At 34.7% G+C, this 124,546-nt stretch overlaps 2 protein-coding genes across 3 annotated transcripts; one reads left to right on the top strand and one right to left on the bottom strand.

The window, feature by feature from the left end:
* The first annotated feature begins 9,503 nt into the window (after positions 1–9,503).
* LOC148950997 (DDB1- and CUL4-associated factor 10 homolog) lies at positions 9,504–79,490 on the top strand. 2 transcript variants are annotated; one of them, XM_089090086.1, is made up of 7 exons: positions 9,504–9,644; positions 31,127–31,368; positions 37,462–37,575; positions 59,623–59,820; positions 65,514–65,685; positions 74,162–74,371; positions 77,955–79,490. In XM_089090086.1, exons 2-7 carry the CDS (start codon positions 31,154–31,156, stop codon positions 79,140–79,142), a joined length of 2,097 nt encoding a protein of 698 aa, XP_088946212.1. In that variant the 5' UTR covers positions 9,504–9,644; positions 31,127–31,153; the 3' UTR covers positions 79,143–79,490. The 2 variants fall into 2 exon arrangements, with proteins under 2 accessions (XP_088946212.1, XP_088946213.1); XM_089090087.1 differs by lacking the exon at positions 9,504–9,644 and adding an exon at positions 9,667–9,699.
* A 7,299-nt stretch (positions 79,491–86,789) lies between these two features.
* Positions 86,790–87,365, bottom strand: LOC148950996 (general transcription factor II-I repeat domain-containing protein 2-like). Its single transcript, XM_089090976.1, has one exon. The coding sequence runs from the start codon at positions 87,363–87,365 to the stop codon at positions 86,790–86,792; it is 576 nt and encodes a 191-aa protein (XP_088947102.1).
* Between the last annotated feature and the right edge of the window lie 37,181 nt (positions 87,366–124,546).

Here is a 124,546-nt window from a genome sequence, read left to right as displayed (position 1 = left end):
GAACAACTAGCTACGACGAAGGCGAGAGATGGACTGCCTTTAGAAATGAACCAAGAATATAACTTTCCTGGAACGGAAGTTCCAGGCCTGGGAACGACCCCTTACCCACGACTAGCTTTAGTCCCAAGAACTCCCCCCTGGACCGCTATCGTTGACACATAAATGCCCAACTAACTAAGAAATGAGATACCCGGAAAAGCTTCTCGAATTGATGTTAAATACTTTACACATGATTGAAGAAAGAAAAGAAAATAGACTGAAGAATCCTAAATCAATTAGTTAGTTTTAGGTCGAATCGTAGTGCCAAACTGGAAGGAGGTTGTCCAAATAGGGATATATAAAACTGTAGGAAGTATGAGGACAGTACACCGCGTCGAGATAATAGTTTAAAAAATAGTGAGCAATATAAAATTGGTAATTAGGGCTCCAAATGTACTTCTTACTTACTTCTTATGTTTAATAGTAATGGCTCAAGGAAGTCTGATTGTCTGAACCAGTTCAGTCAATGTAATCGGAGGCTAAAAAGAAGCATTTGAATTTAAGAAAAAGACGGTTATAAATTGAATTCATGTGTATTCACTTGCAGCTTATTGATGTGACCTTCTCTCTCTTCTTGGACATCGTTTTAGTTCTGCTACTCTTTCCTGTAACAAATTCCCTACTAAAGTGGGGTCATTCCTGTACTTAAGTGGGTTAGGATAATTTTCGCTAGATCATTCACTAAGATTTGGTACATGAGGGGAACTAAAGAATATCTTGCGGAAGTCTGAAAAACCGGAAGAGGGGTTTGTCATTGCAAGTTTATAGTTATTTGGATTCTTTCTGAGAGAAGGTGGATAATAATTTTGCGCAAGACGGCTAGACAATAGAGTTTTTCGAAATCAAAATAGCGTATCGTAACCCATGTTGCTAACGCTGTTTTGTTGACGCTGATAAAGAATATTGTTGAATTTTTAAGTTACGAAAATTTGACTTGTAAAATGAGTTTGATGTCATTTTCAGGAACCTGAATTCTTGTCAAGACTCAAGGAAAATGTTTTTTGGCGTAGTAGTATAGGTTGGTAAGTTCCAAGTCATCATAAAACAACATAAAATCTTTATTCATGTCTGCTCTCATAAATTTGCCATAGTTAGCGTGAGCACCCACTTAGCGTTTTGGAGAATCTTGTTGATAAGACGCGACACCGGCGGGTTATCTTAAGCGACTGACTCTAATTAACGAAGCTCGGAAAATTCTTTCTTTAGATAGTCCAAAGTATAAACACATACTGAACAAGTACTGACAAAACCTATCCTCTCCACACAAAAAAATGACCCTTTGTCCGCGTCTCCGGAGACGATTTCATACCTATGCGAACTTGGTGACTAAATCACAAGTTCCGTAGGTGATTATACTTGTTCCGTAAAAGCTGTATTAAATTTAATTTATTGGCTCGGAGCGATTAAGTAGTACAACATTTTCTCTCTAGAGGCGCTGAGGTACGCGGGGTTCCTTTTGGAGAGTTTTGACTGTACTTGTTCAGTAGATGATTATACTTCGAGACAATCCAATCATTCACTAAGATTAGGAGCAGGAGTGGATCCAAAAGGACACCTTGTGAAAGTCCAAAAATATGAAAGAGGGTTTGACTGCACATTTATACCTAGTTCCTTGTGTTCTATCTAAAAAATAGTTGGTGATGGTTTTGTAGAAAACGACCAGACAGTAGTTTTACAACATAAAAAGAGCTTACCTTAACTTCTGTAGTTCATGCTGTTTGAGTGATGCTGATAAAAAACAATGTTGAATTTTTAAGTTACGGAAATTATCAAACAGGTCGTGGTAATGAACTGTAAGTAAGGAGCGACCCGGCTCAATGGTAACCGAAGCTGTATAAAACGGAATTTTGATACCAATAGATACATCAAAAGAATCAGATTTTAATTCTGATTTCAAATATATAAGTTACATCAAGTTTAATATTACTTATCAAAAGTTACGCGCCTTAGAAAATTTGGCTGATTTTCGAAAAAGGGGGAAAGGCCCCTTAAAAGCTATAGAACCTTAATGAAAATCACACCATCATATTCAGAGTATCAGAGAACCCTGCTATAGAGGTTTCAAGCACCTATCTACAAAAATGTGGAACTTTGCATTTTTTGCCAGAAGAAAGATCACGGATGCGAGTTTATTTGTTTTCTTTTTTTTCCCCGGGGTGATCGTATCGACCCAGTGGTCCTAGAATATCATGGGAGGGCTCATTGGAACGGAAATTAAAAGTTCTAGTGCCATTTTTAAGTGACCAAAAAAATGGAGGGCAACTAGGCCCCCTCCCACGCTCATTTTTTTCCCAAAGTCACCCGATCAAAATTTTGAGATAGCCATTTTGTTCAGCATGGTCGAAAATATTATAACTATGTCTTTTAAGATGACTTAATCCCTCGAAGCCCCCAGAAGGAGGGCTGAAAGCTATGAGCTTTACGCAATGTTGACATATAGCATTGGTTATTGGGGCCCAGCTAAGTGTCAACGAGAGCTCTAAGTAACGGTATTTTGACAGAAATAAATGCCTCAAAAGTATCGACTTACTATTTTAATTTTCAAATATCTACGCTTAATCGACTTTGATTCTTCTCATCAAAAGTTGTGGAAAATTCCACATTTTTTTATACAAAAATGTGGAATTTTGCATTTTTTGCCAGAAGAAAGATCACGGGTGCGTGTTTATTTTTTTTTCCCCAGGGGTGATCGTATCGACCCAGTGGTCCTAGAATATCGTGGGAGGGCCCATTGGAATGGAAATTGAAAGTTCTAGTGCCCTTTTTAAGTGACAAAAAAATGGAGGGCAACTAGGCCCCCTCCCACGCTCATTGTTTTCCCAAAGTCACCTGATCAAAATTTTGAGATAGCCATTTTGTTCAGCATGTTCGAAAATATTATAAGTATGTCTTTTAGGATGACTTAATCCCCTGAAGTGCCCGGGAGGAGGGCTGAAAGTTATGAACTTTACCCAAGGTTAACATATAGTAGCCTATTGGTTATTGGGAAGTATACGGTACAGACGTTTTCAGGGGAGATTTTCCTGGTAGTGCGGGGGGGGGTCGGGCCGGGACGTACGCAGGGGGGGGGGCCTCCGGGCCCGGGCCCCCCCGAAATCTCACGATTTTTTTTATTTTCCCATAATTTTCTGTATTTTCTCACAGAATAATGGGTTTGAAGGATTTGGCCCCCCCAAAACAAATTCCTGCGTACGTGCCTGGGGTAGGGGGTTATGTAGGAGGATCTTTCCGTGAAGGAAGTTTTCATGGGGGAAGGGACATTGCTATGAAGGGGACGCCGGACTTCCCAGCATTATTTTAAAAAAGATCAGAAATTAAATATAAAAAAAACAAGTTTTTCAACTGCAACAACAGCAACATCAAAACTTTAAACGAACAGAAAATATTATATATATGATTGGGTTCACCCCCTAATCAATACCTCACTCATTAAGCCAGAGATTTTTTAGTACTTTCATAAGAGCTATTTATTCTAATTAACGGCCTTTGTGATTAATCGGTCATTTTTAAAGAATTGGAACAAAATTCGAACTTTAGCTTAAAGAGCAAGGTATTGACTAGGGGGCGAACCCCCTAATATACGTATTAAAAATATATGAATATAGAAGTTCGTTACGTAAGTTAATTCGTAAGTTACGTATATTTATTACTAATAAAAACGTTCGTAAATAAAATTAAACAAGTTTCGAGAAAGCCATTTAACCAAATAAAAGTAAATTAACATGAAAATTTTCTTTTAATTATTCATGTACTGTGAGCCAAGATCAAAACCTGCATTTACTCAAAAACGTTCAAAAATTAAATAAAAAAAACAATTTTTTTTAACTGAAAGTAAGGAGCGACATTAAAACTTAAAACGAACAGAAATTATTCCGTATTTGAAAGGGGCTGTCCCCTCCTCAACGCCTTGCTCTTTACGCTAAAATTTGACTTTCTCACAACTCTATTTTTTAAAACAATAAAAAACTTTAGCGTAAAGAGCGGGGCGTTGAGGAGGGGACAGCGCTTTTCATATACGGAATAATTTCTGTTCGTTTTAACTTTTAATGTTGCTCCTTACTTTCAGTTAAAAAAAGCTTTTTTTTATTTAATACTTGCAAGATCGGTTGTTTTTAATGTTGGTAGTACCATGGGCTTTTCATATCAATATCCACAGTGACTGGCAGGCAGGGCCGTATCCAGGATTTTCTTCGGGAAAGGAGGAGGGTTGCAAAAGTATTTTATTGGCAGGGGAAGATACAAAAAAACTTTTAAAAAGGCATAAAAATGTGTTTATATTCATTTTTGTTATGTTTTTACGAGTCGGACAAACATTTCGGGGGGGGGGGATGTTCAAACTCTCGGATACGGCCTTGTCGACAGGTGTGAACTATAAGTTTGATAGTTAATTTATGAACCTGAATTCTTTGCAACAGCAGTCATCACTACAGTTGTCAAGACTCAAGGGAAACACTCTTTGGCGTAGTTGCAAGTTCCAATTCATCTTAAACTCCATAAAACAGCATTAATTATTCATGCATGTCTGCTTTTCACACAATTTTCGTTGTTAACGTGAGCACCGCTTAGCTTTTTGGTAAATTCTTGTTCATGTTACGCGACACCGACGAGCTAATCGTGAGCTACTGACGCTAATTAGCAAAGCTTGGAAAAATCTTAATTAAGATAGTCCATTATTCCAGGTGCTAGGTGCTTGTGACAAAAGATCAAAAGTTTAAAATAAATTAATTGCGGTCAAATTTTAGCAATTTGTTGTCTTCATTTAAATATTTTAAAATAGCCTCCGCCAAGCTAATCGATAGTACACTGTTGAAGATTTATGCAGGTTCCAAAATGATTCCTTACCAATTAAATTACGCCATAAAGAATGGTTTTAATTGGTTTTTAATGGTCAAAATGTCAGTCTAAATCCCGTTTTCCTATAGCCGCATTTGCAATGGGATTTTACTAATTCCGAGATTTACATACAGCTAATTTGAGCCAAAAAAAAAAAAAAATTCAAAATTTTCCAGCCAATCAGAAAATTCAGTGAAAACCCTGATTGGCTCTATTTAGCGCTAGCTAAATCTCGGTGTTGGTAAAATCTCATTCTAGATGGCTCATATACTTAACGAAAAGAAAATAACAGATTTTTTCTACATTTGTGTTGGTTAATTAGCTTTCCTTTATGTTCGTAAAATTCCAAATAAAAACAAGGCTTGCGGAAAACAAGAGGCCAATGTTACTAGACATACATCATTATAAACATTAGTGGATTGTATTTTTGGTTGTTGGAAATAAAGCTGTGTCCAAATAGGCGGATACGTTCGATGTTTAGCTACATAATTTGGTATTTGACCTAAAGGACAGCTGAACTTGTCAAAGACAGCTTTGATGGAATCTACTAGAATAGTTAACGAAGGTTCCTATTCACCTTGAAAAATTCACAAAATAAGAGGAATATTATTAATACGTAAAATTCCAGACAATGTTGTGTTGGAAAGGATCGATTTAGGTGAACGAAACTTTCATGAATGGATTCAGAGTCGGAGTGTTCTATATTTACATCCGCCATCCCTTAGATTTTGAAAAAACGACCCTTTTTTGTATTCCCGTAAAAAAACCTCTTTTTGTGTTTTCATTGAAGAAATTGAAAAAAAAACTATTTCTCTTTAGATTTAAAAAATACATTGTGTCCCCCCTTATATTTTTGTGAATTGATGCCGCTGGAAGACAGGTACTTGTCTTAACTTTGGCAAAACAGACGTTATGTTTCTTTTTATTTTTGTTCTGAGCATGCTTTTCTTGAACTCGAGGTTTTGAAAACACAATACCAGTGATTTAACTATGATTTTAAGTCATATTTGAGTTTGTTTAAATTTTGTCATTTCACACGTTTTTTCTTTCTTTTTCTTTTTTTTTAATCTGTAGGACCTTATGGATAAAGATTTTGTGATGGTTCGTTGCATACTTATTTCTGAAAGTTTCACTTTTTTAACACAAATTTTGTCGAAGCTCATTAAATGTCAATGCTCTTTTTCTTAGGGGAGGGGGGGGGGGAGAGGTTCTGATAGATGCTTCAAAGGAGCTTCGTGGGGCATACTCTAGGCTATGAATCCATTCCTGAAAATTTCATTGTCTTTAATTCAATCAATTTCCATAGTAGCGAGAAGCCACTCAGCTAACATTTCACCAAATTAATAATTTCCTTAATAAGAAGCCGATATTGAACAGTCCCTTGTGGTCAAGTCAAAATTCAAAAAAAAATACGTCAGCTGTATTAATTCTTTATTGTATGACTGTGAGTAATGAATGCCTAATAGCAAAGCTGGAACTAGTTCAGAATTGGGTCGGCTCCACTTGGAGAGTCATAGGATGGGCATCTGCCTCCTCCACACTTGTGAAAAATCCCCTTTTCTGCCATTTTCATTGAAAAAAAGAAATAAACTAAATATAAACTACCCCCCCTAGATTGTGAAAAAAAAACTTTTTTAGAACATGTGTTACTTTTCATTTAAAGCTCTCCACTGGGCAAGGTGAAAAGAATAGAATTGAGTATAAAAAGTACGTTTTGTCCTTTATACAAGGAAGAGACAAATGCCCGGTTTAAACCATATTTTCGTAATTACAACATTTTTGTTACTAGTTTCACGAGATTCATGTATCAGGTGTAATAAATTGAGATGGAAGAACTAATATCGGACAAAGTATCTTTGAAAGCCATCTGCAGAATAATGAAAGGGATTCTATATTACTTTTTATGTTTCTGATTTTAAGAATGCTAAATCCTAACTTGTTTTGTAAGTTGAAAAAATTCTAGAAAGCTATTATGTCCAAATTGAGCTTCGCTTAATTGCTTTTTTCTTTATTAGCTTTTCACATATTATAAATATATAAATGCAGAGAAGACTGATAATTATGGAATACAACCCCCTCCAATTTTGATCTGCAAAATAATGTTCTGATTATGGTTTTCGGACCATTTTGAAATTACAAATTTTAATCGGGGGCTCCATTTTAGAGTCAAATAGAGGAGAATGAACCTTTCTTGGCTTCTAAGAAATGGCACAAAAGTTTTAAAATAGGGTCATTTCTAAAGCGAAATGTGTCAGTTCTATAAATAACATTAAAACAATTTACCCCCCCCCCTAGTTTTGTTGAAATGCAATGTAGCTCAATAATGGAAAAAGTATTCTCTGTTTCTTTAATCATAAAGAAAAACTATTTTTTTGATGGGGTGGGTCTGAACCCTAAAGATCGACAAAAGAACAGACCCCAGATTCTGCTAAACTTCGCAATCAGATAGTATCCTTAGCTTGGAGTCATGCTAAATTTTTATGACGGACTATATAGTGTAAACCACAGTTTATAGACAGTAAGCTTATCGCAGATAATTTCTGGTCTTCGGTCTCGGTGCGAACAAAAAGCTCCTCCCACTTGTTTCTGCCTTAGCGGATTAGTCTGTTATCGTCAATCACTGAGAAATGGTTACCAAGTTTATTATTCGTAATTGCGAAAGCAGAAAAAAACTTGGTGAGCCAGCCAAGTGGTTTGCAAGCGTCCCATCTCACAGGTATGAATTAATTTATATACAAATTATGACTTAATCTATTATTTACTTGGACTCAACTGATCGGCCTTTGTAGGATTTTATAAAAAAGGGGGCGGGGGGGGGGGTTGATGAAATTTGTGAAAATAAGGAATTTTTTCTTCTTCTAATAACTGGTGGGGTAGGTGTGATGGTTTCAGGGGCGGATCCAGGATTTTTTTAGGGGGGCGCAAAATAGGTTGATTCGACAAACTTACGTTAGGAGCAAGTTTAATTAATGCAAACTTGCGTTAATTAGGTAAATTACACTACTTTAGACTACTTTACGGGGGTAACCCTCGGCCCCCTCTGGATCCGCAACTGGATAGTTTATCATTTTTTTTCACGTCGTGATATTTATTTTCTCAGATTGTAGTTCCTATGATATTTGAAAAATCTAGTTACCTGTTTTGGCGGCGAGCCTAGATAAAACTAGTTTTGTTTTCATTCAATGTTTTCATATGAAATGGGCAGACCTTTCCTGAACTTTAAACAATAAACACCTCTGTTTGAAAATCTTTGCACTTTCTGAATTTAGATAGCGATAAGGGTTCCTATATAAATTTATATGCAGTGTTACCGCCATACCAATTATTCTCCATACCAATTATATATATATATACGAGACACATATATATATATATATATATATATATATATATATATATATATATTTATATCTATATCGGCACGCACAAACAGCTCCTCTCATTTGATCTGCCATCAGCGGTCCAATTACCCTGGAACACGTATTTTGGCAGAAACTTTCTCAAAATGCCTTTGAAACCATTTGAGACTTCGAAACCTATTTTTAATTCCTAAAAACATCTAATAATAACATTACACTACTAACTACCGATTTTCATGTATGTATTGGAATAAATTAATTTAAAATTAGTTTCTTCAAAATTAGTGTTCCAACGTTGAAGCCAAGTTTCGCGTCCAAGAGAAATCTGACTTGTCTACCCGCGAAAAGATCTGATAACGCCTATGTTTCTATCTGCAAAAACGTTCTCCCGAGCACTCGCACCCCTGTCCGGGTTTTTATAATGGGAGAGATAGAGAATGATCATACTGCTAATTATATAAACTGTGGTGTAAACTAGCGAGAAAATGCCTCGTTTCTTTGTGGTCCTTTCATCTCTGTGGTCCAAATCCCCTAGTTGCATTGTTGAATATGTCAGTTTGAAAAAAAAAATTGGGGGGATAGCTTAGAAATTAAAACTCCCCTACAGGAGTCTTTTTTACACTTATCTGCTTTTGTCATCAACCGGGGCAGATCTAGAGCAAATCTGGGGGGGGGGGGGCTCAATTTAACAAGGACACCAATAAGCAAAATTTTGGCGGAGGCCACAATCTGACAAAGGCATCAATAATTGACCAAACTAACAAATTTATTTTAAAAAAGTGTAAAAACAGAAAAAACAAGGAAAGAGGGTGCCAGGAAAAAAGAAATTTGGGGGGCTGCCCCCCTCGACCAACCAATGTCCTCAAGTGTAGCTTATATTAGAGCACAAGTGTATACTGGAAAAGAAAAGGGGGCTAATACCCCCCCTATTCTAAAATTCACTGTTCATGTAAGGGCGTCTTTAGTCTTAATTAATATTTCAATGAGCGGGTGTTAATAAATTGAAATGTTTATTGAGCGACACCGAGAAGATACTAGTTTCCTGACACAATAAATATTATGAGGGTAGTAAAATCAAAAGTTTTTATCGGTGGATGTTTCCCTTGACATTGGCCGTCAAATTGGGTGTTTCACTTTCCATTGCTCTTGACCTACATTTGACGTTTATTTACAGAATTTCGGAACAGATTGCATAAATTATTTATTTCTTGGTTTTCTCAATCATGTCATTCTGCAAGTACTTCTTAGAGGCTGTGGATTGCAGCTGCAGAATCTTCCGTGGATTAAACAAAAAATCCAGGAAATGTGCACTTCACCAAAATGACGTCTCCATTTGATTATTATCAGTTTAGAGGTCTCTCAAGTTAATCCACTGACCTTTTAGGAAGAAACCATATAAAATCTGAAATTTTTGTAAGTAGCCTATTTTGCATTGCTTAGCCTAATGCATTTTGCCTTAGATTAAAATGTAGATCAGTCGATATTGAGCAAATAAAATAGCTTAGTTAGAAATAATTGGTTTATTTATTTCCTAATTGATAAAAAGTGTTGGCTAGGCTAATTGATGATAGAGACAAAAAGACTCACAGTTAGGCTAGCATATGTCTAATAGTACATAACTGCTTGTGGTCTAAGCCCTATTAAATAAATAAGACTTAAAACCAATGTTAAATATTTAGGTAAATTTTTACCAAATCATATTATTGACTTACAAATAAAGTGAATATACAACTCAATTCCTTTTTTTATGCTCTTTACAAATAGCCTATAGGCTAGCCTAATAATCATTTGTGTCGGAAATGAAATTTAGCCCCCACCCATATATATAACAATTCAGGGTATATATTTGCACATTAGGGGGGTGAGAGCAAAGTTTAAACTTACCTCTCATTTACATCAGAAATAAAATTTACCCTTGCCCCCCTAATGTGCAAATATATATTGGTAAAAATTTACCAATATTTAGCAGTTTACATAGGCTAGATGACCATCAAATAAAGTGACCACTCAATGCCTTTTTTATGCTCTTTCTGAATATAGCCTAATAATTGTTTAACTTACAAATTCAATTTTAAGCCCTTTACAGACCCTCAAAGATGATACTTTTTTCTCTTAATATAGCCTAGATACAGCTTATATACCTCTGTTAGTGTCACTTGTCAAAACTTGTTTACCCATAAATTGAATCAATGGTGACAAAATTGAGAATCAATAAATGCATACAAAATCTATAGTATGGTCTATATATTTGGATAAGGTTAGAAAGGATAGGTTAGGTTAAAATCACATTTACATGTAGGCTAAAGTATTTTTTTTATTTGGAAAGAGCATAAAAAAGGCATCAAGTGGTATGTTCACTTTATTTGTACATGATTTATCAGTAAATATTGAGCAATTCATGTTATTGACCTACAAATAAAGCAAACATACCACTGGATGCCATTTTTATGCTCTTTCTGAATATAATAATTGCTTTTCTTACAAATTCACTTTTAAGCCCTTTTAGGGCCTTAAAAAATAATAATTTCATTCTAAGTTTTTCAGATATAAAAGTCAGTTGTAACATTTGTTTGAAAATGACTATTTCATTATAAATCCATTTTGTAAAAGTTGTGTGATTCACAAAAATTGATTTGTCAAGATTAAGTTGTATAAAAAAATTCAAAATAATTCTGCCATGTTTTCTTCTTATTCTATTTAGGCGGCTTAAAAACTGCTGTTTTATCTACATGTTGAAAAATATCAAAGCTGACAGAAGAAATATGGCAGATAGAATAATGGTTAATTTCTTATCCAACTTATTTGTGACAAGTCGATGCTTGCAGACTATATAACTTCAACAAAACACATTTTATCATGAAATAGTAAGTTTGAAACCAATGTTTTAACTCTTATTATACCAAAAAATATACAAAGAAATTATCATTTTCAAGGGTCCAAAAAAAACTTAAAACTGAATTTACAAGAAAAGCAATTATTATATTTAGAAAGAGCATAAAACTAACATCTAGTGGTATGTTCCCTTTATTTGTAGGTCAATAATATGAACTGCTCAATATTTACCCATTTATATGAACTGCTCAATATTTACCAAGATGATATTAGGAATATTTTGAAGTTACTAATAGTCCTAGTTTACAATTACTCCTCCTTGGAAGGAGACACTATAAAATTATGGAAATAACCTTAATAAATTCTAAATATTTAGGCTACTTGCATTAATCTTTATTGTGCTTCACTTTACTTTACCTAGTATTAGTCTAGTTAGGCTAACTCAAAATGAACACTATAATTCAGAAAACAAATAAAAAAAATCCAAAAATAGCCTACTAAAATGCATGGGAAATATATAATTCCCCATGCATTCTTTGTTTCATTATTACATCATTCTTGTTTCAAATTAAATAAAAAAAAACATGTTTTTTTTAACTGAAAGTAAAGAGCAACATTAAGACTTAAAACTAACAGAAATTATCCTGTATATGAAAGGGGCTGTCCCCTCCTCAACACCTTGCTCTTTATGCTAAAGTTTTTTATTGTTTTAAAAATAGAGTTGTGAGAAAGAGTCTAACTTTAGTGCAAAGAGCAAGGTGTTTAGGAGGGGACAGCCCATTTCATATATGGAATAATTTCTGTTCATTTTAAGTTTTAATGTCATTCCTTACTTTCAGTTAAAAAAAACTTGTTTTTTTATTTAATTTTTGAACATTTTAAAATTAATGCAGGTTTTGATTTTGGCTCACCGTACGTAAATAATTAAAACGAAATTTGTATATTAATTTTACTTTTATTTGGTTAAATGGCTTCCTCGAAAGTTGTTTAATTTTATTTACAAATGTTTTTATTAGTAATAAATGTATGTAACTTGCAAATTAACTTGCATAAAAAACTTCTATATTCATATATTTTTAATATATATATTATGGGGTTTGCCCCCTACTCTATACCTTGCTCTTTATGCTAAAGTTTGAATTTTGTTCCAATTCTTTAAAAATCACCCCTTAATCACAAAGGCCATTAATTAGAATAAATAGCTCTTATGAAAGTACTAAAAAAATCTTTGGCATAAAGAGCAAGGTATTGACTAGGGGGCAAACCCAGATCATATACATAATAATTTCTGTTCTTTTTAAGTTTTGTTGTTGCTCCTTACTTTCAGTTGTATAAACTTGTTTTTTTTTATATTTAATTTGTAATTGTTTTTTTAAATAATGCTGGGAACCCCTTCATAGCAATGTCCCTCCTCCCATGAAAACTTCCTCCATGGAAAGATCCTCCCATGTAACCCCCACTGTTTGATACAACTGTTTGATGAAGGTGCAATTCTTACTTCATAATGTATTAAAAATTGTAGTAAATGCATTTTGGTAAATTTTTGGCAGTTCATATTATTGACTTACAAATAAAGTAAACATCCCCCTTGATGCCTTTTTTATGCTCATTACAAATATAATAATCATTTTGTCAGAAATGAATTTTACCCCCACCCCTATTTATATCAATTCAGGGTATGTATTTGCAGATTAGGGGGATGAAGTTTATTTCTGATGCAAATGAGAGGTAAGTTTAAACTTTACCCCCACCCCCCTAATGTGCAAATATATACCCTGAATTGGTATATATAAGGGTGGGGGTAAAATTCATTTCTGACAAAAAAAATTATTATATTTGTAATGAACATAAAAAAAGGCATTGAGTGGTATGTTTAATTTATTTGTAAGTCAATAATATGAACTGCCAAAAATTTACCCACATTTTGACTACAGCTCACACATTCTGACTACAGCTCCACCATGCTTTACCCCCCCCCCCCCCCCAATGGTGCAAATATATAGCCCAACTTATATATTCCCAATGCGTTTTGCCATGCCACACAATTTTCAAGGAGAACATTCCTCTGTTTCAGCCTGTGCTACTATAAATTGAATCAACAATGCCAATTAAGAAATAACAAATTACATGGGAAATATATAATTTGGGCTATTATCTTAATTACCTTAATTTGCCTTTTGGAGCAAAATTAAGGTCCATGTTGGGTCTGTTCTGCTCTGTGTCAATGATGGTAATTTGGAATGCCATTGTGTTATGGGCCCAGTGATGTTGCATTAGTTGGTAGCTAAGAGGGATGTACTATTGCACTTATATTTCTATGGCTTGTTGTTCTATTCTTTGTCAAGTCTTGACTTGAAGGAGGCACTAGTGGGCATAGTCAGAGTTTTGTCTTGAAGGTTGTTCCAGTTGTTGGAAATATGCTTGGTAAAAAAGTTTGGTTAAGTTCTACAAAATCATATTATTGAGTTAGGAATAAAGTGAATACACCATTCGATGCCTTTTTTATGCTGATTACGAATATAATAAGCATTCCCATTGGAAATGAATTTCAGCCCCCCCCCCCCTATATCGGCTATAACTAAACTAACCTAACCTAAACCTGATTTGGCCTAGATTGGGGGGGGGCGGTAATTAATTTCCAATAGAAATGCTTATTATATTCGTAATCAGCATAAAAAAGGCATTGAATAGTGTATTCACTTTTGTCCTAACTCAATAATATGATTTTGTAGAACTTTACCAAAAGTTTTGGCTCATTCTGGTCTTCAGTCCTTGATTTGCTAGCTTTTGCAAGTGTCCTCTTGTGAAGTGTTGCCCTGTGTGTTTTGTGAGGGGGGTGCTGTTTGGTTGACTATTATATTTGTAGGTCAGCATCATATCATATCTACAATGTCTGAAGACCAGCATTGGTAGTTTTAGGTGCTCTAGTCTCTTATCATATGGCATATTTTGTAGACCTCTGATGCATTTAGTGGCACATCTTTGAACTCCTTCAGTTATTCTGGTGCCATGCTTGTGGGAGGGGGGGTCAGACATGTTCCAAAATCCAAGAATGGCCTAACAATAGCCTTGCAAAGTCTCAGGAATACAGTACAGGAGTGGCTGGTGATAATGCATTTCAGCAGGCCTAGACTTGAGTTAGCTTTTGATGCCACTTGTTGCCAATGCCTGTGGAACTTCAGTTGCTCATCAACAAGTAATCCTAAGTCTTGTTCTTCATGTCTGGTTTGTAGCTGAATATCAGACTGCAACATCTGGTCATGAATGGTATACTGGTGGTGAGGATGACTATTGTCAAAATGGAGGACACTGCATTTATTCATCTTGAATTCAAGCAGCCATTCACTGGTCCACTGCTGGATTCTCTGGAGGTCTGATTGCAGACTTTGTTGAATGGCTGGTCCAAAAATCTTGGAGTTATTTTGGTGTAAAGTGTGATGTTGCTTGTGGCTTCCTTTGTCATATCATTTATGGAAATGAGGAGTTACTATATGTGTTATTCAAAGTGTGTTAACTATAATTATTTTGCATATTATGAAGTAAGAATTGTTTTCTTAACATGTTTTCTTCTCAATAACCCATGATCTAGGCTTATACCAAAATGAGTTTAATGGTAAAGAAGCAACATTAAAAAAAATGAAGGAACAGAAAAATTCATAGGAAATATATGGTTTGGGCTATATATTTGTGAATTGGGTAGGAGTAAAGAAGTGTACTCTTAGGAATGATATAAGTACTTTAGGACTTTTTAAATTCACTTGCAGGATTCTCTAGTGTCTTTAAGTTTGAGTAGGCATAACTGTAGATTAATGCTGCTTACTCCCCCCCCCCCCCCTGAAGTGTGCAAGTATATAACCCAAAGTGCTTTTGGGAATGATATAAGTAAGTGGGCTATTTTGGAATTTTTTAAAGTTGTTTTCAGAATTTTAGTGTTTCCTTCTGGGGAGAATTAATTGTAAAGTAGGACCTAACTAAGAGCTCATAAGGGTATATATTCATATTGAGTGGATAGTGAGTGGCTCCATTGTCAAACATTTTGATGATAATGATCTAATTACCAGTAATCAGCATGGCTTCAGATGTATTTGTTCCATCCAGACAAACTTAATCCAATCATGTATAGTCACTAAACTCATAGATCAAGACCTCCCAGTAGATGTTGTACTTCTGGATATGGCAAAAGCATTTGATAAAGTTGATTGTAATTACTTGTTGATGAAATTGCAGGCTTATTGCATAAATAGTCATGTAGTAGATAGGATTGGTGCCTTTTTGAGTGGAAGGTTGCAGAGAGTTTTTGTAACTGATGAAAATGAAAATCAAGTGTATTCTAATCCAAAATCAGTCATAAGTGGAGTACCTCAAGGAAGTGTACTTGGTGCAATTCTGCTTAATATTTTTATCAATGATTGTTCCAGTACAATCCAAAGCAATATTACATTATATGCTGATGATTGCAAACTTGTTCAATCAGTGGGAGATGGGATTCAGGCAGACCTAAATCACCTTGCTCACTGGGCTCATACATGGCTAATGGTTCTATAACCCACTGAAGTGCAAAGTTATCCATATTGGACCACAGAATCCCATGCAGACATATTACATGCAAAATGCCTCAGGTCAAGTTATCAATTTGGACTCAGTAGATAATGAGAGAGACCTAGATGTAGTTGTTGATAAACAGCTTAAACTCCACTTTCACACAAAAGCACAGGTCTCTAAGGCTAATCGAGCTCTTGGTCTCATCAAACGAACAATTTCTTCTCGCCATCCCTTGATAGTTAAAAAATTGTACACAGCTCATGTTCACCCTTGTCTGGAGTTTGGTTACTCTTTCAGCAATTCTTCATATAAAAGTGACATTGCATTATTAGAAGGAGTTCAAAGGAGATCTACTAAATGATCAGCTCCACATAAAGATATGGCATATCCTGACTCCTTGAAGAAACTTAGCCTGCCCTCATTAGTTTACTGATGCCAAAGGGGGGATGTAATTAAGTTGAAGAATTTATTTACAGTAATATGATAGACCCATTATTCAGCTCTACATCATATTCTTCAACAAGAAGTCATTTACTAAAGCTGCAAAGGAAACATGTAAAAAGACAAGAGAGACGAGAACTCTTTCTATTCAAGCAGTGCCAGCCTGGAATAGTCTTTCTGATTCTACTGTTTCAACTTACTCTATAAATTCTTTTAAAAAAGTTGTTGATTGTGAATGGGCAAGTGTGAAGTGGAAATATCACTGGGATGCTCATGTAATATTCAGATAACATCGTTTCCAAACCAACAAGAACTACAGGAGGTTGTAGCCAACTTATCTCATTGACAAGTGTGATTTAAGGTAATAAGTTTGAGCTGTATGTATCTTTCTTTCATTCTATTAATATTTTCAATGTCTCAATCTGGTGATGATACTGATACAGATTCACTTTACTAAAGATGTCTATTAACTACCTTGGCATCAATATAGCATTCCTACTCTCAAGCAGGAAACACTATAAACATCTTAAAACTCATTAAAACACTTACTTGTGTCATTCCTTAAAGCATACCAATAAACTTTGGTAAATTTTCCAATAAACTCACTAATGAGACAGCTAAAAAATAGACATATCTATAGAAATCAGAATTTCATCCTGAATCCAAATACTCTAAACTTTTATTTCCTTCCTTCCAGAGAGTGGGAATGCTATACTGATTATTTTGATAAACTTATAAATCAATTTATAGAAAAGGGTGACTTATAGAGAATTCAGTGTATATATATACAACCCGGGGTATATATTTGCACATTGGGGTGGGGTTAAGTTTCATTTCAAACACAAATGAATGTTATATTGGGATTTAGGACAAAATTCTGATTCTAAATACTTGTTTATTTCTTAGCTATCACATTAGTGGGGTAATTGGAAAATTTACCTAAACTTCATTTCCTTGCTTCCAGAGAGTGGGAATGCTATAGGCCTACTGATACAGTATCTTTACTAAAGGCTACTATAAAAGTAAATTCAAAGTTACTTTTCTGTCATTTCAGCTAGGCTATTTCAAAGACATTAACTGGATTTTTTTTTTTTTTTTTTTTTTTTTTTTTTTTTTTTTTTTGTCAAACCTGGAATGTATCAAAGTTAAATCATTTCTGAGCAACGTAGGGGTGAGGCAAATCTCTAGACAGTAAGACTGTTGGGGCTCATATGGACTTACTTGTAAAACTGGCTCAGGGATTTGTGGCACCTTTGCTAGTTGTTGAGCTAACTCTAGCTTGCTTAAGGCTATTAGGCCTATAGGGCAGAAATCAGGCTAGAAAAAATGGTTTATAGGATGCCATTTAATTGTTCATTCAGTACTCTTTTAAATATTATAATAGTATCATTCTTGTCTGTGGCTCATCTGAAGAAAGCACTATAACATCAATCAAATATTGGCCTTCCATTTGTTTTTCTAATCAGCACTCTTCAGATATCAGAGAATGGTCACTATTATGTGCTCCCCCCCATTAATAGACAAATTTTAGCTTTAGGCTTGTATACAAAATTACTAGAAAACATATATGAAATACATTTATGAAAATATATATGAAATTATCATATTTATAATATAGAGAAAGTTGCTATCAATCAAATTTGTGTTTCCTTTCATGTTCATATCTGTTTTTAAATTATTATAGATAATATATTTATCCCGCTACTCTAATTGTTTCACAATAACATAATGCTATAAACTGGTTAAGATTACACATATCTAATTAACAAACAGATGCAATAATTTAAGCAGTAAAAATCATTATGTAAACTTCTCTGGCCGACCACTTCTAAAGGAAAATGTGGATAAAATAAAAATATGTCCATTAGATTGCTTATTTTATGCTCTTTTTCAGTATGATAGTCATTACCCTGGCATCTTTCCCTGCCTCCCCTGATGGCCCCAGATATAGCCTTAGGATATATTCAAAACTAAAAGAAAACAATAAAACAGAGAAATTGTTACTTTATAATATGGCAAGATGTATCTATTAATCAGATTATTATGTTTCTTTCCTTTGTTATCCATGTTTTAAATAATTAATTAAAAAAAATCCAAAAAAGAAGTTTTTCAAAGAAAAACAAAGGCCATTTTAAACTTAAGATCATCAGATACAAATATCTGTTAAAATTCAAACTCAAAACGACCAGAAATTACTATTAAATAATAAATGAAACCCAAAATGAACAAAAATTAAATAAACAATCACAGCAAAAAAACATATTTCAAGTAATAATATAAATGAATAAATAAATCTTAAGGCAAGTAATGCTTAAATTGAGTACGCAAATCAAGCTTAAAACCAAAAAAATTGCTATTGAAGTATAAATGAAACCCAAAACAAAGAGATTAAATAAAGAATCAATACAAACAAACTTACAAGAGGTACTAATGTAAATGAATAAATAAATCTTGAAACGAGTAAAATTTAAATTGAATATGTAAATCAAGCTTAAAACAAACAAAAATCACTACAAACAAGAGTTTGGGTATTGCCTCCTTCTCTCACTGTTAAGTCTAATACCTACTGCATCATTGGCGCTTTACTGAAAACGAATTGTATTACAAATATTTTCTTTTGTACTTAATATTGAAAATAAACATTAAAATTACAGTAAAATTTTGAACTGATGAGCTTTCAGCAATTAATATCATTATGCATCAAATATTCAGTTTAATTTATTAGTTCTTTCTAAAATTGTTCAAGACCCCTAAAATTGTCCCCGTTTTTAACTGTAAAAACCTAAAGCCTACTGCGTCATTGGCGCTTCACTGAAAACGAATAATGTTACAAATATTTTATTTTCCAGTTCTTACAGCATTGAAAATGAAAATAAAATTACAGTGAAATAAAATCTTAAACTGTTGGATCTTTCAACAATTAATGTCATTATATATTAAATATTCAATTTGATATTGTTTATACTTTTCAAGACAGTTCAAGACACATACAGTTTTCAGTAAAGCGCCATGACGTAGTAGGTTTTGGATTTTTACAGTGAGAGAAGGAGGCGATACCCAAACTCTTGTTTGTAGTTATTTGTGTTTGTTTCGAGCTTGATTTGTATGTTCACTTTAAGTTTCACTCGTTTTAAGATTTATTTATTCATTTACATTAATATCTATTGTATGTTCGTTTGCATTGATTCTTTATTTAATTTCTGTTTGTTTTGGGTTTCATTTATACTGCAATAGCAAAAATTTTTTTTCGTTCTAAGCTTGATCTGCGTATTCCATTTTAGTATTACTCGCTTTAAGATTTATTTATTCATTTATACTATTACTTGTTGTATGTTTTTTTGCTATGATTATTTATTTAATTTCTGGCTGTTTTGAGTTTGAATTTTAACAGGTATTTATATCTGATGATCTTAAGTTTAAAATGGCCTTTACTTTTCTTTGAAAAACTTCTTTTTGGAAAGTTTTTTTAAAAATTAATTTCTGTTCGTTTTTTATTGCAAAAAGTTTTTAAAAATACTTTATTTCAAAATAAAACTTTTTTTTTCCAATATCAAATGTTCATCAAAGTATCAAAACTAGTATCAAATTAACAATATTGAAGTGAAAAATGGGTGCGTTTCCACCTTGGAGTTATATTATCTTATGTTTGAAACTATTTTTAACAAAACGACTATCTCAGAATTTTATCAGATGGGATTGGGGAAAAAGGGCGTGGGGGGGGGGCTAATTGCCCTTCAATCTCTTTTGACTCTTTAAAATTGAGCTAGAACTCTTCATTTTCAATCAAATGAACCCTCTCTGAAGTTTATTCAAGCATCCCTTCTATAAGAACCATATATGCACTCAGGGCATAACTTACAACGCCTGTCCCTGGGCCCTGGGGGGTTGTGTTGACCTCAGAGTTTTAATATCTGATGTTTGAAACTATTTTAAAAAAAATGACTGCCTCAAAATTTTTATCAGATGTGTTTGGAGAAGAAAAAGGCGTGAAGGGGGAGGGGCTAGTTGCCCTCTGATCTCTTTTGATTCTGAGAAAGTGAACTAGAAATTTTAATTTCAAATCAAATGAACCCTCTCTCAAGTTTATACCAGCATCCCTTTCATAAGAACTATATATGGCCCCAGGACATAACTTACAACGTCTGCCCCCTGGGGTGTGTGGGTCTGTGTCGACACCAGAGTTTTCGTTATCTGACCTTTGAACTATTTTAAAAAATGGTTATCTCAAAGTTTCTATCTGATGGGTTTGCAGAAAAAAGGGCATGGGGAGTAGGGCTAGTTACCCTCCAATCTCTTTTGACTCTTAAAAATTGAACTAGAACTTTCAACTTCCATTCAAATGACCCCTCTGAAGTTTGTATGAGCATCCCTTCCATAAGAACCATATCTGCCACCAGGGCATAACTTATAGCGCATTCCCTTGAGCCCGGGGGGGGGGGTGTTGAGAACAGTTTTTGTTATCTGACCTTTCAACTATTTTTAACAAAATGGCTATATCAAATTTTTTATCAGATGTATTTGGGGGAAAAGAGGCGTGGGGGGATAGTTGCCCTCTAATCTCTTAACTCTCAAAAACATAACCAGAACTTTCAATTTCCAATCAAATGAGCCCTCTCTGAAGTTTATACAAGCATCCCTTCCATAACAGCTATATATGCCTGCTGAACATAACTTACAACACCTACCCCGGGCCCTGAAGGACTGTGTCGACCCCGGAATTTTCGTTACATGATCTTTGAACCATTTTGAAAAAAATGGCTCCCTCAAAGTTCTTATTGGATGTATTTTAGGTAAATAGGGCGTGGAGGGAGGGGGGCTAGTTGCCCTCCTATGCCTTTTGTCTCTTAAAAAGTGAACGAGAACTTTCAAATTCCAACCAAATGAGCCCTCTCCGAAGTTTATACGAGCATCCCTTCAATACTAACCATGTATGTCCCCAGATTATTACTTACTACCCCTGCCCCCCGGCCCGGGGGGGTTGTGTCGATACAGGTGTTTTTTTTTATCTGACCTTTGAACTTTTTTTTAATGAAATGGGTATGTCAAAATTTTTATCGGATGGGTTTGGGGGAAAAAGATGTGGGGGGGGGGATAGTTGCCCTTTGACCTCTTTTAACTCTTTAAAATTGAACTAGTACTTACCATTTTCAATTAAATGAGCCCTCTCCGAAGTTTATACAAGCATCCTTTCTATAAGAACCATATATGCACTCAGGGCATAGCTTACAACGCCTGTCCCTGGGCCCTTGGGGGCTGTGTTGACCCCGGAGTCTTAATATCTGATGTTTGAAACTATTTTTACAAAATGGCCACCTCAAAATTTTTATCAGATGAGTTTGTGGAAGAAAAAGGCGTTAAGGGTGGAGGGGCTAGTTGCCCTCCGATCTCTTTTGATTCTGAGAAAGTGAACTAGAACTTTTAATTTCAAATCAAATGAGCCCTCTCTGAAGTTTTTACAAGCATCCCTTTCATAAGAACTATATAACTTAAAACGACATAACTTAAAACGACATAACTTAACCCCAGGACATAACTTAAAACGTCTGCCTCCTGGGCCCTGGGGGGCTGTGTCGACACCGGAGTTTTTGTCATCTGACCTTTGAACTATTTAAAAAAATGGCTATATCAAAATTTCTATTGGATGGGTTTGTAGGAAAAGCGCGTAGGGATTGGGACTAGTTACCCTCTAATCTCTTTTGACTCTTAAAAATGAGTTAGAACTGTCAATTTCCAGTCAAAAGACCCCTCTCTGAAGTTTATATGAGCATTCCTTCCATAAGAACCATATCTGCCACCAGGGCATAACTTGCAGCGCCTGCCCTCGGGCCCTGGGGGGTTGTGTCACAACGGAGTTTTTGTTATCTGACCTTTGAACTATTTTTAACAAAATGGCTATATCAAAATTTTTAATCGGATGCATTTGAGGAAAAAGAGGCGTGGGGGGGATACTTGCCCTCTGATCTCTTTTGACTCTTAAAAACTGAACTAAAACTTTCAATTTCCAATCAAATAAGCCCTCTTTGAAGTTTACACAAACATCCCTTCCATAACAGCTATATATGCCCGCTAGGCATAACTTACAATGCCTACCCCGGGCCCTGAAGGATTTTGTTGACCCCGGACCCTGAAGGATTGTGTCGACCCCGAGCCCTGAAGAATTGTGTCGACCCCGGAGTTTTCGTTATATGATCTTTGAACCATTTTGAGAAAATGACTCTCAAAGTTCTTATTGGATGGATTTGAGGAAAATAGGAAGTGGGGGGGGGGGGCTAGTTGCCCTCCGATCTCTTCTGAATCTTAAAAAGTGAATGAAAACTCAATTTCCAATAAAATGAGCCCTCTCCGAAGTTTATACGAGTATCCCTTCCATAAGAACTATATATGCCCCCAGAGGAATACTTAGAACGCCTGTCGCTTGGCCCTGGGGGGTTTTGTTGACACAGGAGTTTTTCTTATCTGACCTTTGAACTATTTTAAATGAAATGGCTATCTCAAAATTTTTATCGGATGGGTTTGGGGAAAAAAGGGTGTGGGGGGCTAGTTGCCCTCGGATATCTTTTGACTCTTAGAAAGTGAACTAGAACTTTTAATTTCCAATCAAAGGAGCTCTCTATGAAGTTTATACGAGCATCCGTTTCATAAGAACCATATACGCCCCCAGGACAACGCCTACCCCCAGGCCCTGGGGGGTTGTGTTGACACTGGAGTTTTTGTTATCTTATTTTTGAACGATTTTTTAAAAAATGGCTATCTCAAAATTTGTAGCGGGTAGGTTTAGGGGAAAAGGGACAGGGGGGGGGGGGTGTTCTAGATGTCCTTCAATCTCTTGATTCTAAAAAAGTTAACTAGAACTTTCAATTTCCAATCAAATGAGCTCTCTATAAAGTTTATATGAGCATCCCTTTCATAAGAACCATACATAACTTAGAATGCCTTCCCCTGGGCCCTGTGGGGTTGTATTGACACCGGAGTTTTTCTTATCTGACCTTTGTTCTATTTTTAACAAAATGTCTATCTCAAAATTTTCATCAGATGGGTTTGGAAAAAGAAGGTGTGGGGGGAGGGGGCTTGTTGCCCTCGGATATCTTTTGACTCTTAAAAAGTGAACTCGAACTTTCAATTTCCAATCAAATGAGCCCTCTCTGAAGTTTATACAAAAATCCCTTTCATAAGAACCATATATGTCCAAGGCCATGGCTTATAACGCCTGCCCTGGCCACTGAGGGGTTGTGTTGACAACTGAGTTTTTGTTATCTGACTTTTGAACAATTTTTAACAAAATGACTATCTCAAAATTTTTATCGGATCCATTTCGGGAAAAAGGGGCGTGGGGGGGACTAGTTGCCCTCCAATCTCTTCATTCTCAAAAACTGAACTAGAACTTTCAATTTACATTTCAATGAGCCCTCTGTGAAGTCTATACGAACACTCCGTCAATAAGGACCATATATTCCCCCAGGGCATTACTTAAAACGCCTGCCCTCACGCCCTGGGGGGACGTGTTGACCCCGGGGTTTTCGTTATATGGTCTTTGAATTATTTTAAAAAAATGGTTATCTCAAAGTTCTTGTCGGGGGGGTTTGCGTAAAAAGGGCGTGGCGGGGGGGGGGCTAGGTGACCTCCGATCTCTTTTAACTCTTAGAAACTGAATAAAAAAGAACCATATATGTCCCAAGGACATAACTTACAACGCCCAGCCCGGGCCCTTGGGGCTGTGTCGACACCAGAGTTTTTTTTATATAGTCTTTGAACTATTTTTAACAAAATGGCTATCTCAAAATTTTTATTGGATGTATTTGGGAAAAAAGGGCGTGGGGAGGGGACTGGTTACCCTCCAATATCTTTTGACTCTTAAAAAGTGAATTAGAACTTTCAATTTTCAGTTAAACAAGCCCTCTTTGAATTTTATACCAGCATTCCTTGCATAAGTAGAATATATGTCTCCGGGGCATAACTTGCAATGTATGCCCCCAGGCCAGTGGGGATGAGTCGACCCCAGAGTTTTTGTTATGTGATCTATGAACTGTTTTAAAGTAAATGGCTATCTCAAAATTTTTATTGGATGCATTTGGGAGAAAAATGGCGTGGGGGGGCTAGTTGCCCTCCAATCACTTTTGACTCTTAAAAAGGGCACTAGGGTTCTCGATTTCCAATCGAATGAGCCCCCTTTGAAGTTTATACGACGACCCCTTCCATATAAAGTGCTTCTGGAAAAAAAAACACAAAAAAACATTTGAGCCGTACAGCCTTTACTGTAGGCAATGCTATAGCGTTGCCTCTGATATTTTTATTTATTGCAATCACTCATCAGAGTGGTTTTCACAGGTTGAGAATGCAAGAAACCTGTTTTAACCAAGAAAACATTAGTGACAATATAGAAATATGTTACTTGGGGCTGTGTTTGGGACCATCATGCGGTATTTGTTTTGGGGTTTGTTGCCAGGATAGTATAAATACTCAGTGGAAAGCTGTTAGACTAATATCAACTTTTTGAACAGAACTATCTGGACTTGAAGGTAAATCCTATCTGTTTAGCTCATGAATTTAATATTATTTTCAACTATGACGTTTTTCTTTATTTGTAATCTATAACTTCAAGAAATAATGAGTATTTTTAAAAAGTTGCAAAATAATGAGTGAGACCATTTTTCTTGATTCATCAAATCATTATTCATGATAATTTTCACTTGATGGTCTTTAAAGCCAGTTATGCTTTCTATTTAATGTTTGTAGCTGCCACTTCTTTGGTGCAAATAGTGAGGTCTAGGGATTGTAACATGGAGCTATATGCGTTTCACCCTACATTCACTAAGCATATTCTAATCGATTTTTGTGATTTCTAGTGTTCAATGGTGAATTGCAATTATTGAATTACGTTCAAAACCACTTATTGAAACATAATGCAATTAATTTTTTGTTTACTTTGCTTCAGAGCTCAATAAGCTGTAATTCGTCCTTGCAGATGGAAAATTCTTGGAACATTTATTTATTAGTATAAGCTAGTAATATTTTTTGTTAGTTCCAAAGGTTTTTTGTAATTAATGTAAAGATGTAATTTATTTGGTAAATATTTGTAATTAATTGCAGTAAGCTCTATTGAACACAGGGTTTAATATTAGCTGGGTATGCAACATCAAAGGCCCAAGACAATTCAGATTACCCAAAGCGTTGCAATTCCTTGTACTGACCCTGCTTGATGATCAAACATTATTGCCTCTTGACGTTGATTGCTGATACCAATCTGGCAAGTTTTGTTTTGTTATAGAACAAACAGTAGAAATTTATATCTCAAAATAGGACCTTCAAGTCCTTGCCCTTGCAAAACTTTCAGCTCTGTGGGTCTACAATGGCCTAATTTGTCTAGATCAGGGATTCCAAAATGAACTGATACCCAACACCTCCATTATCAAATTACTTTAGAAGTACTTACCAATTTGAAAACTTTGCAGTTGATTAAGTGAATAAACGTGATATCATTTTCTTGTCAAAAGTAAACAAAATAAATAAGCATAAAATATAGCACATATCTAGTGTAATTAATAATCGTTGATACAAAGTATAACAATATTCAAATAGGTAATTATTTTTTTTAAACCTTAAAGTCACAAAATACAGATTAAAAAGAATCCATTTGATTGATAAACCTGGAGTATTTCTGCCAATCTTGTTAAATCACCTTCAATATTGCTGAGTTGCAGCATTAAATATTTACATTTGTGGATTTTCAAATGATTTCTTAGTTTTTGTAGAAATGTTTATAACCACACTTTTTTTGACTAGACATGATGATGAAAAACAAAAAGGTATTATTCAGCAATGTTCCACAATGCAGTACAATATATTTCAGTGTTACACTGGAACCAGAACTTCTGATAGCCTTTGTTGAACTTCTGCTTTGCTCCATGTCTGTGCTGATGGTGATCAAATCTTCTTGCATTATTGCATTGGCTTTTTTTTATGGCTGTGATATTGTATGCATTTCTTATCCATTTAGGAATTTGTAAATTAAGAGATCCTCAAACCTCTTAGTAAAATTCTTGTGTAATGCATCCAAATTAATGATATAAGACAAAATATCATTGTCTTGAAGTATTTCTGGTAATTAAAAAAATTATGAAAACTGAAAATTTTTTTTTGCTTAAATTTTGTTTATAAGTTTTCTAACAAAGGCCAATATTACTGATTTTGATTGAATCAAGTTACAATTATCACCTTGCAACAACAAATCGATTTTGTTAAACATGCTAAAGATAGTAGTCAAATAATAAATATATGTTTTACAATTGTTCAAATTTTCTTTTTCTACGTCTTTTAAAAAAGAGGTCTCTAGTTGCTAGCCATTTCTGGTCAATTCAATTTTGCACATCCATTTGATGCTGGCAGTTGTATCAACAAATAATAACTTCATGGAGGTTCAAGCAATGGCAGCAACTATAATGGGTCTATCAGTCTGCAAGATCATGAAACTCAATGAGGGCCAAGTAGACCTCCATCTGTGTTTGCTGGTCTATCTCTAGGTGCATGAACAATTATGCTGCTGCTGTGATACCTAAACTGTAGAAGGCTCCTGGAGCAGTTGCAGATGACTGTTTTTGGATTTTATCTCTGGAGCACTACAATTTGTCACTAAGTGGTCCAGAGTCTCATCTCCTTTTTGACAAAGTCTGAAGTGCGGGAATTGGAGAGTACTTATAGATATTGTTGGTATTTTGCAGATGAAGGCATGGTGATTAAGGCCTATTGCTCCACTTCTTATTCAATTGTATAGGAGGGATCCTGTCTTTCAAATTCAGATCTTTTTCTTGTAGAAGCTCTAATACAGATTCAAAAATAGCTGAAAATTTTGCTAAGCAACAGCCTCTTGATAGCCAGCAAACTTTAGTGTGCAGTAGCTGAATAACGAGTTCTTCATTTTTCTCACGTAGTTGAGCAAATAACCCAGAGTTTAAAGAATTGCTTCAAATCTTGTTGACAGCATTTATAACATATTATAAAGGCAGGTACAATATAGGACTCCAGTATATTACTAATAAATTCTGCGTGTGGATTATGCAGTGCATGAATAGTGCCTCATGCAGTTGTTGCTTTGAGTGAGCAATAAAACTAATGTGACGCCCAATCGTAGATGACGCACCATTCACAGCAGAAACAATGTCCTTTCATGGAACAACTTTGCTGGCCAAAAAATGCTCCATGGCCTGAGAAATTGATTTCCCTCTAGCATCAATTTCTATTTAAGTACAGCATTTACAAGAATAGAGAGATTGAAAACGCCAACTTTGGTATTCTGATGGTGCTGTGGAGACATGATGTTGACTCATAAACATCTTAATGAACCAAATAATTATATTGGTAAATACAACACTACACTTCTCACCTGATGGATTGTAGTCTTTGTATTATAATTAGCATTATTTGATTCACCAAGATATTTGTGAGTCAACACCATGTCTTTACAGCAGCATCAGAATATAAGAGTAACATATCTAATTTCTCTAGCCTTTTACTGTGTCGTGAGAGACCAGCTATATGCTTGGTTACATGCCTCTGAACTTCTCAATCAGTGTTGGTATTGCCCTTGTGTGATAGGGAGGTGAGAAAGATAATTATTTCTCATCAACAGCTGACTCATAATGACAATTTGAAAGTAAATCAGCAAAACCAGCAGACTTTTTTATATTGTGGAGGTGTATGTCCAGGTAAAAGGAGGACGAGGGCAGTTTTACAATTGCAACAGTAGTAATTATTATTTGGAAAAAGTATTGATTAGTATATTTCTTTTTTTTTTGCTAGGGTATGTAGTTTCTGTGCTACAGGATAAATTGTGCTGGCTAATCTTGTCTGATTTTGTTTATGTAGCATTGAAATAGGTAAAGTTCTGAGTGAACACAAATTAGAGAGCAATACAAGACTCAAAAATTTTACCCCTTCCCCCTCTTACCGTTCTTTCCATAGATAATAACTCCTACTGTTGCAATTACACTCTAGTACACCCCCACCCTGTCAAGGAGTTATATTCCATGCTATATCCCTCTAAAAAATCATACTTTCCAATTTATCTTACACTTTGATATAAATTGGGCTTTATATAGAATAGAATAGAATATGATTTATTGGCTAAAATAGCACAAAAGCTAGCATAAGCACGTCAAAATTACCATAACAAAACAAATGTTATGGGATAAACATAAAACAAAAAATTGAATCAATAATAAAACAGATGTTAGGGGATGAACATAAAACAAAAGTTATATCAATTATTAAAATAGAAAACAAGATAGGAGACAAAAGAGTTTTTGTACCTCATAGTCATCATTTGGGGATGCAGCTTCATTTAGGTATTTGAAGCTCTACGGGCATTGAGTCTTTTATTAGGAAGAATTGGGAGGATTTTCTTTAAAGGGAGGGAAAAACGTCGATGATAGTCAAAACTAAGGCACTTGTGACCAAAATTCATGACAATGATGTGATGTTGTGATTTCAATGTAACAAATTCAAGGCTAGCCAAACCTTGATCGTATGTGGCATAGGCTGTCCCCAGAATAATTTTTATTGCTGTTTTTTTAATACTTTTAGTTTTAGAACATTGGTCTTTGGTCAACACAGGGTGCCAGACAGGAGAAGCATATTCCAGACAGGGCCTTATATAAGACAAAAAAAATATTTTAAGGTTTTGGATTGATATGGAGAACCGTTTGAGAAGAGAGAAAGATTTAAGGAGAAAACAACCTGACTTAAATAAGTAGGAAATATGGGAGTTCCATTTAAGGTTATTGTCCTACTGCACACCAAGCAGTTTAACAGTATTTAAATTTGGTATGCAAAGGTAATTATTGATAGGGGGTATATTTTTTAAAAAAGAAAATAACATGAAACTACTTTTGGGTATGCTTAAGTTGAGTTTAACATTGTCAAGATCATTCTTTAAATTGTTAATGAGTGAATTGAGTGTAACATTCAAAGTATTAGATGTTTGACAAAGGTTAAGTAATGTCAAATCATCCGCAAATTCAAAAGAGTTGTCATAACTTGGTTAAACATTATTAAAAACAATTAAAAATGCTAAAGGACCAAACTTAGTCCCTTGAGGTGCTCCACAGGAAATCGAGGAAAAACCCCGTTAGGGAGGACTACACATTGCTCACGGCCAGACAAAAAGCTAGCTAATGCTAGCTGTTTGTAAAAAGGGACCGTACAGCTGTTCTTTTTGCTTATCTAGCTAATCTTTACATACCATATCCAAGCGCGTTACTCTCCTTAACATCATCTACATGAGCTGGTTATGATCAAAACCAATGATAATGGATGTTGAGTAACTGATGGGCTATGGATAGATTGGGTTTGACACTATTCTAACAAAATCAGATCTTGTACCAGTATCAGACCTTGAATACAATGCGTCATCATCTTTTCGAAAAGATACAAAATTGCATTAATTTATTGGTGTGACTTACTGTATCTGCAAATTTATCTTATATCTGCAAGGTCAAAATTAGATCAGTTAGGTTAGCTCCAGTCATTACGTGCTCATGCACATTTTTTTTCTATAGTCTTGTGGTTCTTCTTTTCCTCTGCTTTTGAAATTATTGTCAATGATTCAATCTGCTAGAAACGCTGAAAGGTTGAAATCCAGGATGAAAAAATTTAGAAAAATTTAGAAAATTGTCCGAAAAGACACACATATAAATTGCAGCTAATAAATATTGACTTGGAGAATTTCAAATTATAGAGTTCCAGATAAAAAATTCCTGATATTCTAAACACCTTCAATCATATTGCATCTTTTGCCAATTCATAAACCTCAAGGATCTCAACGTTTCCTTCTTCAAACTGAAAGATTTTGTTCAGAAATCTGCAACAAAATGTCTGATTGAGTAGTTCTAGACTGATTGTCTTGCCAAGAAGGGAAGTTTGCTTTGGGTCAGTAATATCTGTGGGCCTTCATATGAGAGACAGGTACATAAAAAAGAGGTGAATCTATCATACAGAAAATTCTTTGATAAATATTAAGACGAAGGGAGGGAGGGGGTTATACCTTTATAGACTCCCACCTTTCTTTCTGGTGAGCATGGCAACCTCAATGACTGTAAAAAATGTTTTGAAACATATCTATTGTGTTTCTTAGAGTATATTCAAAATATGAGGAATGCGCCCTTTAGTTTGAAGATGTTTTTTTTTGGTGATTTTATGTCAAGTTTATTTTATTCAACAATTGTCCACACTGATGGCACCACTCTCTCATTATACTCCCTACTCTATAAACAGGTCGGCAACAAATGTATTTTACCTGGTGACTGTAGATTTGTGGGAAGGGTTTTTTCAAGTTACAACTATTTTAATGATTATCAGCTCTAATCAAAACCCTTTCAATCATTAAAAGTTTAAGCTTACCACCTGTTATGAGGTTTATGGTAAATTTAACATGAAACTTTATATTAAAATAAAAATTACCTGGTGGTACCATAGTTTGTGCTTAAATGAGGCATTGATTCGAATTTGTCTTGTCATTTGTCTTTTTTTCTAAACCTGTAAGTTTCGGTTGACTTCACTTCTTTTGCTAGCTTATGTTCAGATCTAAATCAGCAGTTGTTGATGATATCAAGTAATGATGCCCACCTTAATGCCAAGAATTCAATTAGTCAAAACCCTAAAGGAACTCCATGGTTCTAAAGCATGGGCGCTCTGAAAAACAGAGGAAGATTTTCTAGATGATAATGATGCCCACCTTAATGCCAAAAATTCCTGGGAGGGTGTAAACAGGGAGGCTTTGAATAGATTGGGATGGAAGAGGAACATGCGTATCTGTGTGGGCCTCAGGCGGCTTGGTGTTATGGCGAGTTGTTAGTAGTAGTAGTAGTAAAGGAACTCCATTAAAGCTGTAATATAGCCATAACTGCACATAGAGTTGGGAGATAAGGGCCCTCTCCCCCCTCTTTGGAAAGATTGTACCATATAAAATACACTTCATATGCGTTTGACCACCCTTCCTCATCTCCTGAAAAAATTCTCTGATCCACTCGAAGGTCGAACCTGCGTGTACCCATAAAAATCACCAAAATTTGTTTTATTTTTATTTTTAGGCGACATCAAGTCACGAAGGCTTGTAAATGAAGCTATGGAATTCTAAAAAGTCTTTCTTTGCTCCCCAAGGACCCCTCCTTACTGGAAGAGAATTGGGCAGAAGAGGATGTATTGGACAAGAAGATGCTCTTTTTCGTGATCTGTATACGTCATGTCTGCCTTGTAGCTCCTGGGACTTTGGACGGGATTCAAGTTTTGGCTACCATGGGGGTATTTTTAATTTGGAATTCTCACCCGATGGGTAATTAGCTTTAATTATTCTATTATTAATATTTGTGAACTGAGAACTACTATATTAAACACAATGACATAAAAACGTACAAAAATTACCGTAAATGTAAAGATAAACATACAAATAAGATTAAAAGATTCAGCAAAAAAAAAGAATCATTAAAATTAACGTATGGAATAGGTAAAAAATAAATAGTACATTTCAATTGCTATAAAGTTGTATGCTTGCAGGTTGTAAAGGCGGAGATGCCCTCAAATTAAATAAAATTATTATAACAGTAAGTTTATTGACAAAATAATTATTTATAAAAAATGACAGCTCATTTATAAATAATAAAAAAATGTTTAACAATAACCATTTATTACAAAAAAAAAAAAAAAAATATTTAGTAAAGGAAAAAGCAATAAAACTAACCAGGGTCGTATCCAGGATTTTTGTTCAGGGGGGGTTTTACTAATTTTTGACTTTTTTGGGGGGGGGGGGTTTACTAATTTTTGACTCAGTTTTCGACTAATTTTACTGTTTTTTACCTAGGTTTTAATAATTTTTGACTTATTTTCGACTCGGTCAAAAATTTCGGGGGGGGAGGTTCAACCCGGGTAACCCCCCCCCCCCCTGGATACGACCTTGAAACTAACTCATACCTAACTAATACCTCGCTATTTGCGCTAAGTTCGAATTTTGTTCCAATTTCTTTTAAAATGACCCCTTAATCACAAAGGCCATTAATTATAATAAATAGCTCTTATGAAAGTACAAAAAAATCTTTAGCTTAAAGAGCAAGATATTGACTAGAGGGCGAACCCAATCATATACATAATAATTTGTGTTCGTTTTAAGTTTTGATGTTGCTCCTTACTTTCAGCTGAAAAACTTGTTTTTTTTTATATTTAATTTCTGATCGCTTTTAAATAATGATGGGAAATCCGGCGCCCCCTTCATAGCAATGTCCCTTCCCCCATGAAAACTTTCTCCGTGGAAAGATCCTCCCACGTAACCCTCGACCCCCCACTACCAGAAAAATCCCCTCTGAAAACGTATGTATACTTCCCAATAACCAATGCTATATGTAAACATTGGGTGAAGTTCATAACTTTCAGCCCTCTGAAATGAGCGTGGGAGGAGGCCTAGTTGCCCTCCATTTTTTTTTGTCACTTAAAAAGGGCACTAGAACTTTTAATTTCCGTTCGATTTCGCCCTCCCACGATATTCTAGGACCACTGGGTTGATACGATCATCCCTGGTAAAAAAAAAAAACAAAAAACAAATAAACACGCATCCGTGATCTTTCTTCTGGCAAAAAAAAAAACAACAAAGAACAAAATTCCACGTTTTTGCAGATAGGAGCTTGAAACCTCTACAATAGGGTTCTCTGATACACTGAATCTGATTATGTGATTTTTATTAAGGTTCTATGACATTTAGGGGGTGTTTCTCCCTTTTATCGAAAATCAGGCAAATTTTCTCAGGCACGTAACTTTTTATGGCTAAGACCAAACTTGATGAAACTGATATATTTAAAATCAGCATAAAAATCTGATTCTTCTTATGTATCTATTGGTATCAAAATTCCGTCTTTTAGAGTTTTGGTTACTATTGAGCCGGGTCGCTCCTTACTTACAGTTCGTTACTACGAACTGTTTGATTAGCTGCAAAAATTATAAGTTAGCTCTGATTAATTTTAAGCCAACTTGTTTTGTTTTTGCTTATATATTTTTTCTATTTAGGAGTATTTATCTTAAAAATTGTGAGATGCATTAAATGGATATTCATTAGTAACCAAAGAAAGAGGTTGGATTTTTTTTTATAGTAATTAAACATTTGCAGAAACACAATGGGTTCTCAATAAACGATCGTTTCCAGAAAAGATTCGTTTAATATTTTGAAGAAAATATTTGAAGGAATTAATGAATATTTTCAAGGATATTCATTTCTAGCCGAATAAAGAGGTTGAAATTATTTTAAATACTTAAACATTCGCAGAAATACAATGGGTTTCCAATAATCAGTCGTTTCCAGACAAACTTTCTTTAATATTTTGAAGGAAGTATTTGAAGGAATTAATAAATATTTTGAAGGATATTCATTTCTAGCCGAATAAAGAGGTTGAAATTATTTTAGATACTTAAGCATTCGCAGAAACACAATGGGTTTCCAATAATCTGTCGTTTCCAGACAAACTTTCTTTAATATTTTGAAGGATATTCATTAATAACCGAATAAAGAGGTTGAAACTTTTTTAAATGAAATGGAACTCGCGTCTACAATATCTTTTATGAGAAAAGGTTCATTATGTGGATCTAAAAGCGATGGAAAAGGATGAAGTTAAAAAAAAATGTAGAGTCAGTGAAAAGAGTGGAAGCTTTACTTTCCAAGTAAATTGTTTTATATTTATTAGTAATAATAAAAATTTTACAATACAAGAAGTTTCAGGTACCGTCCTTTCACAGATGAAAATCCTTGAATATTCATCTATTAGTATAAGCTAATAATGGTTTTGATAGTTCCAAAGGCTTTATGGGTTTGAAAGATCCTACTATTTTTTCTCTACAGAAATCATTTTGATGTTCGAACTGCCTTTAATAGGGTCCAATAATTATCCTTATTCAATTCGTTATTTCAATTAATTCCAATCAGTTGCAATAAGCTCTGTCGAATGCGGGGTAAGTGTATGGAAAAATGTCTGAAAAGATTTTGGATATTTGAACTTTAGTGCACTTATCTCAAGAACCAATGCCTCTGGAGACATCATCTGGACAAAAATACATATCTCGAGCCGTGAATATATGTTGCTGAGGGGTGGTGGTGGCGGTAGTGGCTGTGGTCCCTCCAAATTTTGATGTTTCTACAATTGTTAAGTTCTTTTTTTTCTATATGCTCATAGCTCAGCTACAGCTCACTTTTAATCCCCCTCCAAAACATTGCCCCCTCACAAAAAAAACCTGCATATGTGTATATCTCAAGCCGTTTTATTATTTCTCATTTTGTCGTTTTTTAATTTTTTTTTAAAATTTAATAATCCATTCAATAGATGTACTCAGCTATCTTTTGGGGTGGGGACATAATTGTTCGAGCTCAAATACTGATTCAGTTCTTTCCTATTTTATTTAGGGAAGGGATTGTCACACATTTCATGAAGAAAAGACTTCTATCACACATTTGGGTAACATAGACCATAGCATGCAAGGACTGAAAATTCAAATAATCGAAGCAACGCTGCAATCCTTAAAAAAATATTTGATTGGTATTATACAAGACATTAGAAATACCATATTTAATCTTTTTTTGAATCTATTAGTATGAATGATTGGTAGGATAGAGATTGACTTTTAATGATTTAGAAAAATTTTATCACCATAAATGAATACATTTGGGGGAAATTTCTACCCTAAGAAAGGAAATTTCTATCTGGATATTTTGGTATAAAAATATTATTTTTGTTTTAACAACCCTGAGAAGATTAAACTGATCTGTTTTGCCATTGAAAATGAAACTGCATTTCCTGGAAAACTAAACAAAAAGACACGGCGAATTCCAAATATAGTCTGTATTCCTTGTGAATTGCATTCTATAAAAAGAAACTTATTTCTTTTAGCTTCAGCTTTATTTTGCTGCATTATGAGTGCAGAAAGGTTTCACCCAAGGTGACGCTCAAGAATGAGGGGTGCTAATTTTCAACTATTCAAAATATTGTCAGCATATTTACTGAGTATGATGGTACTTTTTAGACTTAGAGATGATGTAGACAAAGTTTTAAGAGAACAATGTGGTTGTAGGAAGGGTAGAGGATGTGTTGACCAAATTTTCACTAATAGGTTAATAATTGAGAAGTGCATGAGTCATTAAACACATTTAGTCCTCAGTTTTATAGATTATGAGCAAGCGTTCGATTCAGCTGATAGAAGAGCTTTAGCAAAGGTCTTATCCTTGTATGGTATACCAGAAAAATTTAATAAGGAGATTAGTTCTATGTACGAGAATGACACTGCTGCGGTTAAGGTAAGAAATAAGGTTAATTGCTGGTTTTGTATTAAATCAGGAATTAAGCAGGGTTGCGTATTTATATGGAACATCTTGATGGACTTTGTCTTAAGGAGCAAAGCAAAGGCAATGGGAGAGCACGGAATAAAAAAATGAATGAACTTTTAGTGGTTTTGCGAGTTCAGGGTGCTAGAATAGGTTTGAAAATCAATGTTAAGAAGCTAAGTCCCTAAGACTAGGAATAAGTGAAGATGAAAATGCGACGTTGGGTAACGAAAAGATCGATCAAGTGGAGAGCTTCACTTACCTGGGTAGTATTGTTAGAAAAGACGGTGGGTGCAGTTAAGATGTTAAAAGTAAAATAGCCTAAGACCCAGGATTTTTTTTTACAGTTGAAAAAAGTTTGGAAGAATAGGCCGATAAGTTTGCGAATCTAGAATAGAATATTGGAATCTACAGCAATAACAGTGGTCAAGTATGGCTCGGAAGTGTGGGTGATCCAAAAAGTGGAGGAAGATTTGCTAGATGTTTTCCATAGAAATTGGCTACGTATTGCTTTGGATTCCCGACACACTGACCATATCTAGAACATAAGGCAGTACAAAAAGTGTGATTCGATTCCGCTTTCTAGAGCTATAGTGAGAGAAAGATTGAGATGGCTAGGGCATGTGCAGCGAATGAAGGATGAAAGATTGCCAAAGATTGTCCTTTTCGGCCAACCATCTATGTCTAAACGAAAAGGAGGTCGTCCTTGGTTGGGCGGAAGGATGTCGTAAGGAAAGATTTAAGGCAAATGGGAATTCCCAGGGAGAGTGTAAAGAGGAGGCTTTGAATAGATTTGAACTGAGGAGGAGCGTGTGTAGCTGTGATGGGCTCAGGCGGCTTCGTACTGCGGTAAGTTGTTAGTAGTAGTATTAGTATTAGGTTTTGATCAAATTGAAACAATACGCTTCAGTTTTCTCCCCCTTCTGGAAAAATCGAAAACTAGTGCTTGGAAGTCTCTTCAGAGTAACCATTGCTAATTCAGAATTTCACCCTGGACCGTTCCTCTCTCTTTCTCTCTCTTTCTTTCTCTTTCTTTCTCTTTGTTCAACAAATATCTTTAAATACCGAATTACTGCCAGTCTTTTGCTCTGTATACCATACAATAGTCAGTAAAGACTCAAAATTATCTCTAGATTCCGTTTGCAATGAAATAGTTCATGCAATCTCTGTACAAAGAAAAAAAAAGTCTAAGTATAATCTGTAGTCCTGTTAGATTTAAACTATATGCCAGAAAACTCATTTTTTGCCTTTTATTTTACTTTACAGCGATTCAGAGAGAGGGAGACGACGCTCATCAACCAAGACGTCGTCCCCCAATACGACGCTCTCTTTTTGTTTTATAAATGTATCTAAATACAGAATTACCGACAGTCTTCTGTTCTATATGTTTGCTGATCCCATAAAATAATTCAATAAACAATTTAGAATAATCTCTAAACTCTGTTTGTTTTGAAATATTACAGTGTTATTGGCAGACATGGACATTGCGACAAGGGTTTTGAGGTTAATGTTGAAACCTCAGGATAGACAATATTTTGTATTTATTCAAAACTCCAGCAATGAAATTTTTGAGGGTTGGGGATTGATACAGATGCTAAAAAAGTAGTCGGCGAACTAAATTTTTTTGTTGGTGTCTTTTCGTGTATTTATGATTTCTTGAGACCATCTATGCGTAAAATGGTAAATAATGATAGGTATATGGTAAATAAATGATATTATATGGTAAATAAAAACTTTAGGCCGAGTTTTAATAAACTTCGATGGACATGCCTGTCTGTCTGGTGTGGATAGTTGTTTGTTTTTCTCTGTTAATGTTTGTAAACTTTATTTGTAATTTATGTTAGTAAATCTCATAAGTTTTAGGATGCATTCAAGAGGACAATTGTCATTAAAGATAATTAATTATAATATTAATAATTAATAATAATAATATTTCTCGTGTTCCAAAACACCAGGTAGTAAAAAAGGTTGATAAATTTGCCTGTCATTTTAGGATTAAGATAATAATAAATAATTGATTATAATTGAAGATAATCTGCTTCTGGAGCGCATCCTTAATGTTTTGTGGATTTATAGGAAAATTCTTGTAGCAGCTTGTGAGCAGCGAAGTTTTATCACCTTTGACCCGTTAACACACAAGCCAATTCATTGCGTTGAAAATGCACATTTGGACTGCGTTAACTGCGTAAGGTGAGTGTTATCTAATATTAATTAAAACAACTTTTTCTACAAAATAAGTTTTTCAAAGAAAAGTAAAGAACTCCATTAAACAAAGAAATGAGCAAAAATAAAATCAAACAATCTACGAAGCGTGAAACTACCGCAAATCAACATCGATAAATAAATGAAACCCAAAACGAACAGAAATTACAATAAATAACCGAGTCAAACTCAAAACGAGTAGAAATTAACATAATTTGGGCTCAAAACCCCAATGCCTTCCCAAGGCCAGAACATAATTTGCACTTTACTGAAAAAAATATAAATGTTCTTTCTTTTATAACTTTAATAAATCAAATAATATTAATATTTTGATTACTAAATATCAGTATATTCATATTAAACTGACAATGCACATTCATTTGTATTTTAATAATAAAGTTTTTAATAATAGTAGTTTTTAATAATAAAGGCAAATGTGAGGGTGGGCGTAGGAGGGGGATTAATTGCCCTCCAATCACTTTCGACTAATAGAAAGGGCATCAGCCCTTTCTATTTTCAATCAAATAAGGCCTTTTCGAAGTTCCTACGACAACTCTTTCGATACGAAGTGCCGTGGTCTAAACAAAAAAAAAAAAAAAAAAAAAAAAAAAAATAAAACAATTTACCCTGGACCGTTGTACCAAGTACCAAGTGCCCAATACATTGTACCAAGTGCCCTGGTCTACACAAAAACAACAAAATAAAAATCATACATTATACCCACATCGATCTTTACTATAAAAATTTTAAGCCTCCCAATCACTTTCGACTATTAAAAAGGGTACTAGACCTTTCGATTTCCAATCAAATGAGTCCTTTTTGAGTTTCTACGACAAGGCTTTCTATGAATAACTTGATATCCCCTACGTCACAAATTACAAACAGCCATGTCCAGCTTTATTGGGTAGTTGTCACCCCCTCAGTTATAGTTTCCAGAACCTTCAACTATCCTGCGCGCAATACCTGTTTCAAAACTTTGAGTGGACCGGTTTGCGGAACTGATTGGTGCAAGACGGGCGTTATTTGATCTCCCATCACTTCCAACTATTAAAAAAGGCACCAATTAAATGATCCCGTTTAAAGTTTCTACGACAACGCTTTCAATAAAAACCTTATATTCCCCCAGGGAATAACTTACAACCCTTGCCCTGCGGGCTGGGGGGTTTTCACCCTCCAAGACCTAATTTCCAGAACTTTCTACTACTTTGAACACGATGGCTATCTGAAAATTTTCATTGGATGTGTTTAGGGGAATCGTGCGCGTGAGAGGGTGGTTAGTTACCTTCCAATCACTTTCGACTATTAAAAAGGGCATTATCACTCTCAAATCCAACTTTAACAAACCCCGTTAGAAGTGATGACCATCACTGCATTTTTAAAAACCTTATATGCCCCCAGTACATAACTTGAAACTTTTGCTCTGGGGGCTCTGGGGGGTTTGCCCCCCCTAAATGAATATTTTTCAGAACTTTCAACTACGTTGGACAAAATGGCTATCCCTAAACTTTGATTGAATGTGTTTGGGGAAATGGTGGGCGTGGGAGGGGGGTCAATTACTCTCCACTCACTTAAAACTATTAAAAAGGGAAATTTCAATTTCCAAAAAAATGAGCCCTTTTTGAAATTTCTACAACAACTTTCTATATAAACCTTATATGCCCCCAGGGCATAACTTACAACCCTTGCACTGAGGGCTCTGAGGGGGTTATCATCCTAAAAGACCTAATTTCCAGAACTTTCAACTACGTTGAACAAAATGGATATCCCAAAATTTTGATTGGATGTTTGGGGAAATGGTGGGCGTGAGAGAGGAGTTAGTTGCCCTTCAATCACTTTCGACTATTAAAAGGGCACTAGTCCTTTCAATTTCCAATTGAATGAGCCCTTTGCGATGTTTTAACAACATCGCTTTCTATAAAAAACTTACAATCCTTGCTCTGAGGCTTGTAGGGGGGGGGGGGTTGTCATCCTTAAACACCTAATTTCCAAAAATTTTAACTACATTGAATAAAATGGCTATCTAAAAATTTTGATTGGATATGTTTGGGGAAAAGGCGGGCGTGAGAGGGGGGTTAGTTGCCCTTAAATCACTTTCGACTATTAAAAAGGGCACTAGCCCTTTGAATTTCCAATCGAAAGAGCTCTTTTTCAACTTTTTACGACAAAGATTTCAATAAAAACTTATATGCCCGCAGGGCATAACTTATAACTCTTTCCCTGACGACTATGGGGGGAGTGTCCTGCTCAAAGGTATAATTTCCTGAACTTTAAACTCCTTGAAACAAAATGGCTATCTAAAAATTTTGATTGGATGTGTTTGGGGAAAAAGTGGGCGTGAGAGGGGGGTTAGTTGCACTCGAACACTTTCGACTATTACAAAGGGCACTAGCCCTTTGAATTTTCAATCGAATGAGCCCTTTTTCAAGTTTCTATGACAAAGATTTCAATAATAACCTTATATGTCCCCAGGGCATGACTCATAACCCTTGCCCTGAAGACTGTGGGGAGAGTGTCCTGCTCAAAGGTATAATTTCCTGAATTTTTACTGCGTAGAACAAAATGGCTATCTCAAAATTTTGTGGGATATGTTTGGGGAAATGGTGGGCGTGGAAGGGGTGTTAGTTGCCTTCCAATCACTTTCGATTATTGAAAAGGGCACTAGCCATTTCAATTTCCAATCGAATGAGCCTTTTTTGAAGTTCCTACGACAATGCTCTCTTAAAAAACCTTACACGCCTCAAGAGAATAACTTACAACCATTGCCTTGAGTGCTGGGGGGGAGTGTTCTCCTCCAGAACATAATTTCTATCTGTCAATCAACTACGCTGAACAAAATGGCTATCTAAAACTTTTGATTGGATGTGTTTGGGGAAAAGGTGGGCGTGAGAGGGGGGTTAGTTGCCTCCAAATCACTTTTGACTATTAAAAAGCGCACTAGACCTTTGAATTTCAAATTGAATTAGCCCTTTTTGAAGTTTCTACGACAACGCGTTCTATAAAAACCTGATATGCCCCAGGGCATAACTTACAACCCTTGCCCTGAGGGCTGTGGGGGGGGTTGTCATCCTCAAAGACCTAATTTCAAGAACTTAAAACTAAGCTGAATAAAATGGCTATCTAAAAATTTTGATTGGATGTATTTGGGGAAAAGGTGGGCGTGAGAGGGGGTTAGTTGCCCTCCAATCACTTTCGACTATTAAAAATGGCACTAGCCCTTTGAATTTCCAATCGAATGAGTCTTTTTAGAAGTTTCTACGACAACGCATACTATAAAAACCGTATATGCCCCAGGGCATAACTTACAACCCTTGCCTTGAAGGCTGTGAAGGAGTGTCTTCCTCAAAAACATAATTTCTATCTGGAAACCAACTACGCTGAACAAAATGGCTGTCTCAAAATTTGGATTGGATATGTTTCGGGAAATGGTGGGCGTGGGAGGGGCGTTAGTTGCCTTCCAATCACTTTTGACAATTAAAAAGGGCACAAGCCACTCCAATTTCCAATTGAATGAGCCCTTTTCGAAGTTTCTACAACAGTGCACGAAGTGCACTGCTCTAATGGAAAAAAATAATAAATGGTACATTGTGCCAACATCGTTCTTATATGCCCTCAGGGCATAACTTAAAACCCTTACCCCGAGGGTTGTTGGGGAGTGTCCTTCTCGAAAAGATATTTTATATCTGGGAATCAACTATGCTGAACAAAATGGTTATCTTAAAATATTACTGGATGAGTTTGGGGGAATGATGGACGTGGGGGGGGGCTAGTTGCCCTCCAATCACTTTCGACTATCAAAAAGGGCACTAACCCTTTGAATTTCTAATTGAATGAGCCTTTTTTGAAGTTTTTAAGACACCGATTTCTAAAAACCTTATGTGCCCCCAGGGCATAACTTACATCCCGTCACTGAAGGCTGTGAGGGAGTGTCCTCCTCAACAGCACACTTTCTATTTGAAAATCAACTAAGCTGAACAATATGGCTATCTCCAAATTTGATTGGGTGCGTTTCGGGAAATGATGGGCGTGGAAGGGGTGTTAGTTGCCTTCCAATCACTTTCGACTATAAAAATGGGCACAATCCACTCCAATTTCCTATTGAATGAGCCCTTTTCGAAATTTCTACAACATCTTCGATACGAAGTGCCCTTCTATAAAGGAAAAACAATAATAATAATACATTTTGTCGGCATCGTTCTTATATGTCCTCAGGGCATAACTTAAAACCCTTGCCCCGAGGGTTGTGGGGGAGTGTCCTCCTCAAAAACATATTTTCTATCTGGAAATCAACTACGCTGAACAAAATGGTTATCTCAAAATTTTGATTGGATGAGTTTGGGGAATGATGGACATGGGGGGGGGGTTAGTTGCCCTCCAATCACTTTCGACTATTAAAAAGGGCCCTAGCCCTTTGAATTTCCAATCGAATGAGCCTAAAAACCTTATATGCCCCAGGGCATAACTTACAACCCTTGCCCTGAAGGCTGTGGGGGAGTGTCCTCCTCAAAAACATAATTTCTATCCAGAAAGCAACTACGCTGAACAAAATGTCTATATTAAAATTTTGACTGGATGTTTTTCGGGAAATGGTGGGCGTGGAAGGGTTGTTAGTTGCCTGTCAATCACTTACGACTAATAAAAAGGGCACAATCCAATCTATTTTCCAATTGAATGAGCCCTTTTTGAAGTTTCTACGACAACTTTTTCTATACGAAATGCCCTGCTCTAAAGGAAAAAAATAATAAATAATACATTGTGCCAACATCGTTCTTATATGCCCTCAGGACATAACTTCAAACCCTTGCCCCGAGGGTTGTGGGGGAGTGTCCTCCTGAAAATCATATTTTCTATCTGGAAATCACCGCCGCTGAACAAACTGTCTATCTCAAACTTGTTAGGGGCTGCATTGGGGGAAAATCGAGGCGGGGGGGGGGGGCTATTTGCCTAATAAAAAATTTCGAATATTAAGAAGGGCCCAAGCCCTCTCAATTTCCAATCGAATGAGCCTTTTTTGAAGTTTCTACGACAACGCCTTCTATAAAAACCTTATATGCCCCAGAGCATAATATACAATCCTTGCCTTGAAGGCTGCGGGAGAGTGTCCTCCTCAAAAACATAATTTCTATCTGGAAATCAACTACGCTGAATAAAATGGCTATCTCAAATTTTGATTGGATGTGTTTCGGGAAATGATAGGTGTGGAAGGGGTGTTAGTTGCCCTCCAATCACTTTTGACTATTAAAAAGGACACTAGCCACTCCAGTTTCCAATCGAATGAGCCCTTTTTGAACTATCTACGACAACTCCTTCGATACGAAGTGCCGGGGTATGGATAAAAAAAAAAAAATAATACAGTGTGCCAACATCGTTCTTTACTTAGGCAGCGCATAGCGCTGCCTATGATATTGATCTCAAGTACATAAGTTTATAGGTCAACTATGTAGACCTCAGCTGTAAATAGATACCATTAAATTAACATCACTGCTATTTGGTAGATGACACGAAAGACTTAAAGTAGATTACCAAGATATCGTCGCAGGAAAACGTCATGGAGCTTGTACAATCTACCGTATGTTCTTCTTTACATTTGTGATAATTCACCATGTTTCAATATTTAGGACTTTTAGATCTGTTCAAAGCTCCTGGTTTTGACTCTAATTTAATTTGAGCAATAAATAATTAACGGAATAATTTTATGTATAATGGAACAAGTGAATAACAGAATGATTTTATATGTAACCGATCAATTAAATAAAGAAATAATTTTATCAAACAGTTCGTGGTAACTAACTGTAGAAAGAAGCGAGTCGGTTCAATAGTAATCGAAACTCAAAAAAAAAAATTTTAATATCAATTGAGGCATCAAAAGAATTGGCTTTTTATGCTAATTTCAAGTATACAAGATTCATTAAGTTTAGTCTAAGCGATGGAAAGCTACGAGCCTGGGAAAATTTGCCTGATTTTCAAAAAAAAGGGGAGGGGGGAAACACCCCCAAAAGTCAGATTTAGCGTGTCAGAGGACCTGTTGAGATCACGGACGAATGTTTTTTTTTACCACAAGTAATCGTATCGAACCAATGATCCTAGAAAATTGGAAAAAGGCTCGTTTGAACGGAAATTCAAGTCCTAGTTCTGTTTAAGTGATCAAAAAGATTGGAGGGTAACTAGCTCCCCTCTTTCGCCCCTTTTCCTCCAAAGTCCTCCAGTCAGTGAACGTTTAGAAATTTTCCTTAGGGGCATTGTCATTGAATCTCTTTTCTTTTAAGATCGTGGAAACGCGTGACTGGTAAGCTGGTATACTAATGAAAGTCCAAATATTAGTAAGTGTAAAAAAAGGTATATTTCAAAGTAGTGAAGAGGGACAAAAAATCTAGGGGTCAACTGGTGGAAAAAAATTCCTTCAGTCAAACTTGGAAGTCTATTCTAACTGCGGGATGTGGCTATAATTGTCAAGATATAATAAAAAATATAATATAATTGTAAAAGGCTATAATATAAAGATATTATTATTTGAATATAATAATCCCCTACCCCCCCCCTCTGGACACCACCTTGACAGGATACTGTCTCTGCTTTAAATTAAAAAAAAATGACTTTGGCATCCCTGCTTTCAATGAAAAAATTAAATAATTAAAATCGAAGTTCTATCTATTAAATATAATAGTTCCCTATGCCCCCACCTCTGGGTACCATCTTCATAGGATACAGTATCTACTTTAAATTAAAAAATAGCTTCTCAGCATCCCTGCTTTCAATAATAAAAAAATTAAGGTACTACCACTTAAATATAATAACTCCCTATGCCCCCCCCCCTCTGGATACCACATTGATAGGATACCTTCTCTTCTTTAAATTAAAAAAAAAATTATTTTTGGCATCCCTGCTTTCAATAAAAAAATTCAAGATATTATCATTTAAATAAAATACTTCCCTAGCCCTCCCCCCCCCCCTGGATACCATGCACCTTGATAGGGTACCTTCTCTGCTTTAAATTAAAAAAATAATTAACTTTTGGGCATCCCTGCTTTAAAAATTAAATAAATTTGACATGCTATCCTTTAAATATAATATCTCCCCACACCCCCCCCTCCCCTCTGGATACCACCTTGATAGAATACTGTTTCCACTTTAATTTAAAAAAAATAACTTTTTGCCATCCCTGCTTTCAGTAAAAAAAATCAAGGTAATATTACTTAAATATAATAACTCCCACCCCCCCCCCCCTCTGGATACCACCTTGATATGTTGCCGTCTCTGCTTTAAATAAAAAAAAATAACTTTCTTGCATCCCTGCTTTTAATAAAAAAAAAAATCAAGATATTATCATTTAAATGTAATACCTACCAACCCACCCACCCCCCTCTGTATACCACCTTGCTAGGACACCCTTCCAGCTTTACGTTAAAAAAATAATTTATTTAATAATTAACTAGGTCACTATATGGTTCAAACAAACACGCGAAATAACGTTAAACAGCTTAGTGTTCCTTGAAAAAAAAAATTGAGGGTATGAGTAAAGGAGTACAAAGACAACAACAAAAAAGGCGAAATTATTCAGATATACCTCAAACTATTGGGAAACTGGATGAGTTTGGGGGAATGATGGACGGGGGGGGGGCTAGTTGCCCTCCAATCACTTTCGACTATTAAAAAGGGCACTGGCCTTTCGAATTTCCAATCGAATGAGGCCTCTTTCAAGTTTCTACGAAAACACTTTCAATAGGAACCTTATATGGCCCCAGGGCATAACTTGCAACCCTTGCCCTGAAGTCTGTGGGGGAGTGTCCCCCTCAAAACCATAATTTCTATATGGAAATCAACTACGCTGAACAAAATGGCTATCTCAAAATTTGATTGGATGTGTTTCGAGAAATGGTGGGCGTGGAAGGGGTGTTAGTTGCCTTCCAATCACTTTCGACTATAAAAATGGGCACAATCCACTCCAATTTCCTATTGAATGAGCCCTTTTCGAAGTTTCTACAACAACTTCAATACGAAGTGCCCTTCTATAAAGGAAAAAAAATAATAAATAATACATTGTGCCGGCATCGTTCTTATATGTCCTCAGGGCATAACTTAAAACCCTTGCCCCGAGGGTTGTTGGGACTTGTCCTCCTCAAAAACATAATTTCTACCTGGAAATCAACTACGCTTAACAAAATGGTTATCTCAAAATTTTGATTGGATGAGTTTGGGGGAATGGTGGACATGGGGGGGGGGGCTAGTTGCCCTCCAATCACTTTCGACTATTAAAAAGGGCACTAGCCCTTTGAATTTCCTTTCGAATGAGCCTTTTTTGAAGTTTCTACGATAACGCCTTCTAAAAAAAAACCTTATATGCCCCAGGGCATAACTTACAACCCTTGCCCTGAAGGTTGTGGGGGAGTGTCCTCCTCAAAAACATAATTTCTATCTGGAAATCAACTACACTGAACAAAATGGCTATCTCAAAAAATTGATTGGGTGTGTTTCGAGAAATGGTGGGCGTGGAAGGGGTGTTAGTTGCCTTCCAATCACTTTCGACTATTAAAAAGGGCACAATCCACTCCAATTTCCAATTGAATGAGCCCTTTTTGAAGTTTCTACGATAACTTTTTCGATACGAAATGCCCTGCTCTAAAGGAAAAAAATAATAAATAATACATTGTTCCTACTTAGTTCTTATATGCCCTCAGGGTAAAATTTAAAACCATCGCCCTGAGGGTTGTGGGGGAATGTCCTCCTGAATAATACATTTTCTATCTGAAAATTAACTATATTGAACAAAGTGGTTATCTCAAAATTTTGGTTGGATAGGCTGGGGGGACTACTGGGCGTGGGGGGGGCTAGTTGCCCTTCAATCACTTTCGACTATTAAAAAGGGCACTAGCCCTTTGAATTTACAATCGAATGAGCCTTTTTTGAAGTTTCTACGACAACGCCTTCTATAAAAACCTTATATGCCCCAGAGCATAATATACAATCCTTGCCTTGAAGGCTGCGGGAGAGTGTCCTCCTCAAAAACATAATTTCTATCTAAAAAAATCCGAGATATTATCATTTAAATGTAATACCTCCCTACCCCCCCCCCCCCCCCCTCTGGATACCACCTTGCTAGGATACCGTCTTTACTTTACATTAAAAATATAATTTACTTAATAATTAACTAGGTCACTATATGGTTCAAACAAACACGCGAAATAACGTTAAACAGCTTAATGTTCCTTGAAAAAAAAAATTGAGGGTATGAGTAAAGGCGTACAAAGACAACAACAAAACAGGCGATTATCAAATTATTGGAAAACTGAGTCATAGATTTGCTGTGGCATTCAATAAGATCCAAAGAATCTAATTAAAAGGGAGCACACACACAAGCCAAATTAGGCCAGTAGCCTATGAGAAATCGCAAATTACCCAAGACAATGAACAAGTCCCAATGGGGGCCTTGGGTCTATCAAAATATTTCAATGGTTTCCGAGTGAATTTGATAGTATTTTCTTCCATCTCCACTTTAAATGAAAAAGATAAATATCTTTTTGGCATCCCTGCTTTCAATACAAAAAATGAGGTATTATCATCTAAAAATGAGGTATTATCATTTAAAAATGATAGCCCCCTATCCCCCCTCCTACAGGCAATAATTTAAAATTTATTTATTAACCATATTTTTGGTGTAACTTACGTTTACATATTTAATTCCCCAACTTTGTAAATAGCTTCTTCTGTTGCTAAATTTTGTCTCAATAGTTTTTTTTTTTGGGGGGGGGGGGCTAAAATATTTTCAGACAGAAGATTGTATTTTCTTTAATCTATCAGGCGTTCAAAAATTGAGTATTAAACATTAAGAAAATCTTATCTAAAAACAGCAAAAGAACAAAAAAATTCTGCAAACTTACAATTCAGCTGTGGAAACGATTTTTCTGCTATCAATCTCAAAATCAAACTGTAGTGAATGTTGCGTTAAATAATTCTATTCAACTTGAAAATAAAATTCTTGACTGCGAATGATGTAAGGAATTGCAAGTGAGAAACTGGATTCAAAATGATTTAAACTCATTTCATAAAGACGATGCTTTTTTTGTCAACATATGAAGAACTGTGTGTATTGCAATATATGCAATGCAATTGCATATTGCATGTCTGGTTTTTATGCAAAGTAACAAGATACGAAAATTAACGAACCAGAGAGTAGTGAAGAACTATGGTATGCAAAGTAATATTTGGCAGGGAAAGTCACTGGTGACAAATCGGTAGGGGTGGCACCATGATTGGGTGATTTTCCGAGATTTGGGAAACATAATTTTTTTCGGGGTGACGGATAGATTTTTCGGATTCTACTCGAAAATTCTGGGATAGAACTAACCCCGCTTGGTTACTAATCAGGAAAATCGACATACTAAACCACACGAAAAAGAAAAGCTCCGACTTTGTGGTTGACGCACTAAAGAATTGCTGCAAAATTAATTTAAAGTCGACCGAACGCTGCCGCCTTTGCCGGTAGCGGCGCGCCTGCGGTGTTCGACCGGGCTTCTTGTCGGCGTTGTTCGGTCGATCCGCCGGCGTGGCGCCGGGGTCTAAAATATACCCCTAATGAGGATTGTTCGTGGCGATTCTTGGGTATCCCTTTCCGTTAAATTACAATTAAAATTACACAGGTTAATTAGTCCTAGCGAACGATTAAAGTCCTAGTGGTGAATAGTAACTGGAATTCCAAATAAGGAATTTTGATAGCAATTAATACATGAAAAGAATTTGATTTGTTGTTGATGTCAAATATGTAAGTTTTATTAAGTTTAATGTTACCTATCAATAGTTACGTGCCTGAGATAAATTGACTTATTTTTGAAAAGAGGGAAATGGTCCCCCTTCCGGCGTACATGCACGTTCTCCTTTGCTAAATTTAATGTCTAACGACACGCACTGGACTTCTCTGTTTAATAGTTCCTTATTCCTTATACAGTAATGTCCTTTGAATTAGACAATTCCTACAATTTTAAGGACTAAATGTTTAGTAAGGACTAAATGTTAGGGACTAAATGTGAGGTAAGGACTAAATGTGAATGTAATGTTAGTGGTGATTAAAATGATCCTCTTCTGTCATTCTGAATTGCAATAAAACCTGATATAAAATAAAGATACACCCCTTAGAGGCTTATGTCTCTTAGAGGCTTAATTCCTGAATACTCAAATCAAATACACAGTAAGATTTTCTTTATTCAACTTTTCTTCGAGCATGCGGGTATACGGCATGTTATCAAAGCAGTGGAGACTTACCTGTAACCTGAAAGCCGACTGTGATATTCTTCTGGAGTTATAGTTATAGGTTGGGCTTTTAATTCCTGAATACTCAAATCAAATACACAGTAAGATTTTCTTTTTTCAATTTTTCTTTGAGCATTGGGGGCGGCAGCCCCCCAACTGTACCTCCTAATCCCTGTACGTTTTAAGGTTCGAACTTGTGACTCAGCCTCTTTAACTCTTTAGAAAACGTAGTTTTTTTCAAATAATCAATATCAAAGTCGCCCATTTCAACTGTTTTAAAGGTGACAAAGCAGATATTGGCAAAGGGCATTATGAAAATATTAAGCTTCTAAGTTCAAACTTATATTCGAAGTTTTTACCCAAATAACTGACGAATTTTGTGATAAAGTATTTGAAGTTTTGTATGCAGTATTACTTGATGAAAAAAAACTACTAATTTTGGTAATTATTTATGTTAAGAATACATAGCTAATAGATATTTCAACTATTATGCAAGGGTTCTGAAACGCCACAGCCATTTCGTTTCTACCAGATTTCTACTTCTCTTGATACAAAGATTAGCAAAGAAGACCAGTTTCCAGCCAGCGACTTGTAAAGTTTTGAACTCATGATTAGGTTCGAATCTGTTGTAAATTTAAGCTGTCATTTGAGAAAGACTGATGAAAACATTAATGTTTGCGGTCAACACTGACCGTGCCGGCGGCGCGCCGCCGACATCTTACCGGCGGCGTGGCGCGGCGCGCTGTTTTTGGCCCCGCCGCCACCAGTATTCCCTCATCGGCGCGGCGCCGGGGTCTAGTATATTTGGTGATCGGGTTAGAGTGGTTCATAAGGATTCCGATTTTACTTACTTTCATACTTCATCTCATACATCTAATCTGGATCACATCGCGATATTTTGCAACCTCGAGACGGGACAAGTTTCTGTTTTGAGTGAATACCAGGTATCGGACCATTTTCCCATTTCATTTTCCATTATAATTTACACACCACCCCAGCATACGCACCAAACTAATCCTAAAACACCTCCACTTTCGCGTGATTGGTCAAAAATTAATAGTGAACTTTTCAAGTCTTCTTTGGATTTTATCCTAAATAAAATTCGAGTACCGTTTCATCTTCTACAGATTTCAGATAAATTGTCGAAAAACGAAGCATGCTATAACTTTGGAATGTATTCTGCCAAGATTTGCCATGTCCCTTGTTTTGCTAAGAGGTAAGCAGTTCCTTTCCAAAGAAATCGTAAGGGTATAATCATAGGCTGGTAATCAAATCCTGATCTAGTTAGATCAGGGAGAAACGCAAAATTTTGGTTCAATCTGTGGAAAGATTGCGATAAACCGCGATCTGGTATTGTGAATGATCTACGCCTCAGTACGAAACGACTATTTTTGAAGGCTCTTGCTTTTCATCGGAAGATGCTTATCGATCGGAACTCTGCTAGAGCCAGATATGACCGTACACTACTCTTCAAATTGGTTTCCCAGTCACGTAACGACGCCCCCTCTGTGCTTCCCTCTGATATTCTTGACGATGAATGGTATGATCACTTTGAATCGGAGTTTCCGTTTCCTGATCCCCATCTTCAGGATCAGTATGATAAAGAATTAAATGCCTTCTTAGCTTCTTCGACAAAAGCACATTACGCCGTGACAACTCGAGAAATAGAAATAGAAGCTGAAAAATTAAAGTGGAAATATTCCAGCGGTTTTGATTGTGTGGGAACTATGCTTCTAAAGAACGGAAGCCCTCTTTTAACCCAACACCTCACACTGCTAATTCAGATGATATTCACTTAATGCGCTGTGCCCTCAACATTCTGTATCGGTGACCTTAGTCCGATCCCTAAGAAGGGAAAAGCAGTACCCCAGTGTACCTCGTTTCGGCCCTTCACCGTCTCAACCTCTCTTTGTAAGCTCTTCGAGCTTCTCTTTAGGGACGAACTCGAAGTAACGTGTTATGCAACTCCACACAATTTTGGCTTCAAACGAGGAACTGGCTTTCCTGACGCTCTTATTGATGTCAATTCTACGAGAGAAGGGCTAGTTCTTGCTGGCCACGACGTAAGACGCGCATTTGACTCACTCATTCACTTTGTAACGTTTCAAAAAGATGTTAGATGTGAACTGCACCCGGACATAAATCTTACACTTAGACATATGTATACGTGGCTGTCTGGTCGATTGGAACTTCCGCCAATTAAGAATTCGCATTTGATTCCTAGGTAAAGGCTCATACTAGTCTTAAAGATCGCTCGACATGGTGCATTTTCTTCCCCCAATTTCTTCAATAATTACGTCATTGAGGCTCAAGACCAATGTCCCTGCTCTTTAAGCTCTTTAATTTTGGCATCCATTAATTTGCCGTTTGTGTGCTACGCGGATGATATTCTGAATCTCAGTCGTACGCTACCGCGAATCAGTGAAATCTTTGCTATCCTTCAAGATGAATACCTAAAGGTTGGGCTTCAGTTCAATTTGGCAAAGTCCGAAATAGTTCTTTTCTACTGGAAGAGTCCTACTCCTCCTTCAATAGCAGTTGGGAGCTCGACGGTTCAGCCTGCTGATCATATTTATGCTTAGGCCTCCCAATCGGGTCCTCTTTACGTCACACTAGATCTCTTCTCATCGAGCCTCTTAACTGTCGAATTTCAGCATCTTACGCCTCTATTGTCACTTACAAGTTCCACTTCAATCGTCATCTCTTAGCTAGCCTGTTCAATGCAGTAGCACTCCCGCCTATACTGTTCATCGCCCCATTTTGGAAAATATTTACAAAATAGGAAAAGTCAAAAATCCATTCGCTGTTTTTTCGTTTAGTAAAATATTTACTACGTTTACCATCGTGGCACAGAAATTCATTTATTGTTAACATGTACAAAGTTACAGACCCAGAAATATCTATCTCTCGAGTTATGGGAGAGCATAATAGAAAAGTGGCTGGTCATGAGCTATGCCCACTTCTAGTGCAATAATTTCGTCTGTTGTTGATTTTTTTTTTCTTTTTTTCTTATTTTTTTTAATATATAATTATAAATGAAAAGTTGATGTTGTATGTGTGAATTTGCTTTTGCTTTGTTTGATTTTGTTCCTATTTTATCCTTGATTTATTTATAATTGACGTTTTTTTCTGATCTTATTGGTTTTCTCGCTATTTGTCTTGTACTATTGTTTTCTTTTCTTATTTTTTTCTTATATTTTGCTCCGTGCTTTTCAAGTTTTTGTAGACGGGTTTTCAGTTAATAGATAAATAAATTTGATACATAACGGAACAAATAAGAAGCCGAAATATTTTGTATAAGACTGAACAAATAAATAACTGAATAAATTACTGCAAAGTTTTATCTTGTGATACAGATAATAAATTATGAACGCTGCATCTGATTTTTTAGTAATCCACACAGTTCACTTTTTTGTAAGTGTAAATCAAAATTCCAACTGTATATACTAAATATATCTTTATGTTCTAGACATCAAGACATAATATGAGGGTTTTTATGGAAGTATTAAACTTTGAAACTTTAACCTGTTTTATATTCTTGGCGTAATTCTATTACTAAAAATTACATTCTGGTGAATATTCCCTCTCTTTTCAACTTCTGCTGTGCACGTCTTCTTAAGAATCCCCAATGTTTTGAAGTGACATAAGCATTATAATTTCTAATATTTCCTAAATTTAGATTTATTTATTTTTAGGTTAAAATTTACGATATTACTGAAGAAATGTAATTAAGACTACTAGTATAACTTAGATTTATATATATTGGCCAGAATGTATTTTGTTTGTTGTTTTATATTGTCAGTTTGTTGATTTTATTTCCTTTATACTCTTCAATTTTGAAGGTTATTAAAATTTTTGAATTTGAATTTTCTTTTTAGATTCGTTTTGTTATATTGGTCCACAAAAGAGACATTCAGAATTAGTTTTGTAGTTTTTGCGGGGATTGAATTTATTATCTTTTATATTTCTTTTATTTTTATTTATCTTATTTTATCTTTATTATTGTTCCTATTTTTGTTTTTATCGTTTTCTTTATCTATTTTACCAGAGCAAGTATTGTATTTTTACAATTTATTATTTGAGCTCCTTTGATAAGAGTTTTTATAAAGAAGAAGCATTGATGTTTAGGAATAAAGTGATATGTGTGTGCATATGATAGTCTTATCAAAGCATTTAAAAAGCATTGATGTTTAGGAATAAAGTGGTATGTGTGTATATATGATAGTCTTATCAAAGCATTTAAAAAGCATTGATGTTTAGGAATAAAGTGATATGTGTGTGCATATGATAGTCTTATCAAAGCATTTAAAAAGTATTGATGTTTAGGAATAAAGTGGTATTTGTGTGCATATGATAGTCTTATCAAAGCATTTAAAAAGCATTGATGTTTAGGAATAAAGTGGTATGTGTGTGCATATGATAGTCTTATCAAAGCATTTAAAAAGCATTGATGTTTAGGAATAAAGTGTTATGTGTGTGCATATGATAGTCTTATCAAATCATTTAAAAAGCATTGATGTTTAGGAATAAATCGGTATGTGTGTGCATATGATAGTCTTATCAAAGCATTTAAAAACCATTGATGTTTAGGAATAAAGTGGTATGTGTGTGCATATGATAGTCTTATCAAAGCATTTAAAAAGCATTGATGTTTAGGAATAAAGTGGTATGTGTGTGCATATGATAGTCTTATCCAAGCATTTAAAAAGCATTGATGTTTAGGAATAAAGTGTTATGTGTGTGAGTATGATAGTCTTATCAAAGAATTTAAAAAGCATTGATGTTTAGGAATAAAGTGGTATGTGTGTTATATGATAGTCTTATCAAAGCATTTAAAAAGAATTGATGTTTAGGAAATAAAGTGATGTGTGTGTGTGCATATGATAGTCTTATCAAAGCATTTAAAAAGCATTGATGTTTAGGAATAAAGTGGTATGTGTGTGCATGTGATTGTCTTATCAAAGCATTTAAAAAGCATTTATGTTTATGAATATAGTGATGTGTGTGCATATGATAGTCTTATCAAAGCATTTAAAAAGCATTGATGTTTAGGAATAAAGTGGTATGTGTGTCATATGATAGTCTTATCAAAGCATTTAAAAAGCATTGATGTTTAGGAATAAAGTGGTATGTGTGTGGATATGATAGTCTTATCAAAGCATTTAAAAAGCATTGATGTTTAGGAATTAAGTGCTATGTGTGTGCATATGATAGTCTTGTCTAAGCCTTTAAAAAGCATTGATGTTTAGGAATTAAGTTGTATGTGTGTTCATATGATTGTCTTATCAAAGCATTTAAAAATCATTGATGTTTAGGAAAAAAGTGGTATGTGTGTGGATATGATAGTATTATCAAAGCATTTAAAAAGTATTGATGTTTAGGAATAAAGTGGTATTTGTGTGCATATGATAGTCTTTTCAAAGCATTTAAAAAGAATTGATGTTTAGGAATAAAGTGGTATGTGTGTGCATATGATAGTCTTATCAAAGCATTTAAAAAGCATTGATGTTTAGGAATAAAGTGATATGTGTGTGGATATGATAGTCTTATCAAAGCATTTAAAAAGCATTGATGTTTAGGAATAAAGTGGTATGTGTGTGCATATGATAGTCTTATCAAAGCATTTAAAAAGCATTGATGTTTAGGAATAAAGTTATTTATATGATAGTCTTATCAAAGCATTTAAAAAGAATTGATGTTTAGGAATAAAGTGGTATGTGTGTGCATATGATAGTCTTATCAAAGCATTTAAAAAGCATTGATGTTTAGGAATAAAGTGATATGTCTGTGCATATGATAGTCTTATCAAAGCATTTAAAAAGTATTGATGTTTAGGAATAAAGTGGTATTTGTGTGGATATGATAGTCTTATGAAAGCATTTAAAAAGCATTGATGTTTAGGAATAAAGTGATATGTGTTTGCATATGATAGTCTTATCAAAGCATTTAAAAAGCATTGATGTTTAGGAATAAAGTGCTATGTTTGTGCATATGATATTCTTATCAAAGCATTTAAAAAGCATTGATGTTTAGGAATAAAGTGCTATGTGTGTGCATATGATAGTCTTATCAAAGCATTTAAAAAGCATTGATGTTTAGGAATAAAGTGGTATGTGTGTGCATATGATAGTCTTTTCAAAGCATTTAAAAAGCATTGATGTTTAGGAATAAAGTGGTATGTGTGTGCATTTGATAGTCTTATCAAAGCATTTAAAAAGCATTAATGTTTAGGAATAAAGTGGTATGTGTGTGCATATGATAGTCTTATCAAAGCATTTAAAAAGCATTGATGTTTAGGAATAAAGTGATATGTGTGTGCATATGATAGTCTTATCAAAGCATTTAAAAAGCATTGATGTTTAGGAATAAAGTGGTATGTGTGTGCATATGATAGTCTTATCAAAGCATTTAAAAAGCATTGGTTTAGGAATAAAGTGGTATGTGTGTGCATTTGATAGTCTTATCAAAGCATTTAAAAAGCATTAATGTTTAGGAATAAATTGGTATGTGTGTGCATATGATAGTCTTATAAAAGCATTTAAAAAGAATTGATGTTCAGGAGTAAAGTGATATGTGTGTGCATATGATAGTCTTATCAAAGCATTTAAATAGCATTGATGTTTAGGAATAAAGTGGTATGTGTGTGGATATGATAGTCTTATCAAAGCATTTAAAAAGCATTGATGTTTAGGAATAAAGTGGTATGTGTGTGCATATGATAGTCTTATCAAAGCATTTAAAAAGCATTGATGTTTAGGAATAAATCGGTATGTGTGTGCATATGATAGTCTTATCAAAGCATTTAAAAAGCATTGATGTTTAGGAATAAAGTGGTATGTGTGTGCATATGATAGTCTTATCAAAGCATTTAAAAAGCATTGATGTTTAGGAATAAAGTGGTATGTGTGTGCATATGATAGTCTTATCCAAGCATTTAAAAAGCATTGATGTTTAGGAATAAAGTGATATGTGTGTGAATATGATAGTATTATAAAAGCATTTAAAAAGCATTGATGTTTAGTAATAAAGTGGTATGTGTGTTTTATGATAGTCTTATCAAAGCATTTAAAAAGCATTGATGTTTAGGAAATAAAGTGATGTGTGTGTGTGCATATGATAGTCTTATCAAAGCATTTAAAAAGCATTGATGTTTAGTAATAAAGTGGTATGTGTGTGCATGTGATAGTCTTATCAAAGCATTTAAAAAGCATTGATGTTTATGAATAAAGTGTTGTGTGTGCATATTATAGTCTTATCAAAGCATTTAAAAAGCATTGATGTTTAGGAATAAAGTGGTATGTGTGTCATATGATATTCTTATAAAAGCATTTAAAAAGCATTGATGTTTAGGAATAAAGTGGTATGTGTGTGGATATGATAGTCTTATCAAAGCATTTAAAAAGCATTGATGTTTAGGAATTAAGTGCTATGTGTGTGCATATGATAGTCTTGTCTAAGCCTTTAAAAAGCATTGATGTTTAGGAATAAAGTGGTATGTGTGTGCATATGATTGTCTTATCAAAGCATTTAAAAAGCATTGATGTTTAGGAATAAAGTGATATGTGTGTGCATATGATAGTCTTATCAAAGCATTTAAAAAGAATTGATGTTTAGGAATAAAGTGGTATGTGTGTGCATATGATAGTCTTATAAAAGCATTTAAAAAGCATTGATGTTTAGGAATAAAGTGTTATGTGTGTGCATATGATAGTCTTATCAAAGCATTTAAAAAGCATTGATGTTTAGGAATAAAGTGTTATGTGTGTGGATATGATAGTCTTATCAAAGCATTTAAAAAGCATTGATGTTTAGGAATAAAGTGGTATGTGTGTGCATATGATAGTCTTATCAAAGCATTTAAAAAGCATTGATGTTTAGGAATAAAGTTATATATATGATAGTCTTATCAAAGCATTTAAAAAGAATTGATGTTTAGGAATAAAGTGGTATGTGTGTGCATATGATAGTCTTATCAAAGCATTTAAAAAGCATTGATGTTTAGGAATAAAGTGATATGTCTGTGCATGTGATAGTCTTATCAAAGCATTTAAAAAGCATTGATGTTTGGGAATAAAGTGGTATGTCTGTGGATATGATAGTCTTATCAAAGCATTTAAAAAGCATTGATGTTTAGGAATAAAGTGGTATGTGTGTGCATATGATAGTCTTATCAAAGCATTTAAAAAGCATTGATGTTTAGGAATAAAGTGGTATGTGTGTGCATATGATAGTCTTATCCAAGCATTTAAAAAGCATTGATGTTTAGGAATAAAGTGATATGTGTGTGCGTATGATAGTCTTATCAAAGCATTTAAAAAGCATTGATGTTTAGGAATAAAGTGATGTGTGTGTGTGCATATGATAGTCTTATCAAAGCATTTAAAAAGCATTGATGTTTAGGAATAAACTGGTATGTGTGTCATATGATAGTCTTATCAAAGCATTTAAAAAGCATTGATGTTTAGGAATAAAGTGATGTGTGTGTGTGCATATGATAGTCTTATCAAAGCATTTAAAAAGCATTGATGTTTAGGAATAAACTGGTATGTTTGTGCATGTGATAGTCTTATCAAAGCATTTAAAAAGCATTTATGTTTAGGAATAAAGTGATGTGTGTGCATATGATAGTCTTATCAAAGCATTTAAAAAGCATTGATGTTTAGGAATAAAGTGGTATGTGTGTGCATATGATAGTCTTATCAAAGCATTTAAAAAGCATTGATGTTTAGGAATAAAGTGATATGTGTGTGCATATGATAGTCTTATCAAAGCATTTAAATAGCATTGATGTTTAGGAATAAAGTGGTATGTGTGTGGATATGATAGTCTTATCAAAGCATTTAAAAAGCATTGATGTTTAGGAATAAAGTGATATGTCTGTGCATATGATAGTCTTATCAAAGCTTTTAAAAAGCATTGGTGTTTAGGAATAAAGTTATATATATGATAGTCTTATCAAAGCATTTAAAAAGAATTGATGTTTAGGAATAAAGTGGTATGTGTGTGCATATGATAGTCTTATCAAAGCATTTAAAAAGCATTGATGTTTAGGAATAAAGTGATATGTCTGTGCATGTGATAGTCTTATCAAAGCATTTAAAAAGCATTGATGTTTAGGATTAAAGTGGTATGTCTGTGGATATGATAGTCTTATCAAAGCATTTAAAAAGCATTGATGTTTAGGAATAAAGTGCTATATGTGTGCATATGATAGTCTTATCAAAGCATTTAAAAAGCATTGATGTTCAGGAATAAAGTGATATGTGTGTGCATATGATAGTCTTATCAAAGCATTTAAAAAGCATTGATGTTTAGGAATAAAGTGGTATGTGTGTGGATATGATAGTCTTATCAAAGCATTTAAAAAGCATTGATGTTTAGGAATAAAGTGTTATGTGTGTGCATATGATAGTCTAAACATTGAATATTTAAATGAGTATATAATACAGTAATACATTCTAAAAGGTGAGAGGCCACGGGAGTGAGGAGTCATAATCTCCGATTTCTTCTGATTACATTTGTGGCTACGTTAATTCGAATTACGGAAAATAAAGCCATAAACAGATTTTTTACAAAATATATTAATATTTTTTGCTAATTATTCATTATTTTATTATTATTATGTCGTTATATAATATGATTTGTATTTTTTATGTACTTGTATGATATAGTGCCGACCTAATATTCTTCATCTAAGTAGAACCTGTTTCTCTGAGGCTCAATCCTAATGAAATATATCTGGCTATGATAAAAATATAATACTTTAGAAAACATTTTGGGCTATATATTTGCACATTAGGGGGGGGGGCTAAAGTATAGTGGGTGCGCATGCCTATTGTGTTAAGTATAGTTATTCTGCATATTATGAAGTAAGAATTGTTTTCTAACTTCACGCTGTCCACGCTGTCACGCTGTTACCCCCCCCCCCCCGCCCTATTGTGCAAATATATAGCCCAAACTATATATTTCCTATCTATTCTGTCACTTCTCTCTGTCTTGTCTCGCGCTAAGATGAAAGAAGCTAACGAGAAAAAAATGGTTCTACAATACGTCAATGGATAAACAACTTGAGTGGTCAAAACTATATCCTTCAAGTACCTTTTTTTTATTAATATTAATGTTTTACTAACGAAATTAAAATCCGATGCTTATGTAAATACGCGTTTCAATATATTTTTTTTATTCTATCTTTTCTTTTTGCCAACCCTCTTTTTTCTTTCCACCTCACACGGAAATTGGTTGTGTCATTAACAAAGACTTAGTTCTCTGGATTTCAGGACTCGAAAACATTTGCCACTTAAGACACAACACTTATATTATTATTATTATTTTTTATATTCGTTATTTTGGCCAACTTTATATTAATATTAATATTTTGCTAACGAATTTGAAATTTGATGCTTATGAATATACGCGCTTCGATACGTTTTTTTTATTCTACTTTTCTTTTTCATCTCTCCTTTTTCTCTTTCCACCTCACATAAAAACCGGTTGAAACTGTCATTAACAATTACTTCGTTATCTAGGTTTTTGGCCTCGAGAACTTTTGCCACCTGCAGTGACGACACAACACTTTTATTATTATTATTATATTATTTGTTTATATTCGTTATTTTCGATAATTTTACATTAGTATTAATATTTTGCTAAAGAAATTGAAATTCGATGCTTATCTACATACGAGCTTCGATAAGTTTTTTTTCACTCTACTTCCTCATTTGTCATCTCTCCTTTTTCTCTTTCCGCCTCACATAAAAACCGGTTGAAAGTGTCATTAACAAAGACTTTTTTATCTAGATTTTTGGACTCGAGAACTTTTGCCACCTGTAGTGACGACACAACAATCGGATTGTGGGATGTTCGAAATCTGAGGCAAAGGATTACGTCACTTAAAGGACATTCCAACTGGGTGAAAAACATCGAATATGCACAAAAAGACGGACTCCTCGTTACATCTGGATTCGATGGCTCCGTCTATGCCTGGAATATCAACAAGTAATGTTAATAACTGCTTTACGAATACTGATCAAACACCTTAAAATGTTTACACTAAATACCGCTAAATATTGTATTTACTATTTCAAATATTTGATATTATATATGAATAGTGACATTCTAAATATTAAGTAATTTCCATCCGGCTTTTTTTGTGAATAGAATTTACCTCATACTGTCTACTAAAAACTGGCAAAATTTAAGAAAATAAATAATGATTGAAATTTAAAAAATCTTAATGATAATAAAGAGTATTCCTTTTAAAAGCAAAATAAATTTAGATAATGTTGGATGCATTTTTGTCATCGACGCTTTACAGATATTCTGCTTTTATCAAAGTATAAACACACACTGAACAAGTACTGACAAAACCTATCCTCTTCACACAAAAAAGTGTCCCTTTGTCCGCGTCTCCGGAGACGATTCCATACCTATGCGAACCTGGCGACTAAATCACAAGTTCCGTAGGTGATTATACTTGTTCCCTAAAAGCTGTATTAAATTTAATTTATTGGCTCGGAGCGATTAAGTAGTACAACATTTTCCCCCTAGAGGCGCTGAGGTACGCGGGGTCACTTTTGGAGTTTTGACTGTACTTGTTCAGTAGATGACTATACTTTGGCTTTTATATGTCTTTCGGTGTTCGGTCTTCGAAGTCCTCGAGTCTCGGTTAAAAAATTTGGTTTGTCAGTCGAGAAAATTCTCATTTCTGCTCGAAGCAAATGTAAATCATCTTGGATTTCTCAGTATAAATTTTATTCATGTCTGTAATCTGGTAATATGAGGTCTTTGTTGTTTATTTAAAGAATAAAATGTTACTATGAAACTACATTCTAGGGTTTACTCCTTCAAATACGGGTGGGTATGCACAATGCATCCAAACTACGAAAAGATGAGCTAAAACTGTAATCACAATATAATATCAGCATCAGTTTTTAGTAATATATTATTATGGCCGGACTTGGCCAAACTGAGTCGAGAGTGGCCAGAAAGGACCGTAGTCTCCATTTTAGTCAGGTAGAAACCGTCTAGCCTCAATTTTCAAGACAGGTTAGATCTAAACATCTGCTACTACTACTACTAGTAACAACTCACCAGAGCACCAAGCCACCTGAGACCAACACAGCTACGCGCGCTTCTCCTCCATCCCAATCTATTCAAATCATCCCTCTTTACACCCTCCCAGGAAGTTCCTATTTCCTTTAAATCTTTCTTTGTGACATTTCTCCACCCCAACTGCGGACGAAATGCTTTCCATTTAGCCCTAGACAGTTGACCGAAAAGGACAATCTTCGGCTTGGATTAAGAACCTAAGAAAAATATGGACTTTTAGCCATAATTAACGTTTTCATTAAATTTAAGTTAAATCTAATTTTAGCTGATTTGATTTTTTGGGGGGGGGGGCTCTGCTGGGTAGTGCTGCATTGTCACAGGCATTATTAGTTTAATTTCTTTTATATACTATAAAATTCTGTATTTTTTTGTATGAAGTTATATTGTTTTTGTAAAATATATATATATACATTTTTTATTATTATTTTATTTTGTTATTCTTTGTTATTTTTATTGTTATCTTATAATTCTATTAATTATTTATTTTTATATATTTTACGTTCTAATTGTGAAAAATAATGTCAAGGTCATGAGCAGGATAACTTTGCTGTTACTATAAAGGGAAATAAGATATTTTGAAAGTCTCAGAAAATGCTGAAGTATCTAGAGTAATGCATGCAATAAGACTTAGCCCATGAGTGTATTGACAAATATTGTATTATAGAGACCTTAGTGAGACCTCACTAGAGCATAATAGTAATAATAATAATAATTTATTTTCCCTCAGGATACACTATGAGGAGCACATTCAATAAATATAAAATATGAAGACACAACTTACAATTAACACGACCAGAACTACCGATTAATACAACCATCTACGTCAATCGGTTAACATCGGTTAGATTTTTTCAAAAAAACGGGAATAAATTTCTATATTCAAGATAATTTCGAGCCTTTTGAACTAAAAGCATTCGTCATCTGGTCAAAGTTTAGTATCAATCGTGGCTAAAAAGATTTTCTTAGTGGCAGAAAACATGCTGGCACGATTTCTTAAGGCTGAGTGTTCAATAACTGTGAGTACTCACTCTGAAAACAAGCTCAAGACTAAATTAAAACTCAGTTCGTGAATGGGCTGATGAATATTGAGTTGTAAGCCTGGACGTCCACCAATGCAAATACTCTGGTAATACCAAGTTGAAAAAGCATTAGTCACCAAAAAAAGAATTACATATTGAAATGGAAGTATGTAAAATTTGGCCTGTGTCATGGTTTCGTGTTTTTCCTTTTTATGATGAGTTTTTGTAAATATGAGGCACATGTGTCTATGTCTTGCTTTTTCTTCTATTCCTGTTTTTGCCAATTTTATAATTGGTTTAGATAAGATCACAAGCACAGTTCGTCTTTTGGGGTAAAAAAAAGGCAAATAAATTTAGAAGAAGGGAAAAGAATATGACAGCCAAACCTAAAATAAGGATGAAGATCCTCCAGAGCCATTGATGGTGCAAAGGGTTCGAATGGTGCAAAAGTGCAAAGGGTGTCAAGTCAACGTTCTAGTTGCTGGATCTTTTTGTACAGGGACAGGTATCAGGCCTTTCGCCTAACCTTGTGGCAGAGGGAATTGAACCCTGGGCCCTGTATTGCCAAGAAGAGCTACAATCTAGTTTGCTACCACAAGGTCCAAATATGAAATAGTTTTAATAAATTCATATTATAAAACTTGCTAATTCACTGAATGAGCAGTCGTTTTGATAAGATTGGTGAAAAAGAAAAAGTCATAACTCGTCAACAAGATTAAAAACAAATAAAACTAGTAGAATTTATAATGAAATTAAGAAGGTTTAATAAAAACACGAAAGGGAGATAAGTAAGGGAAATGGTATAGATAACAAAAAAAAAATAGGAAAACTATTGGGGTGATTCATTAGTTTTTCTAAGTAATATCGAAAACCCAAGATTTTTGTTCCTATCTTAAAACAAGAGAGTGAATGGGGGACAAGATAACTGCAGGCTGGGTGACAGCAGAGGGTGAGTGGAATCTGGATGGGGAGTTTCTATTGGAAATATTTTCTGTACGAGAACATAGTACTGCATTATTTGAAAATGGAGGCACAATATAGTTCACGTCTCAGCTCCACTTCACTATAGATAATCATTTTTGTCTGTTGGAGAGGGGAAAATGACTACCTATAAGTTGACGCATAAGGATTATCTTATATTTGGAATGAGGGGCTAGGACCCTGAGATCAGGATGAGCCGTTTTTGGCTAAGCTTATAGAAAGAATAAAAGACCAGGAAGTCCAAATGTGGACCCAAGCAGTTAAAACATCTGAGACATTGAAGTTTTATTCCCAAGTAAAAGAGATATTTGGATTTGAATATTATTTTAAACTAGGTTTACGGGGGGAGACATTAAGGACTTGGTTTCGGATCCGAGCGAATTGCCTGCCACTAAAACATAGAAAAAGAGCATTTGAAAGAAAAAGGATGGCCCCAGATGCAGATGCGGATTACTCTTGCCCCAGATGTAACCTAGGCATTGAGGATGTGGCCCATATTCTCGCCGAGTGCCAGCAACTTTCTCTTTTAAGGAGAAAGTATTTTGAGGGTGGTAACTTGGAGTTCCCGGGGATCCTGCAGACGACTGTAAAAAGAACAATCAGGCAGTTGTGTAAATATGTAAATGAAGCGTTGATATCAATGAGTTAAACTTGATATTATGTTTTTTCTCTTGTGGAGTGTATTTAAGAATATTGTGCTGTATGGCCTATTTTTTGGCTTATAATAAATTATTATTATTGTTATAAGCACTGATTATTTGAAACAGGTGAAAATACAGGAGGGAAGGGGTCCATAATCAAACGTACAATTCTAAAGTTGTTCGTACACATCGCGTGTGTTTATTGTTTTTCTGATTATTGTATCCATTATTTGTTGTAAAAGGTTATTTTAAAGGCAAACTTATGTGGTAGCTACAGTAAAAAAATAACAGCAATAATACAATAAATATAAATATTGTATATATAATTGCACAATATATTTATATGTAAATATAAATAAGTAATATAAATATATTATATATATGTACATATATATATATATATATATATATATATATATATATATATATATATATATATATATATATACATACATATATATATATTATACAATAAGAATAAATAATTGCTTGTTCTTCGTTTTCATATTTTGCCACTGGCTGACAAAATCCTCGTTTTCTCACCTATTCGATTATATTTTTCCCTTTATTATTTTCATTTCCTCTCTTGGTTTCATACAACAAACAATAACAGCAGAAAAACTAGCAACTTAATGCGGCTTTTATAATATTAAAAAAAAAACCATTGTAGATTACTCAAATGATGAACCTGCTTGAAACTGTGGGCGAGGAGAGGGGGGGGGGGGGCAGACCAAAAAAAAATCATAATTTCTTTATGGAAAATGCTAGTCATCAGTGTTATTCCTGTTTTTTTTTATTAGATTTTGTTTTTGAATTTGTAAATTTTTTGGTGTTTTATTCTTTTTTAAGGAAACGAGCTTGAAATTCCTTTTAAAAAAGTAAGATTTTGCTGTCTAGTTAATGACAATCTAGAATCTATGGCAAAATATTGCTTTAAAGCAGCGCTTACATACCAATTCTAGCTAAAAGCCCATTCCTACATACGTGCCTGACCAAACTTTCGTGTCCAGGCAGCTGTTTTTGCGTAAAATATAGTGCTTAGTGAACACAAGTTATACCTAATCATTATGATCTAAAGTTTGGAACTTTATGTCTGATTTGAAATTGTACTTATTAGGAATCACCTTAGTTTGATTAGGGATCACCTAATTGGCTGATTCGTTTGATAGGAATCACCATAGGATACACATAATTGTATCACGATAGATCAATATTTGCATACAGGTTCTTCTATAGGAAGAAATAGGAGGAGTCAGCGGCTTTCCACTAGGTTGAAGGAAAGAGTCAAAATTGGAAAAAAAGTATTTGCAGCTACTATTTCTCGATTTTTCTTAGAGAAAGGTCTTAGAGAAAAAATCTCAAGGAGGCGGGGGAATTTCCTCCTTCATAGAGTTTAACTTTATCATCTGGGCTTAAAATACTTTTCACACGCAAGTCTGACTAAACCTCTATTTGGGCAAGGTTCATCTGCCTCCTTTCCGCTGTCTAAGGCCGTGAATCCTAACGTGGGGTGCGGGTTCCATCGGTGAGGCATAGTAATATTTTGGTAGGTCAGGGGCAGGACGTGTGCCCTTCGGCTGACTATGCTTTAGAGCCTTTAATTTTGAGCCTTTAAGCATTTTTCATGTGAATAGCTTCACGTTCAAATACATTTAAAGAGCAAAAATGATAAATGATAGTATTGCAATGACATTATACGTTGTATAAAAGGTGTTGTATTCAGACAATATTTTTCATTTGTATAAAATAGGCCTTTGCTGACGACCCAAAAAAAGATACCAAGTTAATGGCCTTTTAAGCTTCGTTTAGGTGAATACATGACAAATTTTGTATAACAAAAGGGGAGTATCAGGATTTTAGAAATGCCTAGGTTGGAAATGACCCAAATCGGTTGGAATTCACTGGCCTAAGGGATTCATGAATAAATTTTCTTTTGTAGCTACACTAATGAAGGGGTTTCTCACTCAAGAGTTTTTCATTCTAATGGATTGATGAGAATGAGACTAACACCAGACGCGTCTAAAATGGTCCTATGCACGACAAATGGCTATTTAATGATCGTTCACGATTTAGATCTAAAGCAGATGGCCGAAGATTTGGCTGGCTTTAAGGTAAACCGTTTTCGTGCGTATATTATTAAAGCCATGCTTTAGAATATTGTATGTATTTACTAGGGTTGTCAGTGGCCAAAAGAATATGCATAGGCAAGTCGTCCAGATGTGAATAGACTAGAGATTTGGCAGGCCATGTTATGACAGGATTTACCAGAACTGCGAATAGCCAAAAATTTGCCGTTGTTCTTACTGCCACACAATTTTTTATGCACGTTTTGTAGATTAAGTGGTTAAAAATAAAATACCTGACCTTGGGTAGCGGAAGTTGACCCAAAAACGAAACCAAAAATTGTGTCGATGTTCAACAGTCTGGGGTTCGACTTCTTTACTCTCCCCGTTCTTACGTACTTCTGCTAGAATTTTTGCTAAACGAAAAGAGTTAGAAGCGGTGACCTTGATTGAAGTCTAATTTATAATTCATTTTTTGAACCTAAAAAGTTTGAGCCTAAAATTTCCCAAGAAAAATTTTAGCCTAGAAAAAATAATATAAATGCATTACTAGTTTGTGAAACTAGAGATCATCACTAGACATCAGAGCAGGAAAAGAATCACCTGGAAGAAAAAGAAATCACTTGAACTAGTGATATATCACTAAGTGAATAGCATTGGATTAGACATGTTGCCTTGAAGCTCCAGCACTGTCCATTAAAATGTCAGCGAGTGAGACTGGAGGGGTATCTTAGCAGCAATGAGACAAAAGTCACAAGTGGAGTAGTTCACGGTAATGTTCTGGGACTTTTACTATTCAATATTTGCATAAATGATCTCCCAAATAACATAGATTCTGAGATACTGCTTTATGCAGATGACACGAAAATCTTTCGCGCACTAACGAGCTTTGAAGATACAGAAAATACTACAGCAAGACTTAAATAAAATAGCACAATGGATGAAAAAATGGAGCATGGAAGTGAATACAGAAAAAAGTTGTCATGTTCGGCTAGGCCCACAACACATTTCTCGGCACTACTGCTTTGAAGGACAACAGATACCTATACAAGAAGAAGTGCGAGACTTGGGAGTGACAATAGACAGTGACATGACTTTCACCAAGCGCTACGAGTCAATCATCTCTAAGTTATCACAAGTCTTGGGAATTATTCGAAGAAATTTCTCTCTTACTGACTTAACACTGTTTTCTATACTCTTCAAATCGTTAGTGAGACCAATGATCGAATACGGTCATACAATAACCAGACAATTTTTTTCAAAGACAGCAATGCAATAAAAAAAATCCAAAGGAGGGCTACTAAATTTGTTCCATCACTTAGAGACTTATCATACCAAGACCGTTTGAAAAAATTGTCGCTCCCAAGTCTCTCATACCGATTTTTGAGAGAAGATCTTATTGAAGTATATAAAATATGCAACAGATACTACGACAACATCCCTCTAGAAGAGATAACAACCTTCAAAGATAATAGGTTAAGTTGTTACAAATGTGAAAAAATGAAAGAACGTTTTGGGGGAAATTTTGTTAAGTAGGAACTCAGCAGCTACATTGTCTCCAAGTGGAATACATTACCGACGGACACTGTCAACTGAAATTGAGTGAATGTATTCGAGAACAAGATTGACAATCTTTATTTGTGAAAAAGTATTTGATTATTTAAATTTTTTGTAGATAGAGGCGCAAGCGTGTTTTCGCAATATATTATTATTATAATCCCAGAATTGAATTATCTGAAGGACATTTTGTTTTGCAATGGATATCCCATCAAGTTAATGGAATCCATCATAGAAAAAAGACAAAAAAAGGCAGAAAAGGATTCATCATCTCCATAACCTCGTACGGATATCATCCTTTTAGCAACCGCATTCAGCAACCGCATTGTCTCCGAGTAGAATGCACTACCATCAGACACTGTCAACTCAGATTCAGTCAATGCATTTAAGAACAAGATTGGCAATCTTTATAGTGAAAAAGAATTTGATTATTTAAATTTTTGTAGATAGAGGCGGAAGCCTATTTTCGCAATGTATTATTATTTTTATTAAACTTATTTGTCTATTAGAATGTAAAAGATAAGAAACTAATCGACTTCTAATTAGTATGGAAGTTACACATACTATTTCCTTATGCTGCCATTTTGTTGAAGATAATTTCCTTTCCGCTCATTTTAAAATTAATTTCTACATAGGCTAAGAACTGCTGGCCTGTCGGCTTTGCTGGTATAAAAAAATACTGGTAAATTGCGGCTGATTGATTTTATTCGATTTCATTACCAATGTTTGGATTTCCCCCATTAAACCCCCTTAATATCCCTGTGGATTGAATTCCCGTTTAGGCCCCTTTGTTTCATCATCATCAGTTATTATAAAACTTTTATATTAAACTCTTGAGACCTGATACAAATTTTAACAATAAAACTATAGAAATCTAAAATTAATCTTACTTTATGTAATTGGTAAGTGTCCGTAATACCTAAGGATCACGTGATGTTATGCCGTGGGTAGCTGAAACTAATATTTCTCCGAAGTGTGTTTACAATCACACTAATCAAAGTTCAGTTGGTTTCCAACCATTAGAAGAGAGTGTGTCCTTTTTGCCTCCCGGCTGAGAGATCGTGTCGAAATTTCTAGCCGAAATTAGAAATTCTAACTCTCTAAGTAATTAAAGGCAGACATTCAGAAAAGGTCTGTCCATTAATTAAAATAAAACCTTTAACGAGAGAGAGAACTTGGGCTGGGAAGGAGAAATTGCAGAGAAGGAGAGAGAGAGGGAAGAACGCAAGTTGAAAATCAAGAGAAAAAGGTGAGATTGAGAAACGGGAGAAAATTTTACGAACACAAACGACAGCAATCAAATTTAATATAATGAATAAAAATAGGGAGGGGGGATATCTTAAAAAATGGAAGAAAAACTTCGAAAGAACGGTTTATATTGACATGGTCTGGGATGAAACTTCATAATGATTTAGAAGAGGAAATTCTGAAATTTAAAAACCGAGAAACTGACCTTAATGCAATTATAATCGAGAAACCGAAGGATAAATTTCTGTACATGTACCTTCTATATTGTGCTGGTGTTTCTGAAAATGAAGTTCAGTGGCAGTATTAAGAGATTAAATTGAATAAATAAAAACTTTAGGAGATACTTTAAGTATAATGGCGTCCAGTACGCCTTGAAATCCATGATGCAAAAGTGAGCTGTGCCTTGCAGGTTGCGTGAATTACCGGTGTTCCTGTTTCCCGAGCACGAGTAAGTTTGTGCAAGTCGAGGATGGAACCCGTTCCCTTGATTGAAGGCTGGACAACACCGCTTTTAATTGTGTACAAAGTATTAAGGGACTTTGGCAAGCCCCGCGCCAGGTAAAGAATTGTCTGTTTAAGAGTACAAAGAAATCGTATCTACAAGAGTCAGAGGACATAAAAGTAGAAGAAATAGATCGAGTATCAGCTGAGGACCTTCAACACTTAATCACACTTTGGAAACCATGCGTAAAAACAGCAAGCCTGCTACAACCTGCAAAAGTGCAAGCCTGTATAAATAATATACCAGCTGAACTTTGGGCTAGATATTACTCCCAGATTTTCAGCTCCAACTATACATTGCTAGAAAATGAGTCGAAACGACCCTACGTGAAAAATTATAGTTCTTACGTAGGCAAAGGAACAATTTCATAATTTCGAAAAATATGGTTATTGAAGCCATTTCTATACTAAAACACCCATATATACGACAAAGATAAGCGCAAGTGGTTTCCTCGTTACCTAGGTGTTACACGGTTCAAATTTGAGACACACCTGTCGTCCTAACTATAATCAGATTGTGAGTAACATTTGTGCAGGATATGCTAAACTTGGTTGTTTGAAGTACGGTTTTAACAGGTGTTAACTGGTTAGTTGGTATTCCTCTGTGGCTCTATCACTTGTTTTGTGTCCATCCCCTCTGTGGGATTGGCTGAGTGCAACTGATGAGCAGAATAGAGATCGATATTTTGTATGTATATTAAATTCCTTCGAAGGTACCCCTGTATCGCACTAATTAGCCTTGTTACATAGATTTGGTGTACCCGATCCAGGAGATGTTAAAGCCGAGAGAGCCAAGAAGTTGCAGTTCATGAAAAAGCGCTTGAGTTTCCGAGTCTCTTACGACATATGTTATCATCAAAAGTTGATGTTGTCTACATTTGTGTGAAGTGTACTCCTTCTGTATATATTTATAGTTCCATTTTTCTTTTGTTATATTCATACTGTGATTTTTTGTTTTGTTTTAATACGAGGGTCTTTCGGATACTAACCTCTGATCTGTTAAAAATATATAGAAAGAATGTATCTCAATACATCTTCTCTTCTTTCTAGCATAGTTACATTACATATTGAGGCTATAATTGAATCTCTCTATTATCTTAGCAATTCAGTCAGCATAAAAATCTGCTACCCAGGGATTGAATCAGCCAGTGACTTTATCTTTCAGCTCCTCCCCATCAAAGTACAGAACCGTTGCTGCTGAACCAGGGGTGAAACCTGGAGTAATTACGTCAATCCTGATAAAAAAAAACAGTCAGATGGGGGCCAAGATAAATCTGTTTGAAAAACCCAAAACTCCGTGCAATCGGTTTTGGGATGCTAAAGGGATGGTGCCGGTCAAGTCATGGAACGAGGGGCAACGATTGCCAAGGTTGTGTACTGTGAAACGTTTAAAAATTGAGAACGGCCATTCGAAATGAACGCCGTTTTATGCTGGTCTCGGATACTATATTTTTGCATGGCAAAGCTCGACCTCTCACTGTTCAGGGTACCAAGGATCTTTTGGGACAGTTCAAATAAGATATCTGTAATCATTCACGTTTTAGCCTAAATTTACAGCAATTATTCGTATATTCGAAAATGTAGCTTGGACCTCGGCATTTTTTGGTGATGATGAAGAACTGAAAGATAAGTCATAGGTGGAAGATTTTATGCAGATGAAGTATCTTGCTGCAGATGTATGATAAGTACTTGAATGGGTCTCGCCGTACAAAAAATTAAATTAAAAAAAAGTGTTTTTAACTGAAAGTAAGGAGTGACATTAAAACTTAAAACGAACACAAATTATTCCATATATGAAAGGGGCTGTCCCCTCCTCAACGCCTCGCTCTTTACGCTAAAGTTTGACTCTTTCTCATAACTCTACTTTTTGAAACAATAAAACATTTAGCGTAAAGAGCAAGGTGTTGAGGATGGGACAACCCTTTTCATATATGGAATAATTTATGTTCGTTTTAATTTTTAATGTCACCCCTTACTTACAGTTAAAAAAAAACTTCTTTTTTTTAATGTAATTTTTTAACGTTTTTCAACTAATGCAGGTTCGAATTTGTCTCACCGTGCATAAAAAATTAAGACAAAAGTTGCATATTGATTATGTCAGATTCAGTCCGTCTATGAAGGGTTGCCCCCTCAATACCTTGCTCTTTACGCTAAAGCTTTTAACACTTTTAAAAAGGCTTTCTATTCTAACTAAACGACCCCCGTGTTTCAGCAGCCGCTCTTTAGTAATTAGGACAAACATTCGAACTTTAGCCTAAAGGGCAAGATTTTGAACAGTGGACAATCCTTGATACATGGAATAATTTCTGTTCGTTCTTCAAATAATGCCGGTAAATCTGGTTCACTAGAAATATACCCTTCCCTCTCACGGACAACTCCTTTGTGGAAATTTCATACAACGTAAAGTGCATCCCCCTTCAAATTCCCTCCAGACAGTTTCATCCTCACTGAGAATCCCCCTCCTTGTAAAATTGCTTGCAGGCGATTCAGCCTGAAAAGTTCTCCTTAGCATTCTTTCATTTGAATAAGACTTTAATCTCTAATCGGTTTCTTGATCACTCCAGAAATGGCCCCGCCCCTTTCGTGGAAATTATTTCCCGGAAATCGAAACACGCGGGAAAAAGCCCCTGGATAATTCTTTCGGAACATCTCCGCATGAAAAATTTTGGAAAGTAACTTCAAAACAATTAAAAAGAATTCCATATTGCGGTCCTGTAAAAAACCTCGTGTACACAATATTTCCAGGAGAATTCAGTTCCCCGGAGAGTCACTCCCCAGGAATTATTATTCCCGTAAAAATCCACCCCCAAGCACAGCCCCCCCCCCCAAAAAAAATGTCTGTATACTTCCCAATAACAAATACTATACGTAAACAATGGGCGAATTTCATAACTTATAGGCCTCTCCTCACGGGCTGTGGGGGGGGGGGGTATTTTAAACTTAGGCATGATTATTTGATCTTCAACCATACTGAACAAAATGGGTATCTCAAAATTTTTATCAGATGTTTTTGGGGGGAAAGTGGGGATGGGAGGGGGCGCAGTTGCGCTCCAACCTTTTTGGTCAGTTAAAAAATGCAGTAGAAATTTTAATTTTCTTTTAAATGCACCCTCTCCCGATATTTTAGGACCATTATGTTGATACAATCACCCCTGGAAAAAAAAATACGCATCCGTGATCTGTCTTCTGGCAAAAGTAGCCAAATTCCACATTTTTGCAGATAAGAGCTTGAAACTATTAACAACATGGTTCTCTGGTACGCTGAATCTGATGGTGCGATTTTCATTAAGATCCCTTTATTTTTAGGGGTCCCCCCCCCTTATTTCAAAAATCAGGTAAATTTACTCAGGCTCTTAACTTTTGATGGGTAATACTAAACTTGATAAACCTTATATATTTGGAATCAGCATAATAAGCTGTTTCCTTTGATGTATCTATTAATATTAAAATTCCGTTTTTTAGAATTTCAGTTACTATTGAGTGGAGTCGTTCCTTACTTACAGTTCATTACCACGAATTGTTTAAAAGAGAATGGATATAACAAAAAAAAAAATGAACCATATTTATATACAGAAAGAATACACTGCACAAACTTAAGGAGGTCCTAGACGGTCAATCATTTAATCAAAAGTTTCCGTCAATCCATTGACGTGTGCTTCAATTAATCTTCAATCGACCCTTCAATCAGCCCTTCAATCTCGACCAAAGCTAATCTAACACCGCTTTTGATCAAAACGTTTGAGTCATTCAAACTTTCTATGACTCACCGTCAACACTTGACTCAAGCGTCAAAGAGGTTCCTAGACGGTCAATCATGCTTTAGTCAATTGACCGACGGAAACTTTTGATCAAAATGGTTGACCGCCTAGGGCCTCCTTTAGACAGCATCATTTCTCGATAACAATGTGTAACGGTACGGTAGAGACTCGGACAGCAACTTGAACACTTTGTAACGTTGTTGTAACTATGTTGGAAAGAAGAACAAAGATGTAGTTTTAACATGTGTATAATACATTCTTTTTTTTTATTGTTATCGGAGGTTGCTTTGGGAACAACACTCGAAGCTAAAAAATTCTAAACTTTTTATATTAGGCAATAAGTGTTACCTTAAAAAGACGTTAAAAATGATGATAGATTATTCTTAAATCCAATAAAAATGATCATTTTGGCATTGTGCCTCAAACGACATAGACCCTTTTTTTCGTTTTCTTGTTTTTTTTTACGAATCAATTTTTTTTCATAATGTCTGGTAACTTAGGCAACGTTGGCCTGGGTTAGAAATATTGAGCAATTAATAGTCAATAGTGTAAGAAAATTAGAATGTCTTCAATCAGAAAATTGCCGAGCGTCCAGATAACGGATATGGTTTCATAATTAGCCAAATTCCGAGTTCCGACGTCAATTCCGATTCTAAGAAAGTCAGTGGTTTCCTTGGCTCTGGTTGGTCGTCACATCAATAATAGTTCTGGTAGGCTTTACCTCTTTTGAAGGCTACTACCTGTTTTGCTTATGATATTTTTAAGGTCTCTAAACCTTCCTTATATAATGAATCAATTAAATATAATCTGACGTGCGAACTAAGTGTCCATACAGCTCGTATTTAACCAATTACAGATAATGAATATTGGAGACAACAGTTACAATTGAAACGAAATGTATGTTAAAAACTGGCCATTTTTTTTTAAATAAGCCTAATAAAAAGAACCTCTTAGCACAAAAATAATAATAAAAGTCCAAATATTTTGGTTTCAAATCTCGAAGCTTTCGTTTTTTTATTTTGTTTCATTTTCCTTTAGTTTTTCTTTTTTCATTTTTGCATAGTGCTTTTTTGGCTTCTTTATGTTTTGTTTAGGCAATTTTTTTTTATTTGGGGGGGGGGGAGGTTCATATTCTGTTGATAAAGGCGCCCGGATGTGAAGCAGAGATATTTGGACTTTTGTTGTTATTTTGTGTTGAAATGTTTTTTTTCTGATTTTTCACTGTCTTATTAAATAAAATCCGTTTAAATATATTCTCGTTTAAATTGTTAATGCGAGGGCAATGTAATCCAAGAAATTATTGAAGACGATAGTTATTTATAAAATAAAACTATTACAAGCTCTATGGTGAACTAATTGGCAGTGTCATTGACTTTGCCGTAAAAAAGAAGGAAAAAACGACATTTTTTAATTGTTATATTTATAATCTCTCTTTTATCTAACCATATTTTCCTTTTTAGCCCAACATGTACCGCTTAATGCAAATTAGTCAAACCCCTATTCCATTTGCATTGACATCAAGTCACCTGTTTACAGCTAAACGGAATCGTGTAGAGCTTATTACTGATTTTCCAGTTGGTAACGATGCCGAAGTTATAAGCTCCCTACAGATCCACCCTCATGGATGGTGTGCTCTCAGTAGAAATACGAGTAGCGATGAGCAGTCAGAGGTAAGTCTATTGTATGGATTTATTAGGCCTGTTTATGTCATTGGGCTCCTCATTAAGCTTGATTATCTGCTGGTAACAATTGTTCCCAAAATTATGCAGTGGTGTTAATTAGGGGAGGGGCGACATGTTCCCCGTGAATTTTTCACCCTTCTCCCGAGATTTTGAAAAATACCTCTTGTCGGGTGTGTTTAATTGAAAAGGGCCTTTTTTTGGCATGTTAATTGATTAAATTAAAAACAGCGACAAACTTGCCCCTTTCTAGATTTGGAAAATACACCCACCCCACCTAAATTCTCGTGAATTAACGCCACTGCAATTGTCTTTGCGCTTTCATGTAGAGAATTGCAACTAGAAATTATTAGTTACTAATATTTAACTAATATGGATAATCATATATAGTTTGCTTGTAAAATTCTCTAATGATCTAGAACGTTGTTAGAGAAACTTTTTTTTTATATATTTTGAGCGCGAAATCGTAAAAAAAATGAACTAGCAAATTTTTTTTAGAAATAGCTCGGCGTGTTTTGTGTTTTGTACTTGTATTGTATTTTATGCTTTTTGGAAGTATGATAGGCAGCTGTAAATATTTGTTCTTCTTCTTCTTATTCTTCTTTGAAACCCGTTGCCACGTGGGAGTCAATGATTTCCTCTCGGCAAGGAATCATTGTTGTATGTATTTTATCGAATTAACGACGCTTCTTGACTACTAAGGTCCTTGCGTCGACCCTGCAGCACACCGCTACAGCCGGGTTCAATCTCGTATTACCAAGCTGAGCTCAAAGCCACTGTGCCACCACTTGACAGATAATCATTATTAATTCCTCAGGTCCGAATTTTTAAATTTTCCGCCGAATTACTACGTCTCTGGGAATTGTTGGTAGCAGTTTTTTTTTATTATTTAAGTATTTTGTCTTCATAACAAAAAGTTGTTGGTAACTATTGGGATGCTGGAGGCTGGTCTATTATTTTGAATAGGTATGTTTATGCTAAAATCTCAGTGCTTTCATAAAAGTATTTTAGAATCCAAGAAATTTAGCCAGTTTGTAATTGTAAGTGTTTTATTTACCAATGGCCTTTCTGACATAAACTGTATTGTCTATAACAAATACAACTAAATGAACCTTTTCATTTCTTTTTACGACATTAGTCTTGCGTCAGACTATTCCTTCTTGGAAGTGATGAAATATAACGAGTTTTTTAAGTAGTTTTCTTTTCGCTTCAAAATACTGCGTTTAGAATAAACCTAGATTCGAGGAGACTACTGCCTTCTCCCTGCTCTTTATGCTAATGTTCGCTCCATCCCCTTTCTCGCCCTCCATATCGATCTGAATACCCAAATATGGAAAATCAAAACTTTCTCTCTTAAAATGTGCTTTCGGGATGTTAGACCCCTTCCCCCCAAAAAAACAACAAACAAACCAAAACCAATGAACCCCTAATTTCTAAATCCCCCTAAATGCTTTTTTGTAAAAGTAATATTTGAAAAATTTCCGTCTATATCCCAATAACAAATGCTATATGTAAGTAATGGACAAAATGCATAACTTACACCCCTTTCCCCAGGGGCTGTTGGGGATCATATTACCACCAGAGGTACAGCTATTACGCCTTTCAACTATGCTTAATCAAATTTCTATCTACAAATTTTGATTGAATCTCTTTGGGGAAAAGGGGGGCGATAGTTGCCCTCCAATCTTTTTGGTCACTTAAAAAGGGCATTAGAACTTTTGATTTCTATTTGAATGAGCCCTCTCTCAATCTTGTAGGACTATTGGATTGATATAATCACCCGCGAAAAAAAAAAAAAAATTAAAACGCATCCGTGATCTTTCGTCTAGCAAAAACTGAAAAATTCTACATTTTTGTAGATAAGAGCTTTAAACCTCTACACTAGGTATCTCTAATATGCCGAATCTGATGGTGAGATTTTTTTTTCAGGCTTGTTGCTTTTGATGGGTAACATGAAACTTAATGAATGTTGTATATTTTGAATCAGCATAAAAAGCCAATTCTTTTGATGTATGAATTGTTTTCAATATTCCGTTTTCTAGAGTTTCGGTTGCTATTGGGCCTAGTCGCTCCTTACGATTCGCTCCAAGTTCGTTACCATGAACTGTTTGATTGTTAGTGAATTAAAATTATGGATCAAAATTCTGTTCAAAAATGAAATATTCTATTATAAAATAATTCTTAGAATAGGCAATATTCTATACATGGGATATGTAATAAGTTAGTTAAATCAACGTCTCAATTGCGTCATTAATTCAAAAACATTAACTTTCAAAACTAGGCAATAGGTGTTACCCTATCAGGAATTCTTACAGGTTCAAAAAATTTGCCAGTAATAATTTCTTTTGGAAATCATCAGTGTTGTGTTCAATCTGACGGAGCAGAGTAGACACTGATTCATTGCTACCCAGAAGAAATATAAAGAAAAACAAACACAGAAACACGGTAGGGTTGGATTACCAACAATAGAGAATAGAGGATACCATGCTCTGAGTACTTGAAGACCAGCTTTGTAAGACGCTGTACCTCCATTTGGAATCGTCTCCTGAGGGATATTATCCCTGAAAATCTGCCTGTTGGTTCCTTTAAAGGAAGTCCAACAGGCACATCTCTACGTTAAAAAATTACTTAATGGTTGGCTATTGGTATATAAGGTCAAAGGGCCGTATTCTGGGAGAGGTTACCCTGTTTGGACCCCCTCCCGCTGAAATTTTGTCTGACTTGTACTATTGTATAAAAAATATATGCAAACAAATGTTTTTTTGTGAAGTTTTACGGTGACCCCCTCCCCCCCCTCCTGAACAAAAATCCTGGATACGGTCTTGTCAGGCCCTGAGTTTCTAGTGACCTGGGGCATAAACAAACTATGTAAAAAAAATGATTCTGCAAATGAGTGAAATTTTGCGGACAATTTTCGACTATTTTGACTTCCTTCATCACAAGGTAGTAATGAATTAGCAATTCTACTGTATGAGGCTGTCATATATGAAGATCTTTCTGAAAGCTCAATTAGCCAAAATTAACTAATTAACCTGATACATTTCAGTGACAAATGGAGACGGAAGATATAACTGGTTTTCTGTATTAAAAAGAAAAGTTGATAATTCAATCGTTTTAGAATCGGGATATTTTTCATGTTTTATATACTGATTGTAATATTTAAAAAAATCCATGTTTTTTTCGTTCGATTAATTGTTCTACCTCTTATTTGACGACTTGAGTTATCGAGGAAGAGGTTTTTCTGTTAGCAAAATATGCAGTCTTGCAAATAGTTCGATGTTTTAAATTTATTTTGAAAGGCTTTAAAACTACTGACCGAATAATGAAAAAAGGAAGAAAAGAAAAATTTTTTTTTTTAAGTAGCTAACAATTTTTATTCCGATCAGTGACAAAGAAAAAAAATAAAATGGAAGAAGAAAACAACTGTAGGAACTTTAAATTTATCGTCCAAAACATAGTGCCAAAAAAGAATTTTGATGGTTTGAAGATTCAAATATTTTCCTTATTATTTCGTTTGTTTTTGCTGTTTTCTGTGCACCTGCACCGAAAGATTTATATTTTCGCTTTCTTTTAGTGGACTTGTGTGCACGACATCCAAACCTTATCAAAGCCTCCCAAGTGTGGAAAGCGAAGCCGAGAATTTGATGATGACGATCAGGATCGATCAAAGCGGTCAGCCCATTCAGCATCAGACATATTTAGAGATACCATCCCTGAACCTGTATTGAGAACTGGACCTGAATTAGGAAGCTCTGTATCCCTCATTGACGAAACTGCAAGTGACAGTGACGAGAATGACATTTTCAGCTCACCTAATGACCTTGAGGATGCTATCGGTAGAATAAATGACGACTCACCTGGCCTTGAAGGATCTTTGGTTATCAGGTATAATGGAGATGAGCGGTCATTTGGTAGTGAATCTAATAGTACTCGGTATAGGTTTACTTTGCATAGCGCTGAAAACGTCTCGAGTCCAGTAAGCCACTCATCACCTAATAATTCTAGAGGTAGTATTCATCTTGAATCCCCAGGTGGATCTGTTTCTGATACAAGTCAGAGAGGTAATCTTTTCGGGCGAGGGTTTCAAGTTCGTATAAGGGCACCTTTAACGTTAGAAGAAAGAGCTGATGGCCCTGTTGAATTTCGTTTAAGGAACTCAGATGACCCTGAACCAACCAGAGATTTGGAAGTTCATTTGCCCAATCTGGAGTATCTTGAGGCACTTCAGGCGATCCGCAGCAGAAGAAGTAGAATCAGAGACGACCGCAGTAGATTCAGTCGCAGACCTAGCCAGCGTCAAATTGAAATGGTAGATTTATCTGGTGCATCAACATCTGCACTTTTTGTTCAAGCTGCAACTAATTTTGCCGCGAGGACAGCCTTGTATCAGCATTCAGTTGAACGTAGACCAAGTCAAAACTACGATCTAGGGATTCACAAAAATGCAACTAGGCTAACGCATTATCTAGAAGAGCCTAATGTTGGCCGTGGATTTATCAAAGAGTTGTGTTTTTCCAACGATGGTCGGGTTGTTGCCTCCCCATTTGGTTATGGTGTGCGATTGCTAGCATTTGATAAGGACTGTTCTGAGATGTCTCACAGCCTAGAGGGCTGGAATCAGTTACCTGTAAAGCTTAGAGAAATTTCTGGCAGTGTTTGTCATACTAATGTGGTTGTTTCCACTCAATTTTCACCTATTCATTGTATGTTAGTTTCTGGATGTTTGAATGGAAAGATTGTCTGGCATCAACCTATTATGTAGACCTCTCTCTTTGCTTAGTTTTTAATTGCTGCGATGTATTCAGTTCCCTGTCTTTGTTTTAATTGTGACATATTTTAAATGCTTTAAAATCGTTAAATTGGAATATAAATGCGAAAACTAATGGGAGGGCAGATGTTCATTGAAGTATACAGTTACATCACTTTTTCAAATTCATTGCAGTTATGTTTTTATCATTATTTTGTCATGTTTTGTTAAATTCTTTTCCTAATTGTCTTTTGGCTTTGGAAAGGGTTTTTGATACTCCCTTTCTGTTTAATTTCGAAGAAAATTTTGTCAGCTCCAGTTTGTATCTTCCTTTAAGAACTTATCCCGGGGGAGGGGCTTGGGGTTTTGACCCGCCCCCCCCCCCAAAAAAAAAAAAAAAAAAAAAAAAACATATTTCGCTGACTCGTAAAAACGTAATAAAAATGCATAAAAGCACATTCTTGATTTTTTTTTTAATTCTTTTTACCCCCTCCCCCCGAACAAAAGTTCTGAACATGGCCTTGCCCTTCTTTCCTTTTTTTTCTTAAAAATGTTTTAATTGTGACATATTTTAATTGTTTTAAAACGGTTAAATGGGAATATAAATTAAAAAAACTGGTGAGAGGAGAAATGCTCGTTGAAGCTACAGTTACATCACTTTTTCTAATTCATTGAATTTAATTTTATTATTATTTTGTCATATTTTATTTCATTTTTTCCTAATTATCTTTTGGCTTTGGAAAGTTTTTGATACTCCCGTTCTGTTTATTTTCCAGCAAAATCTTGTCAGGTCCAGTTTATACCCTTCTTGGTCCGTTTTTTCCGTTTTTTTCTGCTTTCTTTCTTTGTTTTTGTTTTTTTTTTGTTTTTATTCTTCTTAATTTTTTTTTAACTGAGACACATTTTAATTGCTCTAAAACATATTGGTAGGAACATAAATCCAAAGGCTGGCGAGATGGAAAATGGTCGTTGAAGTACACAATTACATCACCTTTTCTAATTCATTATATTTATGCTTATTTTTAACCTTTTTTAGGTGTGAGGTTGTAAGTTTTAGTTATAAATATTTTGTATTAGGTGAAAGTGATTATACTGACTTGAAGGGGGACCTAACAACTATGTAGTGATAACATGAATCGAGGTAGTTACTCAGTGTACATGGTAAACAGTGTATAGATTTTGTATTCCATTGCTATTTCTCGTAGAAAAAAAAAGTTTAATCGACTTGTAAATTTTATTTAAAATGCAGGTAAAAAGACCCTTAACCCCCTAATGATTAAAGTTCTTTTGGTAATTTTTTTACGCCGTTTTGAGCATTAGGAGCGGGGGGGGGGGGGGCTATGGCATTCAGCTCTGTTGCTGACCGAGAGACAAATAATTTTAAATGCGAGACAGAATCAGATAATTGAAAAAAATGTCTTAATGACCTATCTTAAGTAGTAAACATGATTTGACATTTCTATTTTATTTTTGTCATCTTTTTATTCTCAAATCGCTACAAAGTCTCCGTGATTTTACAAGATAAAATCTCTGGCCTGTCTAATATTTTTACTGTTTTGACCATCGGAAATCCATTAAGTAGTCAAAATCGTGTCCGTAAGTGTAAATTATCTTTTTTGGGGGGTGGGGTAGCAAAAATTTTGTTTAATGTTTTATCTCGGTTGGGAGTGAGTATAGTAACCAGCATAAGTCGGAGGGGGGTAGGTAGGAGGTCTGTGTGCGTAATTTAACAGCTGGAGTTAAGTGATATCATGGATAGAAGCAGTAAAATGGTCTAATACTTTAAAAGTCGGGAGAAGGGGTGGGGGCACGAAATTCAGTTGTTTTACTGATCAATAGGAAAAATAATGAACTGGAGGAACAAATGTCAGAAAAAGTATTCGTTATGAGATTTGTTTTTTAAACAGTTTATAATTTGTTTTATTTATTCAGTTTATATACCTTGGTGAAGATTACGATAAAAGTCATTTACAGTTCAGAAATTTTAATTTAGTACTATTTTATTTTTGATGATTACTTTTATTGTTCGTTTGTTATTTTTGTTTTGTTATCAAGTCGCTTTAAAGGCTAACTGATTCGGGTGAAATTGGTAAAATTCATATTATTTTAAATAAATTTCTATTAATAATTAATTAGTAATTTATGATATTTTTATTTTAATTATATATGAAACTCATCAGATAAAAATTTTGGTGTTGTAACATATCACCTTTTTTTTATTAAGTTAATGCACTGCCCTAATAAGAAAAAAAAATGTCTGGAAGAATAGAATTCTATATTTTGGTTCTTATCTATTATTATTTACCATTTCATACTTGTTTTTTTTCTGTCATCTGTGGAGATGAATAATCTATGCGGCTACCAAAATTTTGGCTGAAGTAAAAAATTGCATATTTTTGATGGAACTGGCCTGGGAAAATCCATGGGATAGTCATAACGTTATTCTGCACTATTATTGAGTAGTTGAGCTGTTGCAAACCAGTAGGCGTTATGTTACATGATATACATTTTCGAGAGAGCGGAAAATCTGAACTAAGCTTTTTGGGCTTTGTTTACAGTTATCAAAGAGTAGGTGTTCATTCAAGGAATTTAATTTTTATGGATTCGAAATATAGAAGAAACATTTTGATATCAGAAGATCTATTTTCTGCTATTTCTTCGCATGAGAAAAAGGGAATATAATGTGTTTCGGTGTTCCTTCAAGGAATCTAGTTTTTTAGGGATTCAAGACATAAAAGAAGCATTTTGATATCAAAAGATCAATTTTGTGCTATTTCTTCGCTTGATAAAAAAGGAATATAATGTGTTTCGGAAAAAAAAAACATCTTGAGTACCAAACAATATAACGAAAAATTGTTTTACTTTTGATAGAATTTTTTGAATTCATCTTTATCATCGTCATTTATTTTATACTAAATATAACAAAACACATAAATGAATGTAATAGTAAAAAAACTGGGTCCCCAGATACAAGCTTATGGAGGGTTCAATAAACATTTATAAAACTACAATCTGACAACACACACGAAAATATCTCAATAAATTAAAATAACCTATCATTTTTCAACTGGAAATCGGGTTAAGTGAGTGAAAACTCCCTCAAATAACTTAGAGGGAATAATATTCCCAGTTTTTGAATATCTGGCAACGCCTTCTCAAGGATTGCAGACGATTAGTTGCGTGTTTCCTCTAACAGATACCTTCATAAAATAAAAATACAATATTTTTATATCATCTACCAGCAAGTTTCCCTAAGCCATAAATTTATATGCAAATGGCAAGAAAAATAGAGATTCTCTGTATTGTGTTTTGTATGAAAGAGTTCTTACTTTGGAAGTCATTATAGAAGCCTTTTCTCGTAGGTGACTCACACCCATATGCATGAAAAACGCTTAGTTCCTTCTTCAAATTTTACAGGACGCTAAAAAGAGGTTTTTATACTTTATAGGGAATAGATTTGTCTTTTTTTTTTGGGGGGGGGGGAATATGCCATGGATATATAGTCGTGTTTTGAGCATCAGTTTTCTCGGGTTTAAATGTGGTCAGTCCACTTTTTCAAATTTTCCACGATTGCAAAATAAAATCTTTGAAGATTTCGCTACGACTTTTTGTTTTCCTTCAGGAATTTAAGATATAAAGAAAGATATCTTTAAAAACTACTGTGTAATGCTGAATTAACGTGGTTTTTTGTGTATAAAGGGCCTAAAATTATGTCTGGTATTATTTGAGACGCGTGAACTGAAATACCCCGTAATGAAGTCTGGCTACCTCCCTCTCCCAATCTCTTATGAATAATACACATTTACGTAATTGCGATCAAAGGCAAAAAAAAAAAAACAACAAAGTCTCATGAAAGGGATCTTGTGAACACATTTTTTTCGGGGGGCGGGGGGTGAACATATGATGCTACAGGGATAGATAGCACTGTTTAGAATTGACAGAACATAGATTGCTGAGTGTAGCTTTGCTCAGGGTTGTGCTTAGACCGTTTTTAGGCTAAATACCTCAAAATACATATCCTCTGCCAACCAGAGACGACTCTCACGATTTATCCCCTCTGAGATATCTCTGTGTTGTCCTTACAGAAAATGCTTTTTCTATTTCTTGATCCAGGCTGTCGTTCAAAGATCTCTGGATCCAGGCTTTATTACGAAGACCTCAGATGCTTTTGTTTTTGAAGGAAGTTTTAATAATTTATTGCAATATGTAGGTTAAAGATTCATGACGTATACTGCACCATTAAATGTTTCTTTTTTATTATTCGACTGAGCTTTTTAGTTTGTTTTTTTTTTAATTGGAAAACGCAGTTTTATTTTCGGAGAATACATTTTTTTTTATGTTTCATAAGTTTTGTGTTTCTCGTTTTCTAATCTAAAAATCGTAATTAATTTAACCCTTTCTATTCTTTCCCCACTGACAATTTTCGTAAGAATTGAGTAACATGTTTCTAGCCGGTTGAAATTTGGTGTTGAATGTTTGTTATATGACCTACTGAGATGGTTCTTTCAGTCAACTATTGAAAAGAAAACGCTGTTGGAGACTGTATTGTTGCGGCATTGGAAGTTTATTTTTTGTCACTTTTTTTGTGTTTTCCTTGTGTGCTAACCTGACAGAAATTTGATTTTAATTTCTACTTCGTGTTATTTTTAAAAATTTAATTAACGTAATAATTGGATATAGTTATGTAAAATGCATCCAAACCAGAACTCTAAAAGAAAGAACACTGTGACGAGAGTGATCCCATTAATCTCAAGATAATTTTGCAGTTATTCCTAAAATATTAAAATGCTATGATTTAAAACAACTAATTTTTTTTAAGGTTTTTTTTTTGCTTATTTTGGAATATTGTGCGATGGCAGGGGTTTCTATAAATTCTTGATTTAGGCTTCTCTGGGATATTTGGTTCTTGTAGGATTGGCTCAAGTTTTCCTCATGCAAACCCTAGTAACAAAAAAGATACTACAGTTTTAATTAGGACAGTAGGGTGACCCATCAAAATGACTATCATGCCGCCCAATAAGCCAAAAAAATACGATTTCAGATTAATTCTTAGAAGGGAATTAATTTCTAGCATAATACACAATAGAATCGAATCTTTTCAGAAAAAGGAAATAGATTCTTGTCGCTTAGATAATTTTGTGTTTTTTTAAACTAGGAAGGAATGCCATATTTCTGATAATTTGGTACACCTCCCGGAAACCCTAGACAAAACCTTAAAAGCTTGGAGCCTCGATATACAAACCTAAATGATTGGGACTGTAATCTCCATGACGGGAACGAGTATACGGTTTTGCTGATATCTGCAAATTGGACTTTCTATTTCCCTATTGGGGCTTATTTAGATATTTTAGATATACATAGCGTTTTTAATTTTTGGATTATTTTTTTTTCTGCGAAAACTACTAGTTTTTTGGTAATATTCTGTTTCCTTTTTTTATAATAATTTAAATGGTGTCATATTGCTGAAAATTGGTATTCCTTAGAAAAACTTTCAAAATCGAGGCTTTTACTTGAAACATCTGATGAATGGGGTATCATCCCATTTAATGGGTATAAATATTTGATTTTTTAATTGACATCTTTAAACTGAATTTGCTATTTGTGGTTTATTTGGATTGGATCTTTTTCATAACTGTGAAGTTCAACAACTCTAATGGTTTGTATAACTGCATTGGGAAAAGTACGAAGGTTTTTTTTGTAATGGTTTTAGGTTTATCCGGTGAAAACTCGGTGTTATATGTATATTTTTTTTTCTTCGTACCCTGTTATTTGAAATTTTTGTTTATTTTTTTGCTATTTTTTTTATAGCGGTTTTACGAAGTCTTGTACCATTATGCTTATATTAAAGACGTATTTATAACATAATACTGACTTATATTATTTTTTGAAGAGTTCCTGGTGAGATAAAAGAGTTATGCTAAATAGCGCAAGTTTAGGCTTATGGAGAAGTGCCATCTATCCTATGAACATGTATAAAATCAAATTTTAGTCAATATAGCGGCTAGATCAACTTCTTTTAATTTAAAAATGAAAGAGTGACTCGAATATCTATTTTTGAATGTTGATAATTAATTCATGCTAATGCATTAAATTTGGGAAGCGGCAATGTATATGCAACATCTATATAATTGAACCTCTACATGCATCTGTATTAATGTCTAACCTGTAACTGCCTTATCAAATTTGAAAATAATAACCTCAATACAACCTCATTGTAATTAAAATATCTGCATTTCAATAAAATTGTGGGATAAACCTCTAAATTCTTATTGCTGCATCAAATCTGATAAAAGACAATTCAGGAATGTATGCCCCCGAAGGAACATACGAATGGGACCCTCTCCACCGAAATATGTAATTTTTTAATTCTTGATGATTCTTAAAAATATCAAATAATTTTTTGTTAGAAGTTAAAAACAAAAGTCCTGCATTTTTTTATTAAAAAAAATAAGAAGAAAAATCATGCGTATGTATCTTTCGAAACTGATATGCCATGTATCTCGATATCCAACAATAAAATTAATTACTTAGTCCAGGGGTCTCCAAACTACGGCCCGAGGGCCACATCCGGCCCGCGGACAGATTTTGTCCAGCCCGCGGAGAGCTAGCATACTTGAAAACTCCTTATAGAGAACATATTTTTTATAGCATATTAAATTTAGTTTACTGAAGTATTCTAATTGTATGTTGAATAATTATTAATATGACATCTACATTGATATGGTAATGGGCTAACTACTCATAACATTGTTGTAGGTTTATTGTTATCGTTTTTGTAATAAGTTGGATAAAGAAATACAGAATTGTAATGAGTAAAGACATGTATAATATGCAGACAATTTAACTTCAGTATATAATAACTAACAAATTATTGAAATGAATCCAACTAGCGTTTTATACATTTTAAATAAAAACATAACTTATAACAAGCATAATGAAACATTAAATACTAATGAGATTTTTGTAATTGAGATTTTCCACTGACAATAGTTTGTAGTTCTGGACTAATTTTACTTGTACCAATGGTTAACAGAGATTTAAGATGCTCATCAGTTAATTTAGATTTGTAAACATTTTTTGTGTACCTAATTTTGGAGAAGGTCTTCTCACACAAATAAGTAGTACCAAAAACAGAAAACAGCCCACGAGTATATTTATGCAAATTATCAAGTTGTGTCAGTGAAGACTCTTATAAAATTCGAACAAAGATGAGTTTGGTATTTGTTCTTAATTGTATCACTGCACTGTAGATCAATCATTTCCATGAAGTTCCGGGGCTAGGGTTTCAATGTCAGTATTAAAAGCATTCTGAAAAATCTTGATTTGATTTGCAATGGCATCCACGTCTGAGAAACGAGTATCAAAATTTATTTTAAAAGCACTCGTAGTTTTGATTGCAAAATCGATAGGAAACTCAGTCTCAGTGGTGTGGCTAAATATTTCACATGTTTGAAAACGTGAAAAACATTTACTTCGTAGTTGTAATTGAAACAGCATCAATTTCTTCCGGAATGATTTGATATTAGTGTATAAATCAGGAAGATGCTGTTTTCTCCTTGCAATCTCAAATTCAGTTAGTTCACATGTTTTGTCAAATCAATATAGAATGCTAGCTTTCACAGCGATATGTCGTTTTGTAATTCAGTAAGAGGGCGATGCTTTTCATTCAAAAAAATTTCGATCACTGCTTGAAGTTAAAAAAGCGACGAAAGACTTTCCCACAACTAAGCCAACGTACGGAAGTATGATAAGGTAAGTCATTTTCTCCAATCTCTTCAATAAATTGTCGGAATTGTCAGTGATTAGCCCAAAAAATCGGACAAAATTAACAGTTGTTATGACTGGTTTCAGAACTTCACACATATCCAAACATTTTCCGCACAAAGACTGTGGATCAATGATACAATGTAAGCTCATGTGTTTGCCTCCATCAGTTGTAATACATTTCAAGTTTTTCCATCGAAGGTTCTTTTGATTAATGGCCATTTCAACTCCTTTAAAAATATCTGTAGCAGCAGTTGTGTCATGAATACTATACATATCAAAAAGTTCTTCATGCACTTCATAGCTTTTATCTACTCCTCGAATATAAATCATCACCTGAGCAGTATCTGATACATCTGTTGACTCATCAACGGCCAAAGAAAACCACTCAACATGTCCATTTTTGTCGAACAGTTGAGAGGATGTATTTTTAGCGATGTTTTCTACCCTTCGAGCCACCGTATTTGCTAACATACTGACAGGGTTTAATAAATTCACCTTTTTAGGGTAGATTGTTCGGCTACTGCAATTATGCATTCTTTGATCATTTCTCCATCGGTGAATGATTTTCCATGTTTTGCAATTTAAAGAAGCCACACGAAAGCTGGCACGAGTTGCAGCCTCTTGTCCAGTTTTGAGTTTTGTAAATGAGGATTACTGCCATTCCAATCCTCAATTCATACCTTCAAATTTTTCTGTCCGCAAACTTCCTGTATATTTTGAATAATTTTGAAAATGATTTGTTTCATAATGACCTTTAATGTTATATTCCTTGAGAACGGATATTCTTTCATTGCAAATCAAACATAGCGCATTGTTACTGGACTCAATTACGAAATACTGAATGTTGTACTGATCTTTGAATTTTCTGCATTCACTATCAATTTTTCGCTTCTTTTCCATACTGCTAAATCACATACAAAAGCAACAATTCAAATCAAAATACTATTACAAAGATGTATTAAACTTAAACACGCACAAACACGTTTTAAGGAGGTACGTATTATTTTATTTCACAACAGTGTCATAGGAACTGACTTGTGGTTGCGCTAGTGCAGTGTTGCCGTTTTGCAGACTTTAGTCCGATTTGCAGCCCTTTTTAAACGTAGCGTACTTTTTTGGACTTTTGTTTTTCATCAGTGGACTATTTCACTTTTTACCACCAACAACAATGATAATATGGTTTTGGCCCTCGGAACTTACTAGAGCAATCAGTATGGCCCTAAGGATGGAAAGTTTGGAGACCCCTGACTTAGTCTAAAGATGGTTGCAAAAATATTAATCCAGTCAGTGGATGTCAAAAAAGTCTGTCATCAACAGAAATTTATGGAATTTCTGTAAATTTGTTTTTGTGATACACTTTTATAAATCTGAAAATTAAGGTGCTTGAAACCTAATTTCATATGCTATCCGTTGCCATACGCTTCTCAAAAGAACCTATATATTATATTTCATATAAAAGAAATATGAAGATTATGCAATATCTGTGCTGCACTCGCCAGCATTTGACTAAGAACGAGTTTGATTGACAATAGTTTGTCCAGAAACATGTGCAGGTGTAAAAATGAATTATGGAGATTATGCATCACCTGTGCTGCACTCAACAGCTATTGACCAAGAATGAGCCCGATTGATAATAGTTTGTCAATCGTTTTTCAAATATTTTAAACTAGACCTTGGATTCACTGCTGTCAAACTTAAGGTCATTTTACCCAACTCGCTAGTAAAGGTCGCAGCTTGAGGGCCCTGCTTGAAGTTTTTGCATCCAATTTTTTTTTTTTTTTTAAGATAAACTCGTAATATCTAAAAATTTTGAATTATCGAAAAAAATTGCTTAGCTAAAAGTACAACTTAAGGAAACCCCACTAGAGACAAAACGACGGTTGAAGCAAAGGCCAAAAGCTAACGGAACTGCGGCACCAAAACCGAAGTAGTCTTCTTTAGCAGAAAAGGTTGTGGCATCGGTTTCTTGGGCTGCAAAGGGTAAAACTGCTGAAATAGGTGAAAGTTTTAGCGTTGAATGTTACACAAGCTTTTTGGATAAGTGACACTCAGCAATTCGTGAAAAAGAGCAAGTTTATAAGTGAAAGGCTTCATTTTTCTCGGCAAAGTTACCTTGTGACGAAAGTGCTTTGGCAACTGCCTTATCACATAAAAGTAAAAATTTTTGGAATGTCTGCCTTGTTTCTACATTTTGCTTCCTCTTCGTATTATTTGTTCCAAACTTGAAAATGTGCCCTAAAATGCACTTGTAGGTAGTATTTAGTTTTTTTGTAAATGTTTAAATAGTTTTTTGTTTTGAATATTGGTGCCACTGAGAAGAGAGGAGGTGGGTTTAAAAAAAATTATTTTGATTTAAAAGAAAGTACTGTTTCTTGTAGGAATCCTTCCATCCTGAAAAACCAATTTATGCCACCCAAACCCCCCAGGTCCTCACAGGAGACCTTCTTAAACTTTTGGTTTAAACCCCGACGTTTTCTTGCACATTAATATATCCATCTTGTGTACCAAACATAGATTTCAGAATTTCGAAAGACAGTCCTTTGGAAAACATTATAAATCGGGAATTCGGACGAAAAAAGAATTTACTATTTTATCCAACTGGCAAAACCTATAGCCGAAATTAGCGTATCAATAAAAAGCCACGCCTTCATTCTATCCAAAAGCAAATGTTGAAGAATACAAAGAAGTGGTAGAGCAAATAAGCTAAGTTTATTTTGGCAAAAATCAAAATTCCAAAAGATTCGAGGTTCAAATTTGAGACTCATCGGTCTGTTTTCGGAAAATAGGTGGTTCCAGCACTATTTGGTTGGGACTCGTGGTCCAAAATAGTCAGACTAGAGCGTTCGGTTTTTTAAGTTACTGTTTGCCGTCTCGCCAACGAATAAATAATTTCTGAGACCATACTGGCTAAGCATGACAAGATGAGAAAAAAAACTCGAACAGAAGATAAACGAGGATATTTCCAGCCTGTGAAAATGAAAATACAAAGAATGTGTGTATTTTTCCTAATCTTTTCAAAGTTAGAAGATACGCCTCTAAACATGAGCAAGTTCATCAGGAAAGAAAATATTCAGACAACATTTCCAAATGTTAAACCTCTCGTGGTTTACCTCTCAAAAACCAGCGCAAAATGTTTCATTTAAAAATAGCTCTTTTTCCGTATATTTTGAAAAATTTCAAGGAAAAGATGGGGTACACTTGTTTAACAACTCGCACCAAGAAATTGGACAAATCATCTTAGAAAAGAGGGATCTGGTAATTACATAATTTAAGTTCCTGAAGGGCAATATTTCTAAAGCGTTTCAACATAAAGAATTCTGTCATTAGTTCCTAAATAGCTTTTGAAAGAATATGTTTTTTTCAATTTTACGGATAGTAGGTGGTTGGATGATAGTCTGTCCCCCCCCCCCGCCTACATACATACCAGAAATTCAAAAAGTTCATGAATAATGTGTGTATGTTTATGTAAATTGTATGCACAAAGACTGTTTATATCAATCCATATAACGTGATTTTCTAACGTGTATGAATGATGTATTTTTATGAAATTTTATAAGTTACCTGATTATTTCAAGGATAAAAAAAAAACATTTTCATCATTTGTTATATGATTTTTGAAGTATATTCTTTTAGACATTGTTAAAGTGAGAGGGTGCACATATTTTTCATTGTTGAAAATTAATGAGAAAAAGAAAATTAAACAAGCGAAATTACAACAAAACACATTGTACTTGCTGTAGGACCAGACGCAGACGCCTCATGTGGCATCTGGAAGGCTCTTTATGGTTGACTCCAGTTTGTCGCGATCTTCTGCCAGCTCTACAGCAAACCAGGCTCAGCAGCCCTCCCACTTTCTGCCAAACTTTCGAAATCCACCAAGGGAATTGAGGTCGTTTTTTATAGTTACTAACTAATTCTTCAATTGACTGTCAGATTGCCTACGACAATCTGTCAAATGAGCAACTGGAAGCACGTGCTTGATGATTTGGTTACTGGGTCTTTTCAGGACGTGGCCAAGTCTGCGCAGTCTTCTCTGTTTGACAATCGTGACAGTAGGCTCGATGTTACAGCAGCGGTCGGAGTATCGAGTCCTCAGGATTTTAAGTAGACAGCATTGGCCTAAGTGCTCCATGTCTTGGAGATGAAGCACCCTCAGTGACCGAGTGTCGACTGCATAGAAGAGAACAGTTCCAATAGTTGTTTTATAGACACACATTTTTGTCTTCGTCTGATCTCCCGCTAGTTCCACAAATGGCGGCGGAACTGTGGGAACATTGTGAAAACTAATAGCCTAAATAAATAAAACCTACAATACATAAATACATTGCAGCAAAAAATTACACGTTTCGGTTACTTGGAGCAAAAAAAAACAACAACTGAAAAGCGGCAAATACAAACGTAAAAAACTTAGACTCTGCTCGTGTTTGCACCGGTATAGAAAGTCCTTTCATTAATACAGGTTGAACAAGATACAAGATGTCTACCTTTCTGGTAAAAATTTAGCAAGGGAGGGTATGGGTAAGAGGCTCAATTTTCATCTTCAATCATACAAAATTAAATTCTGTGCATTAGTCCGGTTTTAACAAGGTGTAACAAACCTACATTCTAAACTAAAATGTATCTGGGAAGAATAGGCAATTGTATAACTTGGGACTCATGCCCAATGGACTGCGTGGGCTGGGTCCTACCTGAAGGCATATTTTTGGACGTTCTCACCATTTTGAAACGGAAGGGAGTGGTCACCCCCTATCTCCGTAACTTATTTGCCCCCCTCCCCTCCGTGTTTAAATCATGTATGTATCAGAAAGACCTCTATTCCTACATTTCTCCACACAAAAATTCAATGATTTTCATACAGTTTGCCTTCTAATCCTTTTCTCAGTGTTGAATCCATTGCATCGTGGCTGCGTCGATTTCAGAACCAACCAACTAGCGTTAACTTGATAAAGATCCAAATTTCTCCACTGATTTTTTTTTTCTTTTGGTCACATTGAAGGGTAGAGCTTGGAAGGGGGCTCGTTTTACCGGAAATTAAAATTCTGCTGTCACTTTTGGCGTCAAAAAATGATTGGAAGACAATCGACCCTCTCCGTTCCCCTTTTTCTCATGGGAACCCCGTAATTCTCAACCTGGCATCGGATGAAGATTTCAAGATAGCTATGCTGCTATTTTGAGTAGGGAAAAGGTAAAAATAATACACCCTTGGGAATGGCATGGACCAACTTGGGAATGGGCATGGGCCCTACACCATGCAAATGGCATATTTTTCATAGTTATGTCCTATAGTATAAGTTATGTATGTAAGTTATAAGTTATATATATAATTATGTATTATGTCTTATTATGTCTTATTACAGCCAAGTAGATTGGTAAGACAAATTTTTGCGTTAGAGTTTTACTAAAGAACAAAAAGTCGAAGATAATAAAGATAATTTTTCTTAATCGTTTTCGAAATGAAATTAAAAGTAGAAAACAAATCTTTCAAAAAACTCATTTTCAAAATGAACTAAAAAGTAGAAAATGATTTTTTTTTCTCGAGAATCTATGAATATAAGTGAAAACCAGGGGAACAAAATGGAATGGTATTTACCTAAATTGATCTTTTTAACTTGTATTCTCCAACTCACTGACGTTTTTTCATTTATGCATTCATCATTTAGGTTAATTTGAAATCTATGTTACATAAAATCCCTTGTTTATACTTACATTCGTAAATTTTCACCCTTGTCCAAGAGGAAAAGGGTTTGAATCCTAGTTTATCCGTTTATTTAGTTTGGGACGGGGGTCTATCATGTCTTATAGTAGAAATTAATTTAAAAGAAAAACTAGTTTTTTAGACGAAAGTAAAGAGGGGTATTGAAACTCCAAACTAACACATATCGTAAGGTATATTAGAAGGACTGCCCCCCCCCTACACCCCTCAACTCCAAATCTCTATGGTAATGTTTCATAGTGCCTTACTTAAACTATTTTGGGGTTCATATTGATCATTTAAGGGTGAAACTTTCGCAAAATATTGGGTCTATGTATCGTTTGCAACATGTTTTTCCATTTTCAATTTTAAAAATAATTTATCATTCTTTGATTGCTCCTTATTTAAATTATTGCACAATTATTTATTTAAATACTTTTTGGACGCATATAAAACCCCTACAGATCCTTCAAAATAAAGCAGTGAGAATACTTGGAAATTTTTTACATCGTCCATCAAAACTTAGAGATGCATCGGAAACTGAAACATTATTTCTTTTCTTGAATTTATTAGATCTGAAACATATAAGAGAACTTAATATATCAATATGGCATTTTAAAATAAAAGATACTAGTAGTTATTTTTATGAAAAATCTCTGTTGATTCTGCCCCCTCCTTCGGCTCTTAGGTGTTCTGGAACATATCGAATTCCCTTTGTTAATTGTGAAAGATCTAGATTTTCAATTAGATAGCAAATACCATTTATTTCAAATAAATATAGGCTGAAAGATAGAATTCAAATTGAGTCATTTCGGCAAATATCAGTTCTAAGGAAGAAAATATTAAAATTATGTATTGACCTGTGATGGTGGAATAGAAATTTTATTATCATTATTATTATTTTTTTTGTTTATATTTGTTACCCATGTTGGGATAGCCTTCCATGCCCCACTTGTCCAGCGTTTGTTTTCTTTATGTTTGTTATATTTTTTGTTTTTTTCTTTAACGAGGTTTTTTTTTCTTTCTCTCTTTTGTTATGATGAGGAAATGTTTTTTTTTTTTTATTTTTTTTTTTTTTATTATTAATACCCAATTTTACGAGCTTTGCTCTCTGTTGGGGGTATATGTTTTTTTGTTATGTTGATTTATTCAAATAAAATCTTCTTCTTCTTCTTCAAAACAAATACAGTTAGTAGATAATGGCAGTGTTTGATTTAGCGATTGCCTTTCAAAACAATTTAACTGACAATGTTATCAATTGAAGTATATGCACATCAATCAGCCCTTCCAGTCTTACTTTATGAGAAACACATTTTATCCCATTCCCATTGCCCCTTGTGTTGGAGAATTCACTCTTGGAGTGTTGAGGAAAGAATTTAAACTTCATGCTAAATTGAAGCTTGAAGTTCAGTTAAAATTTATGGTTGGTCAAATAACCCTTTAGCTACTATAATAAAGGAGATTTTTTTCAACTCATTCGTAAATGATTTCTTTAAATCGTCATACGTGAATGAATTATGAATAATATTCTCGATTATGGTAAGTTGTTCTAAAATCAAATTTTGACTGAAATTTCTTCTCTGTTTTTTTGCCTTGCAATATTTTTCCATGCTGAGTCCCTGGATTAGCATTTGAAATGACTGTAAGAACAACGGCTAGGGTGACTCAAAAGATTTTATGTAACCCCTTCTTTATTACTTCGTCTTCCTTAGCTCTCCGACTTATTTTTGTACTTTTGCCATTTGTAATTATGTCACATATATTTTTGACCCATTTTTCCGCCACTTCCGAATATTCATTTACTTCCAAATTTTCTCAGTATTTGCACTTTCGATGACAGAGCAACAATACAACATTAAAATTACCCTGTCTTTTATATCTCCCCTTGTATAAATAAAACAACATAAACGGGTGATTGGGCACAGCTAAACCATAAAACACATATTATTATGGAAGACTTGATACCACAGTGGTAAGAACACTTCTCTGTGGACGTGACCTAGGTTCGAATCTCAGGTAAGACAAATTTTTGCGTTAGACTTTTACTAAAGAACAAAAAGTCGAAGATGATAAAGATAATTTTTTCTTAATCGTTTTCGAAATGAAATTAAAAGTAGAAAACAAATCTTTCAAAAAACTCATTTTCAAAATGAACTAAAAAGTAGAAAATGATTTTTTTTTTCTTGAGAATCTATGAATATAAGTAAAAACCAGGGGAGTAAAATGGAATGGTATTTACCTAAATTGATCTTTTTAACTTGTTTTCGCCAACTCATTGACGTTTTTTCATTTATGCATTCATCATTTAGGTTAATTTGAAATCTATGTTACATAAAATCCCTCGTTTATACTTACATTCGTAAATTTTCAAGAAAAAGTATTTCTTACTTTTAATCCATTTTTAAAAGAATTTTTTTTTAGTATCTATTATTTGTCAAACTGATCTACTAACTCAACCAACATTTTTGGTTTGCTGGTCTGATCAATGATCCAAATTGCAAATTGCTTATATTCGATAAAATTGTCCTAAAACTTCAAAGGAAGAAGAATAAATTTTACCTTGAGGACTGTAGGATAAGAAACTTTTAATGAGAAAATTTTCAAACACTTCTTCTAAAAATGTACATGGCGACCGTTGCAATTTATAATGTGGCTTATTTTGCGTACTCTTTTTTGGTTCTCGGGAGAAGCTTCTGTCTTTCTAAACTGCGTTACATTTTCCTTTTGCAAATGCAGAAATAGTCGGAATTTAGCCTTTGATACCAAAATTGCTGTCTTGTCTTGAAGGCCAAATAAAAACGTTCTTGCGCAATAAATGTTCGCCATTAACAACTGATAAACGTTAGACATACTTCTAGTTTTTTCATTCTTTTATAGAAGTGCATTTTGCTATGTGTCACTCTTGTTTCAAGCCGTGTACCCGTAAATTGGATAAACTCTGACGAAATCAAGAGCCAGAAAACATAGGGGAATATATTATTTGGGCTATTGCATATTAGAGAGGGGGAGACAAAGTATAGTGGAGCTGCAGTCAAAATGTGTTAACTACAATTATTCTGCATACTATAAAGCAAGAATTGTTTTCTTCCCATGTTTCCTTCTCAACAGCTCCAATTCTTGAGTTATACCAAATATTTTTAGCAATATACGATTTTTCGAATGACAATAGTTGACTGTCATAGTCAGTTAAGTAACTCTTTTTTGTTGCGAAGAAAATTCGAATCATTATACCGTTCAATTTCCTCATTTTCAGTCATTATAAATTTCCGTTTTCACATTTCTGATTTATTCACATTTACAACAATCAAGTTTAATAGGGAAGGAACTTCATTTTAGGTTATATTCCGATAAAAGGAAAAAAAACATAATAACGTTACTTTGGTCGATAGTTTCCATTGATTTGCTTTTGTATCCTAGAATCAGACCGGAACCTAAGGATATATTAGACATTTTCCCATTATTCCAGTTTGTTCCTTTGGCAATACTATTACAAAGACATGGAAAGCAGACCTGCGCTTCAAGTCAAGATCCCGTTCTTGAGGAACATCCCATTGTTCGTTCGCCCTTATTGTGCCGTGGCAAAAAAAAAGTTCTACAAAATAAAATATCTTAAAGATGGAGAGTAGCATGTCTGTCTTTTCAAGCCGATAAAGGTATTTTATCAAGTATATTTCTTTTACCTAATTTTGTTTCATTGGTCAGTTTTGGGGTTTCAAATATTATCATGATTGAAAATTTGATTGTACTAAAAGCAGAACGTATGGAACCTCAGGGCATCCGAGGAAGGGGTGATCGCACCATTCCCCCACTCTAATTTTTTCTAGCATCCTCATTTTTTTTCGTTACCATTTTTTGATAAGCTTGTCAATTCAGTCAATTATTGGTGCCCTTGTCACACTGGGTCCTTCCGCCAAGATTTTCTTCTAGATCTGCCTTTAGCGTCGTTTGAAGCAGAGCCTCTAGATCTGGCTTTTTTTGATTGTTTGACAACTTCAATTTTTTATTTCTAGCAATCCCAGGTTAATCAAAGCTTAAATAAAATTAGTTTCTTTATTTATGCTAATGAAAGTCGATAGTCTTTTAATCAAAATATGTTGTTGAATGTTAGTGTTATGTTAGTGTTAATGTTATGTAATGTGAATGTTATGTTAGTGTTAAATATTGTTTGTTGTTGTATAAATTAATAAATGTTTATCTATCTAAAGGGGATTAGTAGAACTTTCCGCAAATCTTTTTTTTGATCAAATCAATGTGGCGCTCAATGTATTAATTTGTATTAATAGGGATACCTAGGAAACAAATTTGGTCATCATTTGGTGTACTTATAACACCTTTAAATATAAAACTTTCAGATAGTTACGGACAAGCCTGAGATCCTAGAAACAGCCCTTGAGGGATGCCATACTCAGCTTTGGAGGGCGAAGGAAAAAGCAGATCAACAGTGATTATTCTACCGCACCATTAGCCACCGTTTATTATGTATGTCATCAATCGTGCTTAGATAATTTCGTGCTTAGAGACCACACTGCCTTTCCATGACGATAAATAAAAGTTCAAATAGGGATAAAATCCTTTTAATAAACAGTGTTTCCAAGAAGGTCAAAGAGGCTAGCTTCCGCCTTTGTTTTGAAAAGAATTAGAGAATTAAACAATTTACTACTAATAACGGTCACTGCATATGTGACCAAAATATCTGTTATTTTTTGTGAGTTTCTATCACTGTTTGTGAAACACTGTCTATTAAAAGGGTTTTATCCCTATTTGAACTTTTATTTTTAATCGTGCTTAGTTAAAGCTGAGTATATAGGATATAATGAACTTGTGCTCAACATAAAGAGAAAAACACCGAAGGTCCACCCGTATGCAGGCTATTTTGGGAAGGGCCTTCTTGGGGGAGCGGAGGTATAAAATAGAACAAATGAACTATACATAAGATTTAATAAACTGAAAGGTAAATACAAGAGTCTTGAATCTCTAAGACTTCCACGAATACGTGCCTGGCCGCGTAGAACTGAAAAATTAACTTGACCATTAAAAATAAATTTGAAGTCAAAATCATTCAAAAATGCGATTTTGTAATGCCCAATTTAGACATTTGTTACTTCAGGAACAATTGAGTCTTTTACTCCTTGGATCAGCCAGCGATTTCCCTATCAGTCTTGTTGGGAACAGAGGTTCTAAACTGAATGCCACAGTAGAAGTAGAGATGCCCCTATTGAAGCCACGATTACACCACCCCTTCGAATCCCGATCCGGACACTTTTTTTTAAAAACTCCCACGATCACCACGTGGTTTATGGTCCAAATAAGGGCATAGCCTCCCTAGGGAGAAAGATTGCGTAATGGGGTCAATGACCTCTTTTTCCAAGGTCGATTTATTTGATGTTTCTATGTGTAATAGCTCCGGGACGAAGGTTGCACATGCGCATTGAATTCTAACGGGAGCAATGTTATTGATTGCGTAATCGAAGGGGAAGTGAATTTCCGAGAAATTGATTGCGTAATCGAAGGGGATTACCTAACCTAACCTAACCTCACATTTATGGATGGTTATGTGTGTTGATTATTTGATGGTTTTATGGTTTTTGTCAGTGAGAATGGAAAAACAGGAACTTTCTCACTTGGAAAACCATAAACCACGTGGTGCTGTCACGAGTCAGAACACCTGTGCTGTCGACCTCAATTCACATATCGTGAATCAATAATTCCCCTTAGAAACAACAAATTAATTTTCCCTTTCTTGACAGATCAATCAATCAATGACATCATCTGTCAGACTTTAAAAATTTTCGCCTAGAAACATTTCTCCATGAATAGATCCAAAATCATTAATGTCTTTGCCTCGGGAACAGTTCTACTGGTCGAACTCCAAAGGATATTAATAACCACCGGCCATGGAAACAATTAGGCAAGAAACATCTTAGCGATGAATTGTTTTAGCGCGCGAGAAGGTTTCATATTAATTTGAAATGCATTAGCACAGAGATGCCAATAACAAAGGAACACGCTGAATTTGCGTTTAGGGATTATTTGGGCGAAACCGTTTTAGACAGGTTATGGAACTATTTCGGCGAAACAGATAGAGACATTTTAAAAGAAGATTTTTGAAGAGATTTTGGAGGAGGTTTTGAGTGTGGTCGTTATAATACACAAGTTTCATTTGAACAGTGTTGTGAGGTCCTCTAACCCAACCCCAAAGGGTCCCAATCCTCCTACCCCAACCCCGAAGGAAGCCCCCTGTCCTCAAAGGTCCCCCAAGCTCCCAGAGCCCCAGCCCCCCCCCCCCAAACGCCCTCCTCAGACCCTCAAAGACCCTCCTCTGGTCCTCAAAGGGCACTCGGATCCCCAAAGGACCTCCCGGCCCCCCAAGGCCCGCCCCCCCGGCCGCCCCTGGCCCCCCCCCCCCCCCCCAGCCCACCGCCCCCCCCCAGGCCCCCCCCCACCTCCCACCGCCCTCCCCGGCCCCCCCAAGGCCCCTCGAGCTCCCCACGGACCCACGGGGTCCCCAAGGCCCTCCCCTGGTCCTCACAGGTCCCCCAAGCTCCCAAAGAGCCAACCGGCCCCCCAAGGGTCCTCCCAAACACCCTCCCTGGACCCCCCAAAGAGTCCCCGCTCCATTTTTTTTTTAATACTTTTTTATGGCTTTATTATATCTTTTCTGAACAAGTTCCATTCATAATGTCATTCCTAAACCATTTTCCAACCTCAAAGAGTCCCCTCCCCAATTCGTAAATACTTTCTTAAATTTTTTAACATGGTATTTTTTTAACTTTTTACGTATCTTAAAATGACATGAAATATGCTTAAGGCTCTACCAATCGTACTCTGTGTTTGTTCATGGACACGACGCGGCTTTTCCACTGGTACTCTATGGTAGATTATCGACACTACCTAGTTTATTGCATGCATTAAATCAGTATTTTTTACGCAGTGGAAGGATCAACACACAATTCATATCTGTAAAAAGTGAAGATGAATTATTCGACGAAAGTATGTGCACATGAAAAAATCATTGTCGTGTTGAACGCTGACAAGGAGAAATACCTGAACTATGAAACGAGTGCAAGTGGAGATCTTATTGGCAATGTATGCATACGTTGTCATCACAGTGAGGAGTTAAATTCCTTTGGTGTACCCAAGAATTTCATTCGTGTAAACGGTGGATATGCAAGAGTATCATTACCAGAGAAATTAGTGCTCAAAGAGAATGCCAACTTAAAAATAATTGTTGATGATAGGGGACAACTCCTTGCTACGGCTTCTGGTAACACATTACCTGTTGATAAATCCTATCATCCTCTTTCCGGTATTAGCATTTCAAAGAGAACAAGAAAAAGACAAGCATACTCCTGCACCAACATCATAAATCATATCATGTCAATGTGTCAAAACTGCCATCTATGTAAAAATAATGTGACAATAGACAGTGAAATCGCAGGCAGAATAAAAAGGACATTAGCAGACAATATCATCAATGAATATAAAGATGAATTGACGGAAAGTGAAGCGCAAGTGTACTAATAATGTGTAATAATGTATTTAACGTATTTTTATATTAATATTCTACATGTCATTATTTCATTAAAAATATTTTATGCATTATTTTGTTAAGTGTTCATTATTTTAGGGTATGCTAGAACGTCAAACGTTCAAAATATCTATTAAAAAGGTCAGAGATGAAAGAAAAAGAATTTTTAGAGATAAAGATACTACTAGCAGGCTCAATGTTTCATAGAAGATAGAAAAGTTCAAGATCTCTTCTGAATTTTACAATAGAACACATTTCACTTCTAATTTCACCAGAGAAAATAAAAAGCTTTCACTTCAGTTGTTTATTTCACAGAGACATAAAAAATTTAAAGTTCACTTCTAAATTTTTCTTTAGAAGATAGGAAAAGTTATACTATGATTTTGATTATTTTCTATGAAGGTAAAAAGTTCTAGTTCATTTTTAAATTTTATCAACGAAGTGAAGAAAAGTTCAAGTTCTCTTTTGAATTTTAAAAAAGAACACACTATAATCCTAATTTCTCCAGAGAAAACAAAAATCTTCCGCTTCAGTTGTTTATTTCACAAAGACATAAAGAAATTTAAAGTTCAATTCTAAATTTTTCGGTGGTATATAGGAAAAGCAATACCGTACTTGTGAAATATTTTCATGGAAGATAAAAAGCTCTAGTTCAATTTAAAATTTTCTCAACGAAGTCAAGGAAAGTTCAAGTTCTCTTCTGAATTTTACCAAAGAACACGCTACAATTCTCATTTCTCAGAGAAAACAAAAATCTTCCACTTCAGTTCTTTATTTCACAAAGACATAAAGAAATTTAAAGCTCAATTCTAAATTTTTCGGTGGTAGATAGGAAAAGCAATACCGTACTTATGAAATATTTTCATGGAAGATAAAAAGTACTAGTTCAATTTAAAATTTTCTCAACGAAGTCAAGGAAAGTTCAAGTTCTCTTCTGAATTTTACCAAAGAACACGCTACAATTATCATTTCTCCAGAGAAAACAAAAATCTTCCACTTCAGTTCTTTATTTCACAAAGACATAAAGAAATTTAAAGCTCAATTCTAATTTTTATGTTGAAGATAGAAAAAGTAATACCATACTTGTGAATATTTTCACGGAAGATAAAAAGTACTAGTTCATTTTTAAATTTTCTCAAAGAAGTGAAGAAAAAGTTCAAGCTCTCTTCTGAATTTTACCAAAGAACACGCTACAATTCTAATTTCTCCAGAGAAAGCAAAAATCTTCAACTTCAGTTGTTTATTTCACAAAGACATAAAGAAATTTAAAGTTCACTTCTAAATTTTTCTGTTTTAGATAGGAAAAGCAATACCGTACTTGTGAAATATTTTAACTGAAGATAAAAAGCTCTAGTTCATTTTAAAATTTTCTCAACGAAGTGAAGGAAAGTTCAAGTTCTCTTCTGAATTTTACCAAAGAACACGCTACAATTCTAATTTCTCCAGAGAAAAAAAAAATCTTCCACTACAGTTGTTTATTTCACAAAGAGATAAAGAAATTTAAAGTTCAATTCTAATTTTTCGGTTGGAAGATAGAAAAAGTAATACCGTACTTGTGAATATTTTCATGGAAGATAAAAAGTTCTAATTCAATTTAAAATTTTCTCAATGAAGTTAAGGAGAGTTCAAGTTATCTTCTGAATTTTACCAAAGAACACGCTACAATACTAATATCTCATATAAAAAAAAAATCATCCACTTCAGTTATTTATTTCAAAAAGAAATAAAGAAAATTAAAGCTCATTTCTAATTTTTAGGTGGAAGATAGAAAAAGTAAAACCATACTTGTGAATATTTTAATTGAAGATAAAAAGTTCTAGTTCAATTTAAAATTTTCTCAACGAAGTTAAGGAGAGTTCAAGTTCTCTTCTGAATTTTACCAAAGAACACGCTACAATTCTAATTTCTCCAGAGAAAGCTAAAATCCCCTACTTCAGTTCTTTATTTCACAAAGACATAACGAAATTTGAAGTTCATGTCTAATTTTTCGGTTGGAAGATAGAAAAAGCAATACCATACTTGTGAATATTTTCATGGAAGATAAAAAGTTCTAGTTCATTTTAAAATTTTCTCAACGAAGTTAAGTATAGTTCAAGGTCTCTTCTGAATTTTACCAAACAACACTCTACACTTCTAATTTCTCAGAGAAAACAAAAATCTTCCACTTCAGTTCTTTATTTAACAAAGACATAAAGAAATTTGAAGTTCATTTCTAATTTTTCGTTTGGAAGATAGAAAAAGTAATACCATACTTGTGAATATTTTCATGGAAGATAAAAAGTTCTAGTTCATTTTAAAATTTTCTCAACAAAGTGAAGAAAAATTCAAGTTCTCTTCTGAATTTTACCAAAGAACACGCTACAATTCTAATTTCTCCAGAGAAAGCTAAAATCTTCCACTTCAGTTATTTATTTCACAAAGACATAAAGAAATTTGAAGTTCATTTCTAATTTTTCGGTTTGAAGATAGAAAAAGTAATACCATAATTGTAAATATTTTCATGGAATATAAAAAGTTCTAGTTCAATTTAAAATTTTCTCAACAAAGTGAAGAAAAGTTCAAGTTCTCTTCTGAATTTTACCAAAGAACACGCTACAATTCTAATTTCTCCAGAGAAAACAAAAATCTTCCACTTCAGTTGTTTATTTCACAAAGACATAAAGAAATTTAAAGTTCATTTCTAATTTTTCGGTTGGAAGATAGAAAAAGAAATACCATACTTGTGAATATTTTCATGGAAGATAAAAAGTTCTATTTCAATTTAAAATTTTCTCAAAAAACTGAAGAAAAATTCATGTTCTCTTCTGAATTTTACCAAAGAACACGCTCCAATTCTAATTTCTCCAAAGAAAGCAAAAATCACCTACTTCAGTTATTTATTTCACAAAGAGATAACTAAATTTAAAGTTCAATTCTAATTTTTCTGTTGGAAGATAGAAAAAGCAATACAATACTTGTGAATATTTTCATGGAAGATAAAAAGTTCTATTTCAATTTAAAATTTTCTCAAAAAAGTGAATAAAAATTCAAGTTCTCTTCTGAATTTTACCAAAGAACACGCTACAATTCTAATTTCTACAGAGAAAACAAAAATATTCCACTTCAGTTCTTTATTTTACAATGAGATAAAGAAATTTAAAGTTCATTTCTAATTTTTCGGTTGGAAGATAGAAAAAGCAATACCATACTTGTGAATATTTTCAAGGAAGATAAACAGTTCTAATTCATTTTAAAATTTTCTCAAAAAAGTTAAGAAAAATTCATGTTCTCTTCTGAATTTTACCAAAGAACACGCTACAATTCTAATTTCTCCAGAGAAAACAACAATCTTCCACTTCAGTTCTTTATTTCACAAAGACATAAAGAAATTTAAAGTTCATTTCTAATTTTTCGGTTGGAAGATAGAAAAAGTAATACCATACTTGTGAATATTTTCATGGAAGATAAAAAGTTCTATTTAAATTTAAATTATTCTCAAAAAAGTGAAGAAAAATTCAAGTTATCTTCTGAATTTTACCAAATAACACTCTACATTTCTAATTTCTCCAGAGAAAGCTAAAATCTTCCACTTCAGTTATTTATTTCAATAAGAGATAAAGAAATTTAAAGTTCATTTCTAATTTTTCGGTTTGAAGATAGAAAAATTAATACCATACATGTGAATATTTTCATGGAAGATAAAAAGTTCTAGTTCAATTTAAAATTTTCTCAAAAAAGTGAAGAAAAATTCAAGTTCTCTTCTGAATTTTACCAAAGAACGCACTTCAATTCTAATTTCACCAGAGAAAGCTAAAATCCCCTACTTCAGTTCTTTATTTCACAAAGAGATAAAGAAATTTAAAGTTCAATTCTAATTTTTTGGTTGGAAGATAGAAAAAGTAATACCTTACTTGTGAATATTTTCATGGAAGATAAAAAGTTCTAGTTCAATTTAAAATTTTCTCAACAAAGTTAATTATAGTTCTAGTTCTATTCTGAATTTTACCAAAGAACACTCTACAATTCTAATTTCTCCAGAGAAAGCTATAATCCCCTACTTCAGTTCTTTATTTCTCAAAGAGATAACGAAATTTAAAGTTCATTTCTAATTTTTCGGTTGGAAGATAGAAAAAGCAATAACTTACTTGTGAATATTTTCATGGAAGATAAAAAGTTCTAGTTCTATTTAAAATTTTCTCAAAAAAGTGAAGTAAATTTCAAGTTCTCTTCTGAATTTTACCAAAGAACACGCTACAATTCTAATTTCTCCAGAGAAAACAAAACTCTTATACTTCAGTTCTTTATTTAACATAGAGATAACGAAATTTAAAGTTCATGTCTAATTTTTCGGTTGGAAGATAGAAAATGCAATACAATACTTGTGAATATTTTCATGGAAGATAAAAAATTCTATTTCATTTTAAAATTTTCTCAAAAAAGTGAAGAAAAATTCATGTTCTCTTCTGAATTTTACCAAAGAACACACTACAATTCTATTTTCACCAGAGAAATCAAAAATCTACAACTTCAGTTATTTATTTCACTAAGACATAAAGAAATTTAAAGTTCATTTCTAATTTTTCGGTTGGACGATATAAAAAGCAATAACATACTTGTGAATATTTTCATGGAAGATAAAAAGTTCTAGTTCAATTTAAAATTTTCTCAACGAAGTGAAGAAAAATTCAAGTTCTCTTCTGAATTTTACCAAAGAACGCACTTCAATTCTAATTTCACCAGAGAAAGCTAAAATCCCCCACTTCAGTTCTTTATTTCACAAAGAGATAAAGAAATTTAAAGTTCAATTCTAATTTTTCGGTTGGTAGATAGAAAAAGTAATACCTTACTTGTGAATATTTTCATGGAAGATAAAAAGTTCTAGTTCAATTTAAAATTTTCTCAACAAAGTGAAGAAAAATTCAAGTTAACTTCTGAATTTTACCAAAGAACACGCTACAATTCTAATTTCGTCAGAGAAAACAAAATCTTCCACTTCAGTTCCTTATTTCACAAAGACATAAAGAAATTTAAAGTTCATTTCTAAATTTTTTTCGATGGAAGATAGAAAAAGCAATACCATACTTGTGAATATTTTCACGGAAATAAAAAGTTCTATTTTAATTTTAAATTTTCTCAACGAAGTGAAGAAAAGTTCAAGTTCTCTACTGAATTTCACCAAAGAACACAATTAAATTCTATTTTCTCCAGAGAAAATAAAAATCCCCCACTTAATTTCTATATTTCACAAAGACATAAAGAAATTTAAAGTTCATTTATAATTTTTCGGTGGACGATAGAAAAGGCAATAGCGTACATGTGAAATATTTTCACGGAAGATAAAAGTTCTAGTTCAAATTAAAATTTTCTCAATGAAGTGAAGAAAAGCTCAAGTTCTCTTCTGAACTTTACCAAAGAACACGCTTAAATTCTAATTTCTCAGAGAAAACATAAATCTTCCACTTAAGTTCTTTATTTCACAAAGACATAAAGAAATTTAAAGTTCAATTCTAATTTTTCGGTGGAAGATAGAAAAATTAATACCATACTTGTGAATATTTTCACGGAAGATACAAAGTTCTCATTCAATTTAAAATTTTCTTTTCTACATGTTTAAGTTAGGTTAGATTAACTTGTCATGATCTCTCATGATAAGTTAACCTAACCTTTTCCGGCGAGGATGGTTAGGTTAGGTTAGGCTAGATTAAGTTAGGTTAGATTAGGTTAGGTTAAGTTAGGTTAGGTTAGCCCACGTACGCGTCACTTAGGTTAGCTTAGGTTAGGTGAGAGACAGGAAAAAAGTTAGGTGTTTGATTAGGCTAGGTTAGGTTAGATTAAGTTAGGTTAGATTAAGTTAGGTCAGATTAGCTAGGTTAGGTTAAGTTAGGTTAGGCTAGGTTAGCCTACGTACGTGCGCGTACGTAGGCTAACCTAGCCTAACCTAACTTAACCTAACCTAACTTAATCTAACCTAACTTAATCTAACCTAACTTAATCTAACCTAACCTAACCTAATCATGCACCTAACTTTGTGCCTGTCTATCACCTAACGACAGCTAAATTCCGTGAAGCGTACTTGTGCTAACCTAACCTAACTTCACCTACCATACTAGACCCGCACTTACTCGATCCACAAATGACCTCACACTCCTCACCGGGTAAGGTAAGCTTAACTTATCATGAGCGCTCATGACATGTTAACCTAACATAACTTACACAGGTAGAAATGAAAATTTTAAATTGAACTAGAACTTTGTATCTTCCGTGAAAATAATCACAAGTATGGCATTAATTTTTCTATCTTCCACCGAAAAATTAGAATTGAACTTTAAATTTCTTTATGTCTTTGTGAAATAAAGAACTGAAGTGGTAGATTTATGTTTTCTCTGAGAAATTAGAATTTAAGCGTGCTCTTTGGTAAAGTTCAGAAGAGAACTTGATCTTTTCTTCACTTCATTGAGAAAATTTTAAATTGAACTAGAACATTTTATCTTCCGTTAAAATATTTCACATGTACGCTATTGCCTTTTCTATATTCCACCGAAAAATTAGAGATTAACTTTAAATTTCTTTATGTCTTTGTGAAATATAGAAATTAAGTGGTGGATTTTTGTTTTCTCTGGAGAAATTAGAATTGTCTTGTGTTCTTTGGTAAAATTCAGAAGAGAAATTGAACTTTTCTTCACTTCGTTGAGAAAATTTTAAATTAAACTAGAACTTTTTATTTCAGTGAAAATATTCACAAGTATGGTATTGCTTTTTTCTATCTTCCATCGAAAAAAATTTAGAAATGAACTTTAAATTTCTTTACGTCTTTGTGAAATAAAGAACTGAAGTGGAAGATTTTGTTTTCTCTGACGAAATTAGAATTGAAGTGTGTTCTTTGGTAAAATTCAGAAGAGAACTTGAATTTTTCTTCACTTTGTTGAGAAAATTTAAAATAGAAATAGTACTTTTTATCTTCCATGAAAATATTCACAAGAAAGGTATTACTTTTTCTATCTACCATTCTAAAAATTAGAATTGAACTTTAAATTTCTTTATCTATTTGTGAAATAAATAACTGAAGTAGGTGATTTTAGATTTCTCTGTTGAACTTAGAATTGAAGTGAGTTCTTTGGTAACATTCAGAAGAGAACTTGAATTTTTCTTCACTTTGTTGAGAAAATTTTAAATTGAACTAGAACTTTTTATCTTCCATGAAAATATTCACAAGTATGGTATTGCTTTTTCTATCTTCAAACCGAAAAATTAGAAATGAACTTTAAATTTATTTATGTCTGTTTGAAATAAAGAACTGAAGTGGAAGATTTTTGTTTTCTCTGGAGAAATTAGAATTGTAGCGTGTTCTTTTGTAATATTCAGAAGAGAACATGAATTTTTCTTCACTTTGTTTAGAAAATTTAAAATTGACCTAGAACTTTTTATCTTCCATGAAAATATTCACAAGTATGGTATTACTTTTTATCTCTTCCAACCGAAAAATTATAAGTGAAATTGAAATTTCGTTATCTCTTTGTGAAATAAAGAATTGAAGTTGAAGAGTTGTGTTTTCTCTGGTGAACTTAGACGTGTAGCGTGTTCTGTTGTAAAATTCAGAATAGTCCTTGAGATTTAATTAACTTTTTTGAGAAAATTTTAAATTGAATTAGAAATTTTTATATTACATGAAAATATTCACAAGTATGGTATTACTTTTTCTATCTTCCAACCGAAAAATTAGAAATGAAATTTAAATTTCGTTATCTTTTTGTGAAATAAAGAACTGAAGTAGGGTATTTTAGATTTCTCTGGAGAAATTAGAATTGTAGCGTGTTCTTTGGTAAAATTGAGAATAGAACTTGAACTCTACTTAACTTTTTTGATAAAATTTTAAATTGAAATAGAACTTTTTATCTTCCATGAAAATATTCATAAGTACGGTATTACTTTTTCTATCTACCACCCGAAAAATTAGAAATGAACTTTAAATTTATTTATCTCTTTGTGAAATAAAGAACTGAAGTAGGTGAGTTTAGATTTCTCTGTTGAAATTAGAATTGAAGTGCGTTCTTTGGTAAAATTCAGAAGAGAACTTGAATTTTTCTTCACTTTATTGATAAAATTTTAAATTGAACTAGAACTTTTTATCTTCCATGAAAATATTCACAAGTAAGTTATTGCTTTTTCTATCTTCCAACAGAAAAATTAGAAATGAACTTTAAATTTCTTTATGTATTTGTGAAATAAACAACTGAAGTGGACGATTTTTGCTTTCTCTGGAGAAATTAGAATTGTAGCGTGTTCTTTTGTAAAAATAAGAAGAGAACTTGAATTATTCTTAACTTTTTTGAGAAAATTTTAAATTGAACTAGAACTTTTTATCTTCCTTGAAAATATTCAAAAGTATGGTATTGCTTTTTCTATCTTCCAACCGAAAAATTAGAAATGAAATTTAAATTTCTTTATCTCTTTGTGAAATAAAGAACTGAAGCGGAAGATTTTTGTTTTCTCTGAGAAATTAGACTTGTAGCGTGTTCTTAGGTAAAATTCAGAAGAGAACATGAAATTTACTTCACTTTTTTGAGAAAATTTGAAATTGAAATAGAACTTTTTATCTTCCATGAAAATATTCTCAAGTTCGTTATTGCTTTTTCTATCTTCAAACTTAAAAATTAGAAATGAACTTTAAATTTCTTTATGTCATTGTGAAATAAAGAACTGAAGTGGAAGATTTTTGTTTTCTCTGGAGAAATTAGAATTGTAGCGTGTTATTTGGTAAAATTCAGAAGAGAACTTGAATTTTTCTTCACTTTGTTGAGAAAATTTTAAATTGAATTAGAACTTTTTATCTTCCATGAAAATATTCACAAGTATGGTATTACTTTTTCTATCTTCCAACCGAAAAATTAGAATTGAACTTTAAATTTCGTTATCTTTTTGTGAAATAAAGAACTGAAGTAGGTGATTTTAGCTTTCTTTGGAGAAATTAGAATTGTAGCGTGTTCTTTGGTAAAATTCAGAAGAGAACATGAATTTTTCTTCACTTTGTTGAGAAAATTTTAAATTTAATTAGAACTTTTTATATTCCGTGAAAATATTCACAAGTATGGTATTGCTTTTTCTATCTTCCAACTGAAAAATTAGAAATGAACTTTAAATTTCTTTATGTCTTTGTGAAATATACAACTGAAGTTGAAGATTTTTGTTTTCTCTGGAGAAATTAGAATTGTAGCGTGTTGTTTGGTAAAATTCAGAAGAGAACTTGAATTATTCTTCACTTTGTTTATAAAATTTTAAATTGAATTAGAACTTATTATCTTACATGAAAATATTAACAAGTATTGTATTTCTTTTTCTATCTTCCAAACGAAAAATTAGAAATGAACTTCAAATTTCTTTATGTCTTTGTGAAATAAAGAACTGAAGTATAAGATTTTTGTTTTCTCTGGAGAAATTAGAATTGTAGCGTGTTCTTTGTTAAAATTCAGAAGAGAACTTGAATTTTTCTTCACTTTTTTGAGAAAATTTAAAAATGAAATATAACTTTTTATCTTCAATGAAAATATTCACCAGTATGATATTACTTTTTCTATCTTCCAAAATAAAAATTAGAAATGTACATGAAATTTCTTTATGTCTTCGTGAAATAAAGAACAGAAGTGGAAGTTTTTTGTTTTCTCTGGAGAAATTAGAATTTTAGCGTGTTCTTTGGTAAAATTCAGAAGAGAACTTGAAATCTACTTAACTTTGTTGAGAAAATTTTAAAATGAACTAGAGCTTTTTATCTTCCATGAAAATATTCACAAGTATGGTATTGCTTTTTCTATCTTACAACCGAAAAATAATACATTAACTTTAAATTTCGTTATATCTTTGTGAAATAAAGAACTGAAGTTGTTGATTTTAGCTTTCTCTGGAGAAATTAGAATTGTAGCGTGTTCTTTGGTAAAATTCAGAAGAGAACTTGAACTCTCCTTAACTTTATTGAGAAAATTTTAAATTGAACTAGTACTTTTTATCTTCCATGAAAATATTAACAAGTAAGGTATTGGTTTTTCTATCTTCCACCTAAAAATTAGAATTGAGCTTTAATTTTCTTTATGTCTTTTTTAATTAATTAACTGATGTGGTAGATTTTTGTTTTCTCTGAGAAATTAGAATTGTAGCGTGTTCTTTGGTAAAATTCAGAAGAGAACTTGAACTCTCCTTAACTTCATTGAGAAAATTTTAAATTGAATTAGAACTTTTTATCTTCCATGAAAATATTCACAAGTACGGTATTGCTTTTTCTATCTTCCAACCGAAAAATTAGAAATGAACTTTAAATTTCTTTATGTCTTTTTGAAATAAACAACTGAAGTGGAAGATTTTTGTTTTCTCTGGAGAAATTAGAATTGAAGCGTGTTCTTTGGTAAAATTCAGAAGAGAACTTGAACTCTTCTTCACTTCGTTGAGAAAATTTTAAATTGAACTAGAACTTTTTATCTTCCGGGAAAATATTTCACAAGTACGGTATTGCTTTTCCTATCTACCACCGAAAAATTTAGAATTGAACTTTAAATTTTTTATATCTTGGTGAACTAAACAACTGAAATGGAAGATTTTTATTTTCTCTGGAGAAATTAGAATTGTAGCGTGTTCTTTGGTAAAATTCAGAAGAGAACTTGAACTTTTTATTAACTTCGTTGAGAAAATTTTAAATTGAACTAGTACTTTTTATCTTCCGTGAAAATATTAACAAGTATGGTATTACTTTTTCTATCTTCCATCGAAAAATTAGAATTGAGCTTTAAAGTTCTTTATGTCTTTGTTAAATAAAGAACTGAAGTGGAAGATTTTTGTTTTCTCTGGAGAAATGAGAATTGTAGCGTGTTCTTTGGTAAAATTCAGAAGAGAACTTGAACTTTCCTTGACTTCGTTGAGAAAATTTTAAATTGAACTAGTACTTTTTATCTTCCATGAAAATATTTCACAAGTACGGTATTGCTTTTCCTATCTACCACCGAAAAATTTAGAATTGAGCTTTAAATTTCTTTATGTCTTTGTGAAATAAAGAACTGAAGTGGAAGAGTTTTGTTTTCTCTGAGAAATGAGAATTGTAGCGTGTTCTTTGGTAAAATTCAGAAGAGAACTTGAACTTTCCTTGACTTCTTTGAGAAAATTTTAAATTGAACTAGAGCTTTTTATCTTCCGTGAAAATATTTCATAAGTACGGTATTGCTTTTCCTATCTACCACCGAAAAATTTAGAATTGAACTTTAAATTTCTTTATGTGTTTGTGAAATAAACAACTGAAGCGGAAGATTTTTGTTTTCTCTGGAGAAATTAGAATTAAAGTGTGTTCTTTGGTAAAATTCAGAAGAGAACTTGAATTTTTCTTCACTTTGTTGAGAAAATTTTAAAATGAACTAGAACTTTTTACCTTCATAGAAAATAATCAAAATCAGAGTATAACTTTTCCTATCTTCTACAGAAAAATTTAGAAGTGAACTTTAAATTTTTTATGTCTCGGTGAAATAAACAACTGAAGTGAAAGCTTTTTATTTTCTCTGGTGAAATTAGAAGTGAAATGTGTTATTTGGTAAAATTCAGAAGAGATCTTGAACTTTTCTATCTTCTATGAAACATTGAGCCTGCTAGTAGTATCTTTATCTCTAAAAATTCTTTTTATTTCATATCTGACCTTTTTAATAGATATTTTGAACGATTGACGTTCTAGCATACCCTAAAATAATGAACACTTAACAAAATAATGCATAAAATATTTTTAATGAAATAATGACATGTAGAATATTAATATAAAAATACGTTAAATACATTATTACACATTATTAGTACACTTGCGCTTCACTTTCCGTCAATTCATCTTTATATTCATTGATGATATTGTCTGCTAATGTCCTTTTTATTCTGCCTGCGATTTCACTGTCTATTGTCACATTATTTTTACATAGATTACAGTTTTGACACATTGACAAGATATGATTTATGATGTTGGTGCAGGAGTATGCTTGTCTTCTTCTTGTTCTCTTTGAAATGCTAATACCGGAAAGAGGATGATAGGATTTATCAACAGGTAATGTGTTACCAGAAGCCGTAGCAAGGAGTTGTCCCCTATCATCAACAATTATTTTTAAGTTGGCATTCTCTTTGAGCACTAATTTCTCTGGTAATGATACTCTTGCATATCCACCGTTTACACGAATGAAATTCTTGGGTACACCAAAGGAATTTAACTCCTCACTGTGATGACAACGTATGCATACATTGCCAAGAAGATCTCCACTTGCACTCGTTTCATAGTTCAGGTATTTCTCCTTGTCAGCGTTCAACACGACAATGATTTTTTCATGTGCACATACTTTCGTCGAATAATTCATCTTCACTTTTTACAGATATGAATTGTGTGTTGATCCTTCCACTGCGTAAAAAATACTGATTTAATGCATGCAATAAACTAGGTAGTGTCGATAATCTACCATAGAGTACCAGTGGAAAAGCCGCGTCGTGTCCATGAACAAGCACATAGTACGATTGGTATAGCCGTAAGCATATTTCATGTCATTTTAAGATACGTAAAAAGTTAAAAAAATACCATGTTAAAAAATTTAAGAAAGTATTTACGATTTGGGGAGGGGACTCTTTGAGGTTGGAAAATGGGTTTAGGAATGACATTATGAATGGAACTTGTTCAGAAAATATATAATACCGAAATAAAAAAGTATTAAAAAAAAAATGGCGCGGTCCCGCGGGGGGGGGTCCAGGGAGGGTGGGGGGTCGGACCTGTGGGGGGCCGGTTGGCTCGTTGGGCGAGTGGGGGACGGGTTATGACAATGGGAGGGTCGGGTGGACCCATGTGTTAGGGGTGGAGAACGAAGTTCGGGTGGGGGGCTGGGGATGGCCTTTGGCGGTCTGGGGGGGCCTTGGGGGGCGCCGGGGGCTCTTGGGGCGCTGGGGGGACCTTGGCGGCCCGGGGGGAGGGCCTTGGGGGTCCGGGGTGCCCTTTGGGGATCCGGGTGCCCTTTGAGGACCAGAGGAGGGTCTTTGAGGGTCTGAGGAGGGCGTTTGGGGGGGGGGGCTGGGGCTCTGGGAGCTTGGGGGACCTTTGAGGACAGGGGGCTTCCTTCGGGGTTGGGGTAGGAGGATTGGGACCCTTTGGGGTTGGGTTAGAGGACCTCACAACACTGTTCAAATGAAACTTGTGTATTATAACGACCACACTCAAAACCTCCTCCAAAATCTCTTCAAAAATCTTCTTTTAAAATGTCTCTATCTGTTTCGCCGAAATAGTTCCATAACCTGTCTAAAACGGTTTCGCCCAAATAATCCCTAAACGCAAATTCAGCGTGTTCCTTTGTTATTGGCATCTCTGTGCTAATGCATTTCAAATTAATATGAAACCTTCTCGCGCGCGAAAACAATTCATCGCTAAGATGTTTCTTGCCTAATTGTTTCCATGGCCTGGGGTTATTAATATCCTTTGGAGTTCGACCAGTAGAACTGTTCCCGAGCCACAGACATTAATGATTTTGGATCTATTCCTGGAGAAATGTTTCTAGGCGAAAATTTTTAAAGTCTGACAGATGATGTCATTGATTGATTGATCTGTCAAGAAAGGGAAAATTAATTTGTTGTTTCTAAGGGGAATTATTGATTCACGATATGTGAATTGAGGTCGACAGCACAGGTGTTCTGACTCGTGACAGCACCACGTGGTTTATGGTTTTCCAAGTGAGAAAGTTCCTGTTTTTCCATTCTCACTGACAAAATCCATAAAACCATCAAATAATCAACACACATAACCATCCATAAATGTGAGGTTAGGTTAGGTTAGGTAATCCCCTTCGATTACGCAATCAATTTCTCGGAAATTCACTTCCCCTTCGATTACGCAATCAATAACATTGCTCCCGTTAGAATTCAATGCGCATGTGCAACCTTCGTCCCGGAGCTATTACACATAGAAACATCAAATAAATCGACCTTGGAAAAAGAGGTCATTGACCCCATTACGCAATCTTTCTCCCTAGGGAGGCTATGCCCTTATTTGGACCATAAACCACGTGGTGATCGTGGGAGTTTTTAAAAAAAAGTGTCCGGATCGGGATTCGAAGGGGTGGTGTAATCGTGGCTTCAATAGGGGCATCTCTACTAGTAGAAGCTCATGTATGGGCCGTGCCTCTTCCTCAGATATCAATATCAGATTGCAAGATTCTTGTGATTATTCTTATAACCTTTTCCAAAATAATTTGCCTAGTTTCTGGCGTTTTTTCAGTCTCTTGACCTACTTCCTGAAATATCACAATGCTCGAAATGAATTCCTGTGACATACCTACGTGTCAGTCATGGTAATAATTTTTTTTTATACTCCAAATACTTAGCTTCCTTTTATGTAAAATGTATAGCGTGTCACCTATAATACAGCGAATTATTTCCACTAGTCCCCAAAATGGGAGTTCGTTATAGCTTAGAAAAGGAATATTAAAGTTTGCTTTTTGTTTTTGCATTTCAGATTTTATATTCGACTTGGAATAGCTTATCTAAATGGCATGGAAAATGTTTTTAACCAGCCTGCTTCTTAGTGGAATTTTTACAAGTAAGTGACGTATTTTTTAGCTACAAAATGTACTAACATACAAGTATTTGAGTCACTCCCACCGAGAGTAATAGTTACTCCTGTCGTTTACCTGCGCTGTAAACTCAAACAGTATCAAAAATATAGGTTGCCCCTTTCGCCTGTGAGTCCAGGGGACTTGTCGGTCATGTGTCAATCCTAAGACTCGGTCAACCGCCTGAGACTCTAGGTGGACGGGCCTATTAGACTTAGGTCGCTTGTTTGGCTGTGAGTTCAGGCGAATTTAGTCCCCCGTTTTGCACACAAATCCCATGGACATTGTCCGTCATGATTCAATCCAAAAATCTCAGTCATCCCCATTGCAATTTCAGTGGGCTTTCCGAGTAGGGCACATTTGAATTACCCTTACTCCATGCCTATCTATCTTAGTTCTGCCCAAGGATGGATTATAGACTATCTATCAACAAGTGAAATGACATCATTTTTATACAATTTTGAAAAAGGATTTTACCAGCTTTGCCTCTCACTGAGACAATCTATCTTGGCTTTGCTCTAATTAGCCATGGCTCTCAAGTCTTTCACCACTTCCATCAAGTTGATTATAATTCAAAAGAACCTGATTGCTTTCAAGCGCATGGCAAAATAAACCAAAGAGAAATAAAGAAATTACTTTTACAAATTGTTCTCACTGAGAGGCTTACAATTTTACACAAGAGAAACCACCCGATAGAATTGAAGTTTTCCTTCTTTTAGTTGGCATACAAATTTACACCAAAACTCAGCAGAATCAGTGGCGGATCCATAGGAGAGGGGAGGAGGGCGCGCGCCCCCCGTAGTGTAAAATAGTGTAATTTGCTTAATTAACGCAAGTTTGCGTTAATTAAACTTGCTTCTAACGCAAGTTTATCGGATCAACCTATTTTTCACCCCCCTCCCCCTAAAAATATCCTGGATTCACCCCTGAACAGAACCAATCAGATTCTAGAAAGCCGGGGCTATTCATCTTCCTCTTCTGACGCAGCTTACGGAATAAAGTCATTGTCTGATGAAAATGTGCCACAGACGTAAACCAATGAAATTGAATTTGACTTATATCGAACTAAAGGGGGAAAAATTGTTGTGTGTATGGGTTATGTGTGCTCAGTTTACTCTAAATTTAAAAAAAATAAGAATGCGGAGTTCATGCATTTTCCAAGAACAGTTGTTTTCGAGGATTCCAATGAAAAAGATTTATAATGTTAAAGGATATGACTGATCAATGATGGATCTTGGGGCGTCCATTGAGGGACCTGTGCTCCTTTGGATCCCTTTAGATTTTGAAAAATACCTCTTTTTCGGAGTTTTCTTTCAAAAATTGGAAAAACGAAGAATTTCCCCCTAGACATTGAAAATAACATTTGCCCTCCTATTTTTGTGAACGGGGCTTCTTAAAACTATAAAGTTTATTTCAAAGTATAGACTTTTTAATTTAGTTAATTAAGTTTCAATAAACTTAGTGATTTACTTTTAATTTTCTTTTTTTTGAAGGGGGATCTTGGTAGATCCTTCTGGCTATCTCTACCGAATTAGTAACAAAGTAAAATATGATTTACTCTATAATATTTTCCGTTACAAAAAGAAAATGTTCGCTTAATACCTATTGATGATGGGACTCGTTTAACACAGAGATCAAACAGTTCGTGGTAACGAACTGCAAGTAAGGAGCTATGCGACTCAATAGTAACCGAAACTGTAAGAAAGAGAGTCTTGATAATAATCGATGCATTAAAAGAATTGGATTTTGATGCTTATTCAAAGTAAATAAGATTCATAAAGTTTATTGCTTCCGATCAAAAGTTTCAAGGCTGGGAAAATTTGCCCAATTTTTGAAAAAGGGGGAAACACCCCTAAAAAATGAAGTAATCTTAAAGAAAATCACACAATGAGATTCAGCATATCAGAGAACCCTACTGTAGAGGTTTCAAGCTCCTATATACAAAAATATGGAATTTTGGATTTGTTTTTGGCAGAAGCAAGATCACGGATGAGTGTTTATTTTTTTTTGCTCCCCAGGGCTGATAGTATCGAACCAGTGATCCTAGAATATCGAGAGAGGGCTCATTTCACTGGTAATCAAAAGTTCTTGTGTCGTTTTTAAGTGATCAAAATTATTAGTGGACAGATAGCCCTCCTCCCCCCTCCCCCTTTTTCACCAAAAATTGTCCAGTCAAAATTTTGAGATAGCCATTTCATCAACATGGCCGAAAGATCCAATAACTATGTCTTTGAGGATGACTCGACCGGGCTTTTTTTAACTTGCTTTTTTTATTAAATTTCTGATAACTTTTCAACTAATATCGGGCAGCTCCCCTCCATGGAAAATTTCCTAGGGGCTTTGGCCCCCACACCCCCCCACAGCCCCTGGGGAAAGGGCTGCAAGTTATGAAGTTTGCCCATTGCTTACATATAGTTTTGGTTATTGGGAGGAATAAAGATATTTTCGGCGGGGGAATTTTCTGGCAGGATGCTTACGTGGGAGGATCTTTCCATGGAGGAGTTTTCGCGGGGGAAGGAAATTTTCCATGGAGGGGGAGCTGGATTGCCCGATATTAATTAATAAGTTATCAGAAATTTAATTAAAAAAAAGCAAGTCTTTTCAACTGAAAGTATAGAGCAACATTAAAACTTAAAACGAACAGAAATTATTACGTATATGAAGGGGGTTAGCCCCTCATCAGTACCTCGCTCTTTACGCTTAAGTGTTTTGAATTTTTAAAAAAGCTTATTATTCTAATTAAACAGTCCTTGTGTATCACGAGTCATTCTTAAATAATTAGAACAAAAAGTCAAACTTTAGCGTAAAGAGCGAGGTATTGAAGAGGGGGCAACCCAGGGGTGGCTCGGGGGGGGGGGGCTCACCCCCTGATTTTTGCAATGTCGTATAAGTTGTTCATTTTGACCTCATTGAGATCCCAGGTGCTCAATTCTGAGACATTCTAAGTTGTTTTTCCATCTCCTGGAAATGCTTTTACATTTTCAAACTTCTCGGCAAAGAAATAGCTGCTTTTGACAAAACTCAGCTTTAATTTTGTGTAGTAGTTGTGTTTTGTTATAGCCTTCTGAGGTTTATGTTGAATTGTTTTCTTTTTTTCTTGTTTTTGGATTTGTTTGGTTATCCCTGCTCCATATCATGCTTTGACATTTGGAGGGGATGTGTTTATGTTAAGTTTTTTGTCAATTATTTATATTAAACAAATTAAATAGATCGTAGATACCTAATTCGCTTGTAAATAGAATAGAGTCATTTTTTTTTGTCGTTTAATTCTAATTTTCTAACTTCGTTTTTTAATAGAGTCGTTCAAATTCAATCTTGTTAAAAGGGACTGGACTGGTTGCAACTCATTCCTTAAAGACCTGCTTATGCTTGCTTATAATTTGCTTTTGTCTGGTCGTTCAGATCTAGCCTTTAATTTTTGTGAAGTCATTTAAGTCGTTTATTTTGGCCTCATCCAGTTCGCAGGTGCTCAGTTTAGCCAGAGACATTCTACGTTGTATTTTCCTTCTCCTGAAAAGACTAGGATTTTCAGACGTCTCAGTAGAGAAATGGTTGATTGAACTGGTTAGCTTCAGTCGTAGATACCGAAAACTGAATTTGCATGTGAATAGAATAGAATCGTTTTATTTTATTGTTTAATTCTTCTTTTTAATAATCTCGGATTTAAACAGAGTGGTTTAAATTAAAGGAGGTTTAAAGGGATTGGACCAGTAGCATAGCAACTTCCCTTAAAAATCTGTTTATGCTCGCATATGATTTATTTCTCTCTGATGGTTCAGCAGTTTGGGAAAATTCAACTGAAGCCTGACAAGATAATATGAACAAACCAAAAGCAAGAGACAAGGTTACGTGCATGGATTGTCAGTCAAACATTGACTATGAGTGGACAAGAAGTGAAGGAGTTACTGAGCACAATGGAAAAGTAATTAGAATTCAAAGAAAAGGAGCGCATAAGACCCTTTCAAAGCTAGTGCATACAGGATAGTAAAAAAAAAAAAAACTCGATTACAATACGAGGTTGAGACGGATACAACGCTTGAGAAGGACAAGCAAGACTTGGCTGTGCACCCAGAACTTTTCCCCCAGAACGGAAGTCCTTTTGAAGACGCTGGGATAGCTCATTCAAGTCGGGAGGCATGTTTTTGCCAGGGACGAAAGTAATGAATCATGTTAAAACTTCTAACGAGCAGAAATAAGATAAGAAATTATTCCAAATGTGTGCCCCCGGCTCTCTACAGTAATTTTGATGTCACTGCATCGATCAATGCAGATTATGAGAAGGATTCAAATTTAGGGCAAGACGTTTCCAATCAATGACCCAACAACGTATTTTTTACACGTTTTACCAAGCTCGAATACATTATATCATTAGTTGTTGATTCCAATGACACTGTTGAGACTGTCCGGGAACGTTTTACATTGAATGCGAGAGATATCTTGGTGGAAACACAATGTACATCCTCTTATGCGTTACAGCTATGTAAAGAGTTAACAATCCATTTTACTGAAGAACTTTTTAACATTTTAGGAATCAGTGTAGTTGTTCTCGAAAGTTGCAGTGAAAATTTTGAAAGTATATTTCACAAGGGTCCAGGAATAAGGAAGCCAATCTCTAGCGAAAACCAAAGGAATTAACCTATCTCATGTGGCCCTAATAAATCAAAGCTGACTGCATTCCCAGTTGATCCTTCAATATAAGAAATGAAACAATGGCGTTTTCATTCGAGATGGTATGAGGATTACCAGTTCTCGAGAAAGATGCTGCCTGCTGCTTCCTGTGTTTCTTTTTCTCTAGTGGTCCCAGGAGCGACCAATCCGAAAAAGCTTGGATGGAAGCCAGTCTGTGGCAATGACAGAAAATGAAGAGCAAAGAAAGGCGAAGAAAGGAAAAATGACATGTAATTTTTCTTCCGAGTCACAAAAAGCAGCTTTGTCCTATTTTTGTCACTTCGTCAATAACAGCAGTCATGTGGATTTTTTACTTGATAATAGCACTCGAACAAAAGTTTTGCAGCAAGCAAAAGGTGAAGAGACAAAACAGAAACAATCTTGAAAGAATTTTTCGACGTTACAGGGACCCTAGCAAGACAGGACATTGGCCTTAGGATAACTGAAGAACGAAACGGCAACTTTGTTGAAAATGTCAACTTCTAGCGAGATGTGTAGCTGTTCTTGATACCCAATATAGACCATACAAATTTACCTATTTACCTACAATTTCTCAGAACGAGTTCATTGAATTTCTTTCAGCAGAAAACAGGGAGAAAAGTCTCGACGAAGTCTTGGATTCAGAATTTTTTTTCTATGATACGATACTCAATGTTTCATATTCTGATAAGCTTGAGGGCATAATCCGAAATACCAGCCCGGGAGCGACACTTAGAAAGATACTATTAGATGTTAGCGAGGCTAATGACAAAATTGGGAAGGATATGGCAGAAAGAATAATAGGAACATTGTCAGGGAGAGGAATTCCTTTGGATAAACTAGCTTTCCAGTCGTATGACTATGCAAGTGCCCAGCAATTTCATGGTGCCCACCAGGAAATATCTGAACTTTTTGATCGCCATGTGCCTTTTATTCTCTGAATGGCCCAAAGACTAAATATTGTTATATAACGTAGTGGGAATTCATCTCTTTGGATAGTCGAGCTTTTCAATATCCTTGACGAAATATACGTATTGTTTTCTTCATCTACATTGCATTTTGCCACTTTTAAAGAAAAACTCTCTTCGATTGAAAACAGCCTTAATCTCCGAAACTAATCACGGACTCGGTAAACTGCAAGAGCTGAAACCATACAAGCAGTAGTTACTTAGTTTGAAGCAATAGCTTGAGCTATTTACGAAACAAAACAGAAAAAGAACACCAATGTAAAGACGAAGGCACAAGCTAGCGGCTTTCTGAAAAGGCTTCTAAACTTTGAAATCATCGCTTATCTCATCTTTATGAAAAAAAAAATCATGTACAAGATCAGGACAGCAACGGAAAAACTTGAAGAAGAGAAGATCAGCATCATCGACGCAATCGAAATGCTTGAAGCTATGAAGAAACTTTTCAAAAGAATATTGAAAGGAGGAAATGAACAATTTCATTGACAGCGTAAAATGGATTTCCTGAATCAGAGAAGTTGATCCAGAGGTGGGTTTTGTCAGTTATAATCGTCGGCGACTTGGACCATCTCATTTTGAAAGCCGAGCTGAGAATCAAGCCGAGATCTCAATGTATCAGCGATATACACAACGTTTTATAATCCTGCTTGAAAGGTTGACTGTACTGATGCGAGATAATCTCATAGCTTGGCTTGTCAATTTTCAGTCATTTTGATCCTAACTTTTACCTGGTTTAAAAAAAGAAAGACCTCCAAGGAAGATATCCAGATTTTATTGCTTTTTAAGTAGAGCTTTAAGTTCTGTCTCACTTTTGCCACAGCGCTACTTGCTTCGGAGAAGTCCTGGGTGAAGGAGATTGCCGGCAACACCAGCTTATGCAACCCAATCGCCTTTGCAAATTAGCTGCGACAGCATCTGTGGCAATTGCTGCTGCCTAAAGAACATTTAGCAAGCCGAAGTTTGTTAAGAATTTGCTGAGAACTGCCATGGTTTATTCTTGAATAGATCTCCTCATGTTGCTGCCGAATGAGAAAGACCTCATTGATGCCATTGACTTAAATACGATTGTCCAGCAGTGGTCTACTTTGAAGAACAGGCAAATACTAACATAGCTGTTCTTAGTTAAGCCATGAGTTTTCTCATGGCTTTCTCATGGCTATGAGTTTTCTCATGGCAATGAATACTAACATTTTCACGAGTCGTATAATGTGATCTAGGAGTCGTATAAATGACGGGATCTCACTCCCCCTGGCCTTGGTCCTTCAAGCCACCCTTGGGGCAACCCGCCTCATATATGTTGTAATATCTGTTTGTTTTAAGTTTTAAAATTGCTCCTTAATTTCATTTGAAAACACTTTCATTTTATTTAATTTAGCTAACATGTATCCATTTGTATGCCAGAACTAGTTAAAGCCCAACAGCGAAGTTAAATGTTTCTTTTTTAAATGGCTAAGACCAGCCAATCAAAGGACACCAGTGATACTTATTAGCCCTGTAGTTACAAATCTGTTAAGAATTCAAGCAATGGTCAATGATTTCTTCATTGGCCAGGATTTTTTTTGGGGGAAATCCAGAAATCCAGGATTTCTTTTCGGGGGGGGGGGGATAAAACGCATCAAAAGTTTGTTTTTATACACTTTGTTAATTTTTCACAGGTCGGACGAAATTTGGGGGGGGGGGCAATTCCTGTCCCCCTGGATACGGCCTTGAACGTGATGTATAAATTCAAGCCCTAGTAAAATAGAGTAGATTCCCTGTATCTTAAGTATAGACAATAGTTTTTGTTTTGCTTACAGAAATTTAGTTACGGTAGTTAAGCATAATGATAAATAGAAGAGAATTCAACTAGATGTCTTTGAGGTTGGATAGTGATATCAGTATCATCTAGCTGTTCCAATTGGAGAGTGTCGAAATCGATACTTTTAACAGACGGCTGTCTTGGCGTCAGTAAAGTTAACAAACCTGTCCACAAATTAATAAACCGTTTTCCTCCCATGACTTTGTTGACTTTATGGCAGTCAGTAAAAAGTTGAACTTTATTTAACTATTTCAAGAGAATCAACAAAGTGCAGTCAATAGCAGAAGAATAATGGGAAATTTCAAATGGGCTACCAAGAACTAATAGATTTATAGTCTTAAACCATTCATAGTCTTAAGCTGAACAATAGACTCGTTTCTCTAATCTGAAATAATACAGATATATGTAATATAACAGGCCAACAATGTCTACACGTTTATTAGAGTCTACTTGTTCAAATTTTGCTTGGTAGAATTGTAAAGGTTGACAAAACTATTAAATTGAAAAAAAGTGGCTAGTAAGATGGTTTTCTCAGCTCCACTTCTTATTAATTCAAGTTATTTGCTACACAAAATTGATATCATTGGCAGCGCAATCGCGCTGCCTAAGTAAAGAACGATGTTGGCACAATGTATTATTTATTTATTTTTTTTCCTTTAGACCAGGGCAATTCGTATCAAAGGAGTTGTCGTAGAAATTTCGAAAAGGGATCATTCGATTGGAAATTGGAGTGGCTTGTGCCCTTTTTAATAGTCGAAAGTGATTTGAAGGCAACTAACACCCCTTCCACGCCCACTATTTCCTCAACCACATCCAATCAAAATTTTGAGATAGCCATTTTGTTCAGAGTAGTTGACTTCCATAGAAATTATGTTTTTGAGGAGGACATTCCCCCACAGCCCTCAGGGCAAGGGTTGTAAGTTATGCCCTGGGGGCATATAGGGTTCTTATAGATAGCATTGTCGTAGAAACTTCAAAAAGGGCTCATTGGATTGAAAATTGAAATGGCTAGTGCCCTTTTTAATAGTTTAAAATGATTGGAAGACAACTAACCCCCCTTCCACGCCCAACCTTCATCCAAACACATCCAATCAAAATTTTGAGATAGCCATTTTGTTCAAAGTAGTTGAAAGGTCCGGAAAATTATATCTTTGAAGATGAGACTTCCCCCATATCCCTCAGGGTAAGGGTTGTAGTTATGCCCCGGGGCATATAAGGTTTTTATTGAAAGCTTTGTCATAGAAACTTGAAAAAGAACTCATTCGAATGGACATTCAAAGGGTCAGTGCCTTTTTTAATAGTCAAAAGTGATTTGAGGGCAACTAACACCCCTCTCACGCCCACCTTTTCCCCAAACGCATCCAATCAAAATTTTTAGATAGCCATTTTGTTCAACGTAGTTAAAACTTTTAGAAATTAGGTCTTCGAGGATTATAACCCCCTCAGAGCCCTTAGGGCAAGGGTTGTAAGTTATGCTCTGAGGGCATATAAGGTTTTTATAGAAAGTGTTGTCGTAGAAACTTCAAAAGGGACTCGTTCGATTGGAAATTGAAAGGGCTAGTGCCCTTTTTAATAGTCAAAAGTGATTTGAGGGCAACTAACTTCCCTCTCACGCCCATCATTTCCCCAAACACATCCAATCAAAATTTTTAGATAGCCATTTTGTTCAACGTAGTTAAAACTTTTAGAAATTAGGTCTTCGAGGATCATAACCCCCTCAGAGCCCTTAGGGCAAAGGTTGTAAGTTATGCTCTGAGGGCATATAAGGTTTTTATAGAAAGTGTTGTCGTAGAAACTTCAAAAGTGACTCATTTGATTGGAAATTAAAAGAGATGGTGCCCTGTTTGATAGTCAGAAATGATTGGAGGGCAACTAACCCGCTCTCACGCCCACTATTTCCCCAAACACATCCAATCAAAATTTGAGATAGCAATTTTCTTCAACGTAGGTGAAAATTCTGGAAATTAAGTCTTTGAGGATGGCAACCCTACCCCCCCCTCCCAGCCCTCAGGGCAAGGGTTGTAAGTTATGCCTTGGGGGCATACAAGGTTTTTATTGAAAGCGGTGTCGTAGAAACTTCAAAAGGGCTAATTCGATTGGAAATCGAAAGGGCTAGTGCCTTTTTTAATACTCAAAAGTGATTGGAAAGCAACTAACGCTCCTCTCACGCGCACCATTTCCCCAAACACATACAATCAAAATTTTGAGATAGCCGTTTTGTTTAACTTAGTTGAAAGTTCTGGAAATTAGGTCTTTGAGGATGACAACCCCCTCACAGCCCTCGGGGCAAGGGTTGTAATTTATGTCCTGGGGTCGTATAAGATGTTTATAGAAAGCGTTGTCGTAGAAGCTCAGTAAGGGCTCACTCAATTCGAAATTGAAAGGGCTAGTGCTCTTTTTAATAGTCGAAAGTGATCGAAAGGTTTGACATTAGTAGTATCGATATAATAGATCC

The sequence above is a fragment of the Artemia sp. Qi Xiang Cuo genome, chromosome 6, assembly GCF_049724085.1.
Source record: "Artemia sp. Qi Xiang Cuo chromosome 6, ASM4972408v1, whole genome shotgun sequence".
NCBI classification, from domain to species: domain Eukaryota; kingdom Metazoa; phylum Arthropoda; class Branchiopoda; order Anostraca; family Artemiidae; genus Artemia; species Artemia sp. Qi Xiang Cuo.
Note: the sequence above shows the minus strand (reverse complement) of the source record. Positions and strands in the feature narration are given on the sequence as shown.

What these genes read in the sequence shown, in the direction of transcription:
- LOC148950997 (XM_089090086.1), top strand. Translation starts at nt 31,154, where the DNA reads ATGAAGCTATGGAATTCTAAAAAGTCTTTCTTTGCTCCCCAAGGACCC. An exon ending in GACTGCGTTAACTGCGTAAG is followed by an intron (nt 37,576 to 59,622) that starts GTGAGTGTTATC and finishes TTTTTTATCTAG; the next exon opens with ATTTTTGGACTCGAGAACTT. An exon ending in GTAGCGATGAGCAGTCAGAG is followed by an intron (nt 74,372 to 77,954) that starts GTAAGTCTATTG and finishes GCTTTCTTTTAG; the next exon opens with TGGACTTGTGTGCACGACAT.
- LOC148950996 (XM_089090976.1), bottom strand. Translation starts at nt 87,365, where the DNA reads ATGTTAGCAAATACGGTGGCTCGAAGGGTAGAAAACATCGCTAAAAAT.